The 121,896-nt window shown below is 50.4% G+C and overlaps 1 protein-coding gene and 1 long non-coding RNA gene across 20 annotated transcripts; one reads left to right on the top strand and one right to left on the bottom strand.

Moving 5' to 3' along the window:
- The first annotated feature begins 238 nt into the window (after positions 1-238).
- DNAJB6 (DnaJ heat shock protein family (Hsp40) member B6) lies at positions 239-68,772 on the top strand. 19 transcript variants are annotated; one of them, XM_051857053.3, is made up of 11 exons: positions 891-1,040; positions 15,359-15,459; positions 17,102-17,193; positions 19,581-19,690; positions 23,396-23,455; positions 24,892-25,002; positions 36,953-37,084; positions 38,983-39,124; positions 39,930-40,000; positions 63,098-63,304; positions 67,258-68,772. In XM_051857053.3, the coding sequence occupies exons 3-11, from the start codon at positions 17,129-17,131 to the stop codon at positions 67,338-67,340; spliced, it is 981 nt and encodes a 326-aa protein (XP_051713013.2). In that variant the 5' UTR covers positions 891-1,040; positions 15,359-15,459; positions 17,102-17,128; the 3' UTR covers positions 67,341-68,772. The 19 variants fall into 19 exon arrangements, with proteins under 19 accessions (XP_051713011.2, XP_051713010.2, XP_051713015.2 ...); XM_089336866.1 differs by lacking the exon at positions 15,359-15,459 and adding an exon at positions 12,433-12,563 and having other exon boundaries at positions 36,956-37,084; XM_070077213.2 differs by lacking the exon at positions 15,359-15,459 and having other exon boundaries at positions 36,956-37,084.
- On the bottom strand, positions 48,748-51,044 carry LOC149125292 (uncharacterized). The gene is made up of 2 exons (XR_016236939.1): positions 50,659-51,044; positions 48,748-48,969 (listed from the first exon to the last, which is right to left on the bottom strand). It is a non-coding gene; the product is annotated as an uncharacterized LOC149125292 (long non-coding RNA).
- Positions 68,773-121,896: the final 53,124 nt, after the last annotated feature.

The following is a 121,896-nucleotide window of genomic DNA, read 5'->3' as shown; positions in this document are numbered from 1 at the left end:
CAAATAAAGAAAAATCTTAAAAAGAATCCAAGTACACCCAGGCAGAAGATAAGACATCGAGGCAGCAGGAAACAGGCTGGGGTCATGGGTGGAATTACGTCTGCCCCACTGCACCTCGGATCTGCTTGTTTTCAGGCAAGTTTTGGTGTCCACGAGTTGTGACTCCAGCGTTTCTAACCTGATCACCATCTTTATAAACCTTCCCTATCTTAGAATCCTCGATGATGCCAGAGAGGCCGAGAGCGCCATCCAAACAGGCCAGCCTTCCAGGAAACGCTTGGTTCCACCTCATACAAAGGCCCACGGCCGGTGCTGAGCCACAGCTCGCTCGCATTCCCACCCGAGCACGCTCCTGGGTGGTTGGGGTTTGCCAACAGCGTGCTCAGGGAGTTCTGGGCAAGCGGTGCACCTGCTGGCAGCCCGCTCCTGCCTCTGCCTGGACTCTGCTCATCCCGCGCTCTCAGGAATTCCACGTTCCGCTTTCCTCTCAGCGTGGCGGGGCTTCAGCTCGCGGGAGCGGAACGAAGTCAGGCGGCGGGCTCCCACCGCCCCTGTCGCTGCTGTTTCCACAAATCGGCTCCTTCCTTCGTGCGTAGCACGTTCCTCAGCCAGCACGACGAATTTCACACGGACAAGCGGGTGGTGCGTCAGGTGTAGCCGGCGGGAGCTCGCGCGTCCGCGTAGACGCAGCCCCAAGCCCGGCGAGCCGCTCTCACCAGCACCTCGAGACCACCCTAGACTCTTAAGGCGGACCCAGGCCCAACAGGAACGGAGAAGCTTCGCGAAGCTGGGGGCGGGGCAGTACGTGAGCAGCAGCTGCCGCGCATGCGCGGCGTCAGGGCCGGGCGGAAGTCGACGTCGCCGCGCCGCCGCCGCGTGACGCACTTCCTGTTTGTTGTTGGAGAAAGGAGAGAAAGGAAAGCGCGAGGACCCGCCGCCGCCGTCACCCGCGGAGCCGTGCCGGAGCTGAGAGGCGACCTGGCCGTGGCCCCTCCACCCCCGCTTCCGCTCCTTCCCGCCGCCGGCCGCCCGCGTCCTCGGTGAGGGGGCCGTCCCGGGCCGAGGAGAGGTCAGATCGAGGGCGCCGCGCAGGACTCGGCAGGCGGCGGCCCTGACCCAGCGCCTGGCGACAGCGTGTGGAGTGGCCGGCCGGGCAGGGCTGAGGGCCGGGGGAGGCGGGCAGCAGAGGCCGCTGGCGGGCGGGACTGCGGGCCGCGCCGGGGTCCGCGTCCTCCCGCGCCCCCGCCGGCGTCCTTGCCGGAGCCCGGCGGCCTCGGCGGCGGCGGCGGCGGCGGCGGCGGCGGTTGGGGGTGGGGCCGCGCGGGCGCCCGGCCTCGGGGGGCGCCCGGCCTCGGGGGCGGCCGCCGGCTCGGACGGAGGCTGCGGGGTGTGTGCGTGCGTGCGCGTGTGTGCAATGCCGTGCAGGGGCAGGCGGGCGCCAGGGTCGGTTTTCGGAGCGAGGGGCCCTGGCGCTGTGGGCAGCCGGCGCCGGGGTCGGAGCGCGAGGGCCGCGTCTCCGGAGCTGCCGGCGGGTTGTTGGGAAGTTTCGGAGGCTGCCTCTCGGCTTGGCCTCAGCAGCCTCTTTGGCCCCTCGCGGGGGTCCGCACCTCGGTTTATATAACTGAAGTTTACGTAACCGGAGCCGACGCTCGCTCCCTTAGCCGCGCGGGTTTAGGAGCGAGGAGTCGTTTCGATGCGGGGAGGGGAAATGGTTTTCGGGGGCGGCGGCTGGCTTTTTGGGGAGGCTGGGTGGCCCGCCAGATGTGTCGGCTCGCTTTTTTCGCGTGGGCTGGGGGAGGCGGCCGCAGCCTGGTTGAGGGTAGGCTGAGCGCGCGCTCTGTGTTTTTCCAGGGTTTTGGGCTCTTGGGTTCCCGGTCAAGTTTTTGCAGAGTTGGGGCTGAGTGGCCCGGAGGGGGGAAGGTGCTGAAACGATTCGAGTGTTGCGGCTCGATCACCCGCTTTCTCCAACGATTTTGCATGTCAAAGCGATTCGGTGGTCTCCCGTAAGGAGTCGAGCGAACGTGCCGCCTCCTGCCGGGCCAGCCTGCTCCCGGGTCCCCGGGGAGGCTTGCCCCGGCTTCCTGCTCGTCCTGCTGGGGCTGTGCGCGCCTCTGAGTCGGGGCCGCCTCCGCTAGTTCTTCCTTCGTTCTGTGATGAGCTGAGGGCTTCTCTTACCACGCATATCCTATCCAGCTGTGCGGGGTTTTCTGCATGATGCGGAACGTGGAGTTTGGCCTATACACGTTCGGTGCAGTGGTTTGTAGGTGTGCGTGACTTAGGAGGAAGTGGGAGACCGAAAGGGAGAGCGAAAGCGTTGAGCAGTTGCTTTGTGGTGCTGTGGAGGTTGATGAGAGGGGGGGATTTCACAGTACCCAGAGCTTTTGAAAGTTGGGGCGGCTGCCGCACCCTTTGCGGACGTCAGCCTTTTCCAGGTTTACTTTCTTCGGGATGTTGGGATGTTGGGATAGGATGATCTCCGGCCGAAGGCAGGCTCCTTTGGAGTTCTGGGTGGGGGTTTTTACTGTATAGACTAAGTTACAGAGTTGGAATTGCTGATAGTGTGTGATTCCTGCAACTGGACGGCAGACAGTAGTTTCTTCAGGCAAGTTCGTTTTTAAGTGGTAGAACTACTTTCTCTTGGCTTAAATTCATTTGGGGCAGATTCGGACAAATGCAGACCTGCAGCCCTCACCGCCTTTGAGGTTTCCATGCTGGCAAACACGAAAGCTAGGGCTTTTCCGCGTGGAGCGCGCTTCCAGCACGCTATCTTCCCGTGCTCGGCGTCACCTGTGGACCGGAGTGCAGGTGCCGCCCTGCACCGTGCAGCCGCTGTAAAGGTCGCGCTCCGCGCCGGTTAGTGCTTTCTGATGAGGAAACACTTAGATCAGTCTGATGTCCGCTGATAAGGAGGAGGTGAATGTAATCAGCCTTTATACTTGAGTGGGAGATTTAACTGATTTTAAAACTTTTTCATTCTTTCCTCACAAATGAGAATTGTTAGAAATAAAGTTCAGATTCATCACGGACACCACCTACTGGTGGAAAGCCGGTAACTGCGGGCGTTAGTGAGTGAGATTACAGTGGCAAATTTTAACAGATGCTTGGTTCTTCTGATGAATAAACTTTGAGAGAACATTGAATGAGGTTAATGAGAAGTGAAGTTGGAGGAAAATATGGTAGAAATGGTAGTGTAGGAATGGAATGACAATGATAAAGCCTAACTGCAAAAAAATGACAGTGGGCTGTTCAGCTTTTGTAATAATAGGTATTTTGTCAAACTTTGTATTTTTGGAGAGACATGGAGAATCATGTTTTTTTTTTTTTTTTCACGTTAATATCCGACCCAAGAAGTACTTTTTAAAAATTGTTCTTAAAAATTTAATTTTTAAAGTAAAATATTTTCTCTTCATTTTTTTTTTAAGAGATTTTATTTATCTATTTGAAAGGTGGCGTGACAGGGGGAGGGAGAGACCTTTAGAGAGAGATCTTCCATTGGCTAGTTCAGTCCCCAAAGGTCTGCAACAGTCGGCCCCTGGGCCTGACCAGGACGAAAGAAACCAGGAGCTGGAGACTTCCTTCCGTCTGTGTCTCCCACGCCAGGGGCAGGGACCCACATGCTTGAGCTGCCTTCTGCCTTATCAGGCGCATTATCTGAACCGGGGTAGCTGGGACTGGAACCAGCACTCGGATGTGGATGTCAGGCCCAACCTGCAGCTAAACCCCTAGGCCAGTCACTTTTAGTACTTTCAGTGGTGTGTAGTAAGTAGTATTTTATGGGCGGGTAGTTTTCTCCTTTAGCTTCATTTTCAGCATTGGCTTCTGGATTGGAAAGGAACAAAAGAGCCTGTTTTTTGGGTGATAATCTGTACAGAGACTTGGATGAGTAAAGTGTTTTTGTAGAGTTGTTTCTTAAGTGCTAGATGGAATTAAGTTTGAAAAGGACTCCATGCTTGGGAAGAAAGTCACTTACACTGTAATTCCTTCAGATGGATAGTCTAGGAAGGGTAATATATTTGTAATAATCACTTTGGGCACATGCATTGTTCTGTTTCATTAATATGGGCTTAGTTAATAGCTTTTAGAAATCCTTCAAGGATTTTTTTTTTTTAAGATTTTATTTTATTTGTTTGAGAGGTAGAGTTACAGAGAGAAAGGTCTTCTGCTGGTTCACTCCCCAGATAGTCGCTGAGCCAATCCAAGGCCAGGAGCCTAAAGCCCAAGCACTTGGGCCATCTGCTGTTTGCCAGGCTATAGTAGAGAGCTGGATCGGAAGTGGAGCAGCCGGGACTCAAACCTGCGTCCATACGGGGTGCTGGCACTTCAGGCAGTGACTTTACCCACTATACCACAGCACTGGCCCCTCAAGAAATTTTTAAGGTCAAAATTTGTAATGCAAAAAAACTTGACTTTTTGAAACTAACTCATAATGGAAGACCTCAAAAGCGGAAACTTTTGTATTTAATATAGTAGATTCACGGACAGGAATGTGAGGAGGAGAAACGGTGTCTTCAAAGCTACATATATCCCACAAGCTACATACATCCCACGGAGCTGAGGAAGAGGGATTCAAAGGAGAGGTGATGGTTCAGGCCTCTTTGCATGACACTGACCAACCCTATGGCTTTCCTTGCTTTGTCCCATGGGAACTGTTGCTCTCTGCGCTTTTGTTGATTTTAGTTGTTAATTTGGTACCTATGTAATAGTGTTGCTGGATATTATTTATATTTTTCATTTTGTAGTTAAGGTGCTAACTTTGAAGCCAGAACTTCCAGAGTATAAAATTCAAGTGGTCATCTACTAATTAAAAATGAATCTTGGCCGGCGCAGAGCTCAATAGGCTAATCCTCACCTAGCAGCGCCGGCACACCGGGTTCTAGTCCCGGTTGGGGCGCTGGATTCTGTCCCGGTTGCCCCTCTTCCAGGCCAGCTCTCTGCTGTGGCCAGGGAGTGCAGTGGAGGATGGCCCAAGTGCTTGGGCCCTGCACCCCATGGGAGACCAGGAGAAGTACCTGGCTCCTGCCATCGGATCAGCGCGGTGCGCCGGCCGCAGCGCGCCGGCCGCGGCGGCCATTGGAGGGTGAACCAACGGTAAAAGGAAGACCTTTCTCTCTGTCTGTCTCTCTCTCACTATCCACTCTGCCTGTCAAAAGAATCTTAATGAAGAATGGGGTGAAAGTGGGAGTAGGAGGTGGATGGAGTGGGGGTGGGAGGGCGGGAATTGGGCAAAGAACCGCTATATTCCAAAAGCTGTACCTAAGAAATTTAATTTATTAAATAAAAGCTTTCTAATAAAAAAGTGGTCTTCTCCATACTGATTTGTATGCATTGATGTTGAGTATGTGTGTGATTGAAAGACTTATATTCCTAGGGATATTTTAAGTAATACATGTGTTCAGAGAAACATGAAGTGGTTAGTTTGGTCAGAGGGTCTAAAATGATTGAAGTGGGCCAGTACAGCCAGTACAGCTGGTTGGGAAGTTTGTTAGCACTTTCTCAGTGATACGCAGGGACAGAAGTAGTCCTTTTTTTTTTTTTTTTTTAAAAGATTCATCCATTTATTTGAAAGGTAGATTGACAGGGAGACACTCAGATATTCCATTTGCTGCTTCACTCCTCATGCAACAGCCAGGAGCCAGGAACTCACCTGGATCTCCCCTTTGGCAGGAACTCAAGCACTGGGCCATCCCAGGTACATTAGCAGGAAGCAGTGTAGCAGGGAATCTGATCTGGGATTCATTAACCCACTGCACCTCAGTGCCCGCCCTGTAAAGGCAGTTTTGTTGAAAGATCTATGCAGCTTTTCTTCCTCTTAGAGCAAAAGGAAAACCTCAAGACTTAGTGAAAATGACTTAGACTTATTTTAAATTAATTTTTATTTAGAGAGACAGATCTCCCACTCACTGGTTCACTGCTCAGATGCCCTTACCAACAGGGACTGAACGAGGCTGAAACCAAGAGCTGGGGATTCAAGTCTGGTCTCCTGCTCAGGTCACAGGACTGGACTACTTGAGTCCACCTTGTCTGCCTCTCAGAATTGGCATTGTTCTGGGAAGCTGGATTGGAAACAGGAGCTGAAACTTGAATCTAGGCCCTCTGATAGAGGATGTGAGCATCCCGAGTGGTGTCTTGAATTGCTGAACCAAATGCCTGCCCTTTACCTGAAGTTCTAGTAATAAACTTGGAATGTAGTTAGAGGGGTTAGCTCACCTGTAGAGTAATGCAGAAGATACATGCTAGGTGATCTAGCTTTGGAAGTAAAACCTACTTTTTTGGGGTGTTTGAAGAAATAAAACTATTAAAGCACAAGCAGCAGTAGAGAAATAGATATTTAAGCCACCAGCCAGCCTTCACACTTGGAAGGCTTTTTTTTTTTTTTTTTTTTAAAGATTCATTTAAAAGAGGTAGAAAGACAGATCTTCATTCACTGGTTCACTCTCCATGACCACACTGCCTGGTGCTTGCTTGGTTGGGTGGAAGCCAGGAGCCTGGATTTCATCGTCGTCTCCCATGTGGGTGGCTGGGGCCCAAGCACTTGGACCATCTTCCACTGTTTTCCCAGGTACATTAGTAGGGAGCTGCATTGGAAGGGGATCACCCAGGACTCCCATCTGACACTCAGGGGATGGTGGCATCACTAGTAGTGGCTTAAGCCACTGTGTCACATTGTTGGTCCAAGGAGCTTTTTTTTTTTTTTTTTTTGAAAGAGTTACAGAGAGCCAGAGAGAGCTTCCATCTGCTGGTTCACTTCCCAGATGACTGCAATGGTGGGAGCTGTGCTGATCTGAAGCCAGGAGCCAGGAGCGTCTTCCAGGTTTCCTATGTGGGTCCAAGGACTTGGGCCATCTTCTCCTGCTTTCCCAGGCTATAGCAGAGAGCTGGATGGGAAGTGAAGCAGCTGAGACTCGACCGGCACCTACATGGGATGCCGGCACTGTAGACGGCAGCTTTACCCGCTCTGCCACAGTGCCAGCCCCAGGAGCTTTTTTTTTTTTTAAAAGAATTTATTTATTTGAGAGGGAGAGACAGAGAGAAAGGTCTTCTCTCTGTTGGGTCACCCCCCAAATGGCTGCAATGGCCGGAGCTGTGCCGATCCAAAGCCAGGAGCCAGGTGCTTCCTCTCGGTCTCCCACACGGGTGCAGGGGCCCGAGCACCTGTGTCATCTGCTGCTGCTTTCCCAGGGCACAGCAGAGAGTGAGATTGGAAGGGGAGCAGCCGGGATTAGAACCAGTGCCCATATGGGGTGCTGGCGCCGCAGGTTTAGGATTAACCTGCGCTATGATGCTGGCCCCAGGAGCTTGTTTTTTAATGTGTGTGTATATGCTGGCCCAGTACATGCAGGTTTGTGTTTTTGTATTTCTAAGGTCTACCTAGAAAAAACAAGAATGTTGGATGAACAAGGATGGATCCTGATGGGTTAGAAATGAAGATTAATACTTTGAGGACTAGGAAAAGAAGAAAGCGTTAGTGGCCGTTTGTATTGTGAGAACAGAAGCTTCTGTCAGTGTAGCATTTCTCCTGGAATGGATCAAAGCTTTGCACCACAGGAGTCTTCTGGGTTGGCAGGATTGTTGCAGTGTAACCTTAAAGTGAGAATCCATGGGCTTGACCTTTGTCATTCAATGATTGTCATGGCCATTTGAGTCTTGTTAGGACATTATGGATAGTGCATCGGATACAGGGTCTAGGTTGGCATATAACAACGTCGATTTCCTGACTAGGTGTATTCCCTATTCCAGTATATGCTGGTTGTGCGTTCACTTTAACATTTTGGTTAGTTTGCATTGGCTAGTGTAAGTTATGGTAAGATAAGCAGTCATTGGGGTGGTTTGAAATGTAGATTCACAGGCTAACATACTGTTCAAATAGTTCTTTTTTTGGGCTGGAGTATGTAAGAGTTTGCTTTTAGACATTCATTTATGGATGCTTCAGTAATTTGCTTTGGAGACTGGCATCTTTCTCTGTTTCAGTTTTTCTGTTTGCACATGTTCTTCCTTCTCATTAGCACTTAAGCTGACAGCTGCTGCTTGCAATGAACTGTTGCCCACTTTGTACTTTCCTGGACTTTTAGCTGCACTCAGTCACATCTCAGTAGGAGCACTATCAGTTTACCAATTGTTTCCAGCCTCAGCAGTGGATGGAACCTGATGGGCGTTTCCATGTTGAAAGAGTGAATGTTAGGCCGGCGCCGCGGCTCACTAGGCTAATCCTCCGCCTAGCGGCGCCGGCACACCGGGTTCTAGTCCCGGTCGGGGCGCCGGATTCTGTCCCGGTTGCCCCTCTTCCAGGCCAGCTCTCTGCTGTGGCCAGGGAGTGCAGTGGAGGATGGCCCAGGTGCTTGGGCCCTGCACCCCATGGGAGACCAGGAAAAGCACCTGGCTCCTGGCTCCTGCCATCGGATCAGCGCGGTGCGCCGGCCGCGGCGGCCATTGGAGGGTGAACCAACGGCAAAGGAAGACCTTTCTCTCTGTCTCTCTCTCTCACTGTCCACTCTGCCTGTAAAAAAAAAAAAAAGAGTGAATGTTGTGATGGGTGTTGTGGTGTACTGGGTTAAGCCATCGCTTGGGATACCTACATCACATATTAAAGTGCCTGGGGTTGAGTCCTATCTCTGCTTTTGATTCAGCTTTCTGCCAGTGTGTACCCTGGGAGGCAGCAGGTGATGGCTCAGATGCCTGGGTCTCTGCCACCCATGTGTGAGACCTCAGCCTTGTAGGCTGTTCTGAGGATGAAAGGAGGGAAGATAAATTCTCAGATCATTGCTTGGTACATTAAAGGCTTAAATATTAGCTGTTAGAATCATTGCCTTTGTAAATCTGTTAGGATGCTCTTTGCAGCATGGTTTGAGGTAGCAAATGACTGGACAGTTGTTGACTTGTGCTGTTGAATTACGGTCATTTGGACTGTGATACACAGACTTGAGAAAGAATGATAAAGCTTACATACATCCATAGAAGTAGTGTTCTGAGATACATGTAAAATTTTTTTTTGAATTTATTTTAAAGAGTTACACAGAGGAAGGAGGAGAGGTAGAGAGAGGTGTGCCATCCGCTGGTTCACTCCCCATTTGGCCGCAATGGCTGGAACTGCACCAATCTGAAGCCAGGATCTTCTTCCAAGTCTCTTACATGGGTGCAGGGGCCCAAGGACTTAGGCCATCTTCCACTGCTATTTCAGGCCATAGCAGAGAGCTGGATCAGAAGTGGAGCAGCCAGGACTTGAACCGGCGCCCATATGGGATGCCGGACCACAGGTGGCGGTTTTACCTGATATTCCACAGCACTGGCCCCTAAAAACATTTTAAAAAATTTATTTAAGGGGCTGGTGTTGTGGCATGGCAGGTTAAGCCTTCCCCAGCAATGCTGGCATCTGTGTAAGCACCTGTTTGAGACCCAGTTGCTTCATTTCTGATCCAGCTCCCTACTAATTCACCTGGGAAAGCAGCGGAAGATGGCCCAACTCCTTGGTTCCCTGCGCCCACGTGGCTGACCCAGAAGCTCCGGGCTCCTATCTTCAGACTGACCCAGCCTCAGCATTGCGGCCATTTGGGGAGGAAACTTGGAGATGGAAGATTAGTCTCTTCCACTCTCTCCTCCTCTCTCTCTAACTCTGCCTTTCAAATAAATGAAAAAGAAATCTTTAACAAAAATGTATTTAAAAGAGGGGGAGGGATGGATAATCTTCCATCTGGTGATTGACTCCGCAGAGTTCTGTAACAGCTCTGACTGGGCCAGACCAAATCCAGGAGCCAGGAACTCCATTTGGGTCTCCCACATGGGTGTCAGGGACCAAATGCTTGAATCATCATCTGTGGCCTCTCATGGTATGCATTAACAGGAAGCTGGATTGGAAGTGGAGCAGCTGACTGGAGCCAGGCACTCTGATGTGGGATGCTGTGGAATGCAGGCATCCCAAGCTGTGACTTAATCACCACACCAAACACCCACTTCTAATTTTTTCTTTTTTCTTAGACTGCTCTAAAATGGTGCTGTTTGTGTTTAAGAGCTGTCTTCCATATGGAGGTCAGTAGTCAGTGTGGCTCCTGAGCACTTGGACTGTGGCCAGTGTCACTGAGTAACAGTTGTTTAAGTCATCATACTATACATTAGGTCACCAGACCCTATTTATCTGGCCAACTGACAGCTGGACCAACATCTCCCCAACACCTTGTTTCCCTAGCCCGTGGTAACGGTGCTTCTACTCCTGGATGAATTCCTTAATAAGGGATCTTACTTAACTATAGTGCATTAATCAAAACTATCACTAACTAAACTGTATACTTTATTCATACTCTATTTTTGCACTGATGTCCTTTTCCTGTTCCAGAAACCAGTCTAGAACTGGATCACATTTAGTTATTTTCCTCCCTCCCTCCCTCCCTTGTTTCTGATACATCCAAACTTTACAGTAGGTCTGCTGTCTCAGTTTTGGCCAGGCCTACAATTTGTGATAATTTCTTTCTTGCTTGATGAAATGTCATGGGTTCATCTTGTACCTCTCCTGCCACAGACCTGGCATTAGGCACAATAAATTTTTATCTCATATAATTCCCAGTTGACCTGAGAGTGTCATTTATGACTGGTTTTGTCCAGTGCATGACCACAGATTGTAGTGATGAAATCTGAATGTTTTAAGCTCATACCTGTGAGAGGAAAGGGCATTGAAATTAGCCACCTGTGGTAGTTCAGGTAGGAGCCAATGATGGTGCTTTTGAAAATGGAGAAAAGCAAGAGGCTGGCGTTGTGGCGCGGCAGGTTAAAGCCCCAGCCTGAAGTGCTGGCATCCCACATGGGCACCACTTGGAGTCCACTGTAGCACTTCCAGTCCTGCCTGGGAAAGCAGCGGAGGAGGACCCAAGTGCTTGGTGCCCTGCACCCATGTGGGAGACCTGGAAGTTCCTGGCTTTGGCCTGGCCCAGCCCCGATCATTGAGGCTGATTGTGGAGTGAACCAGCAGATGGAAGACCTCTCTATATCTCTATCTCTCTGTAACTCTGCCTTTCAAATAAATAGATTAAATCTCTTCCAAAAAAAAAAAAAAAAAAAGAGATTTTGGAGGCAGACTAGGCAAGGCTTTGTGAATAATGTGAGAGGGAGGAAGAGACAGGTTATAGTAATGATTGTTAAGAGTGAGAGTTGCATGAATCAAAGAGCTCAAGGTAGGTAGCATTTACTAGAGAAGGGCGAGGTTTGTGAAGTGGGAGGACCAAGAGTTAAACTTCGGTCATGTTCTATTTGAAATGTCTGTTAGACATCCAAGTGGCTGTGTCAAGTAGTCATCTATCTATTTGTGTCTGAAGCACCCAGGAGAGACCCAGGATTGAAGCTTATATTTGGGACTCATTGCTAAATAAGTGGTATTTATATAATGGGAAAGAATGAAGACAGGTGAAGAGGAGTCTGTAAGCTGCAGCTTTCCTATGGCTGGTAAAGGAGAGCCAGTAGGTTACGGGAGGGAGGTTAGAAGCCTGAAGTGGATAGGGCAGGGGCATGGAAAGGCAGAGACCCTGAATGTCTAGGGAGTGTTTCTGTGGGGAGGCTGTTAGTATTGACCTTAAATAAGAGTAAGTTTTCCGGTGGTGGTATAGAGGTTGAAGCAGGACTGGGAGTTCCTGGCTCCTGGCTTTGGCCAGGCCCACCCCCAGCCATGTGGCCATTTGGGGAATGAGACAGTGGCTAGAAGATCGCTCCCTGTGTTTTTTCCACTCTGTAACTATGCCTTTCAAATAAATCTCTTTTTTTAAAGATGTATTTATTCATTTGAAAGGCAGAGTTAGGGATGTACAGGTTGCCATCTTTTGGTTCAGATGGCCGTGACATCTAGGGCTGGGCCAGGCTGATACCAGGAGCTTTATCCGGGTCTCTCATGGGGACGCAGAGGCTCAGACACTTGGGCCATCTGCTGCTGCTTTCCCAGGCACATTATCAGGGAACTGGATCATAAGTGGAACACCCAGGACTTGAACTGCTGCCCATACGGGATGCTGGCATTGCAGGCAGTGGCTGAACTTGCCACACCACAATGCCGGCCCCTCTTTCATATTTATTTTGTTGGGTTTATTAAAGTATTTGGGTTAAACGAGTTAATGTTTGTAGGACACTCAGAATTGTGGCTGGCTGTGAGTGTTAAATCCGAATATATGTATCTAAAACCAAAAAATTGAGAAACAGAGACAGAGGTCAAAGAAGGCCCATCCACTGGTTCCTTCTCAAGTTCTACAGTGGCCAAGGCCAGGAGCTGGGATCTCAAATCTGGTCTTGCACATGGGTAGCAGGAACCCAATTACTGGAGCCATTACTGCTGTTCTCAGAGTCTACATTAATAGAAAGCTGGAATCAGTGGAGGGTGGGTATTGAACCCATGTACTCCAAAGGGATGTGATAAGGGATGAAAGTTGTGTGGTTTTTTTTTTTTTTTTTTTTTTTTTTTTAAAGATTTATTTATTTGAAAGAGTTACACAGAGGAGAGGCAGCGAGAGAAGAGAGGTCTTGCATCTGATGGTTCACTCCCCTGGTGGCTGCAGAGGCCGGAGCTGCGCCGACTCGGAGCCAGGAACCTCCTCTAGGTCTATCATGCTGGTGCAGGAGTCCAAGGACCTGGGCCATCTTCCACTGCTTTCCCAGGAAACAGCAGAGAGCTGGATCAGAAGAGGAGCAGCTAGGACTAGAACCAATGCCCATATGGGATGCTGGCGCTTCAGGCCAAAGCGTTAACCCGCTGCTACAGCGCTAGCCTCCATGAGGGTGTCTTTAATTGTTCTCTAACTCCCCAGGCCAAATCCTTTTTCTCTAAAATTATGTTTTTAAAAGTCTTAGGCTTTTCATAATAACCTCTTACTGTTTGCAGATTTCTCCCCTTTTCTGGTATGGAGATTACATTTTGTTACCTGCTAGTGTTATCTTTTAGCCTCCAGTTTATACCCTCTAGCTCTGCCTGGTTCCTAAATAATGGAAGGACCTGAGAAGGAGTTAACACCATTGTGTGCTTCATCACTTCCGGGTTAGGAGTCAGTTTCAGTGTCACCTCATGTTCCTCTTTTATACTGGCCTTCTGGTTTTGGTCAGATTTGTGCTGAACTTTGATTTCCATGACTCTGCACTTCTCTGGACAGGTGCTCAGGTCAGCCTATGGATCACATAGTCATCTGCTATTAAATTCCAGTGACGGGGCTGGCCTTGTGGTGTAGCTGCTTGAACTGCTGCCTGCACCGTTGGTATCTCATGTGGGCATTGGTTTAAGGCTCGTCTGCTCCACTTCCAATCCAGCTCCCTGCTAATGGCCTGGGAAAGCAGTGGAAGGTGACTTAAGTGCTTTGGTCCCTGCTTCCTGCTTGGGAGACCTGGAAGAAGCTCTGACTTTGGTCTGGCCATAGCACTGGCAGCCATCTGGGGACTGAACTAGCAGATGGAAGATCTCTGCCTTCCAAATAAAACAAAAAAGGGCAATCTTTAAAAAGTTTTTCTTTTTTAAATCCCAGTGGCTATGTGTTACCATTTTGGGTCATTAACACACCAGCAGATTCCATACCCCCTCTCCCGCATTTCCATTTCTTATCTGTCTTGACTCGTTTTAAAATTGACTCGTTTTAAAAGGCAGTGCTGGGGCCAGCACCGCAGCTCACTAGGCTAAATCCTACGCCTGCAGCGCCAGCACACCAGGTTCTAGTCCTGGTCGGGGCGCCAGATTCTGTCCCGGTTGCCCCTCTTCCAGGCCAGCTCTCTGCTGTGGCCCGGGAGTGCAGAGGAGGATGGCCCAAATTCTTGGGCCCTGCACCCGCATGGGAGACCAGAAGCACCTGGCTCCTGGCTTCGGATCAGCGCGGTACGCTGGCTGCAGTGCGCCGGCCATTGGAGGGTGAACCAACGGTAAAGGAAGACCTTTCTCCCTGTCTCTCTCTCACTGTCCACTCTGCCTGTCCAAAAAAAAAAAAAAAGGCAGTGCTAGAGACAGATAATCCCATCTGCTGGTTTATTCCCCAAATTTATGGAATCACTGGGCCACACTCAAGCCAGGAGCTAAAACTCAGCTGTGGGGCTTCCACATGGGTGTGAGGCATCGCCTTGTGTTTGCTAGGGTGTCCATTAGCAAGAAGCTGGAAGAAGGAGCACAGCTGGCACCTCAAACCAGGCACCCTGATGTGGGGTGTGAATCCCTAGGGGCATCTTCACTGCTATGCCAAGTGCTTGCCCCATCTGATTCTTTTACTGTATTATTCCCTTTCAGTTTCTTAGTTTTAGATTCTTAGATGTTGGGTATTTTGCTTTTCTTATAACTTAATTGTTTAATCTTTGCAGGGATTGTGTTTCCTGTGGGAATCATTGTATCTTGTGTTAAGAGAGTCTTATTCTTCCTGTGATGGTATTTGATAGTGATAGAAACTTATTTCTTTCGCAAATTTTTTTTAAAGATTTATTTATTTTAAAGTCAGTTACCCAGAGAAGGAGAGGCAGAGAGAGGTCTTCCATCCGCTGGTTTATTCCCCAATTGGCTGCAATGTCCGGAGCTTCGCAGATCCAAAGCCAGAAGCCAGGAGCCAAGAGCTTCTTCTGGGTCTCCCACATGGGTGCAGGGCCCCAAGTGCTTGGGCCATCTTCCACTGTTTTCCCAGACCATAGTAGAGGGCTGGATTGGAAGTGGAGCAGCCAGGACTTGAACCGGCGCCCATATGGTATGCCGGCACTGCCGGCGGCAGCTCTACCTGCTATGTCACAACACATGCCCCCTTTCTTCATATGAAAAAATTAAGAGATCCTCCGCCTGCTGGTTCACTCCCCGGATGGCCGCAGTGGCCAGGGTTGAGCCAGGGGCTTCACCTGGGTCTTCCTCATGGGTGGCAGGGCCTCAGACACTTGGGCCCTCTTCCACCGCCTTTCCCAGGCCATTAGCAGGGAGCTGGATCAGATGTAGTGCAGCTGGGACTCAGACCGCTGCTCATGGGAAGCTGGTGTTGCAGGCGGTGGCTTAACTCACTGTATCACGATGCCAGTCCCAAAGGAAGAGTTCTTTTTCTCCTTTCTGGGAATTAAAGCCCCTTTGGAGCCAAAAATCACATAGAAATCTTAGTTGAGCCACTGACTTGCTGCACCTGAAGCAAGTCTTGGCCAGAAAAGCGAAATTCTTGTTCCATCAATCCACAGCTTCATTCATCTCATGCTTGCTTATAATACCCTGGTGGTTCTGGCACCCAAGCTCCTCTTTTCTTGCTGAGCTATTAAAATTTGTTATATTTTGTCCAAAATTTCTAGATATTTATGGTAAGAGGTTCTCTATTAAATAGCCATGCAATATTTTTGAGATAACTTCTTATTTTGGGTGGCTGAGCTGATGACAAGCAGATTATGTCTTTATGTTTTTTCCTAGCGTTACTGTGTAATGTTTAATGAGCACTGCATAAGCCACACTGAATCATGATGTAGAGAATACCCATTTTCCTACCATGAATTGATCCCTACAGTTGGAAAGTAAGAATATACGAAAAGTATGTCGCTTGTTTTGAGAAATGGAGTAACTGGTGCCATTATTTAACCTCAGCGTTGTTCAGCTTCAGTACCATGGATTTAGGAAGGTTATAATCTCATGAATTTGTTTATAATCAGAATGTGTCTTGAGACTCTCCAGAGCTGGTTTCTGAGGCTCCTGAAAATGTGCCATCAGTCTGGGGCAAACTGATAGCTTGCTGATTAGGTTGTCATGTTGCATGGAGTAGTGGCTTAGCCAGTAAGGTTTTCAAAGTAAGATTTACTTGTCTGAAAGGCAGAGTGACAGAGAGTGCTCTTCTATCCACTGGTTTATTTCCCAAATGACTGAGTCAGGGCTGGGCCAAGCTGAAGCCAGGAGCCAGAACTCCATTTTGGTTTTCCATGTAGGTGGCAGGAACTCAAGTATGTGAACCAGAACCCACTGCTTCCCCAGGCACATTAGCAGGGAGCTGGATCAGAAGTGGAGGAGCTGGGACTAGAACCTGCACTCTGATAGGGGATGCTAGCTTCCCAAGCAGCAACTTAATATGCTCCCCCAAAACACCCAGCCTAGCCAATCATAGATAAAGAAATTTGATAAGGAAATCTCACATCTTGAAGAAGCAGCTTGCAGGGACCAGCACTGTGGTTCACTGCTGGCATCCCAGATGAGTGCTGGTCTGAGCCCTGGCTGTTCACTTCTGATGCAGCTTCCTGCTTAATGTACCTGGGAAAGCATCAGAAAAGGGCCCCCCTGCTACCTATGTGGGAAACCAAGATGGACTTTCTGGGCTCCTAGGTTCAGTCTGGCCGTTTGGAGAATGAACCAGCAGATGGACGATCTCTGTCTTTTCCTCTCTCCCACAACTCTGCTTTTCAAATTAAAAAAAAAAAAAAAAATTTTTTAAAGCGGCAGTTTGTGGGATCCAGAGGCCTGGGTTACAGGTGGTAGAACAAGCAAAGTGGATTTTCATTGTTAGGCCCAGTGAATCAGTGAAAACCAGGTATAACCCACAGGTGGAATCTCTTGATGGGTTTCTCCTGAAGGGATAATCTGTCTTGGCAGCCTCTAATGATTGACCATAGAACAGCACTGTATTTGTTTGAATGATGAGTGAGTGGGAGTTGGAAGCCTTAACCTAGCAAGACCCACAGAATGGAGGAAGGGTGTCTTTCTCCTGTTCCGGTGTGGCTTCTTCATAGCAGGGACAGTGTGTTCGTGTTGGGATTCTCATAGTCTTGCCCAATACCTGGCACAGGAATGCAATGAAAGAAAAAGGAAACTGAAGCTCCTTGAACACAACCCGTGTCTAGGAAAACAAGACACTGTGAGCCGGTCAGCTAGTGGTCAAGTGGCCACCCAGCTGAGTCACCTGTTGATTTTTTTTAGTTGAGCTATTATTAGGCTGTTTCAGAATATTTTTTCCAAATCTAGCGAAGGGTCTTAGGGCGTGAATCTTGGACCAATTCCCAGACAAAGCCTTGACGGGGTAGGCTTGTGGTTAGCTAACAGAGGTTCTCGCTGTAGGCTAGCAGGTTCTAAAGTGATACCTTTCTTCTCTTCTTCTCTGCCTCCCCCTCTTCCCCTCCCCCATTTTATACAACCCTGGCTGTCTTGTTATTGACCACAGATTTTCAATTGCAGGACTTGTTCCAACAACCTGTTAAAAACATGGTGGATTACTATGAAGTTCTAGGCGTGCAAAGACACGCCTCACCCGAGGATATTAAAAAGGCGTAAGTAATTTTGTTTCTGAAATAGTACATCTGCACAGTTGTACATTGGCAAAAGAATAGCATAACTTTCCTATCGCCTGTTAAAATGGCTTTTAATGTAGTATGCTGTCTTTGAATACCACACACTTGACCTTTTAACTTGAGACAGAGCAATTAACAAATGATCATTGTTGCTTATTTCATCACTTGATTTACTCTGGTACTCTGCTTTGGGATCATGAAGCCCATTTCTGCTTGCATCAGATAAAAAATAGTATTCAAGATAGAAATAATCCCAAAGAACCTTTTGCAGTGGAATTGGCTTGGCAGTCATAAGTTCCTTTTTTTTTTTTTTTTTTTTTTTTTTTAAGATTGATTTTACGTATTTGAAAGGCAGAGTTACATATAGAGCGATCTTCCTTCCATTGGTTCACTCCCCAAAGGGGCTGGGCCAGGCTGAAGCCAGGAGTTTCAGCCAGGTCTCCCATGGGGGTGTGGGGCCTAAGCACTTGGATCATCTTCTGCTTCCCCAGGCACATTAACAGAGCTGGATTGGAAGTAGAGCAGCTGGGGACTCAGACTGGTGCCCATATGGGATGCTGGCACTGCAGGTGGTGGCCCAGCCACTGTGCCACAGCGCCAGCCCCTGAAGAGTCGATTTTAAAATGCTGTTGTAGACCTAAAGTTGCCAGTGGAGAATTCCTGCTTTACACCTCAGGCAGGGAGCCAGGATTTTAGTCTCACTGAGGAGAGACTAGGCTGGCACTGTGGGTGTCACCAGCAGGATTTATATGGGCCTAAGGCAGATACTTGAGACACACTATTTTTTACTAATAGGTAGCAGTTAACAGCGGGATTATGAAAGAAAGAAAGAAGAAAGAGGTAGTTGCAATTACTAGGGCAGTTCAAAAAGTTTCTGGGTGATGGAATTAAAAAGATGAGTTTATTTTGGTGTAAAAAAATTTTAGGCTATATATACAAGAAGGTCTGCAAAAAGTTCATGAAAAATGCCTGTTGTGGAAAACTGTCCCTGACTTTCAAAATACTTTTTTGCACCAAAATAAACCTGTTTAATTCCATTTTCCGTGGACTTGTTGAAGCCTTCTCATACTTCTTTCCCCTTAATATCTTTTTTAAATACTGATTTTATTGGGGCTAGCATTGTGGCTCAGGTTAAAGCTGCTGCCTGTGATACTGGCATCACATCTTTGAGTTCGGCTACTCCACTTCCATTCCAGCTCCCTGCTAATGCTTCTGGGAAAGCAGTGGAAGATGGTCCAAGTGCCTGGACCCCTGCCACTCACGTGGGAGACCAGGATGGAGGTACTGGCCCACCCTCTGCCATTGCAGTCCTTTGGCAGTGAACCAGTGGAAAATTCTCGCCTCTCTCTGTCTGCACTTTTTTCTCATTCTGCCCTTTGAATTAATGTTACTATTATTCATAATGGGCGGTCCAAAACCAGGAGCCTGGAACTCCATCCCTGTCTGCCATATGGACAGCAGGGGCTAGAGTGCTGCTTCCCAGGTGCATTAGATGGGAGCTGGGTTGGAAGTAGAGCAGCTGAGACATGAACTGGCATTCCAGTATGGGATGCAGTAGCTTAATCAACTGCATAACAAGAACAGCCCCAGTACTGCATTTTTAAGTAAACAAAATGATAATCCTAGAACCCCATGTTATTAGTTTATTGCGTGGACTCTTAGTTTTGTTGTGTATGCTGATAATTTTCTGTTTGAAGTCTAAGGGTGTGTGGCTGCCACCTAATTCTGCTAATCCCCAAGGACACCCAGATTCTTTATTGGCTTTTCTTCCTTAATGCTGAAGAGCCAGTGAGGTCAGACAAGGTTGAAAGTCAGGATTTAAAGTTAAATGATTGGGCAGCATTGTGGCAATGTGGGTAAAGCTGCTGCCTGTGATGCTGGCATCCCGTATGGGTACCAGTTCAAGTCCCGGCTGCTCTACTTGCAATCCATCACCCTGCTGATGTGCCTGGGAAAACAGCAACAGATGGCCCAAGTGCTTGGGCCCTACACCCTGTGGTTGAGAGTTTACCTTGTGACATTGATCTGCTAACGAGTGGGCTGGTTGAGGACATCTGGAGAGTTTCCCATGACTAAGACCCCTTTTCTCCATGAGTTTATATACTTTGTTAGTTTAATCATCATGAATCTGTGCTGTGGACATTTTGATCCTTGTTTCTGGATTGTATATCTAGAGATGTGTTGTTGTTATGTTGTATGGATTTAGAACTTGTTTATTTTATTCTAGTAGAAAGGGAGGCTTTACAGTTAAAACTGGTATTAAACTCACCAGTTGATACCTGTGAAACCATTTTCTTAATTATGTTTCAAAAGTCGAGTTGATTTCTGAACTGTAGGTATGATTGGTACCTTTTACTTTTCTCAAGATACCGGAAACTGGCACTGAAGTGGCACCCAGATAAAAATCCTGATAATAAAGAAGAAGCAGAGAGAAAATTCAAACAAGTAGCTGAGGCATATGAGGTGTTATCTGATGGTGAGTAGTGCTGAATTTTTACAGAGCTTTGGGTGGATGGGTCAGAGTGGTGATAGGGGACCAGGAATTGGGGTATCATTCAGGGCTAGTATAGTGCAAACACAAATGAGTTTTCTTATTCCCAGTTGAATTTGGGAGCCTCTGAGAACATTTTTATTTTTCTTGCAATGATTTCAGTTGATTCAGTTAACTGTGAGTGCTGAGAGGCACCTAAGATTCAAACAATTTTTCCTAGGATGGCTATCTGAAAGCAGTATCTGATACCCTGTGTCTAAGGAAATGGGGTCATAGGACTTACTGTTTTTACATCTGAGTATTCTGACAGCTCATCCCCATTGCCCTACTTTTAAACAGTACCTTGTTAATGGGGTAAGCTTACCATTTGAAAGGACTTCTTGAAGTTTAGTAGGAAGGAATTGAACACACAGCTCAGATTTAGGCTTTAAAACTTCTGAGATGTTTTTCCTATCCTGGGTCTGGAGCGTAGGTATTGAATGCTATTGAATGTCAGATCTGTTGGCCTGATTTGATGAATAGGTGGAAGATGAGCTATTAGCTAATAATTTCATGGTAAAGAAAAGACTCCAAGGGGCCAGAGAATAGTATTAAGAGACCTGGAGAGCCCTGGTGTGCTGTAGTGTGGAACAGCCTGGAGTGAGTAAAGGTAGAGACATTTAAAAGGTCAGGGATGGACTCACTGACCACATAGGATCCAAGTGTGTCCTTATCAGATCAAGTAGTAGGTCACTTTTTAAAAAAGATTTATTTATTTATTTTTGAAAAGGCTGAATTGCGCAGAGAGTCTTCAGTCCTTTGGTTCACTCGCCATATGACTGCAGTGACTAGAACTGGGCCAGTCTGAAGCCAGGAGCCTAGAGGTTCTTCTGGGTCTCCCATGTGGGTCCAGGGGCCCGAGTACTTGGGCCGTCTTCCACTGCTTTCCCAGGCCATAGGCAGAGAGTTGGATCAGAAGTGAGCAGCTGGGGTGCCAGTGCTGTGGCATAGCAGGTTAAAGCCCTAGCCTGCAGTGCCGGCATCCCACATGGGTGCCGATTCGAGTTCTGGCTGCTCCACTTCCGATCCAGCTCTCTGCTATGGCTTGGGAAAGCAGTAGAAGATGGCCCAAGTCCTTGGGCCCCTGCACCCGCATGGGAGACCCAGAAGAAGCTCCTGACTCCTGGCTTTGGATCTGCACAGCTCCGGCCATTGCAGCCATCTGGGGAGTGAACCAGCAGATGGACGACTAATCCCTCCCTCCCTCCCTCCCTCCCTCTCTCCCTCTCTCCCTCTCTCCCTCTCTCCCTCTCTCTCTCTCTCTCTTGTGTGTGTGTGTGTGTGTGTGTGTGTGTAACTCTGACTTTCAAGTAAATACATCTTTTTTTTTAAAAAAAAGAAGTGAGCAGACTCTAACTGCTGCCCATATGGGATGCCTGCACTACAGGCAGCAGCTTTACCACTATGCCATAGTGCTAGCCTAAGCCAATTTTTTTAACGGAAGATTGATTCCTTCTTTCGTTCCTCCCTTCCATTTATTTATTTGAGAGGTAGAGTTACAGAGAGGGAGAGACGGAGAAAGATCCTCCATCTGCTGGTGTACTCCCCAGATGGTTTAGCCTACTATGCCACAGTGCTGGCCCCCTAAAGTCACTTTTAAAAAAAGTTGTTTTTAGAACCTACCATAACCATCACTCAGCTTCAAAAGTTAGAAGCACTTGTCCACTTTTGCTTTATGTAGTAATGCTGTGGCTCCCCATCAAATTTTTTTTAAAAAACCTGTTTCATTTTATTGGAAATGCAGAGAGACCATGAGAGCACCAACTTTGATGCGCTGGCTCACGCCACAGATGCCTGCAGTAGCTAGGCTGGGCCAGCCTCAGTGAGGCGTCCACAGCTCCATCCAGGTGTCCTCACGCGTGACGGGGATTCCAGTACTTGAGCCACACCTGCTGCTGTGCGGGGTGTGCGTTAGCAGGCACTCTGATAATGGGCTGTGGGTATCCCAAGTGATACCTTAGCTGGTGCGCCAAACCCTCAAACCCTGCCCTTTGTTTCAAAGAAAGCCCAGGTTACTTATTTATCAAATTACTTTTATTAACCTGTTACTTAAAGTACTTTGAAATACAGCATTTAAGGTCTTTATTGGGTCAGATTTTTGAGCTGGACTATTATTTATGTTAACCTTCTTGTTTGGTTCTTGTTGATTCTGTACTGTTCTTGGGTTTATGGATTTTGTATACCAGTAACAGAAAAATTGGGGGTTGAAATGAAACTTTGTTTTTACCATAAAAGGTCTGTGGTTTTTTTTTTTTTTTTTTTTTTTTTGTGGAGGGTGTATTTTTCATGAACTCTTGGCAACCTCTGGTCTCAACTGGAGAAAGGGCAGGGAGAGAGCCTCCATCTGCTGGTTCACTCCACAGATGGCTGCAACGGCCGGAGCTGGGCCAATCTGGAGCCAGGAGCTTCTTCCAGGTCTCCCACAAGGGTGCAGGGGTCCAAGCACTTGGGCCATCCTCCACTGTCTTCCCAGGCACATAGGCTGTGAGCTGGATTGGAAGTGGAGCAGCTGGGACTCCAGCTGGTGCCCATATGGGGTGCTGGCACTGCAGACGGGGGCTTAACCTGCTGTGCCACAGTGCTAGAACCCCCCCTTGATTTGTGAAGTAAAAAGGGGCACGTGTTTAGGTTGGGAATAATTTTGTACTTGGTAATGTTTTTTTTTTTTTTTTTTTGTGATTTTTTTTTTAAGCTTTTTTCTTTCCTCCCTAAAAATTAATTTGAAAGGCAAAGTTAGAGAGAGAGAGGGAGAGATCTTCCATTCGTTGGTTCCCTCCCCAAATTGCTACAACAGCTGTGGCTGAGCCAGGCTGAAGCTAGGAGCCAGGAGCTTTTTCTTGGCTCCCACATGGGTGCCAGGGTCGAAGTACTTGAGCTGTTCTCTGCTGCTTTCCCAGGCTCATTAGCAGGGAGCTGGATCAGAAGTTGAGCAGCTGGGACTCAAACCAGTGCCCATGTGGTATGCCAGCATTGAAGGTGGCAGTTTAATCTGCTATGCCATGGTGCCAGTCTCAGTAATGTGTTTCTGATGTCTCTGGGGATTGTAGGCAGTTTAGTGAAGAAAATGATCTAGTAGAACAAATATTTTAATTTGTATACGTTTCTGAAAATTCTTGACACTTAAAATTTTTTCCCAGGTTAAGCTTTAGATTCCTCCTCTTTGCCTCCGTTTTTCTTTGCCTCCTTTTCTTTTAAAGTACTGTTATCCTAAGTCCTTTTTTTTTTTTTTTTTAAGATTTATTTATTTACTTGAAAGTCAGAGAGAGGTCTTCCATCTGTTGGTTCACTCCCCAGTTTGTCACAACGGCTGGAGCTGTGCAGATCCGGAGCCAGAAGCTTCTTTTGGGTCTCCCACGCGGGTGCAGGGGCCCAAGGACTTAGGCCATCCTCTGCTGCTTTCCCAAGCCATAGCAGAGAGCTGGATCTGACGTGAAGCAGCTGGGACTTGAACTGGTGCCCATATAAGATGCCGGCACTGCAGGTGGTGGCTTTACCTGTTGCATCGCAGTGCTGGCCCCCAGTCCAAGTCTTTAAAATTTAATTGTGAGAAATTGAAAGCTGACTTGTAACTCAGGAAATAACCTTACCTATTGATTTTGGAGGTTTTGGGGGAAAAAGAAACTGTCTAATATCTCTCTTTAAAATTTATAGCTCAAAAACGGGACATCTATGACAAATATGGCAAAGAAGGATTAAATGGTGGAGGAGGAGGTATGTAATGAGTTTTCTTGTTGGAGGCAAAAGATCTTGACTGTGCAGTTGAGTTTGTCTGTTTCTGAATTGTGAATTACTGAGTTCCTTGGTCAGTCTGTGATGACAAATACAGTTATAGCCTTGAAAATGGGCTAAAGTACAGAGAAGAGGGGGAAATTGCTAATATTAGTCAATTAAGAATATATGTATATATATTTTTTTTTTTTATTTTTTTTTATTATTATTATTTTTTTTTTTTTGACAGGCAGAGTGGACAGTGAGAGAGAGAGACAGAGAGAAAGGTCTTCCTTTGCCGTTGGTTCACCCTCCAATGGCCGCCGCGGCCGGCGCGCTGTGGCCGGCGCACCGCGCTGATCCGATGGCAGGAGCCAGGAGTCAGGTGCTTTTCCTGGTCTCCCATGGGGTGCAGGGCCCAAGCACCTGGGCCATCCTCCACTGCACTCCCTGGCCACAGCAGAGGGCTGGCCTGGAAGAGGGGCAACCGGGACAGAATCCGGCGCCCCGACCGGGACTAGAACCCGGTGTGCCGGCGCCGCTAGGCGGAGGATTAGCCTAGTGAGCCGCGGCGCCGGCCTATATGTATATATTTTAGTCTGCAAAGTGTTAGTGTTTATTCCATAGATATAATTTGTTACCTTCCTGTAATTGTGAATGTACGTTTTCAGGTCGACACCAAATATGTCAACATATATTTAGTGTATAAAGAGTAGATTGTACTGAAAAAAGCTAAAATAACTACCTCAGGTGGAGTCTGGACTTTGGTTTGTCATGATCTCATGATTAGCAATTTGGCCAGCTTGACAATGGTCAAATTATGGCCCTGAACCTATTCTTGATTCTCATAAATGGTGGTAAATACAGTGTCTAGTAAGTACTGATTGTAGATTTAGAGATGTTAGAAGGGATTTTATTTTTAAGATTTATTTATTTGCAAGTCAGAGTTACAGAGAGGGAGACACACAGAGAAAGATCCTCCATCTACTGGTTCATTCCCCAGGCGGCAGCAACAGCCAGTAGGCAGGAATTTCATCTGAGTCTCCCATGTTGGTGGCAAGGACTCACACACTTGGGCCATCTTCTGTTGCTTCTCCCAGGCTGTTAACAGGGAGCTAGGTGGGAAGTGGAGCATCGGACACAAACTGGTGCCCAGATGGGGTGCCGGCATCGCAGGCAGCTGCTTAACCAGCTGCACCACAGCACTGGCCCCGGGAAGGGATCGTTTATGTGCCTCTCAGCAGTATTGATATCGGCACACTCACTTGTCATTAGTTCTAGGTACAGATAGTTTTAATCAGTATAAGCTTCATATTTTCAATTTGAGAATCCCAGATTTTAGGAAATAATTTTCCATGACTTAGATAATGTCCTATAAACAATACTTGTCTAAAAACGCCAAAATTCGTAAACTAAAAGCTGTGCTTGTATTTGTGTAGGTGGAAGTCATTTTGACGCTCCATTTGAGTTTGGTTTCACATTCCGTAACCCAGAAGATGTCTTCAGGGAATTTTTTGGTGGAAGGGACCCATTTTCATTCGACTTTTTTGGTAAGTCAGTCACTTGGATTGTTAGTGATGAGGTATGTATGGTGTGTCCTTGACCCAGGTGAAGCTGATAGTGCCCTTCTGTTTCATTAACATCTAACCGTGTCACTAAACTTTGTGTTTTTTGCAGTGTAGGTGCAAGCCTCTTTCCTTTCCTTTTTGAAAACTTTTGGAATTTGCAGTTGAATAGTAAAATTTTTCTTTCTCTGGCTGTGTATGGCTGCAGGTATCTTGCTTTTGCCCCTTCTGATGAGGGGTGCTGAGTCTTGGAAATGTGTTTTCCTCTTGAACGTTAGTTTCTGTATGAATATGCTGTGGAATGTTCCTGTTAATCCTACGTAGTTTTGAGCCTTTGATCTGTAAACCCATTTCTTCTTCTCATGGTGGGTGGTACGTGGTAGCAGTCATTCACAGTCAGTGGAGAAGGAAGACCATCTCTAAGGCAAAGGCATAGTTTTGTTGAAGGAGGCAACTGTTAGCTGCTGTTTGCTTGTCAAGGAAATTGATTTTTCACTAAGTGCATCTCTTACTTTTGATGCCTAATACTAGGCTTTTGGGTGTATCACAGGCAAATGGAGTGTTAGGTACCCTTGTTAGCTGGCTCCTTTGAGATCCTCTTTGACACTGAGTGACCTGAGAGGGCAGGACTGCGTGTGCTGCTTCTGCCATTGTGGTCTGACTCGTTGAGGAAGGAGCACATCCTGTGTTTCCCTCCCTCCCTGGCTGGTACATAAGGAAGAAACCACACACCACCAGCCACTCCAGAGGGAAAACAGACTACTTGTGTCTACAGAAAACACAGGGGAGACAAGTGGATCTCTTGCCCAGCACAGGCACGAAGAGGAACAACTTGCTACACTTCCCTGGTAGGTACATGGTCTGGTGCACAATGTCATCTTCCAGTTTATCTCAAATAGGAATTCCAGGAGATTTCCCCTATTTCGTGGCATGGCTTTACTGGGAGAGAGTCCTTTACTCTTGTACATAGGAGCATTTTCTTTGACAGAGTCAACAGTTGCACCCAAGCAAAGGATTGTTCTTATTAGGGGCAGGGGGAAGAAAAATGATTTTTTTTCATAGCTGAGGGCATGTTTCCTTTAATTACTGCTTCCATAAATATGTATTGGGAAGGCTTCCTGTAAACAGTACTGGATGAAATGGTCAAAAAGTTTCTGATTCTGGAGTATTTCAGATTTTCACGTATGAAATAGTATGTTTACATCCTTCATAATTAACCTCTGTAGTCGATAAATGTTAATCCAAGGGAAAAAAGTCTGTAAGTTGATCTTTTGAGTCTTAGCAATCAACTTTTGCATCTACTAACTTTATATTACATGGCGGTTTCTCTTCTTCTTCTTCTGCTTCTTCTTCTGCTTCTGCTTCTTCTTCTTTTTTTTTTTTAGAAAAGAAAAATTTGAGAAACAGACTGCTCATACACTCCCCAGATACCCGAAACTATCAGGGCCAAGGACTCAGTTCAATTCTTCCACTTAATTTAAATCTCCCATGTGGGTAGCAGGGACCCATCATGACCAGGAAGCTGTAATTAACATGGAAACTCAGCCACTTAGATATGGCATATGGGTGTTCCCACCTGGTAGTTTATTGATGCTAAATCCCCATCTCTGTCTTAATGTGGTATTTAAAAAAAATTTTTTTAGAGGGCTGTGGTCCCATAGTGAATGAATTATAGCGAGTTTTTTATTTCTCTTGGGGGGAGAATCTGACATTAAAATTATTTTCCTTGAGCAATTCTTTCTAGAGTAAAGAAGCCATAGAGATTATGATTAGATGTGAAAGAGTAAGTTGTTACCCACTAGCCCAAGGACCAGCTAGCCGTACTGAAATTATATTCATTCTAGGTATGAATGCTCAGATTTTGTCAGTAGGCATGTCCTGTGTTTCCATGATTAGTGTGGCAGTGATATTTCTTCAATCCGTTCTTGTAGGTGTTCTAGGTGACTTCCATTTTCAGGCTGTCAGGATTTGCACTCAGGAAAAGAAGTTGCTCCATGGCTACTACATGTATGAAGTAACTGTGCAGCCTGCTGGCGGTATGTTTAGTGGTAGATGAGAGTGGATGCAGGACCTGGGGGTTCTATTTTATTTTATTTTTTGTTGACGTTTCATAGCATCAAATCAGATTTTCTCCATGTAATTATAAAGTGAAGTTTAATCTCGGGTTTTGGCTTCCACAAACAATAATAATCTGTTATAAGACACTTCTGAGCTGCACTTCCCGTTTGTCAGAATACAGAGCCTTAATGCTGTTTGTACTTCAGACCCTCTAACTGATGGGGAGGCTCAGAGGACTGGGGAGAGGCTCAAGGTGTGGACAGACTGTGAGCAGTTCTGTGCCTGAACACCAGGCTCTGCAGAATTAGCGCAGTGTGGCCAGGGAGGTGTGGTCCTGGGCCTGCTAGTGGTGGACCACCTCTGACATCCTCTACCAGAGAAGCTCTCGGGAAAGGCAGCAGATGTGGATCTAAGAATCAGCTCTGCTTGCCTGCTCTCTGAAATGCTGGGGTATGGTCAGAATATTTGAGGCTTGCTGATTTTGTTTAAAAGTCTTTCCAAATCTGGGACAATGAAAATAAGCCTCTTGTCAAAATACTGATGAGAAAAACTATGTAACAGAATGTGCCAATTGGAATTAGGAAGATACCATAACTTTGTTATTACTGGACACCATTATGGTGAAACAGTGTTCTGAGAGAGGAAAATATCTAATATTAGTGCCCTTTCTCCTGTTGAAGACTTAGTAAGAAGTCTTCGTATGTATTGTCACTTTGGAGCAGAAAAACTAAACTTTAAAACTGCCTCCAGAGAGCCTTTCTGTTTTAACGTGGTCGCACCTTTTTCCTTCATAAAAGCATTAATGTGGCAGTGGGAACTCATTTGGTTAAATAGAACTATGGAAAGCAGATTTGGAGGGAAGTGTAATTGTATTAGGATAAAAATAGCCCATGTTTTCTGAGCCATGATTTAAATTTAATGTAGTGAGTCAGTGATTTTACTCTCCCAGGGTTCGAGGAAGTGGCCAGTGATGACTTGGAGCCTAGTGAAGAACTAGACCAGCCTGGTTTTGAGGAGACAGGAGACGACACCCCAAGTGAAGAGAACAGTGAGGTTTTGGATGTGATAACCAGCGAGGAGCTCGATCTCTTTAGTGAAGAAGAGCCGAGTGAAGGCTGTAGCCGGGACCAGGGCGAGCTGCTCAGTGAGGAGTTGGAGCTCATATCCAGTGAGGAAGAAGCCAGTCCTGGGGCTGTGGAAGAGCTCAGCGAGGAGTGTGAGGAGCTGCTGAGTGAGGAGGAGCACAGCGGGCTGGAGCCGGAGGCGCTGCTTGTTCAACAATAAATTGCAAAAGGAACCACCCGCAGTCTCTTATAAGACAGCTTAATTTATTGAAAGTTTGTCTAGAATAAAAAAGTTTCTGGTAGTATCTTGAGATTGTACTTGGTCAGATAATCTTAGCTGCCTTAGAGGTGGAATCCATGAAACTAGAAAAGGGTGGGGAGCCTTAAAGCACCAGACTTGTTGCCTTGTTTGCAGGCCGGTTTCCCCTAGAAGTCACAGCCCATAAATAACAATTTTTTTGGACTCTTTGGGTTTCCTAAGGCTATACCATAAGGTTTGTACTTTCTAACAGAGTACCACAAACTGAGTTGCTTCAACACCAGAAATGTAACAGAGGCCAGAAGTCCAAGGTCAAGGTGTCCTTTTTTGTTTTTAATTTATTCATTTATTTAAATTGAGTTACAGAGAGAGGGAGGAGAGGCAGAGATCTTCCATCCACCGGTTCAGTCCCGAAATGGCTGCAATGGCCAGGGCTGGGCCAGCCTGAAGCCAGGAGCCAGTAGCTTCCTCCGAGTCTCCCACGCGGGTGGCAGGGGCCCAGAGAGTTGGGCCTTCCCCCACTGCTTTCCTAGGTGCATCAGCAGGGAGCTGAATTGGAAGTGGAGCAGCCTCCATGTTGGATGCCAGCGCTCCAGGTGGCTGCTTCAGCTGCCGCGCCACAGCACCAGCCACCGCGCCACAGCACCAGCCACAGTGTGCTTTTGTGGCTGTAAGGGAGAGTAGGTCTGCTTCTCTCAGCTGCTGGTGGCCTCAGGAGGTCCTTGGCTGAGAGATGGTGCTCTCCTTTCTGCACTTACCAGAGTGTCCAGATTTCCCAGATTTCTAATCAGGACGTGAGTGATTATTACTGGATGAGGGAGCACCCCAAAAGGTTCATCTTAACACAGTCGTTTACATAAAGACCTTCCAAATAAAGTGATATCCACAGTCACTGGGGTGTGGGGGCGGGGGAGACACAATTCATCCTGCAATGTTCCTTGCTAATAGTTTACCTTAAGTTTTGGTTCTGATTTGTACAGTTTAGAAGCAAGCAGCAAAGGGAAAACTTAACAGTATAAGACATGATAAGAGGAGTTAGAAAAACTGAAATGTACATGGGAGAGGCAAACCAGATTCGATTAATCCCACATGTAGACCTGTGTTTTGCATCCATGATCTCATCATATGGTGCTGTGGTAATTTGTTTACACAAATGTTTCTTGATTACTTGACAAAGTTTCATAGACACAACATTCCTATATGCATTTAATTTGAAAGAAAGTAAGAGATAGGGCCTTTTAATAGCGTGTAGCAGACTAATTTCCAGCTGAAGTAAAAAACATTTTTATATGTAACTTTAAAAAAAAAAGATTCATTTATTTATTTGAAAGAGTAAGACACAGCAGAGAGAGAGAGAGAGAGAGAGAGAGAGAGATCTTCTATCCAATGGTTCACTCCCCATTGGCCGCAGTGGCTGGAGCTGGGCCGATTTGAAGCCAGGAGCTTCTTCCGGGTCTCCCACGTGGGTGCAGGGGCCCAAGGACTTGGAGCATCTTCTACTGCTTTCCCAGGCCACAGCAGAGAGCTGGATCAGAAGTGGAGCAGCCAGGTCTCAAACCAGTGCCCGTATGGATGCCGGCGCTTCAGGACAGGGCGTTAACCTGCTGTGTCACAGCGCTGGCCCCCTGCATGTGACTTTTGATACTTAAGGCCGGTCAGTAAGTTTTGCTGCACTTACCCTCTCTACCTGTTTTTTTGTCATGAGTGGGGTGAACTTGCCCCAGGAGAGGTTTTCTTGGAGTACATTCAGAATCAAAGTACAGTTCTGTGTGCATTTTTGACAGCTCCTGTTGATGTTTAGCTACCACTTGAAAATCCTTCATTTTCACATAAAATTATCCTGACAAGTGAGAATGGATGCTATGTGAGTCTCAGCCTTTTTGTCACTATTATACTTAATTTCTTTTTAAAAAGATTTATTTATTTATTTGAAAGAGTTATACACAGAGAGAAGGAGGCAGAGAGAGAGCGAGGGAGAAAGGTCTTCCATCTGCTGGTTCACTCCCAATTTGCTGCAGCATCTGCAACTGCCCCAATCCAAAGCCAGAAGCCAGGAGCTTCTTCCGGGTCTCTCATGTGAGTGCAAGGGCCCAAGGACTTGGGCCATCTTCTGCCACTTTCCCAGGCCACAGCAGAGAGCTGGATCGGAAGTGGAGCAGCCGGGACTAGAACTGGTGCCCACACGGGATGCCGGAGGCACAGGTGGCAGCTTTACCCGCTACACCACACCACCGGCCCCTGTACTTGATTTTAAGACACTTGTTTCCTCTGACTTTCCCATTTCACCCTCAAGGAAAAGGAAAAGGTTTTCTTTTTCTTTTTAAAATTGAGAACTGAGAAATTGAGTTAATGCCTCCTTTTAAAAAAATTTTAAGATTTATTTACTTGTAAGGCAAAGTGACAGAATGGGAGGAGACAGAGAAAGATCTTCCGTCTGTTGGTTCACTCCCAAAATGGCCACAGTGGCCCAGGTTGGGCCAGGCTGAAGCCAGGAGCCAGGAGCTCCACATGGTTTTCACATGTGGACGACAGAGGCCCAGTCACTTGAGCCATTCTCTGCTTTCTTGGGTGCGTTAGCAGGGCACTTGATGTGAAGAAGAGCATCTTTGTCATGGGATGCAGGTGGCGGCTTTAACCCTCACAGCACCACGCTGTCTCCAGAAACAATTTCTTGAAACCTTTGTTCTGCCATGAGAACCGTCTAGCAGTCCCCAGGAGGCATGAGCTGTGCAATTAGATTTTGTGCACACAGTGACACTTCCTGCTTATTCATGCATATTCTTTTCCTCCTGAAGGCAAGGCATGTGCCTTGTCTGGTGTTTGGTTCGTGTGCTTTCTTACCTTTTTTTTTTTTTTTTTTAAATAATTATTTTATTTGAAAGTCAGAGTTATACAGAGGAGGAAAGGTTTTCCATCCACTGGTTCACTCTCCTAATGGCCACAGTGGCTGGAGCTGTGCTGATCTGAAGCCAGGAGCTTCTTCCCGGTTTCCCACGTGGGTGCAGGGGCCCTAGGACTTGGGCCATCTTCTGCTTTCCCAGGCCATAGCAGAGAGCTGGATTGGAAGTGGAGCACCAAGGACTTGAACCGGCGCCCATATGTGATGCAGGCTGGGGCGTTAACCGGCTACACCATAGCGCTGGTCCCTCATGTGCTTAAAGTGTTGGTTGCATGATTGCCAGTCACTTGAGCAGGAAGTTGACCAAGTCCTCTGTAAGGTTTTCCCACCATCTCCTGTGGGATTTATTTATTTATTTATTTGAAAGGCAGGGACTTAAACTGGTGCTCTCATGTGAGAGAGAGCTTCCTGTGCTACAGTGCAGATAACTCCTGTGAGAATTTGGTCTGTGGTGAATTTGTGAACACCTCAGAGTAAGATTTATGTACCTTACTTAAGTATTTACATTTTTAGGTGCATGTAGGTATTCTGGAATTGCAAATATAGGAAGCTTGGTCTAAGCCTCAGGCTTCTCAAGTGTATGGAATATTAGTGTTGGTTGAGCTGTCTAATCCACCCCTAGGGAAGTTTAATGGGCACAGCAAGTTTTGTGAGGGAATAATAAGGTGGAAGATGGGAGGCTGAGAAGAGATCTTGCTATTTTGGGATTTGAGGACACAAACACCAGAGATCTGTTGCTGTCCCAGAAGAAAGTTACGTAGCAAGTAAGATTGTGTTTTTCTGTCGTCAGGGTTCCTCATCTAAAATCAGGCCTCTTGGCATTTGAAATAGAATAATTTGAATCTGCAATATTTTTAATCCTAAGAGTTGGATAGATATTTGTAACTCTTGGAAAAGACATTATTTTAAACTAACCTAGAATATAACTAAAAGTTGTATCTTGCAGTAAAAGATTGTATAGAAAAGTGAAAATGAAGGTGTTCATTTATTTGACAATGATGTGTTTGCTGTTTAGTGCCTATCAGTGTTCCAGATGCTGATTAAACAGTAAACAGACCCCAAAGGCTCTATGCCCCTGAGGTTCATAGTTCATTGTGATGCTTTGGCTGTGGTTCTCATGGTTATCATTTTTCCTAACAAATATGCCATTTTCTACTTTCAAATATTCTGTTTATTTTAGCTCCTGATTCAGGGCTAGTTGGGAGGTCAGAGAATGTCCGTAACAATTATCCTGTCAATTTCAGCATTTCCCCATTTTCAGGGTGGCTGGTAGTTAGATGTTAGGCTTTGAAACTTGTAAATAATGAACTATTTCTGTTTATTCAAAATACCTGTGATGCTCTTTAGATTTTTGTTCTCTTCTGTTCGTGTGTGTGTATGTGTGCGTGGGCGTGTGCAGTTGAATTGATAGTGTGAGGCTGTGAGGAACAGAGCATGGAGAGCATGGATGCCTTAAATCATTAAACAGGCCTCTCCGTGGTTGAACTTCATGGTTGTTGGAATGTTCTGGTGTTTAGTTTTTGCTCTTGTGCTTCCATGGGTGTTGAAATTAAAGCATTTGAGTTACTTTGTCTTCACTAGTTCGTTCGTTCTTTCGTTCTTTCTTTCTGTCTGTCTGTCTGTCTGTCTTTTTGTTTATTTGAAAGAGTTACACAGAGAAGGAGAGGCAGAGAGTGGGGGGAGGTCTTCTCCACACTGGTTCACTCCCCACTTGGCCACAATGGCCAGAGATGCACTGATCAGAAGCCAGGAGTTTCTTCCAGGCCTCCCACACGGGTGCAATGGCCCAAGGATTTGGGCCATCTGCTGCTGCTTTCCCAGGCTGTAGCAGAGAGCTGGATCGGAAGTGGAGCAGCCGGGACTAGAAATCTGTGCCCATGTGGGTGCTGGCACTGCAGGCGGAGGCTTTATCCACCACCCCACAGCCCCAGCCCCTACTGTTACATTCTTAACTGTTCTGTTAGGTTGTCCTTGTTTGGGAAAACCTTCATGCTTCCTCGGTTTTCTGAGAAAGTTTTCTCAGTTTTGTTTGTGGATGTGTTTGTTTTCTGTGTTTGGTGCTCAGGTTTTGTCATGCCATTGAACTCAATGTATTTCCTCGGTTGTAAGTTTGACATTGTTACTCAATTATTGATTTGGTATCCTGCTAATAATATTATAAATTCTTAATTGGATTTATTATTTCTAAGAATAGTGGGACATTACAAAGCTTTTTTTTTTTTTTTTTGACAGGCAGAGTTAAACAGTGAGATAGAGAGAGAGAAAGGTCTTCCTTTGCCGTTGGTCACCCTCCAGTGGCCGCCGTGGCCGGCGTGCTGATCCGATGGCAGGAGCCAGGTACTTCTCCTGGTCTCCCATGGGGTGCAGGGCCCAAGGACTTGGGCCATCCTCCGCTGCACTCCCGGGCCATAGCAGAGAGCTGGCCTGGAAGAGGGGCAACCGGGACAGAATCTGGTGCCCTGACCAGGACTAGAACCCGGTGTGGTGGCGCCGCAAGGTGGAGGATTAGCCTAGTGAGCCGTGGCGCCGGCGACATTACAAAGCTTTAAAGAAGCGCTTGTATGAGGTGCTTGAAATACTGGAATGGAAGAGTTTGATCATAGTGCAGGCATGTATGTTTGTATCTCAGCATACAGTATTATGATAAAGACCTGCCTGGAGAGGTTAGATGACCGAGAATATTTTTTGCTGTGTAAAATTTGTACTAATGTTCTCTAGACAGAACCAGTAGGAGATAGAACATATGTTGGAAGACTTTACCATAGAACCGCCAAACCTGGACCTGCTCCCTGACTTGGAGCAGGCAAATGAGGACTAGAGAAATGAAAGAAAGTATTTGAGTTTTTTAGTTTGCAGGGCACAGAGCGCTGTGATTAATCCCCGAACTCATTGAGGCATCGGGGGTGGTGAGTTTTGTAGGTTAAAGCTGGGCTGAGTAGTTACTGATCACCTCCTGTGTGGATTCCTGGTTGGTTCATAGTGCTTGCAGCCTTCCTTTGGTTAGTGTTGGGGCCAGTTTGTTTCCTTTGTGATGGTGAAGTGGGCTCTCATCTAGGAGTAGATTGGGTGTTTCTTTGAGCAGGGACTGCAAGATCTTGTGAAACTCACAGACTGGTATTGAGATATGAACTGTAAAGGTGATAATTGAATTCTAAATCCATGGGATTCAGGGTGGAGCCAGCCTTAACCTTCTGCTCTGCCTTTGGGATAGTGAATTAGTCTTAAGCAAGGAGTTACTTTGTAGTCATTACAGGGAAGACATGAGAAGGAAGTGCAAGCTGAGGGAGAGATTAAAGTCTACATCAAAGATAGTGGGACTAGAGACTCGGTTTCAGAAAATTTTTTAAAAAAATGTATTTAAGAGGCAGAGAGGTCTTCCATCTGCTTGTTCACTCCCCAAATGGCCACAACAAGTGGGGCTGGGCCAGGCTGGAGCCAGGCTGGGTGCAGGGGCCCAAGGTCATAGCAGAGAGCTGGATTGGAAGTGGAGCAGTGGGACTTGAACCGCTGCCTGTTTGGGAGCCGGCACTGCAGTTGGGGACTTTACCCACTACGCCACAGTGCTGGCCCCTCAGCTTCAGGTTAATGCACATGATTACGGTAGCAGGCAAGTAACAGTTTGAGGAGCGGTTGTTCTGGTTGCATTTCGAAGCTATTAGAATTTTGTTTTACTGTTTAACTGAATTTGAATTTATGGCAATCTACTTTACTAGTTTATTAATTCACAGTGCTGTTAACCTTACCCAGAAATACCCAGAATGTTTGGCCAAATAATTGGATACCCTCATATCCCAGTCAAGTTAACACCTGTCTGTCCCTTGTTGTAGCACCTGAAAGAAAACTAGGTCATAATTCCCCCTAACATGAAAATACAATGACCTTTTCTCTAGGGAAGGTGAGATCCTTGAGTGATACTGATTTTTTTTTTTTTTTAAGATTTTATTTACTTGAGAGTTAGTTATAGACAGTGAAGAGGAGAGACACAGAGAAAGGTCTTCCATCCACTGGTTCACTTCCCAAATGGCCGTGGTGGCTAGAGCTGGGCCGATCCAAAACCAGGAGGCAGGAGCTTATTCCGGGTCTCCTACATATGTGCAGGGGCCCAAGTACTTGGGCCATCTTCTGCTTTCTTAGGCCATAGCAGGGGACTAGATTAGAAGAGAAAGCCAAGAATAGAACTGGTGCCCATATAGGATGCTGACACCAGCCCTGATACTCATTTTGATAATCCTGTAACTGAATAACCAGTAACTTATTGTTCCATAAAAATGGAAGAAATTGAAAGTATTTGCTTGAATATACATTTTATATGCTGAAATATTCATTAACAGTGAGGAGATAGCCATGCTAGTTCTAGTCTTGGTTTCTGTAACTGGTCATGTGGTCATGGCTGTTATTTAAAACCATCTTCTGCTACCTGTCCTGTGTTTTCTGTGCCGTCAGCAAGTACCTCAGTTAGTCATGGCTCTTAACATGGTGAAGTGAACAGAAAGGGTAGTTGGTAACACATTTAGTTATGATTTTTTGTCCTTTAAAAAAAGTTTTTTTAGACACAAAAATGTCTAATGCCTACTGGGCTAATTTGGATTCTTTGGAAATGAGGTGAAAGGAGGGGATGGTTCGCTGTTGGTTCTGCTTCGTGTGAGGCCCCCACTGTGGTTGTCTTCACTGGTGTGTTACAGCTGCGACCTGAGGCCTGCTCTGCCTTTCTCCACAGCTCCAGCCCTGCATAAATCCTTAAAATCTGCTTTAGTGTATTTTTATCCACATACCTACTCCTCTGTTGGACAGTTATTTTCAGTATCAGTAATGCTTTGAAGTCAGCGCAGTATATAGTTATAATGTTTTTGCTAAGTATGCCTTGATGGATAAGCACAACACAGACTAAACTGCTGTGCTAATCTTACTTTTATTTGGTATCTCTAGTAGTAATACAATGTCTATCTGTGTCAGTATTTTCTATTAAAATAACTTTTTTAAAGACTTATTTATGTATCTGAAAATCAGAGTTACAGAGAGAAGGGGAGAGAGAGGAGAGAGAGATAGAGAAAATTATAGAAAAAAATTACAGAAAATTGAAATGAATTCTCGCATCCGTGGCCATGTTACATAACCATTTTTCATTTCGTCCACTTGCTGACTATTATCTCTTTATATGTGTTTATCAATAAGCACACTAGAATAATTCATTTTTGTGTTTATTTCTGAATTATTCTGGAGAATGTAGCTTTCATGTAATGGAATACAACTTCCTGAGTGTGAAACCATCTTTCAAATGGTTACAGCAGAAACAGTGTCTTCACAAGATGTTATTAAAAGGCCACATTAAAAAAAAAAACCTCTGGATTGGAAGTGCATATTAATGATCCCAAGTTTTGTATGTGAATGTATGCTTTTTTTTTTTTTAATAAGTCTGCTTTTTTATTCTGTTATCTAGCTTTGACTCAAACTTGTAATTAAAGCTGTTGGGACAATCAGTCTTTGAGTTATTCCATAAATAAGCTAATTAATTATAATATCTTGGTAAAATTTTTATTCCTAATGGAGTGGTATGTTACTAAACATTAACTCTTCTTCTCTTTCTTACAGCTTTCCCATGGAAAAAAACAAATTTGAAATAAGGATTTTACAACGTGTGTTTTTATTTGTTTCTAGAAGACCCATTTGAGGACTTTTTTGGGAACCGAAGGGGTCCCCGAGGAAGCCGAAGCCGAGGCCCAGGCTCATTTTTCTCTGCCTTCAGTGGGTTTCCATCCTTCGGAAGTGGATTTCCTTCTTTTGATACAGGTATTGAATCCTTGGATTTATTTTCTGTCATCTGAACAGAAATTAGTGCTTAGAACAATTTTAGTTAAAGCATTCGTGTATTCCATTTGTTAGAGTAGTTTATGGACAATATGTTTTGCATGTATATATCTGTGTCTAATAACCTACATTTTCCTCCTGATCTTTCCAGGAATGTTATGTTTGGAAACCTGCTTCTGTTCTTACTATTAATGGCCAAAGTTTAATGAAATTCTTAAAAGGGGGCAATATGTATTTTGGGTCAAGTACAAAATAGTTCATTTGGATAATCTCAGTGAATTCCTTCATGTTCCTGACCTCTTGCAGTTAAAATTTCACGGGCAGTAGTGCCCTTGCTAGGTGTGTCCACCTGATGCATTCATGGTAGGATTCAGTGCTGGCCACAGCCTGGTTTTGTGAACCAGCCGGGCTAGCTCACTAGTGAGGTACTTAGCCATATGCCACTGGTACTAGTACATAACCTGTAGAAAGGCAGTTTATACATTAGGATAATGCACATATATCATAAAGTAATTGTATGTTTTACCTTTAATTTTTTAAAAAAAGATTTATTTATTTATTTGACAGGTAGATAAAGTTACAGATAGAGGGAAAGACAGAAAGGTCTGACATCCTCTGGTTCACTCCCCAAAAGGCTGCAAAGGCCAGAGCTGGGCTGATCCGAAGCCAGGAGCTGCTTCTGGGTTTCCCATGCAGGTGCCATGGTCCAAGCACTTGAACCATTTCCTGTCGCTTTCCCAGGCCATCAGCAGAGATTTGGATTGGAAGAGGAGCAGCCAGGGTGTGAACTGGCACCCATATGTGATGCTGGCGGCAGAAGCTGGGACTTAGCCTATTACTGCATAGCACCTGCCTCTCTTGCCACCTTTTAAAAATTTAACTATTTCTCTTAAAAGAGAAGCTATTTTTTTTTCTGTTTTATTTTAAGATGTTGATGCTAAGGATTGGCAGTGCTTATTATATATTATTTAGGCTGCCCAATTGTGATCCCCTTAAGTATTGTGTTAATAACACTCTAGGTGAATAGTCCACACAATTTGACTTCAGTTTTTGATGTACAGTTCCCTCATTTGTGCCTTGTAATATAATAACTATAGATTAGGAGGTATAAAAGCTGGTTAAAAAAACTTAAAACCGGCAATTTAAGAAATGAGTGGCTAGAGTGTGTGTGTATGTAGGGGAAGCTGTCCTCATTTATAGCCCCGGGCTCACTATGGAACTATACTGTCTAGCACAAATAAGCACTGGTCACTTGAGATGTGGCCAGTCCAAATGGAGATGTGTTAAAAGTGTGAAATACACACTAGATTTACAGAATCTAAACCACCTCAGGTTTTATGTTACAAACCGAAGATTTTTCATAATTGGATTGAATAGTAACATGAGCTACTAAAAATAATTTTCCTCCTATTTTGTGAGATAGCTTGAAATTTAAAGTTTGTATGTGGCTCACATTTCTTTCAGATATTGATAATCCTGGGTTGTAGCAGAGCTTAGGTGATTGAGTCATGTTCAGGTATATGCATTATTTCATTGTAAACGTTTTAGAAATAGGCCAACTTCTAAGTTTCTTATCCAAGATAAGTTTGCTCTGGTGTGCTTTGTAAAAATTTTCCTTAGTGTATATAGTGTGATAGTCATGTGGTTAAGTATGTTCATGTACTGTATTTCTATATTTTTTCAGATAATTACAGTATTGTTCTAAAATTGTTGTAGATTTTTCTGTTTGACATTTTTATCCCCTGTGGTCTCATTTCAAAGCCGGTTAGATTGGCTTAGCCATCCTGACATGAGAAGGTTCACTAGTACATTTTGAAGTAATTCTTGCTTCGGTAACTTTGATGTGTTGCTGCCTATCATCATTTTCTGCTTGCCTGCAGGATTTACTTCGTTTGGGTCCCTGGGTCATGGAGGCCTTACTTCATTCTCTTCCACGTCATTCGGTGGTAGTGGGATGGGCAACTTCAAGTCTGTATCAACTTCTACTAAAATAGTTAATGGCAGAAAAATCACTACAAAGAGGTACAGTGTTAACGTATTTCATGTTTTTAATAAGTAGCTATAATTTTTTTTAAGATTTATTTTATTTATTTGAAAGAGCTAGAGAGAGAGGTCTTCTGTCTGCTGGTTCACTCCCCAGATGGCCGCAACGGCCGGAGCTGTGCTGATCTGAAGGCAGGAGCCTGGAGCTTCTTCCGGGTCTCCCACGTGGGTACAGGGACTCAAGGACCTGGGCCATCCTCCACTGCTATCCCAGGTCATAGCGGAGAGCTGGATCAGAAGAGGAGCAGTCGGGACTAGAACCAGCGCCCATATGGGATGCGGGCGCTTCAGACCAGGGCTTTAACTCTGCGCCACAGCGCTGGCCTCCGGCATAATGTTTCATTGCCATGTTTACACATCCATGGTGAGAGTTATGGATGTGTGTGCCAGATAGGACGCCAGGAGAATCCTCCACTTACGTGTGTATTCATTAACTAGGGCGTTTCCTTCTTAACATCATTACTAGAATAATTTTAATTTTGAGTCATATTTGACATGTAATAGGTGACATCTTCTCAGTGTCGTTAATAAAATGGAAAAACTATGTAATAAAACCTGTATTTTGTAATCCTATCTCAGCATGTACTTAGTATCCAGTTTTATGGTATCTGAGACAATTTATTTTTGTCTGAATCTATTTTAGGAAAGATTAACTTTCAATAGACTAGCTTAAGCTGTGATTTTCAGACTAAAAATTATTTTCGTGTCTAAGAAATTTTTGTACTGTTCATATACACAGATAATATTTTCTTTACAAATATTCTCAATGAATTTTATTCTACAGAATTGTCGAGAATGGTCAAGAAAGAGTAGAAGTCGAAGAAGATGGCCAGTTAAAGTCCTTAACGATAAATGGTAAGGAGCAGCCGCTACGCTTGGATAACAAGTAATTCAACGCACGCATTTAACAGAAATGTTAAACTATAACAAGCACCATTTGAGGATTAACAGGAACATTTTTTTGAAGATTTCAAACGAACTCGACTTTCAGTATAATTGTACCTAATCTAAAGTATTTATAAACAGCTCATCGGAGCACCTATTTGTCATAGACTTTTGAGTTTATTGTTGGGACCACATAATAGGACCATTTTTTTTGTCTTTAAAATTGTTGTAAATCTCTGTATGCACTTTGCTTTTTTATTAAACGTTATCCAAGGTGAGCCGTGACTCTTCAGTAGTGGTAGGACAAGATTGTACACTAACACCAGCATGGATCTGCTTTTCCATTTTGTTTGAAATGTGAGCCAAGTAGTGTCAGCCTGCTGTGAAGTTAACATTGCCAGGATGAATCTTCTACAGAAATAATTTCAGTTTTTTCAGTATTTAGTAGTGAAAGATATTAATGCATTAATGGTAATACATTTCTGGTTTAATATAAATTAAGGATGTTTTCTAGTTGTGCATGAAAGCTGGTAATTTAGTAAGTTTTGACAATTGTTTAAATATGTAATGTTAAGCTTAGGTTCAAAAAAGTAAAGCTGGTAAACTGGGTCTTTTGTCATTTGCTTTTAAAAAAGAAAATAAATGCGAATGTGTTTGGTGCATTTTTTTGTGAGTGGGATCTGTAGCCTTCTTGTGTCTGTGTATGATTTTGTGCCTGGGCTTCTAGTGTCACTTTATTAGCATTTCAGCTGTTCACGAAGGTGGATGCCGAACTTAAGTTACATTTTTTTCAGTATATTTTGAGATTATGTGAAGACTTTCCTATTTATAAGTAATGATTTAGCAATTGGACTTTTTTGTAACATTTCTATGGGGGAGGGAAGAAACAGCTATGCAATTTGTTTGTTCTTACAAGTATGTTCTAGTTTTCTAGGGTATATGTAATGTAAGATCACGTGAGGACAATTCTGCATGGTAAAGTCATGGAATGATTTAGGTGTGAGCACAAATAAAGGTGTTTTGTTTTGTTTTGTTTTGTTTCAGTCTGTAAGATTGTTATTGGTGCTATTGCGTTGAATCCACCCCCTGCTGTTTTGCTGTTTTGTGGTTGCTGTAGGGCCATTTCCCAGCAAAAAAATTTTCATTAATGTTAGCTCAGTGGAAAGCGTATTGCTCATGATGGTACCATAGAGTCTGTAAGGCACTTCGTGTACTGTTACTGAAACCGAGTAGAATAAATCGAGAAATCTTAGAGAGCTTTACAAAAGGGGGAGGGGAGTAAGCGTTCAAGTATTTGAGGACAGTTGAAAGATGATAAGCTTACATTTGAAGATTTACTTGTAACGGCAGAAAGAGAGAGAGCTCTCCATCTACTTGTTCACTCCCATTTGTCTACAACAGCCAGAGATGGGCCTGTCCAAAACAGGGATTCCAGAGTTCTTCCTGGTCTCCCACATGGGGGACAGGAACCCACCTACTCAGGCCGTCATCCACTCCTCCTCATGTGCATTAAAAAGAAAATTACCTTTATTTTGCTCCTTCATTGACGGGAGTGCTGATTGTATTAAGTTATTAATAAAATGAAAGATTTACTTGTTGCTGTCAACTCTTGTTCCTTCGATTTCTGAACTCGGATCAAGTTCATTCCTGGAGAATTAAGTCCAGAGTGTATCTGCTTTGGAAAGTTAAATTGTTATGTGCATTGATACATTAGTCTATTAGGTAATGACTTGGAAGAATGGCTTTTAATTTCTGTTGCTGGATTTTGGTAAATTTGGTAGTCCCGTGTGTGTGTGTGTGTGTGTGTGTGTGTGTGTGATTTATTTATTTGAAAGGCAGAGTTAGAGACAGTTCCTCATCCACTGGGTCACTCCCCAAATGGCCACAGTAGCTGGGGCTGGGCCAGGTGGAATTGAGGAGCCAGGAGCTTCATCTGCATTTTCCACTTGGGTACCAGGGGCCTAATCACTTAGGCCATCTTCTGCTGCCTTCCCAAGCACATTAGCAGGGAGCTGGATTAGACTTGGAGCAACCAGGATTGGAAAATGGCACCCATATTGGATCTCAGCATTGCAAGCAGCAGTTTTACTCACTGTGCCACAATGCCAGCCCCTACATTTTAATTTTAAAGCTTTATTTACTTATTTGATAGAGTGATACAGAGCGAGAGAGAGGGGAGAAAGATCTTCGGTCCACTGATTTATACCCCGCAGCATCCAGGTGTGGGCCAGGCAGAAAGCAGGAGCCAGGGACTCCATCCAGGCACTCACTTGAGTGGCAGGCACCAAGGGCTTGTCCAGCATCTTCCTCTGCCTTCGCAGGTGCATTAGCAGGAAGCTGGATCAGAAGCAGAGCAGTCAGGACTCGAACCAGCACTCGGATGTGGGATGCCCACTCTCGAAGGCAGCAACATACCAATCGCCTCTTGTCACAGCACTGGTCCAAACTTAACCTTTCTTTCTTTCTTTCTTTCTTTTTTTTTTTTTTTAAATGCTTCTCTGTAGCCTTGAGTCCCTTTGAGAATGGGAAACTGAATGCTTACTTAAAGGCTGTTTGTAAATAGATACTCTCAGATCCTCACAGTTCTGCCCAAGGACTCGGCCCTACTCTCTGCTGTCCGTCTTCTGTGCTTGGACTGTGCCCCACCTGCTTGCCTAGAGGATCTTCCTTCCTGAAGGAGCAGTCTGCACGTAAGATCTGTCCCTCTATCCCTCTGCTGGTTTCAGTTCAGTCATGGATTAGTCCTCACATTCCTCTCCCATCTGTAAAATGTAAACTCAGATTCCAAAGTTTCAAGGTGTGATTTTTGTGTGATTCATCTTTGGCTTTTTACCTTTTTTTTTTTTTTTTTTTTTTTGGAGGGTTTATTTATTTGAAAGGCAGAGTTAGAGATATCTTCTTTCCACTGGTTCATTTCCCAAATGGCCCCTCTGGCCAGAAGGCTAGGAGCCTGGAAACTCCACCTGGATCTTCCCTGTGGGTGACGGGCCCAAGCACTTGGGGCATCCTACACTGCTTTCCCAGGTGGGTTAGCGGGGAGCTGGATTAGCAAGTGGAGCAGGCAGGACCTGAACTGGCACTCCTGCCAAGATGCCAGTGTCACAGGTCACTCTGGCTTAAGCCACTATGCCACGATGCCAACCCTGGTTTTGTAGTTCTTCAAGGACAGAATTTAGAAATTTGTAGAGTAGCTTTACCATTGTTCAAGTTCTTCATAGACCTGTGTGGTACCTAGTCTGCTGAAGTATGTATTCCTTTATAGTAGGGTAAAGTTTGTAGGGTGATCATCTTCCTAGCTGATTAAAATTTGTTAATTATCTACTAAAGGTCGAAAGTTCCGGGTTATTCTCTCTTGATTACCTACTTGCTCCATTACTCTAAAAGGTTACTGATCTTAGTTTTCTTGTAAACATATGTTGTATAGTGTTTTCAGAGCATCCAGGATAATTAATGGATTTTATTATCTACACTATTTTTCATGGGCGATGTAATTTAGCTTTTGGCATACTCAGTAGAGTCAGGTAGTTTTTGAGGCACAAAAGGTCATTTCCAGGCAATTCGAATATTGGGAATTAGGAGGTGAAGAAGTCTTACAAAAGTCTTTAAAATATTCATGGGAAAATGGAATTAAGAAAATGCTGTGGATTGAGAAAAATTTTAGAACTTCTTGTGACTCGATGCCCTTAAAAAATACTCATTAGGTTCAAATACCTTTTGAAAACTTTTGAAGGTAATCGTATTTCTTCATTGGGAATTTTAATCTCATGCAAGTCCTCTGAAGTATGTTGTTTTCCCTACATTGGTTAAATTACTGAATTCTTTCTCCATTACCATTTATTGATCTCTTAAAATCAGTGTGATTTCTGCCATTTTTGCTTTAGGTATCTCCACTTTGGGATGCAAATCTAAAATTTGAATAGCTTAGGTTTGGTGACAGGGATGATGTCTAATTCTTGTTTCTAATCGCAGCACCTTTGAGTATGTATACCTAGTATTTAGTAACTTTGTGTACATCTTGATACTCAGGTTTGAACCAACAATTGAAATGCGACAGACCAAGGGATTTATTTTTGGCTATTGTAGTTAGTGTTCATAGAAGTTAGTAGGAGGGAATATCACAGACAGCATTCACAGAAATGTAGAAACCACTGTAACCACTGATTTCCAGAGATAAAAGCTAGCTTTTTTTGTATTGAAGTGAATTACTTATTATTTTGAAAGACCAGATGACAGGGAGACATTTATTCATTTGTTCACTTCCCAATCATAATAACCAGGCCAGGATGGGGCCAAGCTGAACCCAGTAGCTCCATCTGGTCTCCCATGTGGGTGGCTGGGTCCCAAGTATTTAGGCCATCATCTGCTCCCTCACAGGCACATTAGCAGGAAGCTGGATTGGAAGGAGAGACAGGACTTGATCCCAGGTACTCTGATCCCAGATGTGGGTATCTGAAGTGCTGGTCTAACCAGCTGTGCCACAACACTTGCCTCCAAAATTTTGAAGTCCTGTGTAGTATGACAGGTGATCTTATCACACCATCCAGCAGTTCATTCTGCGTTTTATGACCTACATGGGAACTTTGTACCCAGTGGAAACCTTGATTGGACTTTATCCCCTTTACTCCTACCCTGGCATTCTGAATAAAGAAGATTTCTGTCTTAGAGTAAAACCACACATAAGTGGAGACCATGGAAGTGCAAGATTTGTGTGTGTGTTTCATCGCCACATTATCCCAGCATGTGCACTTGCACCCTGTGTGTGCTGAGTAAATCCAGGGTGGCAATTACCCTTGCTCACTGCTGGCTGCAGAAATGCCTCAAGTGCTAACGTGGATTTTAGAGCAGTGAGCTGATCACCAACTTGACATCTGGTTTTGGAGGGCTTACGGAAGGAGCTGTGTCTTCACTTGGGCTGTTTCTCTCTCCTTTGGAGTCCCTGTTAGTAATTAAGGTAGTGCCAAATCTCACAGTCTGTTCATTAAGGTTTGCAAGTTATTGCAGACTAGCCTTTTCCTAATAGGATAGATTCTCCCAAATGTTCTTTCCTCCTCCTGCCAGCCAATTGCTGAGACTGATCTGACAGGGAATCACTTCAAGAACAGGGGTGAACAGGAGCCCTTTGTGAACGAGGCCTTGGTTCTGAAACATGACTGCAGAGATGGGGTGGGTGCCCTTTCCTGCCTTAGAGTGGATGCCTCAGTGCTGGGAGCTCTGCCTTCCAGGAGCATGTTGGGCTGTCTGATGCCCACTGAGAGCCCTGGCTTACTGCTGATCTGTGGGCTGGGGCATCGTGGTGAAACTACAGCTAGAGCAAGGGCTTTCGGAGTGGTGGTCAGCTTTTGTGGAGTTTGTAGGCTGCGGGACTTGTTTCTTAAACCTGTTACTCAGGCATCGAGAATACTGCTTATCAACCCTAATCCAAAGCGGATAACCTCTTCCCTGACACTTCCAGGGTGGTTTTGTGTAATGCCAGGCCTTTGATGACGTTGCATCCTGACCTGGAAAGAAGGTTTTTTCAACAAGTCCCTTTGACATTTCTTTCACTGTTTGTGAACAATGGGTCTTTACACAGGTGAACTCTGATACCATATTCAAGGTGAGTGGATGGTAAGGGAGTGTCTGGTAGGACAGAGTCCAGTGTTGTACAGAAGTTTGGGCCCTCGCAGCAGTCGCCCTTTAACACCAAGGATTTGAGTTGCCAGTTTAGTGGTCTGTGCACAGCCCATGGCTGCTAGGATGTTGTCGGGCCTGCCCTGAGTATCTTGTGGAGAATGGCAAAATGTGGATCTCCTTTTTTCATATAACATTTTGTGTCTGCATAGTCTTTTTTTTTTTTTTTTAAAGATTTATTTATTTGAAAGAGTTACACAGAGAGAAGGAGAGGTCTTCCATCTGCCAGTTCACTCCCCAGTTGGCTGCAGTGGCTGGAACTGTGCCAATCTAAAGCCAGAAGCTTCTTTCTGGGTCTCCCACAAAGTACAGTGGCCCAAGCACTTGGGCCATCTTCGACTGCTTTCCTAGTCCATAACAGAGCTGGATCAGAAGTGGAGCAGCCGGGACTGGACCTGGTGACCAAATGGGATGCCGGCACTGCAGGCAGTGGCTGTACCGGCTATGACGCAACGCTGTGCCCTCTTACATCTTCGTAGGCGTAGCGTCGGTGAATACCTGGGTTGAGAAATGTCTGCCTTTAGGGTTGATCATTCCTGCAGAGAGCGCACTGCCTTCAGCTGTGGTTGAGAGTGGCAGTGTCCTCATACTTGGGAATACCTTTAAACAACTAAAAAAAAAATTTTATTTAAAAATTACTTACATGAACAGGGAGCCAAACAAACATCTCCCATCCCTTCACTCAATGCCCAGATACAGCAGAGAGCTTTGAACACGATTCAGGCCTCCCTTGTGGGTGTCAGGAACCCAAGGACTGTCACTGTGTGGTCATCTCACCCCAGCAGCTCTGATGGGGTGATGGGGGATGGGGGAAGGCACTGATATCTCAAATGCCCAGCCCACAGTGCGCGTGTGGCCTACCGTGCCACAGTGCTGGCCCCAAGGCGTATTTTTACGAATCTCACGTTCTCTCCCCTTCCTTTTTCTTAGCGTGTGTAATGATATTGAGCATTTCTGTCTTACATCCCACTTGGGTGATTTTGGTACTTTACAGTGGGATTATGCTTTTGTTCCTGAGAGAGATTAATGCGTTTAAGATGAAAAAGTCTCTCTAGTTTTTAATAGGAAATTGCTGCTGAAATTTATCCATTGAATTTCCGGGACTTTTTGAAGTAATTCAGATTTTCATCTTTGCCCTCTGCTTTTTTTTTTTTTTTTTTGGTGGGGGGGTGGGTGACCCTATGTGGCAATGCAGGATTGTCTTGAACTGTTTATTTTTGAGATTCTCTAAGGGTAGTCATACTCGAGCTGGCTTTGGTTTCCAGAGGGATTTGTCGTTTCTGTGGTTGGCCTTTTAGACTGAGCAGGCCTACAAAGTCATCTGTTTGTGGCACATTTTCTGTAGGGTGGGGGGAGGGAGGGCAGAGAAATGTTCTAATGATACAGATGCTTCTTGGACTGTGGTAGTTATGTCCCAATAAATGGAAATACTGTCAAGTCTAGATGTTCTTAACCCGCCTGTTGTGTACAACCCCCACCCTGGCATGGCGCACACGGCACGGTGGACATACTTTCCTTCTGACAGGAGCGTCTCGCGTGTCTACCCAGGGAAGGATCCAGACCTGAAATCCAAAGGGCAGCTTCTACTTAACACATGCTGCCTGGCTGTAGTCACGTAGTGCCTGGCGTGGTGTGATTAGGCTTCCTCTTATTGGTTGCCAGTGTAATACTTCAATTGGAAAATCGCCACTGTGTTGAGATCATGAGGTCTACCGTAAACTTGCTCATTTTTAAAATCTTCCAACCACTAGTTCATACTGTAGATGCCCCCAACAGCTGTGAGTGAGATGGCTGAAACTGGCTTATCACATGGGTGCTAGGGACCCAAATACTGTGCCTGCTGCTTCCTTAGCAGGGAGCTGGGATCAACTCCAGGCACAGCAGTGTGGCTGTGGGAATTCCAGGGGGCATCTTCCGTGCCAAATCTCCAAATACCTAGATTTTTTTTTAATAGATTTTCTTCCTTTTCTCATGGTTAACTGTGCTTCTGCAGAATGCTTATTTGCATCTTTCTTCATAAATGTAATACGAGTCTATATTGCTTTTGGGTTTGACATACAAAAGCATTTAGAAAAGTCATTTCCTTTTTCTCTCTCCATTTAAATTACTTGCAGAATACCAAATTTGAAATGAATATTTCAAAAAGAGCAAGAATTCTACGTTGTCAATTCTGTCAAAAAAAATTTTTTTTAAGATTTATTTATTTGAAAGAGTTACACAGAGAGAGAGGCAGAGAGAGAAAGGTCTTCCGTCTGATAGTTCACTCCCTAGATGGCTGCAACGGCTGGAGTTGTGCTGATTCGAAGCCAGGAGCTGCTTCTGGGTCTCCCACACGAGTGCAGAGGCCAAAGGACTTCTACTGCTTTCCCAGGCCACAGCAGAGAGGTAGATTGGAAGAGGAGCAGCCGGGACTAGAACCGGCGCCCATATGGGATGCCAGGGCGTTAACCCATTGCGCCACAGCGCCGGCCCCAATTCTGTCAATTTTTAAGGGTTACTTTATTTATGTGGAAGGCAGGATTGATTACAGAGAGAGATTTTCCAACCTGTAGTTCACTCCCTAAATGGCCACAATAGTTCTCCTACATGGTTGGCAGGGGCCCAGGTATGTGAGGAGGGAGCTAGATCAGAAGTAGAGCAGGTAGGAATCAACAGGTGCCTGTGGGATGCCAGTGTTGCAGGCATCTGCATCACAGCTCTGCATCACAGCACCAGCCCTGATTCTGTGAACTTTTATTCTGCTCCCACCCCCACCCCCCTCCCCAATCCTGGTCAGGAAATTCTGTATGACTATCTACCTTCTGGGGGAAAACAAGTGAAGATACTAACCTACTTAGAGTTTTACTACGGGGGAGGAGTCTAAATTGTTCCCTCTGTATGGTAGTTACCATAGCTTTCGTCTGCTGTGAAATGTGATTTAATTTTTAATTTGTTGATTTCACATGTTTTGGGAGAGAGTTTTTGGGATCCTCCTCCAGTGAATAAGTGTAAGGACTGATGGGTGTTTCACTCTTTTCAAGGAATAAGAGAATGTCACAAAAAGAATAAATTTTTTAAAGATTTGTTTATTTATTTGAGTCACACAGAGAGAGCAGAGAGAGAGAGAGAGGTCTTCCATCTGCTGGTTCACTCCCCAGTTGGCCGTGATGGCCGGGGCTGTGCCAGTCCGAAGCCGGGAGCCAGGATCATCTTCTGGGTCTTCCACACGGGGGCAAGGGCCCAAGGACTTGGGCCATCAAGAAGAATAAATTTCATCTTGACCTTCTAGGCTGTGAAATCAGAAAGCAAAAGTTAGTTGACCAGGGTGGGAAATGTGATTTGAAGGCCCCATGATTTGTAGGTGGTATTTTGGGGAAGGGTCATCACCTATGTTCTGGGTTGTTTTTTTTTTTTTTTTTTAATAGTGAATCCTAGGAGTGAGCGGTCTTTGCCGCACTTTTTTTTTTTTTTTTTAAAGATTCATTTATTAAGAAGCAGAGTTACAGAAGACCGAGGGAGAGGCAGAGAAGTCTGGAATCCGCTGGTTCACTCCCCAAATGGCCACAACTGTCGGAGCTGGACCGATCCAAAGCCAAGAGCCAGGAGCTGCCTCTGGGTCTCCCATGTTGGTGCAGGGACGCAAGCATTTGGGCCCTCCTGCACTGCTTTCCTAGGTCACCAGCAGGGAGCTGGATCAGAAATGGAGCAGCTGGGGCTCCAACTGGCATACAGATGGGATGCTGACACACAGGCAGAAGCTTAGCCTACTAAGCCACAACACTGCCCCGTGCCACTCTTGTTTTCAACAGTATGTGAACCTGGCTTTGGGCTCCTGCACTCGGCCGCTCTCCTGCACTGGTGGAGCGGTTATCCTGTCCTGACAGGAAGATGGAAGACCTTGAGGAAGGAACTGGAATTACTTCAATTACTAAAATTACTTCAGTTTTATGTGGAATGAGTCCTGTCTTAAAGCAGATTTTATGAATAGGGAACCTACAATGTTACATTCCTCTTTTTTTTTTTTTTTTTTTAAAGATCTGTTTATTTGGAAGGCAGAGTTCAGAGAGCGGTAGAGAGAGAAAGTCTTCCATCAGCTTGTTCATTCCCCAGATGGCTGCAGTGGCTGGAGCTGGGCTGATCCGGAGCCAGGAGCCAGGAGCTTCTTCCAGGTCTCCCACACGGGTGCAGGGCCCAAGGCGTGCTACTAGTTCCAGTAAAGGAAAGCAGGTCATAGGAATTCAGCTCTGGGGAGGGCGGCCAAGGAGCATCCCCTGGGGCTGAGGAACTGGTGACAAGAGTCAGAAACTTCTCAGACAAATGGTCCCTGGCCTGCTACCTCTGCTTTTCAGGCCAGATTCAGGATTTTTTGCTACGGCCACAGTCCAGGTACTGCGAAATTACTGCTTCAAGGGATGGGCATTTCTCCTTGCTTTTAAGGTGATGCCTGTATCCCACCTCAGAGTCCTGGCTGCTCCTCCCAACTCCAGCTTCTTGCCAGTGTACATCCAGGGAGACAGCCGGTGATGGTTCAGGTAGTTGGGCCCTTGCCATCCATGTGGGGAGACCCAGAATGAGTCTGACCCAGCCCTGGCTCTTGTGGGTATATAATGAGTAAGCCAGTGGATGGAAGTGCTATCTTTGTCCCTCTGCTTTTCAAAGAAATAAAATTAAAATCCTAATAAGTAGCCATTAAGGATTAATTGGAGAGGCGGGTGATGTGGTCCAGGGGGTTAAGCTACTGCTTGGTGCCATAGGAGAGAGCCAGTTACCATGCTGTGGTCCAGCTCCCTGCTAACCCACCTGGGAAGGCAACAGAACGTGGCCCAAGTACTTGGGCCCCTGCCACCCATGTGGGAGATTTGGGTTAAGTTTCTGGCTTTGGCCCAGCTCAGCCTGGCAAACCAGCAGGTAGAAGATTTTCTCTCTTTCTCTGATTTCAAGTAGATATCTTAAAAAGAAAAAGAATTGTAGCTTCTGACCTCTGTGCTGTCTTCTGTATTGAGCCTCAGTAGTTTCACATGTGTCCATTTGTGACAGTTGAATTAAACTCCTCTCCTGTTTGAGCTTGGTCGGGGCCATCCTTGGTTTATGATATTTACCGATTCCTAGTCCACCCTTCCTCGTCCTCTCTGCCGTATCCAGGTCAGACACTTGAATCCCCCTGACAGACTGCGTTCTATGCCTTCCCCCAAAGTTTCCAACATCCCGTCAAACCACAGCCTTGCGTTGCTGTATCTCGGGTCTCGTTCTGAATCTTGGCAGCCTTTGTCTGATCAGTCCTCTGTCCTGTGTGTTTGCATAGATGTGGAAAAGAGGACTTTCCTCGCTTGTCCTTCTGTTTTTTGTTTGTTCCCCAGTGAGCTCCTTAAGCACAACAACAGGCTTTCTTGGTGTCCCTGGTGCCTGGCCCATGTTAGGCACTGACGGAGTGAGTAACCCCTCTAATGGGCCAGCGAGCACCATGTCGAATTGTGTGACAGTCAGGATTTGAGTGTGTGGGATTTGCACCGCACCCCGCAACAAGGGGAGAAAATGGAGCAGGCATAGCAAAGTCCTCTTGAGTTGTGCATATTTGGGCAAAATGATTCTGCCTTTATCTATAGAAGTTTGTTTTCACTTGCATGTTATCAGCCAGACTCTTTACGCTGTGTGTTTGGACTCCATTTGGGGGAAAAGCGAAGCGTTCGATGTGAGGTCATGCACATGTAACAGCTGCTGGGACATTCCTTTAATAACTTCTGGATGATTTCAGTGTGTTTTGGCTCAGAGGGACACTTGGCAAATCTTGTTTTTGTTTTTAAACTTGATTTAACTCGATGTTCAGGATATTTTGTGATATATTTAGTTCCCCAAGTGAGATAGAAACTTGAATTGTAAGCAGCGTATGTTTTAGTAATTTCTAAGTTTTAGTAGTTAGCTGAGGCTAGCATAAATTATACCAAAGAAGTAAATCATTTATGGGTTCTAGAATGAGAGGTAGCTTTGCATATCGCCTTTATAGTGGAAATTGCTTGACTAAAATTGCTTAAGGCATTCATGGTAAATTTTCAAAGAAGAGGGATGACTTAGTAATTAACGGTATCCTAGAACGTTTGGAAGAAGTTTGGAAAGGGCATCAAAGGGGGCTGATTTTTCAGAGAGTAATGCTGGAACTGGGCAGGATGAGGCCGACGTGGAACTTAAACACTTCGTAAGATTTCAATTTGAGGGATTTGGGGTTACATCAGATTGGTCCTTGTGGCTTTGTGAGATGTTGAGTTGATTTCTTAAATACGTTTCTTTGCATTCCACCGACATGTTGGGGGGTTTATCACAAGTGAGCTCGCACCAATAGAGGTCCTTTGAGACACAGCGCATCGCTGGAATTTTTCTCAGCCTGCGTAGCGTGGATTCTAGTCCACTCCTTGCCTGTGTGGCCACAAGGATTCTATGGGAAAGAGTCTAGCCCTTGTAATCAGTAAGTGACAAATGGCCTCTGAAAGATGGTTTCTGAGGTGGTTTCCCTGGGTGAAAATGTTTGGCCAGGAGAACATGGACGTATGTTAAAGTTATAATGAAAATTTCCAAGTTTTTGTTTAATTACAATGCTAAGTATTTTTTATCTTCCAGGACAGTTTTTTTCTGAAGCCAGAACATTTCATGTATGATTATTGTACAAAACTGTTCTCATTTTATTTGACAGGCAAACAGAGGAAGATCTTCCAGCATTAGTTTGCTCTCCCAAATGACCTCAACAGCTAGGGCTGGGCCAGGCTGCAGCCAGGAATTCAGTCTGGGTCTCCCAGGTGGGTGGCAGGGACCCAAGTACTTGAGACATCACCTGCTACCTTCCAGAATGTGCATTGGCAGGAAGCTGGATCAGAAGCAGAGACAGGAGCCAGGAGCCAGGACCTGAGCCAGGCGCTCTGTTAAGGGGTTCAGGCGTCCCAAGCGGTGTTTATCTGCTAAACATACACCCAGTGTACTGATTCCTGGTCGCGTGTTCTCAGTTTTTGTGAAGTGGTTAAAGGGGAAACATTCTGGGGAACGCTCACACGTGACTCGGGCACTTTGTACCCCTCACCGAGTATTCCTAGATGTTCCTTGCTCACGGCTGGCTATGGTGGGCCCTGTGAAAGTGGCTTTGACCTGGGTGACAGTTGACTTGATTCTGCTTCGTGCCCCTGTCCATATGTTCTGGAGACCTGGGCCTGCCCTGTCTTTGCAGGCACTTTCTTTTTTTTTCTTTTCTTTTCTTTTCTTTTTCTTTCTTTTTTTTTTTTTTTTTTTTGCAGGCACTTTTCCACTGGGGTTTCAGGAGCTTCTAACAGAGGAAAACAAAAACAAAAACAAAACGTTATTTGACCCTCTGGGTTGGGTTGTCAAATGTTTAAATGTCTCCTGGAGCCAGTTAAAAGTGTATTTCCTGGCACCTTATGGTGAAGCCCGGCTCCAGCTGACACAGGCAGGGGTGGGCTCACCAGGCTGTCTGTCTCACGAGTGTGGAGCCTGCCTCGTGCATGTCATCTGGGTGGAAGTCGTGGGTGTTCATGGGTCAGAACTGGCAGTGGGGTCCCCTGCCTAACTAACAACCGGACCTGAACCCCAGGTCAGATGAGGCGTGGAGTGGGGAGGACATGCCATGGATCTTTTCTGGAAGTGAGAAGTTTACCCTGAGCCCTGGGGGCCGCCTGGGCACTGACCTCAGGCCCTGTAGGTGTGGGTCCCACAGGATCTCTGCGATGTGCATTGTGGTCCCAGGAGCTGAAAGCTTTGCTTGCTCCCTCCTGCTTGTTGTGACTTGAGGTGAGTCAAAACCAGAGGCTGGTTTGAGACCAACTTCTTGCCAGCCTCCTCTCAGGTTCCCACACCCCACCGTTCACAGATGCATAGGACTTGGCTCTGTTGACAGTAATTCACTTCTCCCCTCAGTATACATTTTTTTTTTCTTGGACAGGCAGAGTTAGAGAAACAGAAAGGTCTTCCATTGGTTCACCCCCAAATGGCCACTGCGGCCGGCGTGCTGTGCTGATCCGAAGCCAGAAGCCAGGTGCTTCTCCTGGTCTCCCATGTGGGTGCAGGGCCCAAGCACTTGGGCCATCCTCCACTGCACTCCCGGGCCACAGCAGAGAGCTGGACTGGAAGAGGAGCAACCGGGACAGAATCCGGCGCCCCAGCTGGGACTAGAACCCCGTGTGCCGGCGCTGCAAGGCAGTGGATTAGCCTAGTGAGCCGCTGCGCTGGCCTCTCAGTATACATTTTACTTGGATTCCTTCTTGTACAAATGCTTATCTAGCTTTGTTAACAGGTATTTTCCAGTTGTGTAATTTGCATTTTTATGTAATTTTATATTCATTAAGGTGCCAAAACCATTGAGGTGTTCAGACAGCTTCTGTAGCAGTTTTAAATTGTTACTTATGTTTGTGAAAGCCAGAGAGAAATGGTTCCTCCGCTGGGTCACCTCCCAGATGCCTGCACCAGCAGTGCCGAGCCAGAGTGAAGCCAGGAGCCTGGACCTCCATCCGGATGCGCCATGTGGGTGGTCGGGACTCAGGTGCCTGAGCCACCACCGTCTGTTGTCTTCCAGGGTTGCCCAGTAGTGCGAAACTGGGATTGGATATTGGAAGCGTAGCTGGGATTCAGAGCATCCTAAACACACTGCCACTGTTCCTTCTTTAACCGGACTTTTGTTCTGTGTGCGCACCCTTATTCTCCCTGTAAGGATAAGGAGAGTAAAAGCTCTAAGGCGTGTGTGGTTTCCACCACACCACACCCACCCGGGCAGTGCTGTGAGCTGCTCCACCTGGTGCTGCACATATTGCTGACGTGGGCGTGGGATGAACTCGGGTGTACATCTGCTTGTGTGGGTGGCTTTGCCTGCACCACTGGTGGGCGATGTTGACTCTGAAGTACACCCTTGCCGCCCCGAGGCCCCCGCAGGCCCTGGGAAGCATGGGCGTTGCTAAGAGCACAGTTGCCCCTCCTCAGTCCCCGTTGCCTGGCATATGCGTTGTTGACCCTGCCTTTCAGAAATACGGAGTGCGGCGCCTAACAGGTGTGATAGGTTCTCACCAAGTGTGGGTTTCCAGGCAGGGGTCACGGGACCGCCGCCTAGTGTTAGGCCAGGCTTGACCTGCATAGGAGAACATTTGTTGTTTTGCCTGAGACACTAGTGTTGAGAAACTTTTACAAGGCCCTCCTCCCTTTGTCTTCATTAGCTTTCTAGTCTACTTTTTTTTTTTTTAAGCACTAGTAGAGTCTTCTGTTATCTTTTTGTCTCTTTTTAAAGAAATTATTTATGTGAAAGGCAGAGTTATAGAGTGGCAGAGAGAGAGAGAGAGATACCTTCCATCTGTTCGTTCCCTCCCCAGATGGCCACAGTGGTCATGGCTGTGCAATGCTGGAGCCAGGAGCTGCTTCTGAGTTTCCCACATGGACACAGGGGCCTTTGCTGCTTTCCCAGGTGCATTAGCAGGGAGCTGGATGGGAAATGGAGCAGCCAGGTCTTGAACCAGTGCCCATATGGGATGCTGGCACTGCAGGCAGCAGCTTAACCCACTAAGCTACAGCACTGACCCTGGTCTACTTTGATGCCTTGCCATCTAATTTAGCAGCCAAAGACAGTGTGAAAGTTATTTCTGTAATAGGGCTATTTAGGGAGAAATAGTATCTTAATTCTATTTGAACACTCAGAACTCATGACTTGAAACTCGGGAATCACATGGGTTCAGTGTTGTGTTCTTTCCTGCGTAGGGTCTCCATTTATAGTGAGAGGCATTGTATTGCCTCCTTTTCCTCTCGTGTCCCACGCATCCACCTCCAGGGCTCACTGTGCCCTGTTCTGGATCCTGCCCCGTCAGGCGTGCCATTGAGTGAATGGAGGTTTCATTTTTTAAAATTATTTTTTAAAGATGTATTCATCTATTTATTTTGAAGTCAGAGTTACACAGAGAAAGAGAGGTCTTCCATCCATTGGTTCGCTCCCCAATTGGCCGCCAGCAACTGGAGCTGAGCCGATCCGAAGCCAGGAGCTTCTTCCGGGTCTCCCAGAAGGGTGCAGGGGCTCAAGGACCTGGGCCATTCTGCACTGCTTTCCCAGGCCATAGCAGAGAGCTGGATGGGAAGTGGAGCAGCCACAGTGCTGGCCCCCAGATGTTTCATTTGTAACACTGCCTTGCTGGTTGCCAGAGAGGGAAGGGATCTGGAACTGAAGAAGATGGGCCTGACTTCTCAAGCTTGTGTGATGACCCTTACTCTTGGAGGCAGGGGAATCTATGAATTTTTTTTTTTTTTTTTTTTTTTTTTTTTTTTTTTTTTTTTTACAGGCAGAGTGGACAGTGAGAGAGAGAGACAGAGAGAGAAAGGTCTTCCTTTTGCCGTTGGTTCACCCTCCAATGGCCGCCGCTGCAGCCGGCGCACCGCGCTGATCCTGGCAGGAGCCAGGAGCCAGGTGCTTTTCCTGGTCTCCCATGGGGTGCAGGGCCCAAGCACCTGGGCCATCCTCCACTGCACTCCCTGGCCATAGCAGAGAGCTGGCCTGGAAGAGGGGCAACCGGGACAGAATCCGGCGCCCCGACCGGGACTAGAACCCGGTGTGCCGGCGCCGCAAGGTGGAGGATTAGCCTATTGAGCCACGGCGCCGGCCGAATCTATGAATTTGAAAAGGAGTTCTGTAACAGTCGCTCTGTAAATAAACAGTCCAGGTGCTGCAGCCTTGTGGCTTTGAGCTCTTCCCCAACACATGAAGACAGGATAAACCCTGGAACAGCATAGTGTACTACACAGGGGACGTAGATTTCTTTGGTCCTCAACAGACATGGCCGGAGGACCCTGCGCAACACCGGTGCCCAGGACTTGTTGCAGCTGGAAGCCGTGAGGGCATAGTCCACAAAGTGACACCGCGGGCACTCTGAAACAAACAAGTGCTTGTCGGGGAGCCAGATATTTGAGGGACACTGTCACCCTGAGGATTTGTCCCGAGTTCTGCCCCTGAGTGTTCATCGCTGCCGGGACATCTTTTGGCATTGGAGGCTTTGGTCGAGGCTTGTGAAGTCCAGCACATTCCCTGGTGTCAGTCTGCACTGATCAGCCTCATCCCAGCATGCTTTAGGGCTGTCTGGGCCCTCAGACAGGAGCCTGGTCCAGTGGTTTCTCTCAAAGAACTAGATAGGGGCTGCTTCACTTCCCAGATGTCGCAGTGGTGGGGAGGTGCCAAAGCCCGGAGCTGGGAACTGGATCCAGGTCTCGGCCGTGGGTGGCAGGACCCCAAGTGCTTGAGCCACCTCGGCTGCCTCTCAGGCTCTGGAATCAGGAGCTGGGAGTTGAACCCAGGCATGTCAGTGCCCACTGCTCCGGTACAGCAGCCCCAGGTCCGTTCCCACATGCTGCTCTCTGATAGCTTCCTCCATGCTTCGTGTGAGGATGGCGGAGTCCACGCTGTCGCTCACTGTCTCAGGCTGGTTTTCTGTGGCTCCGTCTGCCCTAAAAAGCCCCCAGGACGTGTGTGTGCAGGGCAGCTCATGACCTGGGGTGCCCACACAGTCACCCAGGACTTGAGTCTGGGGGCTGTGGGAGTCAGATGACCCCAGCACAAAGCCGGGAGGAGCCCAGCATCTGGCTGTCCCTGTTCGAGCAGGAGTTTGGTGGTGGTGCTTGTCCCAGGACGCTCTACCCTCCCTTTTCTCTCAGCCTCTTCCTTCCTGGCTTAGTCTTTTTCCTTCCCATTTCCCTCGCCAGAAACTTGTGGAAGGCAGTGGGGCGGAATGAGGTTGACTGATTCACACTTTCCATGGGACAGTATGAGTTCAGAGCCTAGCAGGCCACGGCTTCCTCCCCCTGGTGTTGAGGGCAGAGCCCCCTGTGGAACCTGCTGTACTGGCGGCGCTGCCGGGCGCCTTGGTCTGGAACAGTTAACAATGGTTCAAGGTCATGGCGGTGCCTCTGCTTACTGAAAGCCACGGTCTATAAAGGCAGACCCCGAGGCATATGCATGCCCCCAGCAGCTGGGCTTTTGCTGGGGACGCTGAGCTGGTGCCAAACCCGCGCGCCAATGTGCAGTAGGGGCAGACTGAGTGCTTGTTGGGTGACAGCACCTACTGGAAGTTCTGGGTGTGGAGACAACGGTTTAATGTGAAAGGCCCTCAGTGTCCACCTTCGTTTCCTTTCCTCCGAGTCATTTTTTAGAAACAGGTTTTCGCAGCGCCTTGGTCATCCTTGGTTAAACCTGCCCGTGCTCGGGTTGGCATGTCGGAATTGTCCCAGAGGGGCTGGAGGCCGCAATGCCCTCCTCCGGGCTCCGCCCGTGTGGATAAGACACAAGTCGTCCTCTCACTGGTTTTGAAGTGTGTATCGGGCTGGCACCGTGGCTCACTTGGTTAATCCTCCGCCTGCGGCACTGGTATCCCATATGGGAGCCAGGTTCTAGTCCTGGTTGCTCCTCTTCCAGTCCAGCTCTCTGCTGTGGCCCGGGAAGGCAGTGGAGGATGGCCCAGGTGCTTGGGTCCTGCACCCGCATGGGAGACCAGGAGGAGGCACCTGGCTCCTGGCTTTGGATCGGCGCAGCGCCGGCCGAAGCAGCCGTTTGGGGAGTGAACCAACGGAAGACTACAGAACCGCAGCCACTCTCCATGCCAGCCGCATGCCGCGGCCGCCAGAGCCTCCCTGATGTGGGGGTCGTGGGAGGGAAGGCTTCACCCGGGGCGGGAGCCTGGGAGCTGGGCAGGTGCTGGGATTTTTCTGGGAGCAGAGGGCTGGGAAGGCCGTGTTTGCTGGAGGAGCAGCAGAGGGAGGTGTGGGGCCTGGAGGAGCTGGGGCCGGCGTTGAGAGGACTGGAGCCGGATCCGCAGGGAGGCTGCGGGCTGTGTGCATCCGCTTACGCCTGTGAGGCCTGGTGCTTCCTCCCCCAGGAGAGGAATAGAACGTGGTTCTCGAGGATTACTTTTTATTTCTAAGTGAATGGTCCGGTCAGTTGTGGAATCCCCTCTTGCCTCTTAGCACCGATCTGTCCCGGGATCCAAAAGGAATGTGGCTTCCCAGCCTGGAAGAGACAAAATGCAACACTGAGTGTGTCTTTGTTTTCAAAGTATTGAGCCAAACAGCTTAGTGAGTATTTGATTCTCTACATGGACAGCCAACACAAAACCGGGAAAGGTGCCGGCTGCCCCAGGCACTGGGAAAGTAGGTAGCTAAAGGGGACAGCAAGGCCGGCGCCGCGGCTCACTAGGCTAATCCTCCGCCTAGCGGCGCCGGCACACCGGGTTCTAGTCCCGGTCGGGGCGCCGGATTCTGTCCCGGTTGCCCCTCTTCCAGGCCAGCCCTCTGCTGTGGCCAGGGAGTGCAGTGGAGGATGGCCCAGGTGCTTGGGCCCTGCACCCCATGGGAGACCAGGAAAAGCACCTGGCTCCTGGCTCCTGCCATCGGATCAGCGCGCTGCGCCGGCCGCAGCGCGCCGGCCGCGGCGGCCATTGGAGGGTGAACCAACGGCAAAGGAAGACCTTTCTCTCTGTCTCTCTCTCTCACTGTCCACTCTGCCTGTCAAAAAATAAAAAAAAAAAAAAAAAAAAAAAAAAAAAAAAAAAAAAATAAAGGGGACAGCAAAAGGTGGGCCTGACTGTCCCTACCCAGAGCGCGCACGGTGGGGACCGGGGCCAGAGACAGAGGGGCAGGAGAACTTGCTTTGGGTCGTGGCTGATGAGAAAGCAGCGGGGATCAGCTCAGACTCTGCCTCCAGGAGGTAAGTCTCAGCCGTGGCGCGTGGCACAGGTGGCTGGAGACGCAGTGGGCGCACTGGGCAGCAGGCAGTAGTCCCCTGTCCTCGTGGCCTGTGGGTTACGGCAGCCTGGGCTGCAGGTGAGGTAAGTGAGGTGTCACGAAGGTGGCCGGCTGCTCCCCCAGGCTCGGGTCGCCTCCCAGAGACAAAACCGTGCTGGGAGTCTGCGCCTGGTGCCACAGTGCCAAAGCGATCAGTTCTTCCCTAGGTCTCTCTCACCCTTAAGAGGACGCATCGGAATTAACTCCTGTATTCCACCTGGAGGCAGGCGCAGGGCTTGACCTTGACCTTGGAACGTCGGCCTGTGTTTAAGGTTGGCTTCCGTTTCAATGTTTCCTGCTTCTGTTTCTGTGGGATCCAAGGTGAGCACCGCAGGCAGGTGCTTGCTTGGGTCAACTTTAATGCTGAGTGCTCTCCCACGCTCTGGGGATGCTGCCAGCCACGGGATGCCACGATGAGGGGGCTGAGACTCCTGGGGTTCCCTGCTGGCACCTCTCGGCCATGCCTCCCTCCTGCCTCTCTTGTCCTACATTCATTTACTTTTCTTTTTTAAAGATTGATTTATCTACTTAGTCTGAATTGCAGATAGAGGAAGAGACGAGATCTTCCATCTGCTGGTTCACTCCCTCAATGGCCAAGGCTGGGCCGGGTCAAAGCCAGGAGCTTCATCCGGGTCTCTCACACGTGTGCAGGGGCCCAAGCACTTGGGCCATCTGCTGCTGCTTTCCCAGGCACGTTAGCAGGGAGCTGGGTCGGAAGTGGAGCAGACTGGACTAGAACTGGTGCCCCTTTGGTGTGCCTGGGCTGTAGGTGGTAGCTTAACCCCCTGGGGCTCAGTGCCGGCCCCACCCTTTATTTTATTTTATTTTTTTTTAATTTGACAGAGTTATAGACAGAGCGAAAGGTCTTCCTTCCGTTGGTTCATCCCCGAAATGGCTGCTATGGCTGGTGCACTGTGCCTATCCGAAGCCAGAAGCCAGGTGCTTCCTCCTGGTCTCCCATGGAGGTGCAGGGGCCCAAGCACTTGGGCCATCCTCCACTGCCCTCCTGGGCCACAGCAGAGAGCTGGACTGGAAGAGGGGCAACCGGGACTAGAACCTGGCGCCCATATGTTGGCATCGTAGGTGGAAGATTAAGCAAGTGAGCCACAGCACTGGCCCCCTCGCCCTTCACTTCAAAGACAGACGTGGACAGTAATTTCTCCAGTGCCCCCAGGTTGTTGGGAGACTTATGTTTATCAGCTGAAATGCTTAATGCTACGGTTCATTCCCCTGGTGAGGTAGAGCCGCTTCCTGGTTGCTCCAAGCCTTCGACTTGCAGGACGCCTGTCCCCCGGTTCTTCCCCCTGCACATTTCCCGCTACCCACAGGATGTTCGGGTGCGTATTGACCCCATGCTCAAGTCCGCACGCACCGAACGCTTTTCTTTCCTTGGACAGCCGTAGACTCTGAGGCTGTGGGTCTTGGACAGTAGCCAGGCCCACTTGGTGAGCACGTGGGGTCAGGTGGGGAACCTGCCCAAGGCCGGGATGACACCCCTGTCTGCTGAAGCCGGACTTGATGCTGAGGGAGACGCCCGTGCCCTGCCCTCTGGTTGTCTCATCAGGAGCCCCCAGAGGCCTCTGGCTGTGCTATATGAGGCACCTGATGTAGCAACACCGTGAGACAGCCTGGCATTGCCTCCCAGCGTGCTTCGCAGTACTGAGTTACACGGCTACAAAAATAACACGCGTTTCTCTGCTGCTCCCGGGGGTGGGTGGGGGAGGACGAATCCCCAAGGCCTGTGCTGCTCCCCTGAGGTCGGACACAGCGCCCCCAGCCTGTAGACTGCCCAGGTCGGTCTGGGTGTTCTTGGCAGTGTCTCTGTGCTCATGTGTGGATGGGAGGGCGTCTCTCTCTAGCTGAGCGCCACTGTCGTGATCCAGGGGAGAGCTGCTGGGGCCCAGAGACAGAGAGCAAGATTGCATTGGAGGGCCTGGGGGTTGGTCAGTTCCTGATGGGGGCGGGGCAGGGTAGGTTGGTAAAACCCAGCTTTATTTTAAGCCAGGCTCCGGAGGGCGGGCCCCAGTGCTGTGCCTGGCCCCTGAGTGCCAGCCAGTGATGTGGAGGTTGGCAGAGTTGTAAAAACCCCAGAGCTTCAATTTGTTGCAGAACCCATTTCTCTTTGGAGGAGGTGTTTGAGTGAGTCCGTGCTCCGTAATGGTTTTGGGGGGAACAGGAACTAAAGGGAAGCCAGGGTTTGGGGAGTCCTGTCTCCCGTGTGCTCCTGGAAGGGAACGTGGCCCCTTGAGTTCCTGTGCTGGGGGCTCAGGATGCGAAGCCCTGGGCGTGATGACGTGGTATCCGAGTGGTGTTTGCCGACGGCTGCTCGGTGCGGATAAACAGACGCTTGCTTTCTGTCCCTGCAGCAGGCGGGCCGGTGGGCAGAGGAACACTGCCACCTTTGGCTTCACAGGAGTACGGCCTCTCCTAGGCCACCTCCACTGAAACAGACTTCCTGGGAGGAGAGGCACTGTCTTCCAGGCACAAACTCCAGGATTAAAACTGCCGGGGCCGGCGCTATGGCATAGTGGGCTGGGCCTCCGCCTGCAGCCTATGTGGGCACTGGTTTGGGTCCTGGCTGCTCCACTTCCGATCCAGCTCTCTGCTATGGCCTGGGAAAGCAGTAGAAGATGGCCCAAGTCCTGGGGCCCCTGCATCCATATGGGAGACCTGGAAGAAGCTCCCGGCTCCTGGCTTCGGATCAGTGCAGCTCCAGCCACTGTGGCCATTTGGGGGAGTGAACCAGCAGATGGAAGACCTTTCTCTTTGTCTCTAGCTGTGACTTTACCTCTCAAATAAATAATAACTAAAATCTTAAAAAACCCAAAGCACAGCTGCCTGGGGGTGAGGTTGCCACTGGAAGCCAGTGTCTTGTCTTGCAGAGTGATTCCATTGGCTGGATTCTGACCACGATTCCATCGGGGTGCTCAGAAAAAAAAAAGGGGTTGTGGCTGCAGAATCCTGAGCATCTCGGGAGTGGCCTTGGGCACTGCTTATTTCAGCAGCACAGAACTGCTTCCTCTTTTTTGTTTAAAGATTATTTTTATTTGAAAGGCAGAGTGACAGGGAGGGGTGGAAACAGAGATCTTCCATCTGCTGGTTCACTCCCCCAAATGACCACCGCGGTCGGTTAGGGTTGGGCCAGGCTGAAGACAGGAGCAAGGAACTCCATCCGCGTCTCCCCCAGAGGTGGCCAGGGCATGAGAACTTGAGAGCCATCATCTGCCGCCTTCCCAGGCGCCGTAGCAGGAAGCTGGATCGGGAGCAGAGCAGCCGGGTCTGGAACCCGGGTTCCGATGCAGGGTGCTGGTGTTGCGAGCTGCAGGTTGAACAGCCGTGCCGCAACCTGAGAATTAACTTTGTTCTTTTCCTCCTCTTGGAAGGTTCCATGCAGGCCCCGACAGTGCCGTGGATGAAACTGGACAGTCCTCCTCCTCCTCCTCCACCTCCTCCTCCTCCTCCTCCACCTCCTCTACCTCCTCCTCCTCCTCCTCCTCCTCCTCTTTTTTGCAGAAATCCTGGGATCCAGAGACGGCCATTGCCTTGGGAGAGCAGGAAGCCGTCTGCTCTCGCGGGAGGCGTGGCTGTCCCGGGATCCCCGCTCATGGGCCTCTCGGTGCTGTTTTGCAGGTGTGGCTGACGAGCACGCCCTGGCGGAGGAGTGCCTGCGGAGAGGCCAGCCAGCTCTGCCCGCCCAGCCTGCCAGCGCCCGCCTGCACAAGCCGCCCCGGCACACGCCCGTGGCCAGACACGTACAGCACCCGATCTGGGAAGAGGACGAGGAGCAGGACAGGCTGCGGGTCCCCGGCGGCTGGGAGTCTCCCACGTGCTCAGCAGGTGTGCAGAGGGGACCTGGTGTGCCTCGTGCCCAGAGCAATCATTCCCTAAGGGCAGAAGGACAGAGAGGACAGAAGTCACGCCTGTGCTGTTGTGTGCTGACCTGAGCGGGTTGGGGGCGGTAGGGAGCTGGGGGCAGGCACCAGGTGGGTCTGGGGGGAGGCAGGGCAGGTGCCTGCGCTCCTCGCTCACCTCCGGGGGCTCCTCCACGTGAGGTCTGGCCACCGTGCCTCAGAGCTCCCGCACTATTAAAACGGGGTCCCAGCCTTCTGTGCTGTGTATGCAGTGTGTTGTCTTGGGCAGAGGATGAGAGAGGGCCACCGCAGAGCCCCAGGGTCCTGCTCGCATCGCCACTGCTGCCTTCTGTAGCTTTTAGCCTAGTGCCCGAGGTCTGTGACTTAAGCTGCTGTGCCCAGGGGCTACTCCCAAGAGGCCTGAAGGGGCCTGGGCCTCAGCCTGGGCCTCAGCCTGGGCCACCTCTTGCCTCCCACCCTTCTTGTCAACATCATCCACCTGTGCATTTTGCATTGGCTTCAGAACCAAAGGAAAAGCCCCAGGGAGCCAGGCCCTCAGGCACTGTTCCAACCTTGAGCTGTAGGTGAGGGTGGAGACCGAGCCTCCTCCCTCCTCTGGGGTGCCCTGGGCTTGCGGAGCCTAGCTCTGCCGTCTGCCCACCTCTGACGGAGTCTCATGGGCCCCGAGGGTGTGCTGTGTGCACAGAGCATTGACCTGGACTTGCTCTTTAAGCCAAAACCAATTTAGTCACCAGCATTCACGGGTTCCTGCCTTCAGCCCTCCTTGGTTCTCATCAGACCACGGCAGGGTATGCGGTAGCGAGCGCCGGGTGTCAGGGTGACGTGGGCAGGTGGCAGGAGGTTGACTCTGTGCACGCGGGCAAAGCCGCACTGTGTAAGCAGGAAAGTAAGAGGAGGGTCTGTTTGCTTCAAGAACTAACTGCCCAAAAATCCATCCCTTGACGTCTGTTCTATCCTTCTCAGAAAAAGCAAAGTGGCTGACATGGTTTTTAGGGGGGCACAAGAGTATGCGCCTTCCATAGTAAGAGCCAGGGACATATGTGTGCCCATCGCTGGCTGAGGTCCTCCTGGGGCTTGGGCTCCCACTGCCCAGCGGCCCTGCTCTGCCCGGTTTGCCTTTTGCTGTTTAATTGAATGACAGAGGCAGGAATTCACCCTTAGGGACGGGGCTTGTGTTGGTTGTCAGCTCCTGGTATTCAAGGGTCATGGGTGGTTCTAGTCTTTGCAAGGTGCAGGGTTGTAGCCCGGGTGTCCTGGGGCAAATATCACCCGAACAGCTTCAGCCAGGAGGGTGCCCTACGCGGGGCCCGTTCAGTGCCTCATAAGGTTCTGGTTCGCAAGAACAAGGCGTGAGGGGGTGGGCCTGCCTGGTGGAGCTTTGTTGAAAAGTATAAACAGGCTTCCCAGAACAGGAGCCAGAAGAGGCAATGTACCGCTCGTACCAGCCGGCGCCCAAAGGCACACACATACCCTTCTTTCAAAATTAGGTTCATCCTCTCCCACCTTGGGGCACCTGTTGCTGTGGATTCCCCAAAACCCCTGCTGTTGAGTGAGAGAGAAACTTGCCACTGCTGAAGAATGTGGCGGGGGCGGGCGGGGAGTGAAGATAGAAAAGTCTTTCTTCCTCCTCAAATCTCATTGTTTTGTCAGTTTCTATCTTCTAGTTCCTTATCAGATGTTTTTTCTGCATAAGTAAGTAACTATAGTTGACTGATAAACCCCAGGACAAATCCTTAGACCAAGGAGGCAAATGATAGGCGTTTTATCTGTGCCTGCTTCTTCCCCCCCCATGGGGGCCACAAGATAGGAGCCAGGCACCTGCCAGGGAGGGCTCTGGATGCCGGGGAGCTGGCCACTTTCTCTTTTCAATCATGGTAGGAGGCTTTGAAAACAGAACCAAAGTTAAATCATCAAAGAATGAAAGACATGATTCGCATAGAAAAAAAAAAAATACAGGGAGCCCATCTCAAAGACTTAGAGATGACAAAGCCACTTCAAGGGAAGATTCTGTAGAACTGCTACAGAGTGGAAAATAGAAGCGGTTGCTGCCCTTCGAGGCAGTAAAACCTCTTTTTCCCACCAGCAGAACGGTGTGCGTGTCTGCAAAAGCCGATTATGCCTATGCATCCAACTTTGCGGAGCCTGGGCGCTCGTCTGCATCAGGAGTAGTGGAGCAGGGTCCTGTCTCTCTTGCAGACTTGAATGACCATGTTCCTGCTTCCCAGGAATCCCTGCCCTCGGAACAGCCAGGCCAGGCGTCAGGGGCTCCCATGCAGCCTCAGGAGGTCTTGCAGTCCGCTCTTGGCTGGCTGTGCGCATCTTGGGCAGTTTGTCCTAAACAGCAGCACTGAGCAAGCAACATCATTACCCCACAAGTGTCAGGAGCCCCTGCCTCCTGCTGCTGGCCGTTTGTCGCCGAATGGAAGGGTGACACGTTAGAACCCACGAGGGTGGCTTCTCCTCGCTGGGCCGCGGTGAAGTGTGCAGACACATCCCGGTGATTTCTGGGAGTGAGTTTTCTAGGCTAAAAGTGAGCTGTTGCTGCAAATGGGCGAGGCTGAGAGAGAGAACTGACCACCTGACTTTGAGCCAGCGTGGTTCAGGGCTGAGGTGGCCCTTGTCGGTGTTGGGCAGGTGACAGGTGAAACCGTAACACGATTTGCCTGGCTGGCATTTGCCATCGTGTTGAATGTGCTGGCACTCTAAGTGACTAACCCCCCTTAGAACTGGCTCTGCTTATGTTAGAGGTCGAGCGCACGTTGGTGGTGCATACGGGGGCCAGGAAATGATAAGGTATGGGTAGAGCTTTGAAAAAGCATTAAGTATATGTATTTTTTTTCACTCACAGATTTCATACACACACACAGGTCTATTTCAGAAAGGGAAATTAAAATTATCTACCATGAAAAAAAGAATGATGAGTCACAGAATAAAATGGATCCTTTAACCTTTTTGGCTTGTTCGTGTGAAGGATGCTGCTAACCCAGGAAGCTGTGGAATGCCTCCCTTTTTTTGCAGTACCCAGCATGAAGCTCTTAACACAAAGACTGGCATTTAACCCCAGTGCGCGCTTTTTAATGAAACTAATTTATGTCCTTACACGTGTTGTCTGTGTTAAACATTTTTTCAGCAATTTCTTAACACTTTTTCTATGAGGATCTTTTTGTTTTTTAAAGCAGTCATCGGCATGAGAAGTCTTGACGCCTCTGTAGAGGGCAGCTGGAGGAGGCTGGTGGCTCCCAGCATTCTCTCGATGTCTTTAGTGGCCCACATTCAAGATCAGGCCCATGGCCTGCACCCACACTCTGGGGACTGATTCCAAGGCCATTCCTGCAGAACTAAAGTCGGGCTCTTTGGACAGAACGTGCCTTTCTCCTTTGGCTCCCGCTAGTGAGTGGGTCGCACAGCTGTTGGCTTGAAGCAGCTAACGCAGGGAAGATAAAAGGTCCCCATTCTCAAACAAGAAAGGGGACTCTGTCCTGTGGAATGCCGCAGAGCCAGCTTGCACCTGCAGAGGGCGCTCTCTCTGAGAAGGGCTTCCTGTGGTCAGGTGCCTAGGGGCTGTGCCTAGTGACAAGCCAGGCTAGGGGGCGGGGTGCAGTTGGGGGACCCAAGGTGAAGTCTTCAGGGGCACAGCTGGCTCTGAACTCCGCTGTGGGGTGTGGCTGTGAGGGGTCCGATTATTTCTCTTCTCTGCGTGCGCGTGATGTTCTTCAAATCCCACGACAGGTTCCCCAGGGGACAATCTCAGAAGGCAGCTGGTGTTTGTCCTTGAGTTTGAGAAGTGGACAAGATAGCTGGCTTTGACTGTGTGGCTCATTTAATTTCCGTAAAGCGGGGACCTGCTAGGCGGACCTTTGCCTCCTCACGGGGAAGCAGGTACTGTCGTGCCGTGTTTTACACACCGTGTCTCCTTAGGAATCAAAGAAGGTGGCAAGCGGAAGAAGCAGAAGCAGAGAGAGGAGTCGAAGAAGAAGAAGTCGACCAAAGGGAATCGCTAGGCTGGCCTTGGCCGGGCCCACGCGCGCTTGCCCCCCCCGACAGACGCGCGGCCTCGCTCGGTGGGTGGTTGTGCTCACATTCTAGATAGTGGCACCTTGTTCAGCATGGGCCCCCGGGCCACACTCTCTCACAGCAGGATTACGGACACGCGATCACCGAGCGTCAGGGTCAGGGCTGTGAGAGGAGACGGGAATGGACAATCGTGGGTGGCCGTGGTGGAGATCTGGGGACGCGGCCTGGACTCCTCTTCCTCTGCCTTCCACACCCCGCCCTGGCCCGTGCTAAGTGCGTTAGCGTTTCCCTCGAGTTGTTCAGGACCTGTCTCGCCCCTTTCAGCTGTCTGAGCACTGCACAAGCGACAGGAAGACTCGCGCTGTTAGAAGGGCGATGAACCTCTAGCCCAGCGACGGTGCAGCGTCCGCAATGAGAATGGAGTTCAAGACCTCAGCTTAAAGATCACCCACATCCCACAGTGAACGGAGGCTGCCAGGCCACTCTGCAGTCCAGTCTCCCACGTGCCAGGCCATCAGGAGTCACTTAGCTGTGAAACCATTCCTTCTACTTAGTGTTTGCTTTCTGCTCTTCTCCAGGTCGTCCAAATTCGACTTCAGATATCGTTTGGTTTTGGCTAAATTTCATCCTTTTTTTTTTTTTCTTGGATCCATAATTATATATTCTTTTTAGCATCCTGCTCTGCCCTACCACCTCTAGCTTTTATTATGGTTTAGGGCCCTGCTGGGGAGAATCGGCTGGTTGCCCGTCACCCGTGCAGAACAACCAGACACCGAGCAAGTAGGTAGAGCTAAACGTTTCAGTCGGCAAACAGTGGCCCCCGGAAGCCGTCGTCTCGGCCTAGCTAGGTTCTGTCCAGCTTCCTCTAATCATTCCCATGCATGACCCACTGCTTCCTAACCTTCTCTCTCTCTGCTGAGCACTGAGTAGGATTCTGGTGTGGCCTGCATGTTCCCCCTCGGGGAGTGCCTCCTTCCTTCTTAACACGATCTGTGGTTTATAAGTGCTTTTTCCTTTGCCCTCCTGCAACTGAGGGCATCGTAAAAAGGCTTGGAGATTTTAAAATGCCAGCAATTTTAATCTAGCAGTGTGGAAACGGGGAATTTTGGGGGGGGGGTGCAATCCATGTAGCGGTGCCACAGGCTTAGAAGCCAGAAATGGATGTATTCTGCAAGTCTCAGCTACCAGTTACAGAAGGGTTTGCTCTGTTGGGGTTTTGGTGGGGAGGCGGCGTGGGACACAGAGTGGATTGGTGTTTTATGCTTATTATGGAAACTGTTACCTTGAATGCCTGATGTATTTGAATGCTGCCTTCGTGAATAAAATGTAAGCCTTACCGAGGAGAGCCCACATGCCGCATCCTTTGTATCGGGAGATCGCACTGTTCCTAATAAAAATAAAAGCGGTTCTTTGACACTTGCCATTTTGAAGGATGAAGTGATACTGGGGCGGGAGGCGGGGCAGGAAGTTAGATTGTGAGACGCCTTGCTGCCCAGGGTGGGGGACACAGTGCTGGGCGGCGCTACGGAAAACCAGAGGGAGCCACTGCATGGCAATTCTCTGGATTCTAACCTGGCTGTGGTCAGCAGCCGAGACAGGACTGATCGCTGGTTGAGTGCTGGGTGCTGCTCATGTCCCAGGCTGTCATTACCAGAGTAAGAAACGCACCACCCATGGTGCCCGCACAGCCTGTCTGAGTTTTACAGAGAGTCATCGCTAACCTTAGCTGCTCAAGTCCCAGAACTGGCTGGTGAAGTTGCGGCTAAGGGGGGGTCATGCACACCGAGGGAGGGTTCCATGGCTCCGTGCAGCTCCAGCACTTTGCCTAGCAGGTGCACAGTAGCAGGCCAACGTTGTTAGCGGAGCCGCCGACCTCCCGTGGAGCCAGCTCTTGGCAAAGCTTCCTCTGACCTGTCCAGGTGCATGAGCTCACGGCCAAAGGCGGCGGCTCCTGGCACGGCTGCATCCCGGGGAGACCGGAGCCAGCACCTGTGGAGCGCCTGCTGTATACCAGGTCAGCCAGGTGATTACATGATTACCAAGGGAGGAAATGGGCACAGGGTAAACAGATTTCTTGGTATCCCCCCAACCCTGGGCCTCATCCCTTGTTAGAGCTGGAACCGAGGCATTCTTAGGGAGTTCGCTGTGTGCCAGTGAGCTGTGTTCCTGCTGGCGCAGGGCCCCTGCCTCCCTGGGAGACCCTGGGCAAGATCCTGCGGCTGAGGTCACCACGCAACACATGATAGACCCTCAGCAGGCACATGTGGGGCCTCCTGTGGGACAGGTGGGGGCCCGGGAGCCTCCCAGAGCCCTGCTGAATATGCAGATGGACCAGGGCACCACATTGGCACAGTCCCCAGGCTGAAGGGAGGCCTGGGGCTGTGGCACCTCCAGTGCTGCATGGGCCCGAGTCCAGGCAGACGGGTGGCAGTGGCTGCCTCCTTCCTGAGGGCCTCCGTGCTGTGACCCCACCCTGGGGCCGGCCACCGCTTCTCCACGGCATCGTCTTCCAAACCCACGTCCCAGGGATGGACTGTGCTGACCAAGCTGACCGGGAGGAGCTGATGTCCCCTCGTCCCATCACCCTGGTGACCACCGAGGGAGTCCCTCCTCCCCTGCCCGTCTTCATGGGTGGAGAGTGGATGTGGCCCTTCTCTGCACACCAGCCCGCCACCACCAGGGGGCGTGCCGGGAGCAGGCGGGCCGCAGGGCCAGGGTGTCGGACAAGAGCTGGGGTGGGGGTGGGGGTGGGAGATCTGCGCCCCTGTGTAAGAAAGCGGCATGCTGGCCGGGGCCCTGGCTCACTAGGCTAATCCTCCGCCTTGCGGCGCCGGCACACCGGGTTCTAGTCCCAGTCGGGGCGCCGGATTCTGTCCCGGTTGCCCCTCTTCCAGGCCAGCTCTCTGCTGTGGCCAGGGAGTGCAGTGGAGGATGGCCCAAGTCCTTGGGCCCTGCACCCCATGGGAGACCAGGAGAAGCACCTGGCTCCTGCCATCGGATCAGCACGGTGCGCTGGCCGCAGCGCGCCGGCCACAGCGGCCATTGGAGGGTGAACCAACGGCAAAGGAAGACCTTTCTCTCTGTCTCTCTCACTGTCCACTCTGCCTGTCAAAAAATTAAAAAAAAAAAAAAAAAAAAAAGCGGCATGCTGGGTGAAGTCAGCCCCCCTCGGGAGGCATCTCTGACAGCCTTTATGTGACTGTGTTGGGGCTGGAGTTCCAACCCCGCCCTTGTCTCAGGGATGTGTGGGCTTGGCCCCTCGGTTATGGGGAGTCTGCAGGCTGCAGCTCTGGCTCTGTGGGAGTCCGGGGGCTCTGCTGCCTGCCCCCACTGCACTGATGCATCGCTGGAGATGCAAGTCACTGGGGCCAGCAAGAACCGCCCTTGGCTGCTTAGTGCCTCCTACCGAGGTCCGCCCTGCCCCCTTCACCCAGGCCAGCAGTGACAGAGCGGGACTCTGCCACCTCGTGCTACGACCAGCGACCTCACCAGCAGTGACAGAGCGGGACTCTGCCACCTCGTGCTACGACCAGCGACCTCGCCTACAGCCGTGTGTTCTCATCGCAGAGCCAGGCCGTCGGCACAGGGAGCTCAGACAAACACGATTCGATGGCACCGTGGATATCCAGACCCGTCCCCCGCACGGAGGCTGCAGATTATGAAGGAATGAATGGAGGGAATGAATGAAGGACCCTAGGCTTCGGCTGCGGGAGCCAGAGTGGCCCAGGGTTCCTCACCTTTTCAAAACCTTGTCATGAGCCTTAAAAATCTTTTTAAAAATATCCTGCTAAACTATACATCACCTAAAAGTTACCGTCTTAGCCATTTAACTACAGTTCAGTGGCCTTAAATACATTCACACTTAGTGCATGCATTTCCGGAGCCGCCTTTTCCGCAACAGAAACCCTCCCTGGGGCTGGCACTGTGGCATGGCATGTCAAGCCACCCCCTCTGACGCCCGCATCCCATATGGGCACAGGTTCAAGTCCCAGCTGCTCCACTTCTGATCCAGCTCCCTGCTAATGGCCTGAGAGAGCAGCGGAGGATGGCCCAAGTGCTTGGGTCCCTGCACCCACGTGGGAGACCCAGATGGAGTTCCAGGCTCCTGGCTTCTATATTGCAGCCATTTGGAAAGTGAACCAGAGGGTGGACGTTTCCCTCTCTCTGTCTCTGTACCTCTGCCTTTCGAATTTATTTGTGTGAAAGGAAGTTAGAGATTTTCTGCTGGTTCACTCCCTAAATGGCCACAATGACTGGGGCTGTGCCAAGACAAAGCCAGGAGCCAGAACTCCATGCAGGGAGCTGAATCCGAAGTGGAGCAGCCGGGACTCAAACTGCTGCTCATATGGGATGCAGGCAGCAGTGTAATGCCTACTACCTCTCTTTCCTTTTTTATTTTTGTTTATCTGAGAGAGGGATCTTCCATTCACTGGTTCACTCCCCCAAATGCCCACAACAGCTCGGGTCAGGCCAGGCAGAAGCCAGGAGCCAGGGACTTCATCGGGGTCCCCCACGTGGGCTGCAGGAACCTGGGTACTGGGGCCATTGTCTGCTGCCTCCCAGTGCCAAGTGGCCAAGCACTGTGATACAGGATGTGAGCAGCTTAAGCCACGGCTCCACCAAAGCCCGCCCCTCTGCTTTTCTTATAGGCCATGGCGGGTTAGGGCCTGGCTTTGTGACCCCGTTTTATTTTGATTGCCTCTTCAGAGGTCCAATCTTCAAATGCGGTCTGAGGTCCTGACACTCCGTGGCGGCTTCACATGGGAATGTGGGGAGACACAACGCCGCCCCCAGAGGGGTGCCACTGGGAACGCCCCACTCACAGGCCTGCAGCTGGCAAGAGTCCTGGGCCTCACCTGCGGCTGCCTCCGCACCTGCCAGGCTGTGGTAGGTGGGGGTGGGGCCTGCCTGAGTAGCCTCGACTCCCCCCCGGGGGGACATGGGCACGTAAGCTCACTGTCCGGCCCAGGATCTCACGTTTGATCAGTAGTACGCACTCTCAGTGGACAACCAGAGTCCATATTTTATGGCATAAAGGTGACTTCTCTCACCGACCAGCCACGATGAGAAGTTGTAGGTGGCGCAGGTGACAAGGTGCGGGGCGGGGTTGGTGGAGGCGGGCGAATCCTCCTGTCACCAAGAAGGTGGCTGAACCCAGCTGTCTGGATCTGCACAGGGCAGGCGGCTTGCACTGGTCCCGGCTCTTCTACTTGCCTAGGCGTCTTCCTCCCGGCGCCGCGGAGGCCAGCATGGGAGTCCAGCGGCCAGGCCTGGAGACGCCCCCGCTCCCCTGGGCCTCTGCCTGTGCACCTGCTCCTGCCAGCTCGGCTTTATCACCGCACGGAGGGGATCACAGCTCTGGATGTCCCGAAGTTTCCCGAAGTCCACAGACAGAGCGGGAGGCGGCTGAGTGCATTTGCTTCCTGGACGTGTCGGCTCCTCCCACTCAGCGCTTGGTCTCGGCTCCTCCCACTCAGTGCTTGGTCTCGGCTCCTCCCACTCAGTGCTTGGTCTCGACTCCTCCCACTCAGCGCTTCGGCCTTTTCAGACGTAACTCCTGGTGATTTTGCAAACGGCTGGGGGACACACCTTCTTGGAATTTGAGCTCCCTGGTGGGGCATGTGCACGATTTCTTAAGATTTTCAGTCTTCCTTGGCTGGCGCCGCGGCTCACTAGGCTAATCCTCCGCCTTGTGGCGCCGGCACACCGGGTTCTAGTCCCGGTTGGGGCGCTGGATTCTGTCCCGGTTGCCCCTCTTCCAGGCCAGCCCTCTGCTGTGGCCAGGGAGTGCAGTGGAGGATGGTCCAGGTGCTTGGGCCCTGCACTCCATGGGAGACCAGGATAAGAACCTGGCTCCTGGCTCCTGCCATCGGATCAGCGCGGTGCGCCGGCTGCAGCGCGCCGGCCGCAGCGTGCCAGCCGCGGCGGCCATTGGAGGGTGAACCAACGGCAAAGGAAGACCTTTCTCTCTGTCTCTCTCTCTCTCACTGTCCACTCTGCCTGTCAAAAAAAAAAAAAAAAAAAAGATTTTCAGTCTTCCGGTGTTGGAAGACGCATCGGTCATCTCTTCTTTAAGGGGTTCCGGAAGCTAGCGGGGGAAACAGCCAGGAAATGTCTTGTTGGGACGCTGGTGGCCAACAGGGGCAGCAGCCTGCCCAGGGGGACGCAGGACTCGCCCGCCAAGCCCGGCTGCTTTGGAAGGGGGGCCAGGCAGGCAACCAGTTCTACCAGGATGGCGGTGGCTGTGGGATTTGGGGGGCAGCACATCCAGGGCCAGTCAGGATCTGCACCTCCCTGGTTCTAGATGTCTTTGGTTTGTAGACTGGACATTTTCAAACCTACAGGAAGATAGTTACAGTCAACAGCTGTTAATGGGGTGTGTAATTTGCAGAACCATTGTAAGCTGAATTAAATAAACTTGTTCTTGTGCAGTTCCAAAGATAGAAGTCATTCTTGTCCATGCGCTCAATGGGGTTATGGGACCTCATGGAAGTCATTGTAATTTTCCCATGCCACCTAGTTACCTGTCTTCAAAAAATTATTTTTCTGAGGTTTTAAAAGCAGGCTTCTGTCAAGAGACACATTGTGTTTGGTTGTTATATGGTTGCTATGTCTTTAAAATAAAGGGTGTGTCATGGAGGGCGGAGCAGTGGTTAAGACAGCCACATCCTTGAGGGCCGGCATTGTGGCACAACTGGTTAAGCCAACATCCCATATGGGGGCTAGTTTGAGTATTTTTTTTTAAGGTTTTTTTTTTTAATTTGAAAGAGTTTCAGAGAGAAGTAGAGAGAGTGAGTGAGAGAGAAAGAAAGAGAGAGACAGAGGTCTTCCATCCGCTGGTTCACTCCCCAGTTGGCTGCAACAGCCGGAGCTTCACCCATCTGAAACCAGGAGCCAGGAGCTTCTTCCGGGTCTCCCACGCGGGTGCAGGGGCCCAAGGAGTTGGACCATCTTCTACTGCTTTCCCAGGCCATAGCAGAGAGCTGGATTGGAAGTGGAGCAGCCGGGACTCGAACTGGTGCCCCTATGAGATACCAGCACTGCAGGTGGTGGCTTTACCCACTATGCCACAGCACCGGCCCCAGCAAGTACATTTTTAATAATGACCAGGTTCAGTTCATCTATTTTTTTTCTTTTGTTGCCTGAGGCACAAGGCAAATTTTGTGAGCTCTTTTAAAAGAGATTTATTTATTTATTTGAAAGGCAGAGACACAGAGAGAGAGAGAGGGGCAGAGAGAGAGAGAGAGAGAGAATATTGTCCATTCCCATCCGCTGGTTCACTCTCCGAACGGCCACAATGGCTTGGGCTGGACCAGCCTGAAGCCAGGAGCCAGGAGCTTCATCCGGGTCTCCCACATGGGTGGCAGGGGCCCAAGGACTTGGGCTGTCTTTTGCTGTCTTCCCAGGCACGTAAGCAGAGAGCTGGAATGGAAGAGGAACAGCGGGGACTCCAGTATGTGATGTCAGCACTGAGGTGTGGCTTAACCTCAATGCTGGCCCCCTCTCCCCCAAGGCACGTGAGCCGCCACATGGCCCCAACACCTCGCCTCTCGTCGTGTTATACATCATCACCACCATCATCATCATGGCGGCTTTAAAACGTGCCTGGCCCAGATTCAAACCTGCCTGGAAAACACAAGTGGGGGGTGGCCCCCATCCTGCACCCTCCCTGGGGTCTCACATTGTGCCCCCACTAGGGGAGGGTGCCGGCCCCCACAGGCTCCTCACAGGAGGACCCGGCACCTGCTGGGCGCTGTGGCCCAGAGAAGCCCAGCAGACGTCCCCGAGAGCAGTGGCCGCAGACGTTGGGCGTGGGGAGGAGGGCCGCTCAGCGCTCATTGGCTGCTCCTGCTGGGCGGGGCTGTGGCCGGCCCCGGATGCTCACTGTGGTTGCAGCACCCCGGGGCTCCCCAGGGTCCCCTGACTCCCGTGTCTACCTGGGAGACACCCCCGCCTCCTCCTGCCTCGTGGCTGCTCCCTAGGGTCTCCTGGCAGCAACACAAGTGAAAAGGGTTCCATCAGCCAAGGAGAACCAAGCTTCTCCCCAGTGGGCCCTGGGATACCGCGTCCTGCTCCTGGTGAGGGGGCCCGTCGGGAGGTCTTCCCCGGGACCAGGCCACAGAGAGCAGCTCGGCCGGCCCAGGACGGTGCTGGCACAGGTGCCGGAGTGGCTGCAGCCAGGTCACCCCATTGCAGCTGAAGGGAACATCCCAGACTGTCCCCAGGCCTTGGTCTTCTCTGTGCGCAGGGGCTACAACACTGCTTATGGTGAGGAAAGAGGAAAACAGGTACTTAACACAGTCACTGCGGATATCACTGTGTAACTCCAGGAGGAGGGAGTGCTGAGTGAGGCTGTGTGTGTGTGTGCACGTGTGTGTAAGGACGAGAGGTACAGGGCTGGTGCTGTGTGTGTGTGTGCACGTGTGTGTAAGGACGAGAGATACAGGGCTGGTGCTGTGTGTGTGTGCACATGTGTGTAAGGACGAGAGGTACAGGGCTGGTGCTGTGTGTGTGTGCATGTGTGTGTAAGGATGAGAGATACAGGGCTGGTGCTGTGTGTGTGTGCATGTGTGTGTAAGGACGAGAGGTACAGGGCTGGTGCTGTGTGTGCGCACGTGTGTGTAAGGATGAGAGATACAGGGCTGGTGCTGTGTGTGTGTGCATGTGTGTGTAAGGACAAGAGGTACAGGGCTGGTGCTGTGTGTGTGCACGTGTGTGTAAGGATGAGAGATACAGGGCTGGTGCTGTGTGTGTGTGTGCATGTGTGTGTAAGGACGAGAGGTACAGGGCTGGTGCTGTGTGTGCGCACGTGTGTGTAAGGATGAGAGATACAGGGCTGGTGCTGTGTGTGTGTGCATGTGTGTGTAAGGATGAGAGGTACAGGGCTGGTGCTGTGTGTGTAAGGATGAGAGATACAGGGCTGGTGCTGTGTGTGTGTGCATGTGTGTGTAAGGACGAGAGGTACAGGGCTGGTGCTGTGTGTGTGCGTGTGTGTGTAAGGACGAGAGGTACAGCGCTGGTGCTGTGTGTGTGTGCATGTGTGTAAGGACGAGAGGTACAGGGCTGGTGCTGTGTGTGTGTATGTGTGTGTAAGGATGAGAGATACAGGGCTGGTGCTGTGTGTGTGCACACGTGTGTGTAAGGACGAGAGGTACAGGGCTGGTGCTGTGTGTGTGCGTGTGTGTGTAAGGACGAGAGGTACAGCGCTGGTGCTGTGTGTGTGCACGTGTGTGTAAGGATGAGAGATACAGGGCTGGTGCTGTGTGTGTGTGTGCATGTGTGTAAGGACGAGAGGTACAGGGCTGGTGCTGTGTGTGTGCACGTGTGTGTAAGGATGAGAGATACAGGGCTGGTGCTGTGTGTGTGTGCATGTGTGTAAGGACGAGAGGTACAGGGCTGGTGCTGTGTGTGTGTATGTGTGTGTAAGGATGAGAGATACAGGGCTGGTGCTGTGTGTGTGTGTGCATGTGTGTGTAAGGACGAGAGGTACAGGGCTGGTGCTGTGTGTGTGCACGTGTGTGTAAGGATGAGAGATACAGGGCTGGTGCTGTGTGTGAGTGCGTGTGTGTGTAAGGACGAGAGATACAGGGCTGGTGCTGTGTGTGTAAGGACGAGAGATACAGGGCTGGTGCTGTGTGTGAGTGCGTGTGTGTGTAAGGACGAGAGATACAGGGCTGGTGCTGTGTGTGTAAGGACGAGAGGTACAGGGCTGATGCTGTGTGTGAGTGCGTGTGTGTGTAAGGACGAGAGGTACAGGGCTGGTGCTGTGTGTGTGCACCTGTGTGTAAGGATGAGAGATACAGGGCTGGTGCTGTGTGTGTGTGCACGTGTGTGTAAGGACGAGAGGTACAGGGCTGGTGCTGTGTGTGCACACGTGTGTGTAAGGATGAGAGATACAGGGCTGGTGCTGTGTGTGTGTGCGTGTGTTTGTAAGGATGAGAGATACAGGGCTGGTGCTGTGTGTGTGTGTGCATGTGTGTGTAAGGACGAGAGGTACAGGGCTGGTGCTGTGTGTGTGCACGTGTGTGTAAGGATGAGAGATACAGGGCTGGTGCTGTGTGTGTGTGTGCATGTGTGTGTAAGGACGAGAGGTACAGGGCTGGTGCTGTGTGTGTGCACGTGTGTGTAAGGATGAGAGATACAGGGCTGGTGCTGTGTGTGAGTGCGTGTGTGTGTAAGGACGAGAGATACAGGGCTGGTGCTGAGTGTGTAAGGATGAGAGATACAGGGCTGGTGCTGTGTGTGAGTGCGTGTGTGTGTAAGGACGAGAGGTACAGGGCTGGTGCTGTGTGTGTGTGCATGTGTGTGCAAGGACGAGAGGTACAGGGCTGGTGCTGTGTGTGTAAGGACGAGAGATACAGGGCTGGTGCTGTGTGTGTAAGGACGAGAGATACAGGGCTGGTGCTGTGTGTGTAAGGACGAGAGATACAGGGCTGGTGCTGTGTGTGTGTGCGTGTGTGTGTAAGGATGAGAGATACAGGGCTGGTGCTGTGTGTGTGCACGTGTGTGTAAGGACGAGAGGTACAGGGCTGGTGCTGTGTGTGTGTGCATGTGTGTGTAAGGACGAGAGATACAGGGCTGGTGCTGTGTGTGTGCATGTGTGTGTAAGGATGAGAGATACAGGGCTGGTGCTGTGTGTGTGTGTGCATGTGTGTGTAAGGACGAGAGGTACAGGGCTGGTGCTGTGTGTGTGCACGTGTGTGTAAGGATGAGAGATACAGGGCTGGTGCTGTGTGTGAGTGCGTGTGTGTGTAAGGACGAGAGATACAGGGCTGGTGCTGAGTGTGTAAGGATGAGAGATACAGGGCTGGTGCTGTGTGTGAGTGCGTGTGTGTGTAAGGACGAGAGGTACAGGGCTGGTGCTGTGTGTGTGCACCTGTGTGTAAGGACGAGAGGTACAGGGCTGGTGCTGTGTGTGTGTGTGCATGTGTGTGTAAGGACGAGAGGTACAGGGCTGGTGCTGTGTGTGTAAGGACGAGAGGTACAGGGCTGATGCTGTGTGTGTGCATGTGTGTGTAAGGATGAGAGATACAGGGCTGGTGCTGTGTGTGTGTGCATGTGTGTGTAAGGACGAGAGATACAGGGCTGGTGCTGCGTGTGTGCACGTGTGTGTAAGGACGAGAGGTACAGGGCTGGTGCTGCGTGTGTGCACGTGTGTGTAAGGACGAGAGGTACAGGGCTGGTGCTGTGTGTGTGCATGTGTGTGTAAGGATGAGAGGTACAGGGCTGGTGCTGTGTGTGTGTGCACGTGTGTGTAAGGACGAGAGGTACAGGGCTGGTGCTGCGTGTGTGCACGTGTGTGTAAGGACGAGAGGTACAGGGCTGGTGCTGTGTGTGTGTGCACGTGTGTGTAAGGACGAGAGGTACAGGGCTGGTGCTGTGTGTGTGCACACGTGTGTTTAAGGACGAGAGATACAGGGCTGGTGCTGTGTGTGTGCACGTGTGTGTAAGGACGAGAGGTACAGGGCTGGTGCTGTGTGTGTGTGCACGTGTGTGTAAGGATGAGAGATACAGGGCTGGTGCTGTGTGTGTGCATGTGTGTGTAAGGATGAGAGATACAGGGCTGGTGCTGTGTGTGAGTGCGTGTGTGTGTAAGGACGAGAGATACAGGGCTGGTGCTGTGTGTGTGCACGTGTGTGTAAGGATGAGAGATACAGGGCTGGTGCTGTGTGTGTGTGTATGTGTGTGTAAGGACGAGAGGTACAGGGCTGGTGCTGTGTGTGTGCACGTGTGTGTAAGGACGAGAGATACAGGGCTGGTGCTGCGTGTGTGCACGTGTGTGTAAGGACGAGAGATACAGGGCTGGTGCTGTGTGTGTGCACACGTGTGTGTAAGGACGAGAGATACAGGGCTGGTGCTGTGTGTGTGCATGTGTGTGTAAGGATGAGAGATACAGGGCTGGTGCTGTGTGTGTGCATGTGTGTGTAAGGATGAGAGATACAGGGCTGGTGCTGTGTGTGAGTGCGTGTGTGTGTAAGGACGAGAGGTACAGGGCTGGTGCTGTGTGTGTGCACATGTGTGTAAGGATGAGAGATACAGGGCTGGTGCTGTGTGTGCACACATGTGTGTAAGGACGAGAGGTACAGGGCTGGTGCTGTGGCATAGTAGGTTGTAAGCCACTGACTGAAATGCCAGCATCCCACAAGGGCAGCAGTTTGAGTCCCGGCTGCTCCTCTTCCAATCCAGCTCTCTGCTATGGCCTGGGAAAGCAGTAGAAGATGGCCCAAGTCCTTGGGCCCCTGCACCCACGTTGGAGACCCAGAAGAAGCTCCTGGCTCCTGGCTTCAGATCGGCACAGTTGCCATCTGGGGAGTGAACCAGTGGATGGAAGACCTCTCTCTCTCTCTTTGCCTCTGCCTCTCTGTAATTCTGCCTTTCAAATAAATAAATCTTTTTAAAAAAGTGCTGTGAGAGGGAGGTGGGTCTCTGTGCCAGGGGGCCTCAAACCCTCCGGGAAGATCTCAGCTCCCCAGGTCCCTGCGGGCCCCGCGACCATAGGGCTGGTTTCTGGAAGATGGACAATGCCTGCCCTCTCTCCTCCTGGGCCTGCTGCTGCCACTGGCTCTGTCTGAATCCATGACATTGACCTCACCTAGGAGGGGCCCTGGGTTCACTTCGGGACAGCCACAGGGATCCCATCGCCCGGGACAGCCTGGCACGCGGGGGCTGGAGCTTGGATTGTGGGCAGCTGAGCTCTGTTCTCAGCTTAAGTGAACCTTCTCGCAGCTGCCGTCTTCACAGCACGTTACGGCAGATCGGACACGGCAGCATGGGGACCACACAGTGGCGACACCGCTGGGAACCACAGGCCTGGCTGCCTCTTCCAGCTCACACCCTCCCCTGGCCGGGTCGGGGGACCTCCCCTTGCGGTCCAGGTGTTTGGGCCGGCATGACCAACCCTGTCCCTGGCAATGGCCACAGCGGATGTGGATTTGTGGGCCCACTGTGTAGCCCGGGGACCTGGCGTGTCGGGCTGGGAGCTGAACTGGGCAGAGTAAGCGGGCAGAAGCTCCAGTCCCTGAGGCCCCCAGGCCTAGATATGCATTCTGAATCCACGACTTACAAACCAGAAGACCCGCTTCTGTCTACAGTGATAAAAATGGCCTAAAATAGACTATGGTGGTGGCTGCTTCATGCTGTGAACACACTAAAGATCATGCAATTGGGGGCTGGCACTGTGGCATAGCGGGTAAAGCCTCCACCTGCAGTGCCCGCATCCCATATGGGCACCGGTTCTAGTCCCGGCTGCTCCACTTCCAATCCAGCTCTCTGCTGTGGCCTGGGAAAGCAGTAGAAGATGGTCCAAGTCTTTGGGCTCCTGCACCTGGCTCCTGGCTTCAGATCGGCTCAGCTCTGGCTGTTGTGGCCAATTGGGGAGTGAACCATCGGATGGAAGACATCTCTCTCTCTCTCTCTCTCTCTCTCTCTCTCTCTCTCTTTCTCTCTCTCTCTGCCTCTCCTTCTCTCTCTGTGAAACTCTGACTTTCAAATAAATAAACAAATCTTAAAAAAAAAAGATCACACAATTGTGCATCCCACGTCTTGTGGGCTCCTCTTCTGCCGTCATAAGAACATGTAAATTCGATGCCTGGTTTGTTCACGAGTTTGTCTGTCTGTCCTTCTGTCCATCCAGACCTCCCGCCATATATCTGTCCTCTCCTTCCATCCACATGTCTGTCTGTCCATCCGTCCAATGCCTGCCGGGCACTGCTGGGGTACACAGAGCTGTGTGCCCTGCAGTGGGGACGTTGTCCAGTGACAGGATCAGTCACTTGGGCTCACCCTTGTCGGGGTGGGCCCTGGGACTCCACCAGCTCATGGGGGCCACCTGCTGGTGGGGAGATACACCAGGCTTTCTAACAGTGACTGATTAGCAGGACTAGATTGAGGGCTGGGAGCCTTTGAGATCAGAGAGGCTGGGGTGTACACAGCAGGTCTTTGGGCAGAGGAATATTTTTTTCTTCTGGATCTCCCACGCGGGTGCAGGGGCCCAAGGACCTGGGCCATCTTCTACTGCTTTCCCAGGCCACAGCAGAGAGCTGGATCAGAAGTGGAGCAGCCAGGACTCGAACAGGTGTCCGAATGGGATGCTGGCACTGAGGCGGCGGCTTTACTTGCTATGCCACAGCGCCGGCCCCTGGGCAAAGGATTTCAGATTCAGGAGTGGTGCAGCCCAGGCCAGCTCCTCCTTTCTGCTCGCTCCCAGCCACTCCCTTTCCCAGCCCCCGGGTCCTGACCTGGGAACCTGTGCCCGTGACTCTGGGGCAGAGGGTCCTGGCGGGCGTCCTGTGCCCGTGACTCGGGCAGAGGGTCCTGGCGGGCGTGATGAAGCTAAGGCCTGGCCAGGAGGGCATCCTGGGTGTCAGGTGGGCTCTGACTCCAGTGCTGGGCGTCCGTACAGGGGAAAAGAGGGGGAACCACAGAGAGAGGGAGGCCCACACAAGGACCGAGGCGAGCAGAAGCGGGGCAGCCAGCCCTGGCCGCACCTAGGCCTTGGACTGTGTGGGAAGACGTCCCCGTGTTCCAAGACCCCGGCTTTGGCCCCTGGTTCCTGCAGCCCCTGGACACTGACGCCATATCCACGCCGACCTCTGGCCTTACCGCCCTCAGCTCTTGGATTTTAGGTCTTCGTGCCTAAGCATCCCTGCTGCTAAAATCCATCAATCAAATCTCTTATGAAGTAAGACCACGTGTCTATGTGGCTTAGTGGGAGCTTTTATTCATCCGAGAGAGGTTCACATCCTGGGGAACAGGACCAGCATAAACACACTTGACTGTGGGTGGAGGCGGCTTTTTATGATGCCATATTTTCAGTGGCCACAGGAGGGCGCCTTCATAAAAGAAAACAGGACTGGGCTCAGGCGACCCGGCTCATGCACACACACACACACACACATGCATCCACACAGACACACAGGTGCACACACACATGCATTCACACCCCCCCACACACATCCACACAGACACACACATGTATGCACATGCATCCACATAGGCACACACGGACGGACACACATGCACAGGCACTCACTCTGCCCCACACAATGGAGGGAATGAGTCAGACGAACTTGAATTATACTCAAGGGAATCAGAGCTACAACTGAGTGGAAGGGGAGAGGGCGGAGAGTGCCCACACCATCCCCTTGAGGGAATAAGATAGTGTGACTGAGGAATGGGGACCGCTCCTTGTCCAACAGCTGCCATCTGCTCCCGTGACCGACATGGCTGGATCCACAAGACCCCAGCTGTAAGTGGTAAACCGGGCTCCACTACCATCGGGCTAAGGCAGGGTTTTTACTCCACACTCACACAGCACAAATGTTTCCCCGTCTTTGAGTCAAGTAGCACCTGACATTTGTATTTCCCAGGGCTAATAGAAAAAAAAAATTAAAATCTGATGCTAATTTTCAGCACCTGCTAGCTAAACTGTCCCACCACCCGTTGCACCCCGTAAGTGGTAATGGGGAGGACACCCCCCGTTTCTCTCTGTCTGTCTCTGTCCCTGTCCCTATCTCTCCTGACATACGCTATTCAGCAGCAAAGCGAGCAGTGTGGGACAGCCTCAGCTGTCCTAGGAAAAGGAGATGGTTGTGGCCTCCAGGGGGAAACCTCGAGCTCCCAGAAGGAATTAGAGGGAAGCCGGAGCGCAGGCACAGCGATTGCGAGGAGAGCCGTCCGCCCTCTTTGCGCTGTGACCCCCACTTCCAATTTAAAATGTAGGAGGACTTCCACAAGTGTGTGGGAAATGGACTCCAACGATGACTTTATTTCCACGCCCCAAACCTGTGAGATCCATGCCTCGTTTTTCCACATCGCACGCTTTGCAGGAGCGTATGTGGTGCCGCCCGCCGTGCCCCGTCCCCACGTCCCTGCCTCTCTCTACCCTCAGGCACCGAACAGCCACGGCCCCAAACCTGTTCTCCACCCAGGGCGAGAAATCGTTCTCAGACTGGCTCCAGTTTTGGTGCAAGCGCGTTGATTGATGCTACCCTTTTGTGAACCAAGTCTCACACTTGAAGGGCGTATTGTTTGAAGGGAAAGCAGCCGTCCGTGAGAGCCACAGTTGGGCGTCCAGCCGGCCCTGGGGAGCTGTGAGAACCGTGCGTCCTCTGGAGTGGGAAGGCTCCACAGCACGCACACCGCACACCTAGCCTCGCCGTCCCCTGCTGACAGCCGTGCGGTGTAGACGGCTTAGGCGTGAACGAAGCCGAAGCTGTTAGAGGAGCCTGTCGCCTAGATTTGGGAACTAGGGGGAAAAAAGCGTGGCCTAGCAACAAACATCTTCCCCCTCATCTGTGTGCTCCCTTTTTTAAAAAAATTGTTTTTTAAAGGGATTTATACATCTATTCTGAAAGGCAGAGTTACAGAGACAAGGAGGAAGAGACAGAGAGAGATCTGTCATCCATTGGTTCACCCCTCAAATGGCAGCAATGGCCAGGAACCAGGAGCCTCCTCTGGGTCTCCCACATGAATGGCAGGGGCCCAACACTCGGGATGTCTTCTGCTGCTTTCCCAGGCCGTTAGCAGGGAGCTGGATTGGAAGTGGAGCAGCCGGGACTCGAACCGGCGCCCATATGAGATGCCAGCACTGCAGGCGGCGGCTTTCCCGGCTACGCCGCAGCGCCGGCCCCCTGAGCACTCTTAAATCTACTTTCTCCTGGTTTTCAGCTGCTCTGAAAAATACTTAGGTGTAAGTACGAAGCACCCTGGGAAAACGGAAGTGCCAGAGCTGCCGGCTGAACACATCTCACGCGGAGCCAGGAAGCACTTCCGTTTCAGATCAAGGGGCTGCCTGTGGCATCGCGGGGCTGCCTGACCGTTTCACCTGCGGTCTCTGTAGCTTGAGTCGCAAGCAACACCTACAGTCAGATCAGATCACAGGGCCGCGCCCCGCACAACCCCTGCCCCACGTGAGTCTCCCTCAGCAGCTCCCTGGGTTCGCAGGAAGTGACATTACCATCTGCAGTACAGGTTATATTTATCACAGCCGGTTTAGACAGCGCTGGAATTAATTATGGAACATGGCAAATGTCAGATCATTAAGTGAAACGGTAAAAAAAGTAAATTGTAGTCTTTGGGATGCAAGTATTTCATAAAATACGATCCCTTGAATGAAATGGTAATTGCTCTCAAATATATATTTTATTACCACTTTTAGGGACACAGATTAACAATCTCAAAGTTTAACATTTGATGTGAATAGCCCTGTATTATAGCTGCCACAAGAAATCATGAAATTTGATGTCTGAAATATTACCAGAGGCTGGTTGAATAGTCAATTAAAATAAAGTATTGCTAAAGGGGTGTGTGTGTGTGTGTGTGCACACGTGTGTTGTGTGTGTGTTTAACACGCGTCAGTTGTTCTTCGAATTTTAAATGCCACGTACAGGGAGTTCAGTGTGAGAGACTGACGCGGAGACTACTAAAAGCTGAAGTTAAAAACCCAGGATCTTCTTTGAAATAAATGATCAAGTTGTTGTGAGGTGACCCGGGACGGTCAGCTCCGGCGACAGCCCCTGTCACCACCATCTGTGGCGGCTAACGAGGAAGACGGTGACCGACAACGGCAGAAACTCCCCCACGCTGAGTCCCTTCACCTTTCTAGATCTGATTCTGATGACATGGAAACAGCTCCTGTTTCAATGTGCCGGGGTAGCTCATGTTAAGCAACTGATGAGTGAGCCTGGGAGACCCCTGGTGGGGAGCGCTCCTGACTTAACCCACTAGGAGACCCCTGGTGGGGAGCGCTCCCGACTTAACCCACTAGGAGACCCCTGGTGGGGAGCGCTCCTGACTTAACCCACTAGGAGACCCCTGGTGGGGAGCGCTCCTGACTTAACCCACTAGGAGACCCCTGGTGGGGAGCGCTCCTGACTTAACCCCCTGTCCTGCCTGTTTTTAGCAGAAAACATATATTTTTCAGTGTAGAACGAATTTATTTTAAATACTTACTTGTTTACTTGAAAGGCTGAGTGACAGAGAGAGATGGGGAGAGAGAGGGAGAGAGAGAGCAAGAGAGAGAGAGAGCAAGAGAGAGAGAGAGCAAGAGAGAGTGCTTCCATCTGCTGATTCACTCCCAAAATTGTGGCAATGGCCAGGGCTGGTCCAGGAGCCTGGAACTCCTTTCTGGTCTCCTGCACGGGTGGCCCTCCGCTGCTTTCCCAGGCACATTAGCAGGCAGATGGATCAGAAGCGGAGCAGCTGGGACTTTAATCCATGCTCCAATACAGGATGCTGTAGTCGCAAGCTGTGACTTAGCCTGTTGCATCACAACACTAGCCCCAGTGGGGGAATTTCTACCAAGAGTTTAGGAGACGCCTGACCAGGAAAGTATCTCATTTTAAGCACAGAGCAAATGACATTAATGTGCTTGCACGGTGCCAGTCTTCGTGCGCGTCAGACACCATGGTCCTATGTGTGTCCCCTTCCTACAATGGGCACCTCTTACCCATGTGCACATGACCTGGGGCCCAGGCACGCATAGACGGCCAGTACTGATAGCGAGACAGGAGAGAAGAGCTTTTACCCACCATGGAGTTGTCTGAGGACTTTGCAAGCAGACTGTATACCCCAGTGTGCGATCGCGTTGATGGGGCCGCATCTGTCTTCTTGGTGGAAGCCGATGGCAGCCAGCGGCAATGAGACAAGGCTCCTGCCTTATGTCCAATGTTCTCCGGCTGCTCGGGGGTCGACGGGGAGCCTGGAAGTTCATCAGTGTCGAGAGAGTGCTTACAGAAGAGGCACGGCAGCAGAAGGTCAGTGTCACACAAAATTATCACAGCGTGGCCATCATCGTGTGGCGCAAACAAGCGCTCTGCCGGAGCGAGGCACTGGGCACATTCGCTAATAAAACGAGAAGATCGAGCTGGTCCAAGAGGTTTTTTGATTTGTTTTCAGGGAGATCTTCGTGCTGCACGCTGCCCCAACACAAGGTGCATATTTGGGGTGCACTGGGGAGGCCTCTCCTACAGCTCCCCAGACAGAGCGTCTTCTAGAACCCTTGAGAGGTATCATCAACCGCGTTTGTCCCACCAGCCTCTACTGTGTCTTAGCCACATCACCCTCAGGGATGAGTCACGGCAGAGTGCCAGGGGACTCCTGGCCATCTACGGGGTTGACATCGGGCCCCGCGACGAGCTGGCCCTCAAAGTGGTCACTCAGGGAGTGGACGTGCTCAACCTGATGGCCAGCTGACCATGGAAGTTGGCGGGATAAAAGTGGTCACTTTTTTTTGACAGGCAGAGTGGACAGTGAGAGAGAGAGACAGAGAGAAAGGTCTTCCTTTTGCCGTTGGTTCACCCTCCAATGGCCAACGCAGCCGGCGCACCGCGCTGATCCGAAGGCAGGAGCCAGGTGCTTTTCCCGGTCTCCCATGGGGTGCAGGGCCCAAGCACTTGGGCCATCCTCCACTGCCTTCCCAGGCCACAGCAGAGAGCTGGACTGGAAGAGGAGCAACCGGGACAGAATCCGGCGCCCCGACCGGGACTAGAACCCGGTGTGCTGGCGCCACAAGGCAGAGGATTAGCCTAGTGAGCCGCGGCGCGGCCAAAAGTGGTCACTTTTGTGATGCTCTGACAGAGCTAACGTGGGGATGAAGCTGAGAAGTGGGCAGGTGCGTGTGGACGATCACGGGAACTGCGCTCAGGAGCCTCTGCAGAGCCACAAGCTGGCGCCAGCCGCTGCCACCTGGCGCCTGCCCCTCAGCTGCCTGTGCACCTGTCCAGCCCTGGCTCACGCCGCCCTTGCTACAGAGCCTTGTGGCTGAGGACCCTTGTTTCAGAACATCTTCCGTAATCCTCCTGACGCTGCCTTGTGCGTCTTGACCTCACCACTTGTGAATGCACTCACGGCTCCCTGTGGCCCGCGTGTTCCCTCTGCAGCACTGTGCTATCCCACACAAATTTTTTTTGACAGGCAGAGTGGACAGTGAGAGAGAGAGACAGAGAGAAAGGTCTTCCTTTGCCATTGGTTCACCCTCCAATGGCCGCCGTGGCCAGCGCGCTGATCTGATGGCAGGAGCCAGGTGCTTCTCCTGGTCTCCCATGGGATGCAGGGCCCAAGCACTTGGGCCATCCTCCACTGCACTCCCTGGCCACAGCAGAGAGCTGGCCTGGAAGAGGGGCAACCAGGACAGAATCTGGTGCCCCGACCGGGACTAGAACCTGGTGTGCTGGCACCACAAGGCGGAGGATTAGCCAAGTGAGCCATGGCGCCGGCCCACCACACAAGTTTTGTGATCTTTGGAGAGTCCATCCCTGTGTGTTAAACACGCACACTTGCGTGTTGGCACAGCTAAAGAGTCTTTTAAAAAATTATGTATTTTCATTTTTATTTGAAAGGGAAAGAGAGTGAGTGAGAATCTTTTTTTTTCCTTTTTAAAGATTTATTTATTTATTTGGAAGGCGGAATTACAGAGGCAGAGAGAGAAAGAGAGGTTGTGTTTCCATCTGCTGGTTCATTCCCCAAATGGCTGCATTGGCCAGATCTGGGCCGATCCAAAGCCAGGAGCCTGGAACCTCCTCCAGGTCTCCCACGTGGGTGCAGGGGCCCAAGGAGTTGGGCATCTTCTACTGCTTGCCCAGGCCATAGCAGAGAGCTGGATTGGAAGTGGAGCAGTCAGGACTCGAACCGGTGCCCATATGGGATACCGGCACTGCAGGCAGTGGCTTTACCCACTACGCCACAGCTCCGGCATTGATAATCATTTTTTTTTTTTATAAAAAGACTCATTTATTTATTTGAAAGGCAGAGTTACAGAGAGAAGTGGAGAGACAGAGAAAGAAAGAGAGCTCCCATCCACTGGTTCACTCTTAAATGGTTGCAACATTTGGGGCTGGGCCAGACCGAAACCAGGAGCTTGGACCACATTTGGGTCTCCCACGTAGGTAGCAGGGCCCAAGCGCCTGAGACTCCTGCTACTTTCTCAGGTGCACTGGCAGGGACCTGGATCAGAAGTGAAGCAGCCCGGACTCTAACCAGAGTTCATATGGGATGCCGGCCTTGCAGGCGGTGGCTTAACCCACTGTACCACAACGCTGGTCCAGAGAGAGATACTTTTCATCCACTGGCTCACTCCCCAAATGTCTACAACATATGGGGCTGGACCAGGCCCAAGCCAGGAGCCTAAAACTCAATCCTGTCTTCCACATGAGTGGCATAGACCTAAGGACTTGAGCTGGCATTGTGGGCTCCCAGGATGCACGTGAACAGGAAGCTGATTGGAAACAGAAAGTCAGAGCTGGAACCAGGCGCTGTGATGTGGGACGCAGGCAGTCCCAGGCGTGACCTCAGCTGCTTCGCCAAATGCTAGTCCCTAAAGATTCTGCAGGCGAGTGGGAGAGGGAAGTCTGTGTTCTTTGGTGGGAGCAATTTGATCTTTGGGGACAAGCAGGAGCTGTTCGAAGGCAAAGCTGGTGAGTAGGGGAAGGGGACAGGTGTCTGTCTAGCTCAGTGCCTGGGAAGCTGCGAGGCAAACAGTCTTTTTTTTCAAAGTCTTGCCCAACAGGATAAATGGCTCCATGTCTTCGGTAAAGCATGGTGTGGGGAGAGGCAGCCAGTTAACCTGAACGGCCTAATTAATCACGAGCGATACTGGTTTTTTTTTTTTTTTTTTTTTTTTTTTTTTTTTGACAGGCAGAGTGGACAGTGAGAGAGAAAGGTCTTCCTTTGCCGTTGGTTCACCCTCCAGTGGCCGCCGTGGCTGGTACACCGTGCTGATCTGAAGGCAGGAGCCGGGTGCTTCTCCTGGTCTCCCATGTGGGTACAGGGCCCAAGCACTTGGGCCATCCTCCACTGCCTTCTGGGGCCACAGCACAGAGCTGGCCTGGAAAAGGGGCAACCAGGACAGAATCCGGCGCCCCGACCGGGACTAGAACCCGGTGTGCTGGCACCGCAAGGCGGAGGATTAGCCTAGTGAGCCGCGGCGCCGGCCGGGTGTTGAGTCTTTGGAGATGGAACCAGATGAGATCTTACTGGGGTAACGTGGGTCCCAAGGCCCAGGAGTGAGTTCTTTTGATGCTCACGCTAACGCCTAGTGTTTTCTCTTTCTTGTTTCCCTTCTCAGCCTTTGCCCTAAAGAAAGTGTGAGGTGGCAGCAACACCAACAGGGACTGAGAGACTGTGCCTGCGGGAGTGAGGCAGGAGGAGCGGGCTGAGTCAGGAGAGGAGCCAGGTGTGGTGCCCACGCCCGTGCAGGTGTACCCCGCGGAGCCGCTGGTCACGCGTCCCTCAAGTTCAGGTTCAGCGGGGTTCCGACACAGGGTGTCCCTCGTAGGCTCCGTGCCAGCCTGAGGAAACACATCTCTGGCAGCTGCACTTGCTCTATTCCATCTCTGTTTGGGGGTCACTCGACTCATGTGGGGCCCAACTACAGCTCTGTGAGAAGGAGCCACGCTGAAAATGACCGCCTTCGTGATGGAGCCGCAAGTCGGGGACCAGGGTGGGAGCAGCCTTCCCCGGCCCGTCTGTGTGGAGCCACAGGGATGCCGACAACTCAGGATCACGACCCAGGAGCCCGCCCGGTGGGGGGACCCGCTACAGATGCGATCCTGGCTCCCAGCGATTCCAATGGCTTCTGGCGGCCGGCAGAATGTGGCACCAGCGCCACAAGGTTACAGGCAACGATTCATTTTTGGAAAAAGCAGCTGTGGTGGGCGACACTTCTGGATGGTGGTGACGTGCTGCCTTTGCTTCAGGAAACCCCCTACGTGTCTGATCCGCCCCCCCCCCCCCCCCCCGTCTGTGGGGGACAGCAAGACCAAGATCAAGGTGGAGGCGGGACAGCAAGACCAAGGTCAAGGTGGAGGCGGGACAGCAAGACCAAGATCACGGTGGAGGCGGGACAGCAAGACCAAGGTCAAGGTGGTGGCGGGGCTGGCTTCCCCTGAGGCCTCTCTCCTCGGCCTGCAGACAGCGCCTTCTCCCCCTGTGTGCTGGCATCCGCATCTCTTCTTACAGGGACACCAGGCGTGACGGGCCAGGCCCCACCCCACTGTGCTGTGACCTCCTGACAGTGGCTCCATTCGTGGAGAAGGGCACCGGAGGCCCCAGGGGCTAGGACTTCAGCGTTGAACATCAGCGCCCGGGACACTTGCTCACGGCTATTAGAGTGATGGGCAGCCCGCGGCCTGAGGCCTCGCCCAGGCCTTGTGGGTATGAGGCACACCCGGAGCCCACCGGCTGCTGCTCGTGCCTGTCTCTGCAGTTCCAGTGTCGCTGAGGAGCGGTGGGCTGCCATGGAGTCCCTCTGAAATGAGAGAGGGGAGTGGCCATGCGCATGGAGGTCGCGGGTGGCGGAAGCGGATTCTGCAGGCATAGCTGTTCCCTCCCAAGGCTGGGCTACAGTGCTGGATGGGAAGAGGAGCAGCCGGGACTCAAACTGGCGCCCTTATGGGATGCAGGCATCAAAGGCGGAGGCTTAGCTCACTGCACCACAGTGCCGGCCCCCAGGGCAGTTCCTTGAAGCTGTTTACTGAAATCCAATACCTGCCCCCCCAAAGTGCTGTGCTCCAGGGAGCTCCCCGTTGTGAGCACAGCACCCGGCCGCCAGGACGAGGCGGGTGGGGCAGCGGCTGCAGCCCGCATACCTTCCCCGTCCCTGTGCTCTGCTCAGCGGAGCCGCCGCTGTGACCCGAGCCTGTGCCTGTGGTCTTGTCCAGTGTGGAGCCTTTGCTGTCCGACTCGTGTTCAGCGCTTCTTGTGAAAGTCGCCAACCTCTTTTTGCATCCGTGTCATCTACAGGTCTAGCGGCTGAGGTCTCAAAGTCCCCCAGCACGCTGATGGCTGCTGGGGGCAGGGTCAGCTTCCCAGGGCTGCCACAGAGAGTAACCCTGGGCCGTGTCCAGCTCCTCCTGTCGCTACGGGAACCTGCAGGGGACGATTTCTGAGTGTCGTCACCGTCCACCTGCATTGGGAGGCCTGAGGCTGGCCTGGTCCCAAGGCTGAGACGCCTGTGAGTGAAGCCACTGCTGACCCTCCAGAGCCACAACCTGCAGCTGTCACCAAGCTCTGAGCACCTTCCTCCCGCGAGTTTGGAAATCAGGGGCAGGGGAGACCGAGAGAGAGAGAGAGAGAGAGAGAGAGAGAGAGAGAGGAGTCCGACTTGCAGTGTGTCTTCTCTAGTCTGAATGATCCCCTCTAAAAGTCACATTGAAACTTTTTTAAAAAGATTTATTTATTTATTTGAAAGTCAGAGTTACACAGAGAGAGGAGAGGAATAGAGAGAGAGAGAGAGAGAGAGAGAAAGAGAGAGGTCTTCCATCTGATGGTTCACTCCCCAATTGGCCACAACAGCTGGAGCTGTGCCAATCCGAAGCCAGAAGCCAGGAGCTTCTTCTGGATCTCCCACACAGGTGCAGGGGCTCAAGGACTTGGGCCATCTTCCACTGCTTTCCCAGGCCACAGCAGAGAGCTGGATCGGAAGTGGAACAGCTGGGTCTCAAACCGGTGCCCATATGGGATGCTGGCGCTTCAGGCCAGGGCGTTAACCCGCTGCACCACAGCGCTGGCCCTATCACATTGAAACTTGATAGTCCCTGTGACGGTGCTAAGGGACCCGTAAGAGGTGATCTCGTGAACAGGTTAACGCTGTCATCAGGGGAGAGGTCTCTGATCATAGTCAGCCCCGCTCTGCTCCGTGGCCCCACCCTTCTCCAGGCAAAGACTTAGGATTTCCCAGCCTCCAGAGCCGTGGGCCACATAAACAGTTTACCCAGCCGCTGCGTTCTGTTGTTATAGCAACAGAAAACAGACCCCGTTCCGCTCAGCGCAAACCTGAACTTGGCATTTCCCTGCGTGGCTCTTTCCGGGCTCGTCTGCCCAGCTGGTTACTTAATGATGCATGCGCCTATTTGCCGAAGGACAGGCCTCACCTATTTATTTCTTTGTTATCTTAATCGTTATTTATGTCTCCTTTACACCAGACGGCTTCCGAGAAAGGCTGGGGCTTGTGATGCCGAGGAATCCCGGGATGTTGCTCAGGTGGGCTGGCCGGTCATCATGAATTCCCACGTTTGCCACGAGCACAGGAAATGCAGAGTGACACAGTCACCTGAAGAGGCAGCTGCGGCTTCCACGTCCACATCTGGTGAGTGTGAGGGTCAGGGTCAGAATCCCGCACACGGCAGGCACGACTGTCCTGCAGCCTCGCTTCCTGCAGTGGGAGGAGCCGCAGGCTGCTGGGGGTCGCATCAGTGGGTTGATTTTCCTGGAGGGGTTGGTGGGGATGAATGATGGCGTTTCTGGGTGGGCTCAGGGACGACTCTGCCCTCTGGGAGCTCACAGGGGTGGGAGACGATGGTGGGGGGCGGGTGGTAACTTGGGATGGGCTTGGGTCTGCACAGGAGACGTAGGTTTGGACTCTAGTCCATCAGAGGCTTGTGCCTGCTGGCTCCAAGCATCAGTGACCGGGCACAGTGCCGACTTCCCAGAATTTTCCCAATATTAAGGTTGCTGGCACAATGCTCGTCACACGTGAGTGCTCATCTCCCTTCCTGCCCAGATAGCCCCGGGCACGGGGCCAGCGCGTGCCTGTGGACTAGGAGGCCAGGCAGGAATCTTTGAGAAGCGGCAGGGTGACGTCAACCTCACAGGATAAGCTGGGCTGAGCTCTTGGAGTGGTTTGGCAGAAACGGTGTGGATAGAGTTCTGGAGACAGGAACACGCTGGCTTCTCTTGGGTGACGGAGGGCTCAGATGGTGAACCTGGGTTGTGCCAGCGAGGATGCGCTAAGGGGGAATGGTGCTTAAAGGGACAGAAAGACGGAAAGAGGGGTGGCAGCCGGGAGCTCTGGAGCAGGCACAATCTGACGGCGGCCATGGACCCCTCCTGGGGCGAGATGCTGGCGTCCACAGAACTCAGAGCTTTTGTACTGCCTCTTGGCACTCGGCAGGGACACTGCTCCCCGCCAGTGCATAGAACCCACCCAGCGCTGTGAGGGGCCACACAGAGGCTGCTTGTCAGTGTGACCCAGGAATCCCAGGATTCTTTCTATGTTTTTTATTTTTTTTTACTTTTTAAATTTTATTTATTTATTTTTTTTGACAGGCAGAGTGGACAGTGAGAGAGAGAGACAGAGAAAAAGGTCTTCCTTTTGCCGTTGGTTCACCCTCCAATGGTCGCAGCGGCCAGCGCACTGCCACTGGCACATCACGCTGATCCAAAGGCAGGAGCCAGGTGCTTCTCCTGGTCTCCCATGGGGTGCAGGGCCCAAGTACTCGGGCCATCCTCCACTGCACTCCCTGGCCACAGCAGAGAGCTGGTCTGGAAGAGGGGCAACCGGGACAGAATCCGGCGCCCTGACCGGGACTAGAACCCGGTGTGCTGGCGCCACAAGGCGGAGGATTAGCCTATTGAGCCATGGCGTCGGCCCCAGGATTCTTTCTAAAAAGAAACATCAGAACATCAGAGAGAGAGACAGAGAGATCTTCCATCTGCTGGTTCACTCCCCAAATGGCTGCAACAGCCTGGAATGGGTCAGGCTGAGCCAGGATCCTGGAACTCCATCCAGGTCTCCCACGTGGGTGCAGGGGCCCAAGGACTTGGGACATCTTGGGCTGCTTTCCCAGGTGCATTAGCAGGGAGCTGCATTGGAAGCAGAGCAGCCGGGTTTTGAACCGGCGCCCACGTGGGATGTGGGCGTTGTCCCAGGAGTGAACTTCTTTTTTTTTTTTTTTTTTTTTTTTTTTTTTTTTTTTTACAGGCAGAGTGGACAGTGAGAGAGAGAGACAGAGAGAAAGGTCTTCCTTTGCCGTTGGTTCACCCTCCAATGGCCGCCGCGGCCAGCGTGCTGCGGCCGGCGCAACGCGCTGATCCGATGGCAGGAGCCAGGAGCCAGGTGCTTTTCCTGGTCTCCCATGGGGTGCAGGGCCCAAGCACCTGGGCCATCCTCCACTGCACTCCCTGGCTACAGCAGAGAGCTGGCCTGGAAGAGGGGCAACCGGGACAGAATCCGGTGCCCCGACCGGGACTAGAACCCGGTGTGCCGGCGCCGCTAGGCGGAGGATTAGCCTAGTGAGCCGCAGCGCCGGCCCCCAGGAGTGAACTTCTGTCACTGAAATTGCCCAGCCATGGCTAGCGCTGCGGCTCACTTGGCTAATCCTCTGCCTGTGGTGCCAGCACACCGGGTTCTAGTCCCAGTTGAGGCGCCAGATTCTGTCCTGGTTGTTCCTCTTCCAGTCCAGCTCTCTGCTGTGGCCCGGGAGTGCAGTGGAGGATGGCCCAAGTGCATGGGCCCTGCACCCATGGGAGACCAGGAGGAAGCACCCGGCTCCTGGCTTCAGATCGGCGCAGTGCCGGCCGTAGCGGCCATTTGGGGGGTGAACCAACGGAAGGAAGACCTTTCTCTCTGTCTCTCTCTCTAATAAAAAAAAAAAAAAAGAAAGAAATTGCCCAGCCTGTGTGTTTGTTAAGGCAGCCGGCGCTGACCAGTGTGTGTGGCAAACTCCAGGGCTGGAGGAATTCCCAGGTGGGAAGGTCCAGGGTTGGTGGGGCAGTGCTCTGGGCGGAGGAATTAGCTCAGTTTTTTTTTTTTTTTTTAATTCTCTATCTGGACTTTTTCTTGCTTCTCTCAGCCCTGAGACCCTAGGCGTGGATGGAAGGAGAGATCTGAGTATTTTTAATTATTTAAACTTTTCTTTTGAAAAGCTGATGCTGTTCAATAATTAACTCCCCCAGATCCAGCTGTTTCTTAAATGGAGAATTAAAGGCAAATGGAAGATATCAAGACGAAAGCAGAACCAACAACGAACGCCCCTCCCTGAAACTGTCACTCGATGTAACCCTCCCGGGGCGAGGCCCGCCCGCCCGCCTCTGCTCAAGGGAAACTCAAGTCTGGACCTGTCACCTTCGCACAGGCAGCTCAGCTCTGTGGCCTGCAGGAGGCGTGGAAGAGGTGGGGGCTGGGGACACCTGGGTGAGGTCCTCCCCATTGTCTATTGTTGGGGGAAAGTCCAGGGCGAGCACCCCGGGATCCCTGGCTGCTACAGAGTTGTGAGGGAGAGAAGCCCCCCTCCTCACCAGGCCCCCACTCAGTCCTTGCTCACCCAGCGTTCTCTGGTTGGTGTCTGTCCCTGGCTGTAGGGACACTGTAGGGTCACCTCCCCTTTCTCCACATCCTGTTCCCTTTTGTTAAGGACTGGATGTGTCCCCAGACTCACATCCTGAATCTCAAACTCCCAGCATGACGAAGGTGGCTGGTGGGATCTTGGGAAATGATAAGGTTTAGACCAGGGCATGGGAGTGGAAATTCCGGCCTAACTAATGTGGTTCAGTAATAAGGGGCCACCGCCTGCAGTGCTGGCATCCCATATGGATGCTGGTTTGAGCCCTGGCTGCTCCACTTCTGATCCAGCTCTCTGCTGTGGCCTGGGGAAACAGTAGAAGATGGCCCAAGTCCTTGGGCCCCTGCACCCATGCGGGAGATCCGGAAGAAGCTCCTGGCTCTTGGCTTTGGACCAGCCCAGCTCTGGCCATTGTGGCCAACTGGGGAGTGAACCACCGGATGACCGGATAGAAGACATTTCTCTCTCTGCTTCTCCTCTCTCTGTGTAACTCTGCCTTTTTTTTTTTGTTTTGTTTTGTTTTGTTTTGTTTTTTTGACAGGCAGTTAGACAGTGAGAGAGAGAGACAGAGAGAAAGGTCTTCCTTTTCCATTGGTTCACCCCCCAAAATGGCCGCCACGGCCGGCGCACCGCGCTGATATGAAGCCAGGAGCCAGGTACTTCTCCTGGTCTCCCATGGGGTGCAGGGCCCAAGGACTTGGGCCATCCTCTACTGCCCTCCTGGGCCACAGCAGAGAGCTGGACTGGAAGAGGAGCAACCGGGACAGAATCTGGCTCCCCAACCAGGACTAGAACTGGGGGTGCCGGTGCTGCAGGTGGAGGATTAGCCTAGTGAGCCACAGTACTGGCCATGCCTTTCAAATAAATAAATTAATTAAAAAAAGGTTCAGTAATAGTCCATCATATATATATATTCATTCCAGTGTGAATGTCAAAGAAAGGGACTCTCTCCAAGGAATGGATCTCCATCCGTCTGTCTGTCTGTCTGTCTGTCTATCTATCTATCTATGTATTTTATCAGTCTATCCAACTATTATCATCATCTTTCTATCATCTGTATCACATTTTGTCTACTTTCTCTATCATCTATACTTATCTTGATCAATCCATCAGTCTATCCACCTATACATGTCTATCTATCCTCTATTATCTGTATCACATTTTGTCTACTCTATTACTTATCTACCTACCTACCTACCTACCTACCTACCTATATCTATCTATCTATCTATCTATCTATCTATCTATCTATCTACCTATCTATCCATCCATCCATCCATCCTGTAGTCTACATCACATTTTGGCTCCTTGTTCACACATCATGGACTCCTTGATGACTTTCTTTCGGCTACTATGAACAGTGCTACTATGAACAAGGGTGTGCAAACACCTGTTGGAATCTCTGCTTTTAATTCTTTTGGGTGTATATCCAGAAGTGGAATTACTGGATCATGCAGTAATTTCGTGTTTAAGTTTTGGAGACATTACCCAATTGTTTTCCACAGCAGCTTCACCATTTTGCAATCTCATCAGCAGTACGCAGAATATTGGTTTTTTCCACATCCTCACCTACCTACCTGGTCATTTTCCTTTTTTTTTTTTTTAGATTATCCATCTTCATGGATGTGAAGTGATCCATCATTGATCTGCATTTCCCTAATAGTTAGGAGTGTTACACACGTTCTCATGTATGTATTGGCCTCTTGTACATCTTCCTTGGAGAAATGTTGATCTGATCCTTAGCCCACTTATGAATTTGGTTATTACCTTTTGCTATCAATTTGTAAGAATTCTTCATTCTAAGTACAAGTCCCTTATCAGGCACATGATTTACACACATTTTTCTCCCATTCTATAGATTATCTTTCACTTTCTTGATGTTATGCTTTGAGGCACAAAAATTTTAAATTTTGATGAAATGCAATTAATTTTTTTCTTTTGTTGTTTGTTCTTTTGGTGTCATATTAAAACAGGTTTGTAAAAATCTCAGGCCACGAAGATTTCCCTCCATGGTGTCTTTTAAGAATTCCACAGCTTTGGGTTTGGGTCGTTCACCCACTTTGAGTTGGTTTTTACATATGGTGTGAGGTATGGTCAACGTCATTCTTCTGCATGTGGATATCCAGCTGACCAGCACCATTTGTTGAAAAGACTGCCTCCCAGGGCTGGCACTGTGGCGCAGTGGGTTAAAACCCCAGCCTGTAACACCAGCATCCCATATGGGCGCCGGTTCGAGTCCCGGCTGCTCCTCTTCTGATCCAGCTCTCTGCTGTGGCCTGCGAAAGCAATAGAAGATGGCCAAAGTCCTTGGGCCCCTCCACCCGTGTGGGAGATCTGTAAGAAACTCCCGGCTCCTGGCTTCAGATCGGCACAGCTCTGGCCGTTGCAGCCATCTGGGGAGTGAACCAGTGGAATGGAAGACCTCTCTGTCTGGCTCTACCTGTCTCTGTAACTCTGTCTTTCAAATAAATAGAATAATTATTAAAAAAAAAAAAAAGACTGCCTCCCAGGGATTAGCCTTGGCACCTTTGTGGGAAACACTTGTCCACAGATGTATGGGCTCAGTGCCGTCCCATTGTGGGGTAGGCTGTGTGCTTGTCTTCATCAACATTCCTTTGCAGTATGTTTTGAAATCAGGAAGTGTGACTCTTTTTGTTACTCTCTTTTCCAGGATTGTTTTGCTATTTTGGGTTCCTCGATATTCCACATGACTTCCCGTGTTGTGGCGTTGTGGGTAAAGCCAGCATCCCATTTGCGCCAGTTCGAGTCTCGGCTGCCCCACTTCTGATCCAACTCCCTGCCAATGCACCTGGGAAAGCGGGGGAAGATGGCCTAAGTATTTGGGCCCCTGCTTCCCACATGGGAGACCCGGATGAAACTCCTGGCTTCAGCCCAGCCCTGGCCATTGCAGCCGAGTGAATCAGCGGATGGAGGAACTCTTTCTCTCCCTCTCCCTCTCCCTCTCTCTCTCTCTCTCTCTCTCTGTAAACTCTAAAAACGAAAAGAAAATTAGCTTCTAAATTTTCATTTCTCAAAGACATCAGGTCAGATTCTGATAGGCATTGCACCGAATCTGTAGGTCAGTGTTGGGTGCATTATAATCTATGAATATAGGACATTTTCTGCTTGTTTAGCTATCTTTAACAATTCGTCTTTACAACTGTATTTAATAATATGCAGTGTGTACGTTTGCCATTTTTTTGTTGTTTATTTATAAATATTTGATTCTGTTTAATGTTGGGAATGGAATTATTTTACTTTTTTAGTAAAGATTTTTTTATTTGAAAGACATTGCCAGACACACACACACACACACACACACACATGCACACACAGCTCTGTTAACACAGCTGTAGTAACAGGCTCTGAGCTGGAGCAGCCGGGACTTGAACTTGCGTTCTGCTTAACACACTGCACCCCAGGGCCAGCCCTGGTGTCCTCTTCCGGAGCTGCAGGGCTAGTGTTCAGCTGTTTGTAACTTACAGCCATGTTAGTTGCGAGCTTTTGTACAAGTTCCTTCTGAGATTGAGTTAACTTTGTTCCTGGTTTGAGTGTTTTTTTTTTGCCTATCATAAAAAAGTGCTGGGGGCCAGCGCTGTGATGCAGTAGGTTAATCCTCCACCTGCTGCACCAGCATCCCATATGGGCACCGGTTTGAGTCCAGGCTATTTCTCTTCCAATCTAGCTCTCTGCTGTGGCTCGGGAAAGCAGTAGAAGATGTCCCAAGTCCTTGAGCCCCTGCGCCTGTGTGAGAGACCTGGAAGAAGCTCCTGGCTCCTGGCTTCGGATTGGCGCAGCTCCGGCCATTGTGGCCATCTGGGGAGTGAACCAGCGGATGGAAGACCTCTCTCTCTCTCTCTCCCTCTCACTGTCTATAACTCTTCCTCTCAAATAAATAAATAAAATCTAAAAAAAGTGCTGAATTTTGTTAATACTTTCCCTACATGTATTGAGATGATTACATGATTTTTTTATTCTATTGATATTACAGTTCTATTGATATTCTATTGATTATAATTAATTGATTTTTGGATGTTAAGCCAACCTTGATTTCTAGGATCAATCCTACATGTATATAATTTATCTTTTCTTTTATGTATTGCTGGATTTGTTTTTTTTTTTTATCTTTTATTTAATGAATATAAATTTCCAAAGTACGACTCATGTGTTACAATGGCTTCCCCCCCCCATACCGTCCCTCCCACCCACAACCCTCCCCTTTCCCACTCCCTCTCCCCTTCCATTCACATCAAGATTCATTTTTGATTATCTTAATATACAGGAGATCAGCTTAGTATACCTTAAGTAAGTATTTCAACAGTTTGTTCCCACACAGAAACATAAAGTGAAATATAATAGATGATTTTTTTAAATGATGATGAAATCAGATCAGACCTATTGTCATGTTTAATCCCAGTGAGAATCAAGTTGGGAATTGATAATTTTTTTTTTTTTTACAGAAGATCAGTTTAGTGTACATTAAGTAAAGATTTCAATCGTTTGCACCCCCATAGAAACACAAAGTGGAATATACTGTTTGAGTACTCGTTATAGCATTAAGCCTCAGTGTACAGCACGTTAAGGACAGAGATCCTACATGAGGAGTAAGTGCACAGTGACTCCTGTTGTTGACTTTACAAATTGACACTCCTGTTTATGGCATCAGTAATCTCCCTATGCACCAGTTATGAGTTTCCAAGGCTATGGAAGCCCCTTGAGTTCTCCGACTCTTATCTTGTTTAGACAAGGTCATAGTCAAAGTGGAGGTTCTCTCCTCCCTTCAGAGAAAGGCACCTCCCTCTTTGAAGACCTGTTCTTTCCACTGGGATCTCACTCACAGAGATCTTTTTGCCAGAGTGTCTTGGCTTTCCATGCCTGAAATACTCTCATGGGCTTTTCAGCCAGATCCGAGTGCCTTTAGGGCTGATTCTGAGGCCAGAGTGCTATTTAGTATTTTTTGAGGATTTTTGTGGCCATATTCTTTTTTTAAAAGATTTATTTATTTATTCAAAAGTCAGAGTTACACAGAGAGAGGAGAGGCAGAGAGAGAGAGAGAGGTCTTCCATCTGCTGGTTCACTCCCCAATTGGCCACAATAGCCATAGCTGCGCTGATCTGAAGCCAGGAGCCAGGAGCTTCTTCTGGGTCTCCCACGTGGGTGCAGGGGCCCAAGGACTTGGGCCATCTTCTGCTGCTTTCCCAGGTCACAGCAGAGAGCTGGATCAGAAGTGGAGCACCCGGACTAGGACCAGGCCCATGTGGGATGCCGGTGCTTTGGGCCAGGGCATTAACCCGCTGCGCCACAGCACCAGCCCCGTGGCCATATTCTTAAGAAATACTGGTCTGGAAGCCGGTGTTGTGGAGCAGCGTATGAAGCCACCACCAGCATGCCGGCATCCCATATGGGCACCGCTTAGTCCCAGCTGCTCCACTTCTCATCCAGCTCCCTGTTAATATGCCTGGGAAACCAGCAGAAGGTGTCCCAGCTCCTTGGCCTCTGCCACCCACGTGGGAGACCTGGACTGAGTCCCAGGCACCTGGCTTGGGCCTGGCCCATCCCTGGCCATTGAGGCCATTTGGGATGTGAACCAGTATATGGAAGATCCCTCTGTCTCTCCCTCTCTCTGTAACTTTTCCCTTGAAATAAATAAAATAAATCTTCCAAAAAAGAGAAATGTTGGTCTGTAATTTTCTTGTGATGACTTTGCATGGTTTTAGTACCAGAGAAATATTGGCCTCCCAAAATGCTGCATTTTCTTTCTTTCTTTCTTTCTTTCTTTCTTTCTTTCTTTCTTTCTTTCTTTCTTTCTTTCTTTCTTTCTTTCTTTCACAGATAGAGTTAGACAGTGAGAGAGAGAGACAGAGAGAAAGGTCTTCCTTCCATTGGTTCACTCCCCATATGGCCACTATGGCCAGAGCTGCGCCGATCTGAAGCCAGGAGCCAGGTGCTTCTTCCTGGTCTCCTATGCAGGTGCAGGGGCCCAAGCACCTGGGCCATCCTCCACTGCACTCCCGGGCCACAGCAGAGAGCTGGATTGGGAGAGGAGCAGCCGGGACTAGAGCCCGGCACCCATATGAGATGCTGGCACTGCAGGTGAATGATTAACCAAGTGAGCCACACGGTGCCGGCCCTGCATATTCTGAAAGATAATAAAACAAGAGAACTTTTTTTTTTTAAAGATTTGAAAGCCAGAGTCACAGAGAGAGAGGGAGAGAGAAGTCTTCCATCCACTGGTTCATTCCCCAAATGGCTTCAATGGCCGGAGCTGGGCCAGGCCAAAACCAGGAGCCAGGAGCTTCATCCAGGTCTCCCACGTGAGTGCAGGGGCCCAAACACTTAGGCCATCCTCTGCTGCTTTCTCAGGCCCATTAGCAGGGAGCTGGATTGGAAGTGGAACAGCTTGGTCTCGAACTGGTGCCCATAATATGGGTTGCGAGGGACACACGCTACACCACAATGCCAGCCTCTAATCTGTCATTTAATGAATTGCCCCAGCATTTAGCTAGGGATCAACATGAAATTTTCTAGTTCTGCAGTTACTGGAATCTCCAATCCTATTTCTTTTTAAAAGATTTATTTATTTACTTATTTTTTTAAAAAAGGATTTACTGATTTATTTGAAAGTCAGAGTTACACAGAGAGAAGGAGAGGCAGAGAATGAGGTTTTCAACCTGCTGGTTCACTCCCCAATTGGCTGCAATAGCCGGAGCTTCACCCATCTGAAGCCAGGAGCCAGGAGCTTCTTCTGGGTCTCCCACATGGGTGCAGGGGCCCAAGGACTTGGGCCATCTTCTACTGCTTTCTCAGGCCATAGCAGAGAGCTGGATTGGAAGTGGAGTAGCCGGGTCTCGAACCGGCACCCATATGGGATGCACAGTGCAGGTGGCTGCTTTCCCACTACGCCATAGCACCAGCCCCTATTTATTGACTTGAAAGGCAGAGTTATAGAAAGAGAGGGAGGGACAGAGAGAGGCCTTTCATCCTCTAATTCACTGTTCAAATAGCTGAAATGGCCAGGATTGGCCCAGACCCAAGCCAGGAGCCAGGAGCTTCTTCCAGGTCTCCCATGTGTGTGGCAGGGGCTCAAACACTTGGGCCACCTTTTGCTGCTTTCCCAGGTGCATTAGCAGGGAGCTGGATGGGAAATGGAGCAGCCGGGACTGGAACTGGTGCCCGTGTGGGATGCTGGCACTGCAGACAGCAGCTTAACCAGCTGCAGCACAACACGGGCCCATCCAGTCCTATTTCACCAACATTTTGGGCTTTCAGATTCTATTTGCAAATTAGCGCTGCCTTCTCTAAAGGTTCCTAAAATGCATTTAGGCAGAAATCTTGAAACGCTGACCCCTGTCGGTGGCTGCATCCCAGCTCACATTCAGCGACCTGGTCAGTGAATGGCTTACAGGGTGCCCTGCCTCACCAGGTCCCTCCTGGCTCCTTGCAAACTCCAGGGGGGTACAGAGCACTGTGGACGCCCTCAGCTTTCTGGGACTCCCCCAAACTGACATCACACTGCAGCTTCTGCTAGGGCTTGGGACCCTCTGCGTTTGATGCTGTTGCCCAACTCCCTGGGGCTGGAGAAGCAACTGACAGAGCCGGAGGTTGTCTGATACTCACAAAAACCCACACAGGGGCACTTTTGGCTCCTCTGTTATACAGTCAAGGAAACTGAGGCTGAGAGAGGCCCAGAATTGCCTGAAGTCCCACAGCTAGTGGCTGTCAGTGGACACCACAGAGCCACTCGGTCTCACTGTGGTCCTGGGGTTAATATCCCCGGCCTGTGACCACCCGGCTCCTGCACACCTGCGCAGGGCCTGGGTCTTGTGGGCCAGAGGCTGGTCCAGGGCGGCTCCTCTTAAGACAAGGACTCCAGGGGAGGGGGCGGATGGTGCAGGCAGGGCCCCTCCCCTTCTGTTCCCTCCCGTCTTCGCTCTGCCCTTGGAAAATCGCCTCCCTTAGGAAGGACAGGCTCAAGGAGCCGGGGAGATTCACTGTGACGATTTGTTCTTTAATCAAAACCATTGCAATCTGTGGCCCGGGGTCTTGATTGCGCCTCTCCAGCAGGCGCCCCGATTCCATGCCTCGTCCCTGATTTTTGTGATTTAATTTTTCCCACTCTTCTTTCTGATTTCTAGGTCAGAGAGTTTGAGGCTCATTCTGCCTTCAATCGGGCTTGGCGCATTGATGTCTGGCCTGAGATTCTCCCCCGGAGGGTGAGGGGTGGAAGAATCCTGTCTTCCAGAGAGGAAGCGGTCTGGCCTGGTGGCGGCCTCTCCACCTCCCCATGTTCCCAGCCCCCCCAGGGGGCCGAGGAGGGGGCCCCAGGGCCATTCTTCTTGACCTCTCTTGAACCCTAGCCCCCTACAGAGCCCAGGGTTAAGGGTCATTTTCTCAGCTTCCCTCTGCCCGAGAGAACTAAAGATTCAGTTTCTCTCTTTGTGTGCCCTGAAAGCTCACGCAGAAGTCGATGCAAGGTCACTTGGGCTGCTGTGTGCAGAGCGGCCGGTTGCCGCGAAACAGTTTCTGCATGCACAGCTGTCCATCTGTCTTCAGAGGAGAGACGGTGGGGCCGTTTGTCCCGACGTGGGAGGGCCTCTTCCTGCTCTCCCGGTGTCAGCTTTGCAGAGAGAGGGAGAGACAGAGGGAGAGAGGGAGAGACAGAGAGGGGAAGAGAGAGAGAGAGGGAGGGAGGGAGGGAGGGAGGGAGGGAGGGAGAGGAATTGTTTGGGGGATGCTAATCCCCTCTTTGTGCCTTTGATGGCAGAGAACAGTGTTGGGCGGGCAGGCGGACAGGCGCATTGTGAGCCTGGGGACGCGGAGGCCTACAAAGGTCACCTCGCTTAGCTCCATGTCCCCCGGGCAGGAGATGTGGCCCCTGCGAAGGGCACCGAGCAGCTCGTTCTCTGCCACCCTGTCCTGCGCCCTCAGTGGGGGTCACCCCTCCACCTCTCCTCCACTGGCACAGACACGTGAGGGCTGGTGTCCTCAGGGGGCCGCCCGAGAGGGCGAGGAGGAAGCCCAGGGATGGGCCCCTGTGTCCTGCTGTCGGCAGCGAATGGGGACCCTCGCACAGGGCAGCTGTCTGAGCACTTGCCAGCCAGGTGCCCGGGCTCCCGGCCCCTCTCCTGAGAACCCTGCCACCCTTCTAGAACCTTCTGTGTCGGCCCTCGCCAACAGCCTCAGCACTTGTCAGCCAGGTGCCCGGGCTCCCGGCCCCTCTCCTGAGAACCCTGCCACCCTTCTAGAACCTTCTGTGTCGGCCCTCGCCAACAGCTGAGGGTCTCTAGAACTTAGCGGGGCAGCAAGCGTCTTGGACTTCAGCTCTCTCTAACTGCGCCTTTCCCCCGCAGGGCTCATTGAGAAGAGGTGGGGACGCAGGGAAGCTGAAGGGAGACACCACCACGGGGAGAGGGTCGCTGTGAACGCCCTGGGCGGGCTCACGCTGTCCCTGACTGGTGAACACGCGGTGTTGGGACAAGCGCTGCCAAGACAGAAGTGGACTCCCAGTGGGCGCAGTTCAGAGTCCTGCCCGCCCCCTTGGTGTTACACACCCTGGACGTGCACAGCATCAGTGAAGTAGCTACTGAGCTCACCACCGTGCGGGGGACTGCAATGCGCTCCACTCTTCTCCCTGTTAGAGCTTGACCTGGAAAACCTTTCTGAACTTGGCAAAATCCTACACAAACACACTTTTAAGGCAGGAAGCTCTTTCATGACCTGCTGGCAAAAGCTGACAGGCATACACCTGCTGCTATGTTGGTTCATCCTAGGGAAGCGGTCATCTTTGAGTACTAGAAATTCAGTCGATAGACAAATAAACCTTCCTGTGTGCCCATGTGTGTATGCACGTGTGTACCTGTGCGTGTGTTTGTGTACATGCATGTGTTCATGTGATCTGAATGTGTGCATGCATGTTTGTGTGTATGTATAAGCATGCATGTAAGCATGTGTGTTAGTGTACATGTGTGTACACATGCATGCCCTTGTGTGTATGTGTGTGCATGTGTCTGTGTATATGCATGTGTGTAGATGCATGCATCTGTGTATGCATGTCTGTTTATGTATCTGCATGTGTGTACATGTGTTTATGTATATGCAGGCGTGTATGCGTGTCTGTTCATGTATCTGCATGTGTGTACTGTGTTTATGTATATGCAGGCATGTATGCATGTCTGTTTATGTATCTGCATGTGTGTACATGTGTTGTGTATATGCATATGTGTACATGTGTGTGTATGCATGCATGTATGCATATGTATCTGTATGTGTACATGTGTTTATGTATATGCAGGCGTGTATGCATGTCTGTGTAAATGCATGTGTGTACTGTGTGTATGTATATGCACGTGTGTATGCATGTTTGCATGTGTGTTTGCATATGCACATGTGTGTATGCTTGTCTGTGTGCATGCATGTCTGTGTGGTGTGTGACGTGTGTTGGGTCAGAGCCAGACACAGGACTGGATGCACTGACATTGGTGCCTGGCCTGTCTTCAGAAAGGCTCATGGGGGGAGGAGCAGATTTGAGAACTCTGGTTGACGGCAACCTGGGCTTGGTAGAGGTTCCAGCAACTGCTGACATTGCCACAAACCCCTGCCCAGCCACGAAAAGCCCACTGAAGTGACCCGAAAGGAACCCCAGAGAGCTCCTCTGGGCACGGGCTGCAGCCTGGGGTCATCCTTCGGGGGGGGGGGGGCTGCCGGGGGCACACTGGGCCTGCCCCCTGCAGCTGCAGGCTGTGGTCGGGGAGTGCACGGGGGCAGCGGCCGCACTTCCGTGCAGTCTCCTCCAGTTCTCTGTTCTCCCTCACCTGGGTGCCCTTGGCGGAGAGCAGGTTCAAGCCTCAGTTATCCTGTCTGGGGGTGCGGTCATTGCCTTCGAACGCTCATGTTTTCCGTATTCTGTCATGAGCTGAGCAGGCATGAGCTGCAGCTGCCCCGTGGCGAGTTTGCTGGCGACAGGCAGCTGGTTAGGAGTCCTGGGTCCACTTGCTTTTCAGCATTCTTTTCCTTGGGGGGATTATACATTGTCATAAATGCCGTGGCCTGTGGACAGACCGGGTGCTGTTTCACAGTGTGGATCCGGCTAAGGGCAGAGACAGGAGCAGCCCTCTTCCCACCCCTGCACCCCTGCACCCCTCGTTGTGGCGACACGGAGCAGAGGTCATTCCAGTGAAAGGACCCAGATCTCACGGACACAGCCTCCTTCCCTTTGAAATGGATCGCCGGGAGAAGCCGAGTTCCACTCTCCCTCCCGTTCCTGACGCTCCCTTGCGCGTGGCCATCAGCACTGTTGTTAGATGGTCTTTATGTGGCGGCTGGGAGTGCTTTTAGTTTTTGAAAGCATGGCAAGCTTTGAGGAGTCCATTTGAACTCTGCAGAAACACGGAGTGGTTTTAAAATCGCAATAATTGCAAAAGGTGACATTTCCATTTGACTTTGGGGGAACAACCATCCATTTCAAACACAGGAAAAAAAAATACCACCGGATTTTCAAGAGAGAGAGAGAGGGGAGATAATTTTTTTCCAGTGGTATTTGAAGAGTCATTAGGATAGGTGTGAGGAGGACTGTTCTCTGTGAAATTACTTCGAGGAAGCTTTGGGAGTGCTCTCCCAGCCCAGCCTTGGAGAGGGGGCTTGGGGTGCAAGGTGGGGACCATGGGGACCTTGCACTGTCTTCTTGGTTCCTGGCGCGTTGCCCAGGGCACTTGCTAAATCATTCAGTTCCGTAGAGTTCATTTGCTCCCCACAAATGCAGAAGATTTCCCATGGGTTTGTTCCCTCAGGATGGGAAGGCTCCCCTAGTAGAGACTGGGCACTGATGGCGTGGAGTGGGTGTTGATGCCTTGGAAATCTTCCCACAGCCTGGGTGCCTCACGCCATCAGGCAAGAGCAGACGAGGCGTCATGGTCAACGCTTTCCAGTTGAAGGAAGAGTGAGGTGTGTGATGCATGAGAAGGACTGAGCCAACTGGACTCAGCCAAGGGCATCCGAAGGCCAAGGTGAGGCCCGCACACCCTCACGGCTGCGGCTGAAGTGGGGCATTAGCTTGTCGTCTGGGGGGCAGTATAGACCTTACAGGGTAGGCTTTCTGGGGGGGCAGTGTAGACCTTACAGGGTAGGCTTTCTGGGGGGGCAGTGTAGACCTTACAGGGTAGGCTTTCTGTGGGGGCAGTGTAGACCTTACAGGGTAGGCTTAGCAGTTACTCCCGAGAGCAAGCAGGAGATCAGACCATCCCTGGAGCAGAGAAGGACCGTAGCCACTCCAAAGCGAGCCGAACACCCTCCCCCTGGACCAAGGGCCCCTGGCTTTCAGTGCGGTTTCGAGGGGATCCTCGCTGGTGGATTTTCTGTGGTCGCTGAAATGTGCAAAACGCATTGTCCTCATGCGGCTGTGGGGCGAGTGAGTGGAGATCCGGTGGTCAGAAGTCAGCGTGTTCTCAGCTTGGAGGGTGAGGTGCTCCAGTGGTAAGGCGTGTCCAGAACACTGCTCAGAGGGGCTCTAAAGCCAGGTTGCGATGCCCAACATGAAAAGGGAGGGCTGCAATAAGCTGTTTGCACACAACGGTGCCTCGAGTGCCCACACAGACCTCCCTCCCATAGTGCAGCGGGCGGGCGGCGTTTGTGCAAAGTTACTATGATTTTTGTAAAAGAGACTTGCAAGTGAGAGATGAGGAGCCCCGTGTGTTGCATTCAGATCCGCTAGCCCAGCGGGGTAGCTGTTGCTACCCCACTAGCCTCTCACTTTGGCCAATGTTTTGTCTTCTCAGATTCAGCTCCTCAAGGCTGAGCCCGCGTTCTTCCGTCCACCTCCTCCCCCTCCCCCACTTCCACTGCCACCCCTCGCCATCTTCTTCCTCATCCTCACCCCACCCATGTGACGGTTTGTAAACCAGCCGGTGCTCCCGTGAGGAGCAGGGAGTCCCAGCAGCTCCATCCCAGCCTCCTCCCCACCCCCAAGTCCCCGCTGGGCGGAGCCAGGCCAGCCCCGATTGGCTCCCTCGTTGCCATGACTCTGTTGCTAGGATCAGACCTGTCTCCAGCCCCTGCAGGAAACATGTAATGAATTATGGATGGTTGATTTTCTCCGAGAGGGCTGATCTGTAATGCAGATGAGTTCCAAGTCCCCCCTTTTCTTCTGGTTTCTTAAGAAAAAAAAAAAATTCAGTCTTAAACCCTAAGCCACGTTAGCCTCCTCCGAGTTGCCACCAGCAGTGACTCAGCCCGCAGCGTTAATTCTTATGCAAAGAGAGGGCCAGGGGTCACTGTCTGTTATTTGTTCTGGAAAAGCTTGTAGGATTTTCACTGAACCCTGTGACCTTTTGGGGGCATTCTCTTTTTTGTGATCAGAGACAAAATGGGATATAAACACTGGAAGTGGCGTTTTTAAAATACGAGGCACTTTTCCTCTGGGCAGTCTGTGCCAGGAGCTCGAGAGCCCAGGACTCGGTCAGGCAAAGCATGTTTCTCTCCCTGGCTTCCTCTCTCCTCTGGCTCCAAGCCCCAGCTCCAGAGGCAAAGCAGCGAGTGCCAGAATGGGACCCAGCACGGGATTCTTCTTTGGGAGGCGTGAGCTAGAAGCGGGGAGGTGTCACCTTCGCAAAGTGTGTCCACGCCACGGCCTTGGTGACGCCACATCACCCTGGCCAGAGTGGGCAGAGGGGCCAAGGGCTGGGACTCTGGCTTTCTCTCAAACAGATGTCCACTAACGGTGGAAATCTGGCGGGCATCTTTGCTGGGTCACCCTGGGCTCTTAATGGCCGAGCTGGTGCTTCCGCGGGCTGGGAGGGTTTGGAATAAGGCAGAGCGCTCAGTCCTATGGCTACGACCAGCCCCTGGGGACGTGCCCCAGAGTGAGACTGGAGCTAAGGCAGCCTCTTCGTGCCAGCCCCACCCGAGGGAGCCAGCCCCAGGGCGCATCAGCCTCTGGCTCCACACTCTGCAGAGATCACTCACACACGCCCCATGCGCCTTGGCTCTTCCTCAAGGAGGCGGAAATGCTGTAAATACTCTCGGGAGCACAGGGGGCCCCGATGGCAACACCAGTGACAAGCACAGACCCAACCAAGCAGGCTTTGCCCGTCCGCGGAATCCGGTAAAACACGCCGGCTTTGAGACTCCGGGAGCGCTGAACACAATAAACCAATTTTCTGGGAAGGCGTCAGAGCCGGCGCTGGCGAGGATTGAAGATACCTGTTATTACGTGCCTCAGCCAGCAGGCCATCTCACCACCACAGGCAGACCCACAATTATTCAGAAAGAGAAAAGGAACTTTATTTCAAAGAGGCAGCGTCTTTATCCTAGATGGACGAAAAAGCAGTTTAGATGAAAATTACATTTGTCACCCCCATATTAGGGTGTTTATTGCACGGTGGCTGGGTCATCGCAAAGAATTTCAAAGAGACACAGGACATCGAAGTAATGGATTCACGGCGTCGTACACAAAGCTCCTTCCAGAACGTTGTGTGCAGTGTCTGGCTTCCGATTCTTCCTACTGAGGGAGAGAGGTGGAGGTTCAGTTGTTAGAGGCTGGGGATATCTTAATGAAGAACCATGGGTCACTGCTTCCATGCGGGGTCACGGAGAGACAACAATAATTGGTAATAGCAATTGTCTTCGAATTTAAAAATAGCAAAATGCCCAGGAAGAGAGGAAAGCCCAGAGGACTCCGCTTTCTCTCCACGTATCTACCTGTCCCGAGTGATATAAAAACGGAGACAATTAATTGGATGAAGCAGGAAAAGCGCCCGATAATTGAGGCACAACGCTACGTGGAGGCTTTGCTTTTCTTGCCTGAGTTACTGAACCCGATTCCTCCGTTCCTGTGTTTGTGTAGACACAGCCGTGGCCTCCCCCACTGCACGGTAGAGACACCCCCTGGAACTCGGTGGGGAATTCTGCAGTTGCGCCGCTATGGTGGTGACGGGCTGACAGCATGAAGTGTTAGATTAACGCGAAAGTGTTCTATTTTGGAACACCTAAGACAGACCGGCTTGTAGGAAAATGGTGTTTTTTTTTTTTTTAAAAACATACGCTGTGAGCCATATAGTTTCTTTTCGTGAAAACCAGTAGACACACAAACAAACAAGCCAAAGCCAAGGAAAATGCGACAAGGACACCAAATCAACCCATCTGTGAGGGGCAAGATAACATTCAGCTAACCAAGAAAATACAGCCACCCGGGCCTCTGCTTCCGTACGTGGTAGAATAAACAAGCATCGCTTCAAGGAACTATTGATTCTGTTATTAAAACACAGCCTGTTCGCTTTACTGGATCGCCATAGTTATTAATGCATTATTAATTCTATCTAAGCTCCTGCTTGTCAGATCCATTAAGCAGTGGAATAATCGCGGCGTTAGGATCCAGACAGCGAAGGAAGCACAGCAAGAAACCAAGCCGAACAAGGAAAGGGGCGTAGATGAAGCCGGGCTGGTGCCTGTCAGGGGCCGAAGCGCCCACGTGGACCTTTAGCAGAGGTTGGAAAAGGGCAGTCCTAATGGAGATTGGAGCTGGCCGCTGGTTGGGGGAGCAGCCTGCACTGGGAGCTGTATGTTGGTTGAATTTATGAATGAAAACACCCGGATGTAGGCTGAAGTGTTGCATCAACCGCCCAGGTGCTGCTGGCCACCGGGAGACCTGGCAGTGTCTGAGAGCTGAGTGGACATTGCCTTGCAGACAGGAGGCAGGAGAACGGAGCTGGAGGGAGACGGGGCCCTGGGGTCCAGCCTCACGGGGATGGATGTCCAGCTGCCTAAGGATCTCAAAGAGCTGCTTGCCATTCTCACCGCCTGTAGCTTCCATTCAACAGGGGCATTAGGACCGACTGGAGGAGACCCGCCCCCTCCTCACAGACAACCCAGATTTGCTCTAATAGGAAGCTGCAGGGAGATCAAAGCCGTGCCCAATCAGCACCCAGCAGGGACATTAAGGGGCGGGTCATTTAAAAATGCTCTCTTGGGATTGTACTTTACAACACCACTGGTCCACGATTGATGGGAAATAAAATAGCAAAAAGGAACTAAGTATCTACAAGGCAATCAGAAAATAGTTAACACGTGGCAAGGGTGGGGCCGCCTTCCATACTGGAGCCACCCAGCAGCTGCTGGAATTTGGCGAGTGGACCAGTGGGCCAGTGGTCTCTCAACCCCTCCCTCGCTCTGTCACTCTGTCCCTCAAGTAAACAAAATAAACATTAAAAAAAAATTCCAGGAGTAAGTCCTTGTCTATCAGTAACAACACTAGACATAACTGGATTAAATTCTTTAATTAAAAGGCTCAGAGTGACCCAGTGGATAAAGAGGCAAGATCTGAGATGTGTGTTTGAACTGACAACTGAGATGTCTGCATCCCATGTCAGAGCACCTGGCTTAGACGCCCAGCCCTGGCTCTTTTTTTTTATTTTTTAGAGATTTATTTATTTATTTGAAAGTCATAGTTACACAGAGAGAGGAGAGGCACAGAGAGAGAGAGAGAGAGAGAGAGGAGAGATTACCCATCCGATGGTTCATTCCACAATTGGCTGCATTGGACAGAGCTGTGCCTATCCGAACCCAAGAGCCAGGAGCCTCTTCTGGGCATCCCACTTGGGTGCAGGGCACCAAGGACCTGGGCATCTTATACTGCTTTCCCAGGCCACAGCAGAGAGCTGGATGGGAAGAGGAGCAGCCGGGACTAGTACCGGCACCCATATGGGATGCCGGCACTGCAAGCCAGGGCGTTAATCTGCTGCACCACAGCGCTGGCCCTGGCTCTTGACTCTCCTCCCTGGGAGGCAGCAAGGGATGGCTCGAGGAACTGGTTTCTTGCCAGTTACTGATTGGCTTCCTGGCTCTTGGCTTCAGTCCAGCCTAGCCCGTGCCTTTCATGGGCTGAATCGAAGCTCTGGCTTTCTCTGTCTCGCTGCCTCTAAACAAAACGCAAAACAATAAAATAAGATCCAACTCGCATACACTGCCTTCCAGAGACTCACTTCACTGGCCAGGTGTTGTGGACACTGTGGTCCCAGCTGGGTTTATTCCAGGCTCTTCCCTCCATGCATAAAAGAATGAAAAGCAGAGGTACAAAGGTGTACGGGAAAGCAGGTTTTTATTGAAGCAAAGGAAAAGTGCAGGCAAGCTGCAGAGAAAACAAAGAACAAGCAGCCAAAACCACGCAATCCCAAACAAGGAAACGGAGAAAACCCTCAACAAAGAAAACTCCTCCCTCAAGGCTAGGATTTCCCTTATACTATCCAGAGGCACAGTGGCTGATGTCTGGGGCAGAGCTTAACTGAATATTCAAGAGGGGTGGAGCTTACTTGACTATTCAAGAGGGGGTGGGGCTTAACTGAATATTCAAGAGGGGTGGTACTTAATTGAATATTCAAGGAGGGGTGGGGCTTAGTTGAACATTCAGTGGGGCTTGAGTATTGCCCATTTCTGTATTCTTTTTAGAAATGTCATAAGTGTCATGGCACTGGGTGCACAATAGGAGGGGGAGTGTCCCACATGGTAATTTCATTATAATGACTTATGGGTCATCAGGGGAACAGGCCTGCGGCCATATTGGATATTTTCAGTTGACGTTGCAGAACTAGTGGTTTCTGCCACGTGGAAAAGTGGGAGCTGGGTGTTGCATGGAAAGCGGGCCTTGATGGTGCACAGGAAGGGGTTATCAACAGCTGACATTGTGGCATAGTTAAGCCTCCGCCTGCAAAGCCTGCGTCCCGTATGGGTGACAGTTCAAGTCCCGGCTGCTCCACTTCCCATCCAGCTCCCTGCTAATGCACCTGGGAAAGCAGCAGAAGACGGCCCAAGTGTCTGGACCCCTGTCACCCATGTGAGAGACCCAGAAGAGGTGGCTCCTGGCTCCTGGCGTCAGCCTGGCCCAGCCCTGGCTGTTGTGGCAACGTGGGAAGTGAACCAGTGGATGGAAGACCTCTCTCTCTCTCTCTCTCTCTCTCTCTCTCTGCCTCTCTCTCTTTTTCTGTAATTCTGACTTTCAAATAAATAAATAAATCTTAAAAATAAAAGGTTATCATAACAGTTCGGGCTGTTACACAGCGTCCGGTCACAGCTGTCTGGTGGCAGGTGGCACTGGATCTGTGAAACAGTGGCCTGCGCTGTACAGATCTGCATGGATCAGCCACAGCTTTCCACCAGTGGCCGGCGCTGTCCCATGGTTCTCTGGGGACATCAATCTGCAGATCAGCTGCAGCTGTCAATCCACAGTGCAGCTGGGGCTGTCAGATCTCAGCTCCCTTCTCTGACAGTGCCTACCTGCCCATCACACACGGACATGGACAGAGCAAAAGTGAAGGGATAGAGAGAGAGAGACTCCAGCAAATGGAGACCGTATGCGCAGGTGTAGCTATACTTACATCTGATAATATCGACTTTAAGGGAATAAACAATAAGTAGCTTGGGAAGCAGGAGCCACATGTTTTGTTTCAGAGGCCAATGTCAGAGTGAAGAAAACCTGAGGTCTTGGCCTCAGGATGGAATCCAGAAAAAAATACAAAGAGGGCCTAGCAGCTCTTCCTGGGGAGGCAGTTTCCCCTGGGTTCAACTAGAATGCTGTCTGTAAGGCCCAGCAGCTTCTGGGGGGCTGTGAGAGACCCTGGACCCCAGGGAGACCCTGTCTCCCGTCCCTGAATCTCCTGGTTAATGGGAGCCTGTGCCCCAGTCAATTTCTTCTTTTGAAGACCTACCTAGGAGGTCACGCAACCTTTGGAAAATTCACACTTGTCTGGGCTTCCTGGCAGCTGCGTTCATATGGACAATCACAAACTCCCTGGGAGGTTGGTGACTGTGGGGTCTGGGGGCTGCCATGGGGGACAGGGTTCTTGCATACTGGGAAGAGGGGCCAGACCGGGTGACCCAAAGATTTAGACCTGGCTCAGTATCCCTTCTGCAGCCCTGTCCCACCAGCCTCTGAGTGACGGAGGTAAAAAGCCCTGATGAGGAGTGAGGAAAAAGTCTGGCAAACACACGCTGAGGGCCTGCTCAAGGGTGCCCAGGCTTGGATGCTTGGGCTTTTCATCTATTTGTATTTATTTATTTAGATTTTGTTTTATTTATTTGAAAGGCAAAGAGAGAGAGAGAGAGAGAGACAGAAAGGGAGAGGGAGAGGGAGAGGGAGAGGGAGAGAGAGAGAGTTCTCTCAGCCACTGTTTACTCCCCAAGCAAGGGCTGGGGTAGGGGATGAGTGTGGGCCAGGCTGAAGCCAGGAGCCTGAAACCCAACCTGGGTCTCCCATGTGGGTGGCAGGGACCCAAGTACTTGAGCCAGCACCTGCTGCCTCCCAGGGTTCACATTAGCAGGAAGCTGGAATTAGGAGCAGAGTTGGGCACTCCACTGATACGGAATGCAGTGTCCCAGGCAGCGTCGTAACTGCTGTGTTGAATGCTCACTCCTTGGATTTTTCTAGAAAGAGGGAATGTTTCTTTCTTGTTATATTTATGAATACCTCACAAAGTCCAAGGAGCTTTCTAGGATTTTTTTTTAATGAAGTGTTGCTGATATCCCAGAGATGTTATTTCAGACTTTTTAATATGCATTACTTAACTTTTGGACACTTCATTCCTTGTGAGCCTTTCTCACAGAAGAAGAAGCAAAACTGAGAAAGGAGGGAAGATGTAAATCTAGCTGGTTGCACACACGTATGCTTAGTTAGGAAGAGGTAAAGGGACACGACCATCTACAATCAACTCACCTGTGCTGTCAAGAGCCTGCCATTCCTTCCATCAGCTGAGCTGATCCCAATAGCTTTTAGGAGAGTTACACGGAAAGCAATGCACCTGTTCAAGGCTGCCATTGGTGCAGGCACAAGGTGTGGGGTGACAGGGGCCTGAGCAGAGGACAAGAAGCCCTGTCCCCTACCACCTCATCCCACCCTAGGAGGACGGACACGGTTCACGGGTATCAGAGGGTTTTTATGCACACTTCTTCCAGGGATGCACAGGTGGTAAGACAGGCACGGAATTGGCTTGTGCTCCTTGGGAGAGTTTCGTGCTTTGCCCAAAGGGTGGACCAGGGGCTGTTTAGAAGGCCATGCCGTTTGTGCCCAAGCTGTGAGCACCCCTCTAAGGAGGAGAGTCCCCTGATGGGAAAGAACTCAACCTAGAATTTTGTTGTGACAAAGGGGAAGCATAAAGTCAAAATATTTACTTGGAGAGAGTGCAGGCAGTTTGGCTAATTATACCTTCTGTGCCGATGGGAGTTAATAATGCAACAATCGTCAATGGTTCGCGTGAATTCCAAATAAGCATCCATGTGTCGACTTCAAGGTGAGCCCGAGACTTCTTAGCCTCACAGGATTGCCTGTCCAGGCCTCACTACAGCTGCTGCAGCAGCCTGTACCCAGCCCCGTTGCAGGCTGTCCACCGCCAAGTTCTTACTACCTCGGGATCTCAGCTCCAGAGGGGAGTACTCATCCGTGTGTGCTGTGGTCCCCCGGCAGCCAGGTTTGGAGACAGAGTGGCATGCTGCCATTTGGGGGCACTACTTCCAGGTAGGCCCCGGGCTCAGCACATTACTTGCACATTTTATTGGCGCTTTCCAATTCCTTACTCCCGTGTCGCAGATGAGGACATGGAGCACACACAGGTGACGTAACTTGGCCAAGGTCAACCGCCAGGACTCAGGGAAACAACCTGGCTGCCACCAGCCGGCCCCGGCACCCTCCCTACCTGCTCTTCCCTGCTGAGCCAGGCCAAGGAAGAACAAGGCCTCTCAAACACGTTTTAGAGGGCGAATGAAGAGGGGTGGAAATAGACAGCATACTTTCTGACACAAAAGAAGAAAAGGAGGAATTTCAAGTCCTGAAGCCCTAACCTTGGTGTTTCCTTTCCAAGATGCCGACGGCCAACCTCCCGACCTTAAAAGGGAGCTACGTACCTACCATCTTCCTTTACCTTTATCTTGATAGTTCCACACCAAAACGCATGGTTCCCACCGCCACCTTTGCAAACTTTGGGGGCGTAGAGGGTTCTTCCCCGCTTGTGGGAGCATGAGGTGGGCTCCCTGGCGTCCGTGCCAGAGCGGTGTGGTGAGGGTAGTGTGACGACACACATGAGCACGCTCGGGCAGTCGCGGCACACCCGTGGGCTCAGCGAGAGGCCAGCTATCCAGGGCGTCAGCCGTACTCGTTTTTGCTAGCACAGATATTCTGAGATTGATTTTTCTGGCCGTTAACTAATTCACGCTCATTGTAAAAGTTTGGAAGTCACAAAACAAGCAGAGTAATCCCTCATCCTACAATTTCAGCCCCAGCCTAGTGGAAGTAGTTATTTAGGATGCAGTGTGGTCTTCCGGGCTTCAGAAAGCAAACCGTCCTAATTACCCTACGCTTCAGGTCGCCAGCAGCTCCTCTTGTCATTAGAACTCTTTGTAAACATGATTTTAATAGGTTGCCGTGTGGGTGCACTGCACTTTTTAACAATCCATTTCCTTATTTATTATAGACATAGGTGTTTGCCAATGTTTAGTTTTATACAAAATTAGAGGTTGAAAGGGCATGAATATTTCAAGGCTCTCGATACCCATTACAAAATGTTGTTTTCCTGAAACATTGAAGCAACACATACATCCACCTGCAAGTCGGAAGCACCTCTCCCGTCACACACCTTTGTCCGCAGGAGCAGAATCATTCTAAACACAAACACACCCCGAATCAGAACCCCTCACACTTTTGCTAATTCGATAGCTAAAAGGTGCTATCTCATTGATGTTTTCATTTGCAGTTGCTTTGACTATTATCAGAGCTGCAAAATTTTCCAATGTTCATTAGACATTCATTTTGTATGTGTAGCTGTGAATTATTTTATTAATGTCATTTGCCCTTAATAGTTTTGGTCTAGTTTTTTTTCTTTTTTTAACTGATGTATTTTGTTTTGTTTTGTTTTTTAAAAAAAAGATGTATTTATTTGGGGCCGACACTGTGGCATAGTGGGTGAAGCTGCTGCCTGCAGTGCAAGCATCCCCTGTGGATGCTGGTTCAGGTCCCAGCTGCTCCACTTCCCATCCAGCTCTCTGCTGTGGCCTGGGAAAGGAGTGGAAGATGGCCCAAGTCCTTGGGCCCCTGCACCCACGTGGGAGATCCGGAAGAAGCTCCTGGCTCCTGGCTTCGGGTCGGCGCAGCTCTGGCCGTTGAGGACATCTGGGGAGTGAACCAGCGGATGGAAGACCTCTCTCTCTCTCTCCCTCTCCTCTCTCTCTGTGTAACTCTGACTTTCAAATAAATAAATATTTAAAAAAAAGATGTATTCATTTGAAAGGCAGAGCATTAGAGAGAGATGGAGATCTTCCATCCACGGTTTCACTCTCCAAATGGACTGCAGCGGCCAGTGCAGGGCCAGCTCAAAACCAAGAGTCAGGAACACCATCTGGGTCTCCCGGGTGATTGTCAAGGACCCAGACACTGGGAGCATCACCCGCTGCCTTCCCAGGTGCATTGGCAGGAAGCTGGATTGGAACATGAGCAGCCCAGACTGGAATAGATGCTCCGATATGGGATGCCAGCATCACAGGCGGCGTCTTTTTTTTTTTTTTTTTAATTTGACAGAGTTAGACAGTGAGAGAAAGAGACAGAGAGAAAAGTCTTCTTTCCGTTGGTTCATTCCCCAAATGGCCACTACGGCTGGTGCTGCGCCCATCGGAAGCCAGGAGCCAGGTGCTTCCTCCTGGTCTCCCATTGGGTGCAGATCCAAGGACCTGGGCCATCCTCCACTGCACTCCCGGGCCACAGCAGAGAGCTGGACATAGGCGGCATCTTAACCCACGGTACCACAAGGCTGGCCCCATATCATTTCCTTATACATGTTAACTATTTATTCTAAGTTACATTTATTGCTAATATTTGCCCCTCACCCATTGTTTATCTCTTAGCTTGATTTATGATTTTCTTCCTTTGGTAGAAAGTTGTACATTTTACCATAAAGTCCATTGACTTTCCAGTTGATAGCGTCTCCCTTATTGGAGATCAGGCAAATGTTCCCACGTACTTTGATTTCTTTGATTTTTGATCTAAACGGGCTTTCTTGTGGAGCATTGTGGGAGGTGACGATATGCCTTTGTTTTTCCCTTCCAACAATGAGAGTTGCTTTCTCTTGTGCCTTTTACTAAGCATTCCCCTTCCACAAATGTTCGTGTTGCTGCTTTTATTACATGCTTAATGTTTGCCTGTGTCTACGTCTGGGCCGCTTCTGCTGGGTTTTCTATACTTGCATCCCTAGTGCTGAGCCCAGCGCGTGCCTAAGGAGCCAAGATTTGCCCATGAACACGTGGCCCAGCAGACCCGAGGCAAGACAGTTTGTGCGCATACAAGAGTCTGTGTGGGTATGAATGTGTGTATGCGGATACCCAAAGGTGTATGTGTGTGATCTGTGCATGTGTGTGCATGTGTGTGTGTGTGTGTGTGTGTGTGACTGCATGCTCTGGGTCAGTACCTGTGCATCTAGATGGAGATGTTTCTATGTCACTCACCCAGGCCCCCCGCTTGTGTCTCTGGGTGGCTCTTGTGGGGAATGCGTGGCGGAAACTGTGCTCGCCTCCTAGACGTGCCCCAGGTCAGTCAGTGTGGCTGCTGTGGGTGCTCCCCGTGGCCTGTTCCCACGTCCAGGGCCCGACGTGCCCGAGCTGTGGAAGACGCTGGGTGCTGGGGCGGGGACCTCCCCTGGCCGGGGTCTGTCTGTCCGGGTGCTCTGCCTTTGGGGGTCCTTGGTCTGTGTTCCCGGCTGGGGGCTGCCCTGTCATTGCGCTGTCCATGCCTTCCTGTTCAGACCAAGGCCGGCCCTGCAAGGGTAGGTGTGTGTCGCTCCCCCTCTTCGCGGAGGAACGACACAGGACCCTGTGCTGTTCTTTTGTCTGCTCGGCCCTTCCCAGGTTTGCTGCTGGTTCTTCCCGGGTTGGCTACCGACCCTCCACCTCCGTGGAAGGGCGGTGCCCCCTGCCACTTTCCCCACTTCCGCGGGGGAGCGGCACACCGCCGGCCGGCTCTCTCGGGGGCTGCACAGGTGTTCCTTCAGATAGATGTTCCTCTTAGATGTTCCTGGTGCATGCTGTCTCTCTCCTCCTTTATAGTCCTCTCCACCAATCCCAACTCTGCTACCCACACGCCGAGTACGCTGCTCTCCTCCAATCAGGAGCAGGTCCTACAGTTTATTGGTTGAACTGGAGGCAGCTGTGCAGAAACTGTTTCCTCCTCTCCCAGCGCCATATTGTGGGAGAGCAGATGCATAGAATAAGTCTTAATTCGAGTAACAGTCTAGTCCGAGTTGCTCCCCACAAGTGTGGCTGTTGCTGGCTGGCCCCGCCTTCCCCCAGGCTGTAAGGCATCGAACCCTCCACCTGCTGAGTCTGTACTCCGCCCAGGATATCCGCCTTCCTCTCTCATCCAAGGGCAGCCCGTTTTTCTCTCGCCTTCCTCTTATGGACATTGATTTACAAGTGCACTAAGTAAGAAAAGACGTAGAAACAGATGCGTTTTTGTGGCAACCTCAGAAACCCTCCAGACCCCAAAAAGCAGTCACGATCCAAAGCCCCTGGGATGCTTGCTATGGGCCCTCGGTCCTCTCTCCCCCTAAGGTCGTGATTGGATGACTCGGCTCCGCCCCACCCCGCCCCTGGTGCCCATTCCTCTGCGTGGGACCCCACCCCCACTAGGACAGCCGTCTCCCGCCTTCGATCAGTGCATCCGTCTCACCTTGAATGTGAAGACAGAGCTTCCTTGCTACCGGGGCCTCAAAGGGGCAGGCAGGAAATGTGTGCTGTTTCCTGAAAATTGGACAGGTCCAGCTCCGTCCCCAGGTAGTTCCATCGGCCGCGGGGTGTGAGGTCCAGCTCTTCGCGTTTCATTCACAGTTGAGTCTCCGCTGGTACCACAGATCCCTGCCTGGCCACCAATTACGGAGCGAGTGTTAGATGAAACCTAGTGGGTGAGAAGCGCTTGGGCACTGCGTGCAATGGGCAAGGTGCCTGTCGGGGCGTCAGGGAGGGAGCCCCAGATCCCAGAGGGTGAGAGATGCCTGCCAAGCCTATGCGGCTTAGGGGGGTGTGTGTGTTGGTGAGGGAGGGGAGCTGTCAGCTGCAGAAGACAGGATGCAGACAGAGCTGGGGTCATGTTTGCGTTCTCTTTGCTGCTTGGGCTGTGCAGAACTCACTCCCTTCCAGGGGGCGGGGCCAAGTGCTGTCAGGCTCCGGAGCAGAGCCAATGAGGAGTCGGCACAGTCTCCCCACAGGCAGTCTTGGGAGGGCCCAAACCCAGCCACGGAGCTGAAGGAAGGTCCGTGGAGGAACTGCCTGCCACCAGGTAGGGAGGGAGCCTACCCTGCTCCAGTATGTGGCTGCCCCAGCCCGCATGACTGAGCTCTTCTGAGTGTCGGGGGTGCGAGTTGATGGGATGCCATCGGGGTTCCGCTCTGCAGAACTGCCATTGCCTTTAGGTAGCTCCGTTGGTCACCCCAAGCCCTGTATTGGGCACGCAAAGCTACGCAGACAAGCCCTGAAGTTCCCTTACCTAATGCCTGCGTGTTGATGGCCCGTGAGAGATGCAGGTGCAGTGGCATTAGCCACAGGCTGCCTGGGTCTGTAACACCCTTTTCCTCCCGTCTCGTGGCGTGGGCAGCATTGTCTTGAGGCCACCCGAGACCACGCTTCTGTGTCTAACTTCCCCTGATAAATTATATTCCATACAAACTTGGATTTGCCCTCTTTCTCTGGTCTCTTGGCTCCGTGGCTGGTTCTTACACACTGGGGTTTTTCCTGAACACATGTGATGACCATGTTTCCTCCCCATCTTCCTCGTCTGTGTGCCTCACTCTTCATGGGCACGAGACAAAGAGCCTGGCAGAGGAGAGAAGCTGCACCCTGATGGGTAACACACAGAGCTGCAGCCCCAAGGACTGGCACACAGGAGCTGTGCCGTTTCGAAGAGATCCCGGGGACGAGACACAGAGATGAGTGACTGGAGGTGCCACTACTCTCGCGATATTTCCAGATCTGCTCTGCTTCTGTCCTTCCAAAACTGGCTCCCTCTGCATGGTCTTGAGGGCCCCAGCCTTGTGTTTCCTCTGCATGGACATTTGTTTTCACCATCACCCTGAGGGTCTCCCTCTAGGACCCGTGTCCCACCTGCAAGGTTACGCGTGGAGCCCCTGTGTTTTCCCGCTGTGGTGCACACACTGGCAGCAGCCAGTGACAAAGTCCAGGAGGACAGCGGCAGCGCGTGTGGCGGGTTTGGAGGGTCAGGGGTCATGCGGGAGAAGGAGTGGGTCTGGAATGTGTGTTTCTTCTCACTGGGGCTGCAGAGGCCCTCGGGGGTCTTCCTAGGGTCCCCTCTCAAGGCAGAGAGACAGAGAGACAGGTAGCCCAGAACTCCATCTGGGTCTCCTGAGTACACATCATCGGCTGCTCCCCTGTGCATGAGTAGGAAGCTGGCTGGCTAGTGGACCTGGGACTCTGATACGGCATGTGGACGTCCCAAGTGGCCACTAGACCACTGTGCCAA

The sequence above is a fragment of the Oryctolagus cuniculus genome, chromosome 7 (assembly GCF_051225735.1).
Source record: "Oryctolagus cuniculus isolate XC-2025 breed Fujian yellow rabbit chromosome 7, ASM5122573v1, whole genome shotgun sequence".
Classification (NCBI taxonomy): Eukaryota; Metazoa; Chordata; class Mammalia; order Lagomorpha; family Leporidae; genus Oryctolagus; species Oryctolagus cuniculus.
Note: the sequence above shows the minus strand (reverse complement) of the source record. Positions and strands in the feature narration are given on the sequence as shown.

Coding starts and splice junctions, on each gene's coding strand:
- DNAJB6 (XM_051857050.3), top strand. CDS start 826: ATGCGCGGCGTCAGGGCCGGGCGGAAGTCGACGTCGCCGCGCCGCCGC. Junction 1,041..19,580: donor GCCGGCCGCCCGCGTCCTCG/GTGAGGGGGCCG, acceptor ACTTTTCTCAAG/ATACCGGAAACTGGCACTGA. Junction 40,001..63,097: donor AAAGTCCTTAACGATAAATG/GTAAGGAGCAGC, acceptor GCTGTTTTGCAG/GTGTGGCTGACGAGCACGCC.